A 129799-nucleotide genomic window follows, 5' to 3' on the forward strand; every position below is an offset into this window, starting at 1 on the left:
TTTGTGATGTCATCCTTCTAGATCAACTATCAGTTTCTGTCAGTTGTTGTTGATCAGAGTGAAGATAGCTTATAAGATGTAAGTAGATATTTTTAAAGGCTGCTGGGTTCTGGGGAACCTTCCCCATTTTGTAGCCAGTTTCTCAGAGAACGAAGATATTCCATAGAAGAGGGGAGAACAGCAATTTGTTGTCCTCTTAGAAAAGGGGAAAGGGCGAGAGGCAAATGTGTTGCAGAACGTTATCTTGAATTCCTTATTGGTGCTAAAAGACTTGGTTGAGTATTTTCCAATTGATTTGAATTGATTAGCAGCCTTAACCTGTGAATTAGGAAAACCTTTTTAAAATTTGATAAACTCACACGGTTGTGGAACATATCCAGTTATATAAAACCAAATCAAGGTTAAAAGTGATGAGCTCAAGCCAGAAGTATCATTTTTCCATTCTAATTTCCTGAATCAAAGTAATTATGGAAACTAGGCTTTAGCTGGCCCCTTTCCTTACATTCCTCTCTCTCTCTTCTAGGGCATTCTTCAATATTTTTGCCTGTTTTAGAGGCAAACGAAAGGAGGAGAAGGACCAATCTCCCGTTTCCACACCGGAGGAGACCACTAAGGCTCCTGGGAGAGTCAGATATGTGGTGGATGTGCTGCTGGAGAAAGTGGAGCGATGTGGTGAGTGGACACTTTGGATTGGGCTGCGACCCTGAGAAGGAAAGGGAAGGATTTCCTTTAGGAGCAGACACCTAGATGCAGGGATATGCAGGACACACTGTTAGATATAAATGCCTAACACGCCTTGTCTATGGCATAGCAGGGGTTAAGGAAACCTGTAACACACACTGCATCTTTGAAGATACAAGGTTGCACAGAGGCCAAGCTGTTCCTGTCCTACTAAGCACCCCTCCTCCTTCAGCTCCTGTGTCTATGTTGACTCCCCACAAGTCTGATTCCATTTGGCTCTTCAAGGAACCTCTCTCTTGGGAGAAAAGGGCAGGGAGGCAGGGTTTATTTTTCCTTTTGTTCCACTTGATGGTGGGTTAGAAAATCCCTGGATAGGATGTCTTGCTGCTAATACGTGAGTCAATGGGCCGAAGGAGGATGGGGAGTGACCCTGCAAGACACTTTGGCAACAGTACAATGTAATTCTTTCTGTCTCTTCCAGCTCACTGAAGTCCAGAAATCTCCCCTGGAATTTGGGCAGCCTGAAAATCAGGATTTTATTAATGAAGGTAACTTTATTACTGATAAAGTAATAAATGAAGGTACTATGACTGATCATCATAAGCTAAATTAAAACTGCCGCAGCACCCTGAAGACCTATGATCGCATTTTGGGTGCTTGGCAACCAGTTCATATTTATGAGCATCTACTGTGGTGATGCGATCACATTTTGCAATACCTTTTGTTGTTTCCTGGGCATAATAAATAAATAATTCACAAGCACATTATTTGTTTTAGGACCTTGTGATTCAGTTAACCACAATTATAAAAATGATCTTAAAACTGACCAATATTCTGAACTCAATTATTGTTGTCATTTGGAGTGACCATTTTGTGGTTTCCACCAATGTAGCCAAGAGATGAAACTCCAACATCTCTGTAGCCTTCAGATGTTCTCATTTTCTTCATAAGCCTAGGCTTCCTATTTGCCATCTTCTTTCCTTCATTTGTCTCACCTTTTTTCCCCACACAGGCAATCTAAGTTTGGAGGAACTGTGACTTCTATTACAAGTGTAAAGAAGCAACTTTATACCATTTATGGTAGACGTGGGACAAAGCAAAGCACTGTTAGGATTCACCTCTTAATGACAAGGTTCTTAAGGTAAATATAAACATACATTCAGAGACTTTTCTTGTAGGCTTAATGGATAAAGACCTTGAAAGAAATGCAACTTTGATGTTATATATGCTGACAGAGAAAGAATATACACAAAATGGAAGGCTACTTTCATTCCCACAATGGACGAATGGCTGCAAAAGTTGATAGAGTTGACTGCTTGGATTAAACTAAATTGACTGCTTGGATTAAATAAAAGAAAACAGTTAATTTTGTTTCAATTTGGAAACCTTTTTGGACTTTATGCTTTGAAGGCCCACAGAGAATGGACTTTGTAATAGCTGAAATATGTTTTTTGTAGTATTATTGCACCGGCTACACTTGGGGAGTGTTTTTGTATTTTAAATTTGCTTGTATGACTAATAATTTCCCATAAGCCTTAACTTTCTAGAAAATGGCTCACTTTCAAAAACCAGAGCATTTGATACACTGCAGATAACAGTTTCATTTTTGGCTGTTCTCAAGCCTCCATGAGCAAAACAAAGATTCTAGCTCAACCTTGGGAAGCGCAGAAAAATGTCTCTTCCCCAGACACATTTTGATGTTTTTCTTTTGCAAATGTTTCTTTTACTGAGAATACAATGCTCTTTTCTATGGCTATGCTCACATATTACTGGATGCTTTAATTCCTATGATGTAATTTGGCAGATGACTATTTTTAAACCAATCAACTTTTGCTTTAAAGTTATTTGTTGTGCTAATATAGAAGTCAATGTAAATCATTTTAGCCAGGTTCCCCCTTCTCGTAGGGAGCCCTCACTTTATCAAAGTCCTCTAATAAAATGTTTTAAAATCATTTTCTGACTTGTTTCCTCATTGGAAAAGGATGTAGAATGAGGAAGAGCCTAGAGCCAGATTTGGCCAACAGGTTGAGGAGGAACAAAATGGGCTTGTAAAAATGGTCTAGCTGAGCTCTAGTAGATTTCCTCCTAGTGAATGAACTTGGAAAGAGGCAAAATAGATGCTTGGAAGCAGTGAAGAATGATGGCCCAACAGAAGTTCTTCTCTTTGGCACCAGATTATCACCAGATGCCTTCAAAAGGAGCAAAGTCAAGAGAACCAACTGCCTTCTTCATCCACATGAATTCAACAGGGAAGTTATGTCCAAAGGCCAAATTTTTCCTTGCAATAGGAAGAGCATGATGTACCATCCAGCCTTCCACCCTCAGGTGTCCTCAATGTACAGCGGTTTGTTTAGTGGCCACTTGAAGTTACAACAGCACTGAAAAGAGTGTCTTATGACTGCTTTTCCAGCATCTCCATGATCACATGATCAAAATTCAGACACTTGACAACTGGCTCATATTTATGACAGATGCACTATCCCAGAGTCATGCAATCTTCCCAGCTGGCTTCTGTCAAGCAAAATCAATGGAAAAAGCCAGATTTGCTTAACAACCACATTAATCACTTAACAACTTATGACTCACTGAACAAAAAATGGGTCATGAAATGGGACATGACTCATTTAACAACTGTCTTGCTTAGCAGTATTGTGCTCTTTTATTGTAAATTGATTGCTATGTTTAAAGCAATGTTTTAATATAGAAAAGTGTGCACCTGGAAGGAGCCATCTGTGTTGTAAACACAACATGAATTCTTTGAGATAGTTCTCAACTTATTACTAGTCACTTAGCAACCATCAAAGGTACAATGGAGCCCAGAGCTACCTATCACCCAGATTCAAAGTTCTGATGACTGCTCTCCCCTCTTGTGGTCCAGCAAAAAATGGACTTGCTTAATGACCATGGTATTTTCTTCTTAACTGCCACATTCACTTAATGACCGTCACAACAAAAGTTGTAAAATTGGTCAAGGTCCATGATGACCTGCTTAATGACAGCCAGATGGATTCGCAATTGGCTGACCTGCCATACCCACCACCAAATCCTTAATGGAACTGCCTCTACATCGAGGGAAATATGCATAGAGGTCCCTCAAGATTCTTTCTTTGGCCCTCTACTCTTCCACATCTTCATAAATGAATTAGATGAGGGGATAAAGGGGGAACTCATAAAATTGGCAGACAATACCAAGCTAGGGGTAATAGTCAAAGCTTTAAAAGATAGGGTCAAGATCCAGAAGGATCTCGACAGACTTGAGTATTGGGCCCTATCCAACAAAATAAAATTTAATGGTGAGAAAAGTGAATAAAATTCAATGGTGAGGTTAAGCAAGAAAAACCAAATGCACAAGTATAGAATAGGTGTACCTAGCCCAACAGAAGTAATTGTGAGATAGATCTAGTTATCCTAGTGAACCCTCAATGAAGTCTGAGCCAGCAATGTGGTCCAACATCTGAATCAATAAATGTATAATATCAAGATCTCTTGAAGTATTACTACCACTTTATATTGCACTGGTAATATATACGGTTCACAAACTACAAACTGCAATTTGGATTAGCCAGTTGCATCTGAACAACCGGAAGAAATTCAGGGAGCAAAGTAGCCTAAAAGGCGCCAAGGAAGGTGAAGAGCTTGCAAGGAGGACTTTAAGTCCTCTCTTCATCTCCTAAGCCCACCACATCTGGGCTAGAAAAATCCAGGTGACCATTAGAGGCCAGTCAGGAAAGAGTCCTTGTCTCTCTTAGATACAGCAGGCTGTCATGGAAGAAGCAGCTTTGGGGCTAACCGTTCTCAGGCGAAAGGAAGAAGCCCTCATGTTAGATCGGCTCTGGAAAGAAACGTGACTCAGCTCTGGTCCGTTCAGCACTTTATTAGAATGGTGAAAAACAGATTGCCAGCAGTGGCTCCCAAGCCTCCTTATATACTGCTCGGGCCAGCCAGCCGGCCAATGACAGCTGTTCAAACTTCCCGCCTGTGGAAGTGACCAATCCCCTGGTGGATGTCCTTATAAGGACATAACACCTCATGTCTGATGGGCCCTTTCCCCTCATACTTTTCAAGAGGGTAAAAAAAGTAACATCATACAGGACAGCAAAGAGCTTTTCCACCCAATGTTTGCTTCTAATGGGCTCCTCCAGGCCCAGGCAGGATCTGGACACTTTATAATAAATAAATTAGACCCACAGTCAATCTGTGTCTGTATATGATTCTGAAAAGAGTGTGGAACATTTTTGTCACCACAGTGCTGAACCATTTGTGGGTTTAAAGCCAATCTCCTTTCTGGGTCCTTCCCTGGCCTGCAGAGACCTTTGCTCCCCCTCTGACCCAGCTTTTGGGCTGAGCCATTTTCCTTTAACTAATATGTAGCCAGCTGGCAAGGCTAACAAGAGAAACAAGGCCTAAAAGGGGTCCATCTTTGAAATGGCCAAGGAAGAGTCCAGAACCTCAGCAGTAAAGAAGAAAACACCTCATCTGAGGGCAAGAAAGCTGACTGAATCTCAAAGTGGACTTGATTTAAATCAGGTGAAGGACCTTCAAGGAGAGTTAAAGGAGGAAGGGGATGAATCATCTCCTTGGATTCGGAAGGGAGGGATTTGGCAGGGACGGCCAAAGAAGGGAATCAGCCGAGGAAAGGCTTGACTTCTCCACTCCACACCTGGTTATCTACGGGACCGCCTGCTACCACCAATAGCCTCCCACCGGCCAGTACGCTCCCATAGAGAGGGACTCCTCCGGGTGCCGTCGGCCAAACAATGTCGACTGGCGGCCCCTAGGGGGAGAGCCTTCTCTGTGGGGGCACCTACAATATGGAACGAGCTCCCCCCCAGAGATACGGAGGATCCCTGATCTTCGCACCTTCCGTCGCGCGCTTAAAACGTTTTTATTTCATCAAGCTGGCCTGGCCTAAATCATCTCCTCTTTTAAGTTTAAATTTTAAACATAAATTTTAATCTGTTTAATTATGGGGTATTTTAAAATTCAGCCTAAATTATTTAATTCGTTTTAATTTATTTTAAATTTTGTATTCCTGTGTTTTATCTTCTGGCTGTTCACCGCCCTGAGTCCTTCGGGAGAAGGGCGGTATAGAAATTTAATAAAATAAATAAAAATAAATAATTGTCATTGACGCGTATTCAAAATGGCTAGAGATAGTGATAATGCCCAACCTGACCACAGAAGCAACGATAAGGGCATTAAGAAAATTGTTTGCAACCCATGGATTACCGGACGTCCTTGTCTCTGACAACGGACCACAGTTAACTGCAAAAGCAATCAAGTCATTCCTAGCAGAGCAAGGAATCAGACATGCCCTGGTTGCCCCATTCAATCTGGCTAGTAATGGTCAGGCAGAATGAATGGTGAGTCTGACCAAAGAGACACTCACCAGAATGGGCCCCGGTAACTGGCAGGAAAAGATCGACAAATTCCCCTTAGCCCAACATATTGCCCCAGCGCAACCACTAATAAAAGTCTGGCCGAGCTATTAATGGGCTGGAGACGAAGGTTGGACCAGTTGCACCCCCATTGCCATCCGGAGATACCCCTGGACTCAACCCAACAGCTCAGGGAGTTCGAAGAAGGGGATTTGGTGTTTGCCCATAATTACACAGGCCACCCCACTTGGGTACAAGCAAGGGTAGTAGCCATAACAGGGTCAAAGTCATACCAGGTGGAACTTGAGGATGGCAGGGTATGGAGTAGGCATATTGACCAACTCTGAAATAGATTAGGGGAGACCTGGTTAAGCAACCTGAAAAATCTGCCATCCAACAAGACCAGAATCCCGGGAGGCCACTAAGTGAGCCTCCACCCTAAGGAGCATACAAAACAGCAAGAGGGAATCAGCACAATAAAAAACTGTCCCTAGCTCCAAAGAACACAGAAACTCTAGATTCAACCCCGAGAAAGGACCGCAAACACTTATCTGAGGATCCGGGAGTCCAGCGGCGAGCTCCAGGAACCAAAGGAGAGGCCAGAGCGGAGTCCTCCACGCCCATAGGAGTGTTCCAGGAGGTTCCTTCTGAGGACTCAGGAGCGGCAGCAGGCCTGATTGTACAGGCTACCACTTCTGAAACAAGTGAACTACGCAGGTCCGATCGCACCCTGAAGCACCCCACCTACCTGCGTGATTACATTGCCTAATTACAAATGTGATTGGTTGTGTTCTATCTAGGAGGGGAGGGCTGTTACGTACGGACATAAGGAGTATTCATTTGCATGCCCACCGTTGATTGGCTAATCTAGTGGCGGGAAAAATATACCGCTGTCAGTGGCCGGCAAGACTGCCGGAGCTCTTAAAAAAAAAAAAAGCTCCGGCAGCCTGCTGGCCTCGTTCCGGATTGCGGCTGGAAATAAAGTGCTGAAACGGACTACAGCATTCCGCCTCTTCTATTTGCATCCCTCTATCCAACAACTTCCTTTGGATGATCTAGATTTGGACTCATAACCACATAATTTGCTTTAGGACCATGTGATTCACTTAACAACTATTATAAAAACGTTCTTAAATTTGACCAAAATTCTGGATGCAATTATTGTCGTAATTTGAGGGTGACCCTTTTCTGGTTTCCAGCAATGTAGCCAAGAGAAAACTGAGGCCCTTTTGGTATCCTTTCACCCGTCTTCCATGGGGAAGAAAATTTCATCCACAACTATAGCTCGCTGGATTAAGGCATGTATTTCATTAGCATACAGTAGCAAGGACAAGCCTTTACCTGGGAGGGTGTTGGCCCACTCTACAAGGAGTGTGGCTACGTCTGCAGCCTGGGCCACTCAGGCCTCAGTAGTTGACATTTATAGAGCAGCCATGTGGACGTCGTTAACACCGTTTGTGAATCATTGTAAGTTGGATAGCTATGCTTCGGCTGAGGCATCATTTGGGCATAGGGTGTTACAGAGTGTCCACTCAGCTAGGTCCCCGAGCCCAGCCAGCCTCCCTCCCACTAAATTTGAGCTTGGGTATATCCTACGCTTGAATTTCCTAAGCAGCGCAATGGAAAATGGACAATGACTTACCTGAACATCCCTTTTTGTTGCGATGTGTGGCAATTCAACCCACCCGTCAGGTTGCCTGGTTTGTTCTGGCCCAGGGAGGGTTGTTTCTGTTTGCTTTGTAGGACACGTTGGTGGATGACGCCTTCGTGAAACAACTGAGGCTCAGCAGAGCAAAGGAGGCATGGTCACAACAGATTTAAAGAAATACTACACTCAGTCCCTAGCAAGCAGACAAGAGAAAACCCATGCTTGAATAGCCTAAGCAGTGCAATGGAAAATGTTTCTTACGCGGACACATTTTGATGTTTTCCTTTGCAAATGTTTCTTTTACTGAGAATACAATACTCTTTTCTATGGCTATGCTCACATATTATTGGATGTTTTAATTCATGTAATGTAACTGGACAGATGACTTATTTTTAAACTAATCAACTTTTGATTTGAACTTATTTGTTATGTTAATATAAAAGTCAACATAAATCATTTTAACTGGGTTCCCCCTTCTCATACAGTCTCTACTTTATCAAAATTCTCTAATAAAAGGCTTTTAAATCATTTTCTGACTGGTTTGCTTATTGGAAAACAAAGTAGAACAAGGCAAAACCTAGAGGGAGTTTTGGCCAACAGTTTGAGGTGGAACAAAATGTAACTTTGATTTTTAATTTTGCTGTTAAGATAATTTGTAGATGATGTCAATCTGTGTCTATGTGTGATTCTGAAAAGAATGTGGAACATTTTTGTCACCATAGTGCTGAACCTTTTGTGGGTTTAAAGCCAAAGTCCTCTCTGGGCCCTTCTCTGGCCTGCTGAGCCCTTTGCTCTCCTCCTGGTCCAGCTTTTGGACTGAGCCATTTTCTTTTAACTAATATGTAGCCAATTGAAGAGGCTAACAAGAGATACAAGGCTTAAAAGGGGCCTCTTTGAAATGGTTGAGGAATTGAGGCCTAGAGGGAAGAGTCTAGGACTACAGCAGCAAAGAAGAAAACGCCTCATACAAGGGCAAGAAAGTCAACCTGATTGAACAAATGAGGTAAAGGACCTTTAAGGAGAGTTAAAGGAGGAAGGAGTTGAATGATCTCCTTGGACTCAGAAGGGCTCAGCAGGGACAGCCAAAGAAGCGAATCAGCCGAGGAAAGGCTTGATTCCTCCGGCTTCAGAGCCTGCCCAGACCGCTAGCCGATGGGCTGATGCTCTGAGGGGAAATGAGCTCCATTTGGCAAAAGCTCAGAAAGCCGTAACTGATATTTGATTGGATCTGGCCGAGATGCAGGATCAGGGCAAAAGATTTAAGTGCAGAAGTAGAGGAATCAGGGAAGACCCAGAAAAAGCTACTTTAATGGGTATCTCATCTCAAGACAGAACAAGTGCTGCCTGAGGAAAGAAAACTGTTGGGTGACTTTGGGCCAGTCACTCTCTCAGCCTCACACAGCTCACAGGGCTGTTGTTATTGGCAAAATAAGAGGAAGGAGGATTGTTCACTTCCTTGAATTATTTATAAAAATAATAAACGTTTAAAAAAACCTTGGAAAGCTTTTTTTAACATGAAAGATCAAATATCTCCTAGCTGAGGTTTTAAATATATCCACAGAAAGTGTTGTTTTGGATATCTGAACTTAATATTACTAAAAAATATTATCCAACAATTTAATAATAATTTCACTTCACCGTGGGGAAAAAAATGAAAATGTGGGATAAAATATATATTTAAATATTCTGGGTCAAATTGCGGCAATTAAAAAGATGGTTCTTTCAAAATGAAATGTTTTATTTCAAACTCTTCAAGTAGATGTGTCATGAAATATTAAGCAAAGAAAAAACAATTTGTTTCAAAACTATGTAATGAAAATTAAAGAGGAGAAAATTCAGATGGACCACAGAAACAAAGAGGGTGGACTTAAAAGTTTTTCCTTTGGGAGTGAAGAGATTGGTTGTACAAGGCATACATGAACTGATGTTCAAAACTGTCCCGAGGAGGAAAAAAAATAATTACTGATCTTGGGCTATAAAAGACCACTGGAACATCGTGGTTGGCAGCCCCTTTGCCCTGGGATGGGGAAGTGCGAGGGGAGGAAGGTCTTCAGGCTCTATTTAATAACCGGCAGTCCAGTCAGGAAGAGTTCTGGCTTACATACAAATTCAAGGAAATGACAGAATTTGGAATCATAGTCACCCTTAAACCAGGGACTATCAATGTTAACAGTAATTTTTATAAAAGTCACACCTCATGGACTTCCATACTTTTGCTAAAAATTTAGGTGGAATAGATAGTATTTTATATATACCCACAGAAAGGAAATTCCTGTAATATTTGGAATTAATATTATTAAGTAAAATCAATCATTTATTTAATAACAATTCTATCCCAATGCAGAAAAAAATCTGCATTGCTATATGGGAAATGATGTCTGAATTTAAAAACCAGAAGAAAAAATCTCTTTCTCTGTACATCCTGAGGAAACTTTAGAAATTTCACTAGCCGCTTCTTCTCTGACTGAACCCAATCAGAGTGTGCTTCCAGGCCATCCGTTTCCTTTTTTTTTGTTTATGTGTAATTGTTCCTTTTCCAATATTTTAATAAAGGTTATGTATAGATTCATAATTAAAGAATGTTAATGCAACGCCAATGGTGAGCTGAAACGAATTTTCCCACCAGCGGCAAAGAGAGGGTAAGACCATCAGTGATTTTGTGGCCAAACTGCAAGAAATTGCAACCAAGTGCGAATTTGTCAATCTGGAGGAAATGATGAAAGATAGGCTCATCTTGGGGATGAGGGGCTGACCCTACAGAAGCTGCTGATTCAGAGGGGAGTCACTTTCAAAGATGTGGTCAAGGAAGCCAGAGCCACAGAAGTGTCTGACAATTCTGCCGCTGACATCCGAAAGACCAGTGGAATACATCGCACCCAACAGGAGCCCGATTGGGCCACTGAGGTCCCTGAGAACAACATAGCCTGGGAGGAGGAAGAGGCAGTGAACCAAATATACCCGGAAAGAAGGGGAAGCCATAGAGACAATGATTTTAAACAACCTCGTTGCCTGGGGGGCATGGGTTTCCATGCTAGATCAGCTTGCCAGTTCAAAGATGCCATATGCCACCATATGCCAGCGAAAGTGCCACACAGCCCATGGCCTGCAGGGCCACGCAGCCTATACCATACCAACCCAGACCCCAGGCCGGTCCAGGGAGGCAAGGACACACAAGACCAGGGCCCCAAAGAAACAAGTGCAAGTGTTGTGACCCCGACTCCTGAGCCTGTCCTAACAGAGGAAGAGGACTCAGAAGGTGATGGGGAGGAACTGACAAGGTCTCCCTCTCCAGGACCGTCCTCTCTGGCAATGCCTCAGGTTCCATCCGAAGGCCAAGAGGAACAGCCTGGGATGTGCCAGGAGGAAAGCATATCAGAACAACAACAGATAGAGAGCAAGGATGATGAATCCTGGCTTGATCCCAGGCAGTGTCAGAGGAAGAAGCGTGCGCAGCAACGAAAGAGGCGTGGAAGGACCAGAGATTGAGCTGAGTCACTGAGCCACACCCCACAAGGAATAAAAGTGGGTGTGATTGCTCTTCAGGTTTTGTGACGGTCAAAGTTAAAAACCTGAGCGTCATATCGCGTTACCTGAAATCTAGATTGGACCTTGGCCAATTCTTGCTTCGTGGATTACTTTTTGCTACTGAATCGGACTGAGGAGAAACTCACTCTTGTTGACTGTGAATGAAAACTGACTTGGCAGGCATTTCACAGTTTACTGCCAAAACTCTTATCTCCAAGGGTTTCTAGTCTGATTGCTTAATAAAATCTTGGCAGGAGTGCCTGGTTGTGTGTTTGCCTGTGTGAGGAAGGGGGACAGAACAGCAGGGAAGAATCATATCTGGAAGCAAGGGGGATAAATCAAACAACGGTGGGCCACTCAGATGCTCAGAACCTCTTTCTTCTCTCTCTGTCTATCCTGAAGAAACATCAGAAATTTCCCTAGCCGCTTCTTCTCCGACTCAAATTATCTCTCAACCTGAATCATTCTGAGTCTGCACTTTGTAACATCTCTAAGCAGAGTGACATGGCTCAGGTGCTTCGAGAAGCCAAAGTTATTGTGTGGGATGAGTGCACCATGACTCACAAAGGAGGTATTGAGGCTCTAAACAGGACGCTCCAGGACACTAGGGGCAGCAACCGTCTTATGGGTGGAGTTATGGTGCTCTTGGCTGGTTAACTTCAGACAGACGTTTCCTGTTGTGCCAAGAGGAACACGTGCAGATGAAGTCGAGGTCTGTCTCAAGTCATCCATTTTATGGCCTAATGTCAAAGTCCTGTCCTTGAGAGTTAACATGCGTGTCCACCTTCAACGTGATTTGAGGGCAGAAAAGCTTTCTAACATTACTTGATATTGGTGATGGCAAGCTTTTGGAAGAGGAGGGAAGAATAACTATTCAAAGTAACCATTGCAATGTTGTGAAAGATCTGATCAGCTTGACTAACAGAATATACCCCTACATTCATCAGACTGGAGTGGATTGTGTTTCATGGCTGAGGGAAAGAGCTATTCTCACTCCAACAAATGACTCAGCCAACAGCATCAACAACTTTCTGCTGGAGAAGCTGTCCACTGAGCATATGAAGTATGAATCTGTGGACTTGGTAATGGGAGGTTGAGGATGCTGTACATTACCCTGTGGAGTTCTTGCACACTCTCAATCCACCAGGATTACCACCTCATGTCCTCTAACTCAAGGTTGGCGCTCAAGGTTACTCAATCTTACCCCTCTGAAACTGTGCAATGGCACCAGGCTTCAGGTGGAGATTCTGTATAAACACATAATCGAAGTCACGATTTTCACAGGCGTCAATCAGGGAGAAACAGTTTTCATACCCCAAATTTCTCTGATCCCATCAGACTACCACTTCGAGTAGTTGCCTGTTCTCCACGGTACTTTTTTGCAGCTTCCCTTATGTGTTTTCCTAATCACATTATGTAAATCTTTTCCTGCATTTCCCCCCCTTTTCCCTTTAACTGGTGTTACAGTAGAAGGAACAGATTCGTCTGAACTGAGGAGGTCACTGTAAGAAGTGATTTGGGGCTGGCACACTATGCAGGAGAAATTTGGTTCACAATCCGTTGGCTCAGTGGTGGTCGGTGATTGAAACTCATAAGTGAATATCTCTCCCACTGCCTTGAGTTCGGAAACAGTTCCATAGGTGGAAGTCATAGATATTTTGAGGTAGTGACGTTTAGTACTGTAAGGAGCCCCAGACCGCTCCTGAGTGGAACCTCTGCCAGTTTGAACTGAGGCACCTGGCAGCTGGGACAGAGTTCCTTTCAGGTTGGCAGGGGGAGTAGAATGTCTAGTTCCTTAGCATCAGAGCATGTGAATATAATACTGTATATGAAATACTGATGATCTGATGGTCATTTCGATAAATACTTTCTTAGCAAGCACCTAAAAGCCAAGAGGAACATACGTGCCAAATTTCAAGTTTGTAGGCTTTACCGTTCTGGAGATTTCGTGATGAGTGAGTGGAATTTAGTTTTTAGATATATAGATTACTTTTTAAATTATAAAGGTTGTTTCTTTTACCATATATTTAATTCAACCTTTCTGTTTCATTTCAATGATACAGAGCCCAGTGGAGTCCAGGAACCCAAAGATCAGTCAGTCAATTTGGTGGAAGGAAATTTTTTGCACCTTTTCCAGTTTGGTGCTTCCATCAGTGAGGGAAGAAGCAAGGGATCAGAAGGCTTGCCTCCTCATCAGAAACTATTAAGTGCTACTGAAGGCAAGAAGAGGCCATATCAGCAATGAGAAGTTTCTTCCTGGGCAGAGTGGTGATCATAGGTTGAACCTGCCAAACAGTTTGCCCCTAGAAATTCAATTTGATCTCTTTGCTTCCACATTTCTGTTGGAGTAATGAAAAAGTCTGGCCTTTTCTTCATCACACTGACCTCATCAAAATGTTTAAAAAATAGTCACATCTGTTCAAGTATGTCCCAACAAAAATAGCTTCTTCATTCCAATACATGTACATTTTTCTTTTCAAATTTCAACAACGAAAGCTTGCATATGCTGCTGTGTGGTCTTTCTTAGACATGACAGAAGAGCATAATGAAACAATTTATTTAAAGATGCAAACAAGAGTGTATTTAAGTGCTTATAATATTAAAATGTTCAGTAATAGATGTCCTGAAAGTAATTAGTGTGTTCTTTGTTATAACATGATCTTCCCCAGCTACACTTTTTATTCTTTACGGACGTGTTGTTATTATCATACTTTCTCTCTTTTCTGGAATTTGACTTGGAAATTATCTTGCTCTGCATTTTGAGCTTCATCATCAGCTTCATACTCAAAATGAATCAAAATCCTCATTTATTCCGGATGAAACTTCGATTATTTTTGTTTCTTCTTTTTTCTCTGTCACTCTTTCCATGTTTTCATCACCATCTTGGAAAGAAACTTCTGTCCCATTTTCGGGTGTGAGTTTTCTTTTTCTAATTGTTCTTCGACAATGATATCTTCTGTTGTCACTTCTTTTTCCATTTCTTCTTTTTTTCTTACTCAGACTGCACTTCTTCGTTGTTTTCTGAATCTTCTCCTTTTCCAAACCAACTCTGAGTAAAAAACTTTCTTAGAGGTGATGCACTTTCAGTGGTTAATGGGTTTATTTCTGAAAGCTGATATTATAGATTAGATGTATTTCCTTCTGGAATTCTGTTTTATTGTCCCACAGTTCTTTAGTGAGATAGAATAGTGTTAACGTTGATTATCCAAATGTATTTCCTTATGAATGTCTTAGATGTGATAGAATAGGTAAAAAATATATAATATACTTGAAGATGGAAAGGAGGAGGAGCTTGTTGCTCTCTGAATTAGATAGTCTATTTAGGTGCATATATTTCAAATGTTCAGTAATAGGTGTCCCCAAATTAATTAAAGTTAAACATAAATTAACTAGTCACTAAGTCAAATTTGACAGACAATATTTCTATAATCTTACACTTTTATTAGTTCTTTTAATGTATTATTAACAATCTTCAGTAGTGTCTGCAAATTAGAGCATTCTTTGTTATAATATTTTGTGCCTCAATTCCAAGCTTTTGCAGGTTATTCTAATTGATTGTATTAGAATGTTTTCTATGTTGTTTCTAAGGTTTCATGGATTAAATTCAAATAATTCATTCTTGTGATTTCTTCAGTATGTAATCCCTATATAATAGTAGTACTGGGATCTGTACTTAAGTAGAAAGGTTTTGGATGCCCTTAGAGCTTAATTTTGGGAAAATAGTTTTTATATTTTTTTTAAAAAAGGAAGTGATCACTAAATGGTCAGGAAGCAACCTGGTTGACCAAGCATTTAGAAGTGTTGGTGGAAAGTTTATACTTTCAGGCTTGCAAGATCCTCTTCATGTAGCCTAATAACATGGTAGAATTAGCTTAAATTGTCATGTTTCCTATCTGGAATTACCTGGGAAGCCTGTCACAATTTCTGGAGGATATAGCCCAGATCCGGTTGGCCTTTCAAAAGTCCTTGAAGAGCTGATGGTGTTCCTGGGGCTGAGGTTCCAAATGTGTGAAAGGCCCCATTCCCTGATTATGTGAACCTCTACAGATTGGAATATCTGTCAGCTGCTATGTATGTTGGTTTCTTTTTGTGTTCCATTTTCAGTTGGTTTAATTGACCTTAGGTTTGTCTGCCGCCTGTGTCACTTTTTGAATGGATAGCTATACAAATTGAATGAATAAACTTTGGATAGAGAAACTTCTTCACTTGTTTCTCTAAAGAACCTGTGTTCTTTTCTCTATTTCATTTTTTTTTGTTGAAATCTGTATTTGTTTGGGTATCTGATATCCAATCATAAAGTTACAATTAAAATCTCTGTTTTGCAAAAAATAATAAATAAATCTGCATTGGATCAATTCCAGGGCATCTTCTGTTCCCAAAATCATTGAGAAAAACTGACGTTTGTAAACAGCCAGGTGAAACAAGCTAATGGACTACAGAAAAATTGTTGTGGTTATGGTTTTTTTTTTTTAAATCAGTCCTGCCATCATACAAAGGAAAAAGGCCTTTAAATGTCTAATGGAAGAATTACTAAAGAGAGATAAGGATATAAAGCAGGGTCACTTTCTAGTTAATTGCATTTTACTACAAGGAAGTAATATTATTTCTATGACCCCAGTGATGAATAAGGTCTCAATAAACCCAAGAAATGCTTCCTAAGAATTAATGAAGAACCAGATTTGAGGGTGGTTTGTTTTAATTAAGTTTCATACAGTATATCTTTAGAAGATTTGACAAGGTAATCCTTCGACTTATGGGAAGAATATATTGGGTGTTGTTTGATGTAATTTATATTAACAGTCCCCAACCTTTATGACTTGATGGCCCAGTGAGGAGGGGAATTGTCCCATGCAAGCAGTGGACCAGCCCAGTAGTGGGGGTGGTCCGGGGTTTGGGGACCTCTGGTTTGTATTAACCAGGAAATAAGGGAAAATAGAGAATGGCAATGTATTGCAGGTGGTTAATGCAAAGGCAATGCAAATTGGGAAGTAGGTTACTAAAAATGAATATAGTAGTCCCCTAAACTGGAGCAGAGAGAGGATCTCACCCATCATGTGAATCTAGCTCTCTATCGGAATAAATGGGATGAGAGGGGAAAGGAGGGGAGGGGGAGGAAGTGAACTAATGGGAATCATGGACAAAAAAATTAGAAATGGAATAAGAGAGTTGGTGTTTCCAAATTGATAACTTGAAGAAAGGTTTTAAGGCTAGTAGCTTCTTTTCCAACAGGGTACTTCAAATAAAGAATATTGCCAAAGCCCAGATTCAAATTACCAATTATGATTCTGAGCAATTCCCAAACTCAGGAGGTAGAAAGGATATCCTTCAAATATCTAGAAAATGATTCTCTTTTACAAAAAATCAACCAACTATTTAATAACAATTTTATCCCAATGTGGAAAAAATAGTAATTAGAAAGAATGGTGGCAACTCAGCTATGGTGTGAGCCAAAGGGGTAGTTAGAAAAAACAACTGGAAGAAAGCTGTCATGATAACTCACTCAAGTGGGCAGCTTAATAGAGCTTCAGTACTAAAGGACAGACTACCTTGGAAGATCTAGGCCTCTTGTGAAAAAAAGAAGTCTTGATTCTTTGGCTTTCTGAAAAAAGCAGGATCCCTGAACTTTGGAACTTGTCTAAAAGAGGGTCCTATAATTTGGGGCTCAGCTTCATTAAGCCATACAATATTTTTATTGGGTAGAATGTCTGTTCTCTGCAGAGGTGAAATCCAGCAGGTTCTGACAGGTTCTGGAGAACCGGTAGCAGAAATTTTGAGTAGTTCGGAGAACCAGCAAATGCTACCTCTGGCTGGCCCCAGAGTGGGGTGGGAATGGAGATTTTGCAATATCCTTCCCCCATGAGTGGGGAGGGAATGGGGATTTTACAGGATCCTTCCTCTGCCATGTCCACCAAGCCACACCACGCCCACAGAACCGGTAGTAAAAAAAATTTGAATTTCACCACTGGTTCTCTGTCTTCTCCCTGCCCCCAATTAGTGAGTCTTGCTGAGTCAGCTAGCTTAGTGGCACTTCCACATAAAGAGGCTGTCTACAACCAAAGATCCATGCCTTTGTGCCAAAGTATAAGAAATAGATAGCTTTGGTGATTTGTTAGTAGGTTCCTTGGGCTGGCATTGGCGTGTGTAGGAAAGGTGCTTTGATTGGATCCCAAGGGAGGCCTGTCATCTAGCCAGCACAACTGTCAGTTGTCAGTGATCAGACTGAAGATGGCTTCCAGGATGTAAGTAGGTTTTCAGAAAGCCTGCTTGGCTCTAGAGAACTTTCCCCATCTTGTAGCCAACTTCACAGACGATTGGGACATTCCAGTGGTAGAAACAGCCATTTGTTGTCCTCTTAAGAATGGGGAATGGGAGGGGGGGAGAGACAAATGTGTTCCAGAGCAACACATTTATCTTTAATTCCTTATTGGCACTAAAAGACTTAGTTGAGTACTTTCCAATTGGTTGGGATAACTAAGCAGCCTTAACCTGTGAATTAGGAAAATCTTTTAAAAATTTAAGAAACTCACATGGTTGTGGAACACATCCCATCATGTAAAACCAAACTAAGGTTAAAAGTGATGAGCTCAAGCCAAGAGTATCATTTTTCTATTCTAGTTTCTTGAATTAAAGTGATTATGGAAAGTAGGCTTTAGTTGGTCCCTTTCCTCACATTCCTTTTTCTCTCTTCTAGGGCTTTTTTCAGGTATTTCTCCTGCTTTGGAGGGAAAAGGAAGAAGGTGAGGGATTCAGGAGCTGATGTTCCAAGTTCTCCAACCTGCCAACTGGAGGGCAGCACCAAGGCTCTGGGAGAAAGCTTGTCAGGTTTATCGTGGATGTGGAGGTCCAGAAAGCGGAGCAATGTGGTGAGTGGACGCTTTGGATTGGGCTGCGACCTTGAGAGGGAAAGGGAAGGATTTCCTTTTGGAGTGGACACCTAGATGCAGGGATATACAGGACACAAATCTGCATCTTTGAAGATACAAGGCTGCACAGAGGGACGGATCAGTGGTCAAGCTGTTCTTGACCCACTAAGCACCCCTCTTCCTGCAGCTCCTGTGTCTAGGGAACCTTGGGCTGCAAAGAGGAGCCTGATTTTGGAGGAGGGTAGTCTTCATCTGGGGGAGACCTAAAACTTTGTTAAACACCTGCCTCTCCTTTCCCAGATTTCACGACAAAGGACAGGACCATGAAGAACAATATTCTCTTCACCAAAAGGGACATCACAAAAGAAGAGAATGCACCTTGCTAGGCTGCCTGCCATATAAGGGACCAACGGAAGAGCCAAAGTTTATGGGAAGAGGTCCATGAGAGGAAAACGAAAACAGGCCAACAAGTAGATACCCCTTGGAATTAAAGGGTCCCATAGCTAAGCCTTTCTCCCAAGTGTGAATCCCATTCTCAGAGGGGTGCAAAAATATTCCTCAGAATGAACAGAGACCCAAAATGGTTTCAACCTTCCCTTCAGCAAGCTATTGAGAAAAAAACGGCAAGACGGCTAACAGATGTCTAGCGCCGCAAATAAATAGCAATCTTTTTTAAGCAATTATAATGCAGTCAAGTCAGATGCCATTAACGCAGCCCTCTAATAAATTATAATAATGAATTTAGACAGATTATCTGTGGAACAAAAGGCACTCTAGACCTATTAACTCGACTGAGTGAAAAAGACTGAGCATGCGCAGAAGGAGGGGGCAGAACCATACTGCAGAGGGAGATAAATATTTGACAGGCACTCAGTGTGACAAATCGAATGAGTGAAGGTCCCCAGAAGTGAGGAATGTCGGCGCAACGATGCATGAAAATGAACAGAGACCCAAAATGGTTTCAAACTTCCCTTCTGAAAGGGAGGACCCAGGGGACCCAGGGGTCAAGATGCCCCACAGCCCCACCAACTTACAGCCTGACTGTTTTCAGTTGTAGTAGGAGAGCAGCTTCGTTCAAGGCCTTTCTTCCATTGCCACTCTGTTTCAGCTGAAGCAGAGTGGGCAAACAGGCAGAGCGGATAGTCCCAAAGCCAAGAAACAAGGACCTCTATAGCCTTGCCGTCTTGGTAAGTAAGAGGGAGGCAGGTGGCAATTGGAGGCAAACAAAGCAGGACAGAGATAGGAGCAGGGATGGGGGGGGAGAGAAAAGCTGCCCCTGGATTGTCAAAATGTGGCCTATGCAAAGGGTCCTTAACCTGGGGCTAATTCCCTTTGCTGTAGGAAATGAGCAAGTCAAAAGAGGCTGGGAAAAATAGAAAGGGGAGTGCTGGAGCAGTCTGACTGACTTTCCCTTCTCTGCTTCTCTCCACTCTTGTTCCCTGCCAAGCTCTGATGGAGAAAAATAGCAGCTTCACAGCAGGACTAGCTGCATTACTTGCTATTTATGAGATCAGGTCAGCCTTTTCTTTCTTTTGCCTGCTACTGTCTTGAGTAAAATAAACCAGAGGGAAATTCATTAAAATGGGCACTGAGGTCTCTTCTCTTCTTTGATCTCTCAGCAAAGTTCCACCAGCCATGGACCCACGCATTGATTCTCCTCTCCTGGAGATCTGTGGGTTCATGTGGCTGTCCTCCATGAAAATTGGTGAGAATGTTTCAGAGGTACCAACTTCAGCAACATTTCTGGGACTTCCTTTCTGGTATTGGAACGCCTGGGAAAACATTCCACAAGTCTTCACCTTTGTTTTTTTATTTCGGGGAAAGAAGAAATTGCTGGAGGAGGCCTTTGACTTCATGCTCTGGGGCCTTCTTCAGCAGTCTGCAGCAACAGATCATTTAATTTTTATTTTGAAGGTAAGGGTTTCAAAGTCCCAGGGAAGCTTGCAGGAAAACTGGACCTGAACAAACATTCACTGAATCAGGTATTAGAACTCCAGTGAAATGTTCCAATATATGGGAACAATCTAAATGGGGGATTATTCTTGAGGATAGCAGGTAGCATGGGAATTTGGTTGTCACAAGAGCTGTTTCTCTTCACGCAGGAACTTCTTCACAAAGAGGCCTCTTTAACTGTAATGCTCCATGGCCAGAATTGCAGATAAGAAACCAAAACAGATTATAGGGTCCTTTGCTTGAAATGCCATCCCAAAGCATCCTCCTTTCAAAGAGCCTGGGATTTAAGAAGCTGGGAGTAGCCATAGAGGTAGAGGACAGCTTTAAAGGCCTAATGAACATACCCTAAATTACACGTGTGTTTTGACCATGAGATTCCTGAGAATAGGAAGCAAAGGGATCTTTTTTGTTCCACAGAACTTTTGAGGAACACAGCTGGCAATGCTTCTCATCTGCCTGGAATCAGCTACTCTATTGTGGGACCATCAAACTAGGATCAATGTATGTAGCAAAATGAAAATAAGATTGTAAACTTTTGAGTCCCCCACTGTTTTTGGGACTCCAACATTTTAAAACCTCTTGGGAGAAAAGAGCAGAGAGGCAGGGTTCTTTTTCCTTTCATTCCGCTTGATGATGGACTAGGGAATCCCTGGATGGGATGTCTTGCTGCCAATACTTGCATTGATGGGCCCAAGGGAAGACGGGGAATGGTTCTGCCAGACATTTTGGCAACAATACAATGGATTTCTTTGTGTCTCTTTCAAGTCCAGCAGGCGTTTCTACAATTTCCAGTGAAAATTGGGTTGGTTGAAAATGGGGACGGATTCATTAAAGGTGTGTTTGTCTCACCTTTTTTCTCCATGCAGGTGACCTAACAGTAGAGGAGCTGTCATGTCTTGACCCCCACCGTCGTTTAGCCAAGGATGAACAATGGATGAAACTTCCACTCTATCTCAAATGCCTTCATTTGTTCCATCTACAACTTTCAATTATTACATATAAATGTTATAGTTGCTCTGTTCTAATCTTCTGACCTTAAATAGAGTAAATCCTGGTATTTATGCTTTTAAATACTTGGATCATCTTCGTCACTTCAAGAATGGATCTTTCTGCTATTGAACTGCAACTTTGATGTTCGAAGAGGGCGTCGAGGCTATGTGTGTTGTGGAACAGTTGCAAACAGTTGTCAGTTTTATTATGCTGCAGCAGGTTGGTGGTGTGAAGGGTTGGATTATGAGATGCTTGAGTTTCTGCAAATCTGGGTTTTTCCTCTATCACTCAATATGGTCGATGCTTTTTTATCACATGGTTTCTCTCTCTTCTTAGGCTGTGTAGCAGCTTTGGACAGGAATGAACGTGGTGCCTGCAACTCACCTGCTTTCTTCAACTGTTGCTGGCTGGACCACCCTTTCTCCAGGCTGGAGGAAGAATCAAAGACCCTGTGATTCCATGGATTCCCCTGACAGATGGAATAGAGATGATGATAAAGTGTTATTTTAAAAAAAAAAATCAGCCCCGTAATTATACAAAGAAAAAAGGCCTTCAAATGCCTAATGGAAAAATTACTAAAGAAAAATAAAGACAGAAATCAGCAGTGCTTCTTCTTACCAGCTGATCCCTTTTCCTCCTTGCAAATTTTATTTCAGTTTAATCTCTCAATGGAAGGAAGGGAAGGCTTTCTCTGCTGGGGCCCAAATACTAGCTCTTTTTACTGCAGAATCAGCAAGCCAGCCCAGAAAGTCGGATTCTAGGAAAAGGTCTTGGGAGGAAAGCTTATTCTGGTCTAGAGATGATTCACTCCAATTTCACATGGGAAGAGCAGAGCCTGGCCTTATCCCTTAGAGAGGGGGTGGCAAGGGGCTTGTGCTCCTTTCCAGCCTCTTTGCTCCACCAGGGAGGCCACTGAGTAGAGAAACAAGCAAAACTTTCCATCCATGGCATGGCCAGTTTGGCTTGAAGGCTTGGTAGTGCTACAGCATACTTAGGGCTACCTCTGCAAGGAAGGCCAGACGCATTCTGGTGGCCTGCCTCAGATATTTTATGGGTACAATTGATTTTCAGTGGACACAACAAGTTAAGGAGGAATGCTTTCATTTCCAATCCAGACCTTTTAAGGATGAAGCCTTTTCCAAATATTTAGAGAAGAGGGGAGGGAAGGGAAGGGAGGAATTCTTCAGGATTAAATTGATTTATGATTACAGAACATATTGATTAGAATAAATCATAGGATAGAAGTAAAGAGTCCCTCTGGATTTTACTCCGCTAGTTGTTGCCAACTAACAGGGAACGGTGTTCATCTCCATTTCTTGGTTGAGGGAGCCAGCACTGTTCGAAGACATTTCCACAGCCACACAGCCAGCATGATGTCACATTGCTGTTACCTTTCTGGAAAAGTAAGTCAGGGTTCCTATTTAGAGTTTCTCCCCTGCTCAGTCTTTCTTTGAAATCTTTGCAGAACACCTCTTTTTCTTCAATTATTTCAAGATTTTAAAACTTAAGTTTCTCGTTCTTCATTCGAAGCTCTGCTGTTTCTGACATCATCTTTGAAATTATAGCTGTCTTTCTGTAAATTATGAAAACCAGACAGAAATTACCCTTTTTTTACTTGAATCACCAACTATAACTAAGATCTTAATTTTTTTACACTCCATTATACTTATCTTGTCTTACACACACACACACAAAAGTAATATTTCTTTTATTCAGTATCTTGTTTATATCTGGCCTCAAGATTCTAATAATTAAATTTTAATTTTAAATAATAAGTCAGGAGACTTTGATTCTCCGTTCTTGTCCATCTGCACATCTAAAATATTTATTCTGTAAAATATCAAGACAAAAGTAAAATTAGCTCCCTTAGGTTTTTACTTGAATCCTCAAACTTGCTTAAAACTAATTAAAAATATCTGGCATTTTATTTGTTCTACATAGCATTACTTTTTAATAAATTTAGTTTTGCTATTTCTGTTACAACAGCCAGCAAGTTCTTCTTACAGGAACCAATGCTGGAATGATTTATTGGGTACTTTAGAAATGCTCAGTAAAATTGACAATCAGTAAATCTTTCAAGATCATAACTATACCTCCATTATATTCTTAAAGGATTTGACTAGCTTCTTCAATATTAAGGCTAACACCACTATATTTAAGAGTTTGATTATTTAAATTCAAGTTAATAACTTCTACTTTTAGTATTAGCATTACATAATCTATTCTATTACTTCCACAAGGAATTTTCAGATCTTAAAAACTTTTTCCCCCCTTACATACCAGAAAACAACAAACCAATTCAAAACAATTTCCAAAGTTTCTAATATGAACAAAAGGATGGAGAAGATGAGGATTGAAATACAGAATAAAGGTGAAGCCAACACCTGAAGTCAATAAACAGCAGAGGAAATAGGTAAAGCTAAGGTTTCTGGAGTATTCCCTGTCAAGAGATTAATGATGTCTGATGCCCATCTGGGACCCAGTGCTCTCTTTTCTTTGCTACTGCTATTGGAAGTGAAAGTCTTTCAGGAAACAAGGCCTCATTGAGATCAGATAAAGGCACTCAACATGGAGAACTGAAATGTTCTGAACAAGCCTAATTCCAGGCAGTTTAATTCAATCCATAACATTGTGTAATGTATGTCCAAGAAAGGGAGCTAAGGAGAAAATAATAAGAAATTCTGAAAGAGAAAGTCAAGGTTGCTGTCACCTGCAAAATTTCTCACCTGCTCAGTCTTTTCTCAAACTCTCTTTTCCACCAATTGGAGGTTTTTATCCATCAGTTCCTTATTCTTCAATTGGAGCTCCTCTTTTTCTGACAACTTTGAAATTTCCATCATCTTTCTGTAAAGTAAGAACACCAGAGCGAATTAACCTTTTAGTTTTTTTAAAATCAAAGTCCTACCAAATGCGATGGTATTTTTTCTAATCAAGGACCAGATTGCATTGTAAGAAATGCGAAACTCTCTGCAACTCCATTGCTGATGTTTATTTTATATTTTTTGATTGATTATGCGAACATTAAAATTCAACATGACCTCATGGCAGATAATACATTAAGATAGTAAACAACAAATTATTATAAAATACTTTTATTAGTCATTCTGGAGAGGGTATGTAAAATGTTGTGGGTGCCTCCAATTATGTTGAGAATATTTATGCCCTATGTTTCAATATGCAATTATTTACCATGAGGGATTCTTGGTGCTCTCTTATGAGCTTGGTTGTTTTTATGCAGACATCACATTACACAAACTAGGTAACATTATCAGTGCTATTAAGATTGGGGTTTGTTGTCAGTTTATATTCTAGTGGCTTGCCCTGTTAGTGAGGGGTGGACTTGGGAGGTTCTATTGTCCCAATGGCAGTTGGTGGGTCGTTTACTGTTAGGTTGATTGGCAGTTTCTTGATTGGGGCATTGTTTGTTTCTTGATTGTTGGTCTTTAAGATGGGGATTGACAACCAAAATTTTATAGATATCCACCAATATCTATCTATACGGTCTGTTTCTGTTGCTCCCCTCTGGGAAGAGCTTTCAAAGTATTTCTAGCAGGGCTACCAGATTCTGTAACAGCTTTGTTCCCTATGCCATCAGTCTGGTGAACTCGCAAGATTCGTTTCACTCGCCATGTACATGTATACATCTGAACTAGACTGTGTTACTTCTCTGTGTCGTATATGTGGATATATACATATAATTTTGTATTTATTTATTTATTTTATCATGTTTCTGTAGTGTACATTGGAGATGGTGACCCTTTCAGAGCTGTATGCAATGAAATTTCATTTTAATGTATGCCGATCAGTGTACATTCAAAGTGAGAATAAAGTTATTATTCTATTCTATTCTATTCTATTCTATTCTATTCTATTCTATTCTATCCTATTTCCTATTTCTTATTCTCTGTTCTGTTCTTCGTCTGCCATCCGCCTTTGGAGATAAAAACTAAATACCGAAAGCAAAATGCAATACTTAGTGTGCTGCAAAGCAGAGTGCCAGTCTCTGTCACCCTTTATTTCTACAAAAGGCTTCTATGGCCTACAGGAGCATTTTTTAAAAATACAGGATGGGTGATGACATCTCAGGGCTTCATTTAGAAGTGAGACCTCCTGCTTCCTTCCCTCCTACCACTCTCCAAGAAAAGACCAGGGGCCAACAGCGTGTAGGAAAAGACCTTCTGAGAAAATAAACGACGGGCGTGGATCTCTGCTGTTGTTAATCTACGCTTCCCACGCTTTTTGCACGTGGTGGCACAGTGGGCCCATTTTTCACTCTCCCCAGGCTCAAGAGGCTTTCTAGGAGCCTGGGGAGGGCAAAAACAGACTTCCTCAACACCCCCTGGAAGCCCTTCAGAGGCCGGAAACAGCCCATTTCCCAACTTCCAGTGGCCTGGAAGACCCAAAATCAGCTGGCCAGCGAGTACATGTGTGCTGGAGCTGAGCTACGGCAATGCTCATGTGCCCTCAGATATGGCTCCGCGTGCCACCTGTGGCACCCGTGCCATAGGTTCTCCATCACAGCCCTATATAGATAGCACTGTCCACAATCAAACACAGGGAAATGTTTCATGACGTTTTGCATTATGTCACAATCTCTGCTCTAGCTGTGGATAGATGCTAGGGGTGCACCCTCAGATACCCCACAGCCTGTGCCCTTTTCAATATGGAGAGTTTACAAGGTAAGTGAGAGCTCCTCAGGCAAAGACCCCTTGACTAAAAGAAGGGGGAGAAAATGGGAGGTGAAAGATGAAAGCCAGGCCCTCCAAATGCTCCCATGAGAACTGAGCACACAGAATGTCCTTAAAACTGCTTCCAATTTGTATCTTAATAAATAGTTGTAATTTTTTTTTATCAATTTGGGAGAAGAGGTAGTCAAAGAAAACACGACAATTTGGGCAAAATTTTTTGGATACAATATTGAATTAGATAAACGGGAGAAATTATGGAATATAATAATGTCCTTAAAGCTGCACACAAGCAGATCAAAGGGGAGGCAGGGGCTGAATAGATAACCTCTCTTTTTTTTTAAAAAAAGTTTTTTTTTATTTTAAACAAACAATCCATCATTAATCAATCATCAGTATAACATCTGGGTACAAAAAAAATTTGTGTCATCATATTCAACATTTATCATCATTTTCTTAATACATATTTATCTTTCCTTCTTACATTTAAGTTTAATGTACTACAACATATTTTCCCCATATTTCTTACTTTTACATTGCCTATTATCTATAGTCAATATCTTATTCATTGATAAAATTGCCCCCATATACGGATTAGATAACCTCTGAGGGAATCTGTAACGGTCGCAAAATGACGGTTGGTCTTTTTCTCTCCCCCCACCCCACCCCATTAGGTGGTAAAACTCACCTCCACACACACCCCCCCAGTCCTCCAACTTCTCTCCCTTTAGGAAACCTTTCTTGACTCCAGGCTGAAGAGGAGAAGAGCTGAAGCCAAAAGAGGGGGGAAAATCCGTTTTTCCCCCATGAAATGGAGGGGGGAAAAAAGAATTGCCTCAAGAAAGCGACTTGGGCCACAAAATGGAGGAAAATGGGTCTTTCCCAGCTTTAGCTGTCCTTCTCATTGCCTGTGGAGGACACCTCGGACTTAAAAGATCCAGAGTGCAGACTGCGCTGAGCAAATGGGCAAATTGACATTTGAAATTAGAGAACAAGAAGATAAACCATATTATAAGATATGGGACTTATTTTATCAATGGTTAGATAAAAAAATATGGAAATGAAAAGAGATTTTTTTTATAATACAAGAATTGTAGAATTATATAAAATATAACATAAAGATGTATTATTATTATTGGATCGATTTAGTGATGAAATGAATGTTATAATATAAATTAACTCAAATCTTAGAATATTTTGTACAAAATGAGGGGAGAATAGTTATAGTCAAATAAATGATCAATGAGGACAAAATACATATATATATATATATATATATATATATATATATTTGTTTTCTCAGGTTTTCGCGGGTGTTTGTATGTAGGTCTTTGGTTATTCGGGTCTTCTCCCACGTAAAATTGGAAGTGTCTTGGCGACGTTTCGACGAAGTCTCATTCGTCATCTTCAGGCTGGTGTTCTCGGCTTCGTGCCGAGAACATTGCTCCTGGAAGCACGAAGCCGAGAACACCAGCCTGAAGATGACGAATGAGACTTCGTCGAAACGTCGCCAAGACACTTCCAATTTTACGTGGGAGAAGACCCGAATAACCAAAGACCTACATATATATATATATATATATATATATATATATATATATATATATATATATTAGATTGATAATATGAGAATTTAGGTAAACTGTAAGCTATGAATATAGTGAAGATGCACAAAAGACTTGTAACCAAAAGACACACTGTGTGTAACTGAAGATGGTTTTATGTTTTTATATATGTTTGTTTAAAAATTCAAAAAAAAAAAATCAAAAAAAAGTGCAGACTGCCCCCTATAGGCAGCGTAAATGGCAGCTAAACTATGGAAAGACCTGTGGAGGGAGGACCCCTGCTGGCTGAGGAATTCTGGGAGTTGAAGTGCACACATCTTCAAATGGCTAAGGGTGAGAAACATGCTCTACTAGGTAGTTGGACAGATGACCTCTAAGGTCTCTTTAAACTCGCATTATTCTCATCACTTACTTCTTGCATCGCAATAATAACAGGGCCAGGCTTTGCTTAGTCACAACAAACAAAGGCGACTCCTTAAGTAGCTAAGACACTTGTCGATCAGAAAGGTCAGCGGTTCGAATCCCTAGTATAGGTCTCCTGCGTGAGCAGTGGGGTTGGACTAGATGACCTCCAAGGTGCCCTCCAACTCTGTTACTGTTACTTCGAAATTAAACTAATTGCACCCCGGCCCTGCTACTGTCAGAAGTCCCCACCCTTTATAAATTTATAATACCTAACGGTCATTTATGTATATAAATATTTGCTATCATATTAAAAGCAACTGTGTTCTCTTTGCTGCACCACCGACAATGCAACCACCCTTCAAAAAGACCTTGACTATGTGTCAGATTGGTCTAACAAGTGGCAACTTCAAATCTCCACCAACAAATGCTCTGTTTTGCACATTGGCAAAAAAAAATCAAAACATAAAATGCAAATTAGATGGACATATTCTTGTAGATGACCCTGACTCTGTCAAGGACCTTGGAGTACTCATCTCTAAAGATCTAAGTGCCAGAGCCCACTGTAACAACATTGCCAAAAAGGCATTAAGAGTTGTTAACCTAATCTTGCGTAGCTTCTTCTCTGGTAATATTGTACTACTAACTAGAGCATACAAAACATTTGCTAGACCAATTCTTGAATACAGCTCATCTGTCTGGAACCCGCACTGCATATCGGACATAAATACAATCGAGAGAGTCCAGAGATATTTTATGAGAAGAGTCCTCCATTTTTCTACCCGCAATAAAATACCTTATGCCATCAGACTCCAAATTTTGGGCTTAGACAACTTAGAACTATGCCAACTTCAGTCCAACCTAAGCATAGTACATAAAATTATCTGCCATAATGTCCTACCTGTCAATGACTACTTCAGCTTCAACCACAACAATACATGAGCAAATACATGAGCTCCAAACTCGATTGAAGAAAATATGACTTCAGTAACAGAGTGGTCAATGCCTGGAATGCACTACCTGACTCTGTGGTTTCTTCCCCAAACCCCCAAAACTTTAACCTTAAACTGTTTACTGTTGACCTCACCCCATTCCTAAGAGGTCTGTAAGACACCAGCGTGCCTACCGTCCCTGTTCTAATATTCCTTTTTACTTACTCTTTTCATGTATTCAAATTATGTTTATACTTTTACCTGTTATCTTATATGTGCTTAACAAAATAAATAAAATAAAATAAAATAAATCATAAGTCACCTTTCAAATCTCCCCAAAGGACCCACTGAAAGCATCTCCTCTCCAGGAGGAAACTGCTAGCAAAGAAAGAGCGAGTGGGCTGGATTTTAATGGGGTTGACTTAGGTCCTCTGTGAATGAATTTGCAGCCATCTTTGGCTCAAAGAGTGGGCAGGCTTCAGGACCCCTTTTTGTCCCCCAAAGTCCCTGTTTTGTTGGTGGGAATGGGCTTTCCAAGCAGGTCCAACTCCTTTGTTTGTGAGACCTAGGGAGGGGCTTGCCACATGCTCAGGCCCAACTTTTGTCCTTTTGTTTCCTTAGCAAATTGGTTCCTTTCCCTGAAAGAGCTTTTCCTGGATTTTGTCCCGTCCTCCCCAGTGGTGAAATCCAATTTTTTTTACTACCGGTTCTGTGGACGTGGCTTAGTGGGCGTGGCAGGGGAAGAATACTGCAAAATCTCCATTCCCACACCACTCCAGGGGAAGGATACTGCAAAATCCCCATTGCCTCCCCACTCCTGGGGGAAGAATATTGCAAAATCTCCATTCCCACCCCAGTCTGGGGCAAACTTTACTCATTTCGAGAAAACCAAGAAAATCATCTGCATCAAACAGGAAGGGATTACATGCTGGAAATCCTCCTGACATTGATACTTAAAGAGAGTTTGGCCAGCTCTCCCCCAAATGTTTGGATCAATATGGCCAGCTTTTAACTATGGCAAGTCATCCTCCCTGGTTTCTCCCTGTCTCATTCGAGCATGTCAAGAAAACTCCTGTCGGACCTGCCATCCTGCTGCACTGGCCCTACTTAGCTAGATGCCAGGCTGTCATGAGTAATGGGGGAAGGAGCTGCAGGATGGGATAAAGGGGTGTGTGGAAATAGAGCAGGGGTGAAATCCAGCAGGTTCTGACAGGTTCTGGAGAACGGTAGTGGAAATTTTGAGCAGTTTGGAGAACTGGCAAATACCACCTCTGGCTGGCCCCAGAGTTGGGTGGGAATGGCGATTTTGCAATATCCTTCCCCCAGGAATGGGGCGGGAATGGAAATTTGGCAGTATCCTTCCCCTGCCACACCCACCAAGCCACGCCCACAGAACCCGTAGTAAAAAAATTGGATTTCACCACTGAAATAGAGGAAAGGAAACTGAAAGCCTTTTGCCATCCTGAGAGAGTTGTGGACTGTGGAATGCAACACCTCCAAGCCTGTGCAGCTGGGGACCATTACCAAAATAATTAGTTTGAATACAATTGATCACTCACTGATAACTAGCGGGGGACAGAACCTAAGGCGGATAAATTAAAGGTTTGGGCACAAAATGCCAGATCTGGCTTTGCTACACTAATCACTTGGCTTTAGTAAACTATGCTTTCTTTAGCTATGAAGATAGAAGTCATTCTTTTCTATTGATCCAGTGGGACGGCTAACAACTCCTTAAATTCTTTAGCGGCCCTATATATCCTTCAAACTGGAAACGGTGTAATCTCCATTTTGCAACATATTGATTGTTCTGTTCTTGCTAGGGTTTCAGATAGAAGGAATTCTGTGGTTTTGGCTTCATTATGGATAAAAAGCCTCTACAGAGTTACACTCTGTATTTTTTTTTTATTCTTAGCTATTCTCTGCAAACAAAAGCTTAAATTTCAAGAGCAAAGAAATGCAGCTGATATCATTTGGAGTGTTTGCATTGAACATGGCAGTGATTTTCACTGCTGATGCTGAGATTAGAAGCTGATTACTTGTTTTATTAAATTTTCAAGTGCCCAAAGAACTCGTGTAATACGCTTCCTGCTACATCTCTGCAGGATACCCTGTTCTGGCTTTCTTCTTTCCACCTACCAATACTTAATGGCACAGGGGTTATGGCAGAATTATTCTTCTTATCCCGCAATCCTGCCACTTGATCTTCTGGCATCAGTCACCACTCTGTATTTACTCTTCCAGGAAATATGTCTCACTTTCACAAAAACATTGGGGCAGGAAGTTCTTTGTTGTCTCACTGGAATGAAAAGTTCTTCCAGTTTTAGTTCAGGGGGAAAACCCACATTGTTCAGTTTACAGACATGTGGGAAGACCGGAATAAGAGTTTATCTGCCAGACTAAGTGTGGTGGGTGGCCTGGAGCCAAACTTGTGTTCTCAGTCTTGCAAAGCAGCTTAGCTAATTCTTTGTTGAGGTGATTAAGATCTAGATCAGTGTTTCTCAACCTTGGCAACTTTACAATGTTTGGACTTTGACTCATAGAATTTCCTAGCCAGCATATGTCAAAGTTACAAGACACCCCGCCCCCACACACACACCCAATACCCACACAAAGGTACTTATGGCAGTGCCCCTGCTGTTGTTCATCCTTATGACATTGCAGGGATGCTGCAGGGGAATGGGACAACTTGGCACAGCCAACTTGGCATGGCCAACTTGCCACAGCTAACTCACCACAGCCAACTTGCAGCGGTCCAACTCGCCATGGCCAACTCGCCGCAAGTCAACTTGTTACAGGACAATTTAACAACTCTATTTAATTACCATATTTTTCGGAGTATAAGACACAACGGAATATAAGACGCACCTTAGTTTTTGGGGAGGAAAATAAGAAAAAAGCTGATTGGTGGGTGGATCGGCCTCCCGGAATACCCCCAATCAGCTGTTCCCAGAGGTGAATTTTAGCAACAGGTTCCTTGATTGTGAGCTCTGTGCCTTGTTTTTTTTTCTGCCTCTGAAACTTCTGAAACTCTGTTTCAGAAAAAAACTTTTTTTTTTCTGCCTCTGAAAGCCTCCAAAACAGAGCTTCAGAAAAAAAAACTCTGAAGCTCTGTTTCTGTGGCTTTTTTTCTGAAGCTCTGTTTGGAGGCTTCTTTTCTGAAGCTTCGTTTCCGATGCTTTTTTCAGCCTCTGAAATCTCCATTTGAGAAGCTGGGCGGGGCTACATTCGGAGTATAAGACGCACCCAGATTTTCACCCTCTTTTTTGGGGGGAAAAAGGTGCGTCTTATACTCTGAAAAATATGGTATTTAAAATAAATAATTTTTGCCATTCAAATTTCATTTGGTCCCTCCTTTTGCATCCTTTCTTTAATGATTCTATTCCATCATATCTTTGATACTAGTGTAACACTTGTCCCTCAGCGAGATGGCTGTGGCGAGATAGCTGTGGCGAGTTGGCCTGCAGCGAGTTGGCCGTCATGAGTTGGCCATCATGAGTTGGCTGTGGAGAATTGTCATAGACCCATTCTGCAAGGCTTGCCTCCCCATCTCCCCAGGTCCTCACAGGCCTTGGCCCACTCCCAAACCAGCCACTCAGACACATAAGTGCGCCTGAAGTCAGTCAGCGGAAGCAGCCAGTCATGGAGGTAGTTGCAACCTGTAAAATGAGGCCTACTTTCCGATCCAGCTACCCAATGGACTTGCAGGAATCGGCCTGCCCTCATCCAGCTTCAGAAACCAGCAGCATCCAACTTTACCCTCCCTTATGATGATGATGATGTAATACTTCTTGCAAGACTGGGTTAAAAAAAAAAGAGGCTCCATTTGTTTGTGCACCGTGTGGATCTTCCTTAAAATACAGAGCCCTCTATTGCAAAAAGTACTACTTGCTTGCAGAAAAGCACGAGGTTGCCATGAGGCTAGCCGCCTGAGCCTTGCATCACATTGGATTGTATTGGTCTTCTTCACAAAAAAAAAATAAAATAAAATACAAAACGGTAAGAAGGCAGGTCCTACAAGTCCTTTGGGTGGCTGGATGGGAAAGTAGGCCTTGTCTTATAGGCTATTAACTGCCTCCGATCATTTGCTACTCGCTTCTACTGATTGGCTTTAGGCTTCTTTGCATCTCTGAATGACTGGCTTGGGATCAGGTTGCAGCCTGGGGAATCCCGAGGGAGAAGAGCATCAGGTGCTGGGGCGGGAGGGAGGCTTTGGGACGCTTGGGCCTGTGCTAGATTTCCAAGGGACTCCCCACCTGTCATGGACCTGCCCCTGGACACCTCTCCAGGTATGAGTTCAGAGGAGGAGGGTGAGTTTGAGTCTGCAGAGGAAAGCATGGAGCTGAATATTGATCAGGATTGGGGCTCAGAGAGTGCTACCCTGATGGAGCATCCTTAGCTGGGTTGATCAGATGAGTGACAGGCTGAGGCTGAGGGAGGGTCCAGGCAAGGATCAGGAGCAGCTGCTGCCTGTTAGCAATGAGGAGGAGGTGGAGTCCACAACATTGGTCAGCTAGACTACTCATGAGGAGGCAAACTTGCCTCTCATGAGGGGCTGCATCGGGGTTGCCTACTTAATCCTGCCCTGAGAACTTGAGTGTTGCTGGAGCAACGTGCCCAATTCTGTGCCTTGTGTGCTCGTGCCATGTATCCTGACCCGTTCAAATTGTGGACTGCTTTTCTGGACTTTGTGTGTGCCCGTTGGACTTGGTTACCCAGTGACTCTTGCTGTGCTGAGCTTGGAATCTGGACCTGCGCAACGGGGGTGCTTCCCGAGGACCTGTTGGGGGGGGGGGGGGTTCAATAACACCTGTAGAATTCTTGCTATATGTGGGGGGGAGGAGTGGGGCAGCACACCATCCCTGGGAGAGGCAGTTGTGCTCCACTTAACAACCTGCACGATTGCTTAATGATTGTGTTGGTGAGAACAGGGATGAGGGGTCATTGAGTAAGAGGTTTCGCTCAATAGCTATTGCAACATGCAACCGTTAAAGGGCAGGATCCATTACACTCACAAGGACTTGTATTAATACAGAATGCTTTCCCCACATGCTTGGAAACACGATGACGAGGTTTCGTGGCTGCAGGCTGGGGATGGTCTATTCTGCTGCTTGCTTTAAGAGAGCAGCAGAAACAAGTTTATTGGGGGAACAGTTTCAAAATCAGGTAGCCTTTTAAAAAAATCCCATTTGTTATTCTGTTAGGTAGCAAATCTGGGCAGTAAAAATCAAGATGAATGCTAGGTGGAAGCAATGTGTTAAGAGATTTCTATAATCACCTAAAATGGTCATCCAGATTTCTCAGCCCGAATAATGGTTTTTGCCGAGTCATCCCAAAAAAGTCAAACTGGTTATTGTGATGTATGTCACCCATAAAAACCAAGTTGAGCTTTTATTGCACCATTACAACTGCCATCTTGACTCCTCTGATGGCTTTATTTTCCTTTTTCCAATATAACTTTCTTTTCTAGGTACTCACAAATCCTCCATTTGATTATCTTTTCCAGGATTTTCCTAAGGTTTTTTTTTAAAAAATCAAACTGATTGGCCTATATTTTCCTGGATCCATTTTCCCCCCTTTTTGTACAGTAGGACCACATCAGCAATTTTCCAGTTGTGTCAAAGGAGCTTTGAAAGAAAACATTCAGTGGCTTCGAGATTACATCTGCCAATTCTTTCAGAACCCCGGGTTATAAACCATATGATCTAGGTGAATTTGTACAGATGTTATTAAAGCACAGAGTACCATTTTGAAATTGGTGCTTAAAATCTGCATCATTTTGTTAAAGTTTTCATTCCTTTTCATAAATTAAACTTTTTGGAATTGGTTACCCCATAACTGCAATCCCTTTAAGACCAAGAAAATAATCGGTAGTTATATTTTTATTATATATGTGAAGAAAGTAGAAATATTTTTTATAAACATATAACCTGCACATCTATAGGAGAGTGAATATCGGCTCCAACATCATCGGCTAATTGTGTTAAACTGTGAGTAGTACTGGCCGGAAGGGAAATTTGTATATACTTCTTCGTTCATATATGCTTGTCTGAAGAAAAAAAAAAAACAGTTGATACATGTTAATGGTTAAAGTCTCTACATGTGAAGTTGCTTACTCTCAGTATCAGTAAGAAATCAATTGTAATGTTTTTTTACAAATGGGCTAAAGCAGGGGTCGGCAACCTTAAACACTCCAAGAGCCGCAAAGGTCTTGACCAGAAGCCCTCCATTCAATTCTGAAGCCGACCGGAAGTCCAGTTCACCCACCATAGAGTCTTTTCCTAGCATGGCATCCTTTTTCTTCTACTTGTCCTAACTGAAAGCCCTATCAATTGTGGAGCCGACCGGTGACAGGGAGCCACACCAGAGGGATAAAAGAGCCACATGCGGCTCCAGAGCCACAAGTTGCTGACCCCTGGGCTAAAGAAATTAGAATGCCAGTTTGGTGAAATGGTTAAGAGTTAAGACTAGAAACCAGAAAACCATCTAATCCAACCTTAAGCATAAAGCCAACTGGGTGACTTTGGGCCAGTCACACTTTCTCGGCACAAGGAAGGAAACAATTGCAAAACATTTTCAAAAACACTTGCCAAGAAAACTGCAAGGATTTGTCCAAGCAGTTGCCAGGAGTTAGCGTTGACTTGAAGGCATTAAAAAAACAAGTTATCTAAGACACTAGAAAAAAGTGTCTTTTGAAATAAATTGACATCAGTGGTGTGTGTTGAGGGCAATCTAAAAAAGGCAAGATGATGAACATGACAGCACAACTGACGCCCCACACCTTTGTACATGCATGCACATGCAGAAGTCAGAGCAGGGATATCTGGCAGGCTGGAAAGCTGTTGAGAATTAAGTAATGGCAGGCAGTTTATTTTGCTGCTCCACTGCTCAAAGCTACCAGGCCTTAAAGCACCCAGAGCAGTGGTGAAATCCAATTTTTTTTACTACTGGTTCTGTGGGCGTGGCTTGGTGGGCATGGTGTTGCTTGGTGGGCGTGGCTTGGTGGGCGTGGCAGGGGAAGGATACTGCAAAATCTGCATTCCCTCCCAACTCCAGGGGAAGAATACTGCAAAATCCCCATTCCCTCCCCACTCCTGGGGCCAGCCAGAAGTGATATTTTCTGGTTCTCCAAACTACTCAAAATTTCCGCTACCGGTTCTCCGAACTGCTCAAAATTTCCGTTACTGGTTCTCCAAAACCTGGTAGAACCAGCTGGATTTCACCCCTGATCCAGAGGCATCCCATGTGCTTGCCAAAAGCAAATGCTGATGCTGCCAAGCCCTGCTAGTTTACCCCAGGGAGTTTCTGGCCTCATCTTGGGCTAAAACAAAGTGGGCATCCAGAAAATGTCTTACTTATTTTTCTGCTCCTGAGATAGCTGTGCGTTAAAATTATCTAATGCTCTCCGCAGGTCCCGATTCTGACGTTGCTGATGACGGTCATAGAGCAATTCAGCTCTGGCCTCCTGAATCCGCTTTCGGTCCCATTCTGCGTTTTTCTGGCGTTCCTCTTCATCTAACCTCTGCATGAAAACCAGAAAGCTGGTCTAAGAGGAGCAACTTAGAGCTAAGGAGAAATTTCCTGACAGTTAATCAATTAATTAACAGTTAAACAATTAATCAGTGGAACAACTTGCCTCCAGAAGTTGTAAATGCTCCAACACTGGAAGTTTTAAAGAAGAGATTGGATAACCATTAGTCTGAAATGAAATAGGGTTTCCTGCCTGAGCAGGAGGTTAGACTAGAAGACCTCCAAGGTTCCTTCCAACTATTCTATTCTATTCTACAGTCAGCAATGAAACACCTCTGCCCCAGTGGTGAAATGTATAATTTGTTATTACCGGTTCTGTGGGTGTGGCTTGGTGGGGGAGTAATGTGACTGGGTGGACGTGGCCAACTTTTTTTTTTTTTTTTGCTTTTTTAAAGCATTTTTTTTACAACCTATTCAGGTGAATAGGTTGTTAAAAAATGCTTTTAAAAGGTAAAAAAAAAAAAGGCTCTGACGATCACAGCTGTGGCGCACGATTGTCAGAGCCTTTTTTTAACCTTTTAATAGCAGGAAGTAATGACACCTGGGCGGGTGGGCGGAGCCTCACGCCTCCATCACTACCGGTTTTCTGAACCACCTGCCACAATTGCTACTGGATTGCTTGATCCGGTCTGAACCGGGAGCATTTCACCCCTGCGCTGCCCCCATCCATCCATCTTTCTGTGCTGCTAATAGCTTTCAACAGACAGGCTGCTAAGGAGCCTGGCTCTTCCCAAAGTCCTTCTGGAATTGAAGGAGTCAGGGAGATTCAACCTACCTGGAATCCTGATGTACAAAATAGATTGGTTTAGGCTTTTTTTCCCCCTTTGCCACCCATTAAAAGGACCTGCGCAGTGGTGGGTTCCTCCCGGCCGAGCCGGTAGCGGTGACGATATGACGTCACCGAACCGGTTCTCCCCCCCCGGCCCTCCCACCCCCTCACGTTATTCTTACCTTTTATTTGGTCCCACCCCCAATCTATTGCTGCCTCCTGAGTCCCAGCTGATGACTAGAGGGAAAAAAACTGTTTAAACTCTTGCCGCGGGGCTTCAAAGAGCCGTCCTACAGCTGATCAGTGTTAAAAGAAAATAAATGAGTCGGGTCGTCAGTGCGAGGACTGGTCGTAAGTGCGAGGACCTTCCATAAATGACTCTGACCAGCTAGCCATGCCCACCTACTCACATGACCTCCAAGCCACACCCACAAAATAAGCCACGCCCACAGAACCGGTAGTAAAAAAATTTAGAACCCACCCCTGGACCTGCGGTCATTAATGTGTTGCACTACTACAATTTCCAACAGCCCCTGACAAAGTGATGATGGTGTAGAAAGGTGAAGGTTGCAAATAGGGCTGTCTGGAGAATGTGGTCACACAAATCAAGATGGAAGAGGTAACAGTGCCATCAAAGCTCCACCTCTGGATTTTATGTGTGTGGCATATAGGATGCATCTGGAAAACAGGTGGAGCTTTCATCAGACTGTTTCAGGCCATCTTGATTTTCCCAAGTTTGTTCTGATGGAGGAAGATCAAAGATGGAGGAAGGAGATCATCGAGCAAGGAATAACATTAAAGGAGGAAATGGCTGAAGGATATGACCTCCTTTATACTATTTGGAGGACCCTGAATAGATTGAGAGTTGGAGTGCCTAAATATAAAACCAATATGCTCAAGTGGAGGCTCTTAGCAGATAACAACATCTGGAGAGATACAGAGCCCGGCCTATCTGCTAGTATGTTGGTTACTATCAGAAACGTGTACCGATAACGACTTATTTTTGGCCAATGATAAAGTCAGGAAGGTGGCTTCGTTCTGGCAGTTTAAAGTTTGATGTAGATATGGAATAAGAACGAGGAAGGAAGGAGGAAGAGAAGGAGAAAAAGAAGCCGATCTTGACTTTTTTGATCACACCATGCAGAATTCCAGAATTGTTATTCCACAACGCTATTTCTTTAAAGGGAGTACCAGCTTCTCCAGCACTTGTTGCATCTGAATATCCTGGATTTCTTTCAGCTGAGCTTGGCTCATTCCTTTCCATCGATCCGTGATGATACCATTTGGTCCAAAGGAGCTGACAGCTTGCTGCGGGTTTTCAGTCAGCAGATCCCCCTGAAGCTGGCTCATTTTGTCCCTCTCTTTTGCTTCTTCTTCTTGCTGTTTTTCGAGTCTTCTCTTACGCTCAGACTCGGCAGCCTTAAAAAAAAAATCACAGCAATGTTTACAAAGTGAGAGAGGGTTGGTTCCCACCAGACGGCAAATGCTTAAATAAAATTCAGCAAATGTGTTTTGTAGGATTTCTGGTAGGAAATAAAGACAGGATAAGATAAGATAAGATGAGATGAGATGAGATGAGATGGGATGGGATGGGATGGGGTGGGAAGGGAAGGGAAGGGAAGGGAAGGGAAGGGAAGAGAAGAGAAGAGAAGAGAAGAGAAGAGAAGAGAAGAGAAGAGAAGAGAAGAGAAGAGAAGAGAAGGATAAGGATAAGGATAAGGATAAGGATAAGGATAAGGATAAGGATAAGGATAAGGATAAGGATAAGGATAAGGATAAGGATAAGGATAAGGATAAGGATAAGGATAAGATAAGAGAATAAGGAGGTAATTGCAAAGTCTTTTAAAACCTTTGTCTCATTCTGATACTTTAAAAATTACAATTGCACACATGATGCAAAGTATAATTTATACTGGCATCCTGATCTGGGTGATGTTCCTTATCCTCTCAGGTCTGCCCATGAGTTCAAGTGGTGCATTTACACCTCCTTCCAAGCCATGAAACAAACCACAAGGATTAGGTCAGGGGTGCTATTTAGCAGGTTCTGATAGGTTCTGGAGAACCGGTAGCGGAAATTTTGAGTAGTTTGGAGAACTAGCAAATACCATCTCTGGCTGGTCCCAGAGTGGGGTGGGAATGAAGATTTTGCAATATCATACATGGTGGACCTGTAAGAAAATCAAGGCATTTTGGATAAAAATTTGGTGGGTGATGCAGAATATCTTGAAAAGAAGGTTGAAATTTACTCCTCAATTGTTTCTACTGGGTATAACGACGGATTGTACAGTATTAGAGACTAAATTGATTTTGAACTTAATATCAGCAGCTAGGCTGTTGGTAGCGCAATACTGGAAGAAGGATTCTTTGCCTACTATTGAAGAGTGGATATTGAAAGTAACGAACTTAGCAGAAATGGTGAAAATCTCAGCGTATTTGAAGGACTATACACAAGAAAGATACGTATCGGAATGGAGAAGATGGATTGATTATATTCAAAATAAGTATCAGACAAGAAAATATCAAATAGCTTATGAATGAACGTTAAGTATTAGAAGTATTACGTTATCTATAGTGGAGTTAAGGTTTCGGGGGGGAGTTAGTAGTCTGAGGATAGGTAGGTTAATTTAGCTTATGATTGTTAATTGAAATACCTTGTATTTTGCTCTGGGAAGTCTGGGGAGGGAGGGTGGGATGAGGGGAGGGAAAGGGTGGGGGGAATATTGGGGGGGGAATTCTTTTTTTCTGTAAAACTTTTCAATTAAAAAAAAAAGATTATGCAATATCCTTCCCCCAGGAGTGGGGAGGGAATGGAGATTTTGCAGTATCCTTCCCCTGCCATGCCCACCAAGCCACACCACACCACACCACGCCCACCAAGCCACGCCCACAGAACCGGTAGTAAAAAAAAAATGAATTCCACCACTGGATTAGGTTCTTACATTGCACTAAGTGTAGTGTTTTCTTTTCTGTGGGAAATGGGTCCAAATGGCTCTTTGAGTGTTTAAGGACCTGTCCTAGACTATTGACAACATTTAAAAACAATTTTGAACATCATAATTTTTGAACATTTGTTTCATTATCTACATTTTATTGCCATTATTAGATATACAGTACATATATATTATATTCTTAAGTTTTATGCTTAAATTTAGAATAAGTGGTTATTTTGTTATATGGTTTTGGAGGAAGGGCTGGACTGTTTAGTTTGTCTATTTTCTATATGATGTTTTAATTTAGAGTGAGAGGTTATTTTATTATATATATTTGTACCTGTACTGAAGAAAGTTGGACATAATTCTTTTTTATATTTCGTTTCCTTCTTTTCTCTTGTCACTTACCGTATTTTTCGGAGTATAAGGTGCACCGGACTATAAGACGCACCTACCTTTTTTGGTGAGGAAAACAAGAAAAAGAAATCTGCCTCTGCCTCTTAGCAATTTTGCCTCCTTGCAGCAAACAGCCTGCTTTACTTTCATTTTCATTTTCAGCATAGCTTGATTAGCATAAGGGGAAAAAAAAATCTGCTCCAGCAATTTACCTCCTTGCAGAAAGCAGCAGAGGCCTGCGCAAAACAGCTGAGAGCAAAACAGCTGAGGCCGATCCAATCAACTTGTGCTAATTAGGCTGTGCTGAAGCTGAAAGGAGCTGTTTCTTCTTGCTGTTTGCTGCAAGGAGGAAACTGCTGGGAGGCAGAGGCCAAAGGGTGGGCCAGTGGGTGGGTGGGGCTACATTTGGTGTATAAGACACACCTAAATTTTCACCCCCTTTTGGGAGGGGGAAAGGTGCATCTTATACTCCGAAAAATACGGTAATTCCCACAGTACTTGTCTTAGGCCAAAGATATTTACCCATGTAGTGGACTGTATTGCTATTATCTCTCTCATCTTTCCTAGTACCTTCTCCTATTGCTATCTTATGATTTATTACTTGTTATTTGTATCTTATGATTAATGATTATTAACTATGATTTATGATCTATGATCTATCATCTTGCTGTTTATATGTACACTGAGAGCTTATGTACCTGAGACAAATTCCTTGGTGTCCAATCACACTTGACCAATAAAGAATTCCATTCCATTCCATTCCATTTACTTTCCTGATTTCTCCATTTTTTTTTTTATTTTTTATTTTTTAATTTGATTTATATGCCGCCCTTCTCCGGAGACTCAGGGTGGCTTACAATGCGTTAAGCAATAGCCTTCATACTTTTGTATATTTATACAAAGTCAGCTTATTGCCCCCACAAACTGGGTCCTCATTTCACCTACCTTAGAAAGGATGGAAGGCTGAGTCAACCTTGAGCCTTGGAAAGATTCGAAATTTGATCTCCTCTCCCCTTTTTTCTTTTTTCTTTGGGGTTAATTTGTATTTTATCTTTTTTTGAAACTTAAAAAAGAGCTGCCTTTTAAAAAAAGCAATTACCATATGTCATACTCTTTTAGCAGGTACTATATTTAAGTAATAGTAACCAATTTTGCTTTACCAGGGCTTGATTGAATTCTGTAGTAGTGATACAGATTGCCCGTCTGGTTTCCTCATCTGCTCGTTGGAGATTCATAGCCTTTTCATCAAGCTCCAGTCTCTGCTGCTTATAGAGTTCATCTACAAATCGAAACAACGTGCCAGATAGTAAATCATTGACCCCCATCTAGCAATAGCAATAGGACTTAGACTTATATCTCTGGGTGGTTTATAGTGTCGGATCCTCATTTGCATATTGCTCCCAACAATGTGAGTCCTCATTTTACTGACCTCGGAAGGATGGAAGGCTGAGTCAAACTTGAGCCCTGTCAGGAGTGAACTCCAGGCTGTGGGCAGAATTATCTTGTAAATACTGCATTCTAAACACTGCACCACCACAGCTGCTATGTTTGTTCAAATCTTTGTTTTTTAGCCCAAGTTCCCAGACTCGGCTTTTTGCCCTCCTCCATTCTTCAAGTGTTTTCCATTTACCAAAGAGACAAATCCTAGGTTTTTAAGTTTCCTATCAAGGGCCAGTGGAGAAGATTGTGGTTAACACCTACTACTTTTTCTTTTATTTGAATTTGAGCTAGACGCAAGGATGGACAGCTCTGTATTCTTGACACGAGGATGCACTTTGGTCACTGACCCTGGTTATTTTAGTTTTAAACTGGATATTGACAGCTTTATATGTTCGTATATTGGTTTTGAACTTGTTTTTTATGAGAAGGTTGCCTTTAATTGTGGTGAGCCATGTAGAGTTACTAAGGTGAGATGGGCAGCCTTACAAATCAAATAAATAAATTTAATATATGCTTTGCCTGTCAAATACGGAAGATGGGGTCTTCAAAAGGGTACTTCTACCAATTTCAGCGACTCAACATGTGTAGTGGGTGAGTAGCCCAGGGGTGAAATCCAGCAGGTTCTGGCGAACCAGTAGCGGAAATTTTGAGCAGTTCAGAGAACCGGCAAATACCACTTCTGGCTGTCCCCAGAGTGGGATGGGAGTGGAGATTTTGCAATATCCTTCCCCCAGGAGTAGGATGGGAATGGGGATTTTGCAGTATCCTTCCCCTGGAGTGGGGAGAGAATGGGGATTTTGCAATATCCTTCCCCCTGGAGTGGGGATTTTGCAGTATCCTTGCAAAGGGCCCACCTGCCACGCCCACCAAAGCACACCACATCCACCAAGCCACGCCCACAGAACCGGTAGTAAAAAAAATTGGATTTCACCACTGGAGTAGCCTCTGATGTAACAGTCCTTCAGCCATTTAGGATTTTAAAGAACTGACAGATTAATTTACGCCTGCAAAACACCTATGCCAATTTTTCAAAACAGGCATCAGTGGTTTTCAAACTAACAACTTTTAAGATGTGCGGACTACCTAATCTACTAAATCATAACTTTGAGTGAGAAGCAAAGTCCCTCGACACCCAAAGTGGTAAAAGAAGAAGTAAAGAAGAAGAAGAGAAACCACGTCATGGCACTCTTTTCAAAGTTTGGTAGGTGACAACAGTTAAGCTAATGCTCTATTGCAGATTTGGTCATACCTGCATATTTTTTATCTGCCAGCGCTTTCTGCTTTTCCCTTTCTTGCTGCAAAAGCCATTCTCTGGTTTGCTCTTGCTGGAACCTCCGTCTATTCTTACTGTTTAAATCTTCCCCCATGAACTTCTGCAAGCTGGATATGGTACAGCGTGGGTCGCTGTCAGCAAGGCGAGCAGCAGTATCTTTCTGCAGGCGTTGTGGGTCAAAGAGGTCGAATTCACGCACCGTTTCTGGCTTCTGATAATTTTGACGAAATTCGTTGACAGCTTTGTTTTGAATCTGGGTATCTCTTTTCTGTCGTTGGTCTAATATACAGAGGATCTTATCATTTTGTTTCATTTCTGCAGCTATATTTAGAAAGAAAAAATAGGCTGTTATTCTAATCCTTAAAAAATACATTTCTGTGAACTTAAATAGCATGTTGCGTGGCTAAAATTAATTGTTCCAACCAAATAAGATTACCTGTTCATATTATACGTTCATGCACTTCTCCATTTGAAGGAGTTCAGTTACAGGTAGTCCTCAACTTATGACCACAATTGGGACCAGAATTGCTAAACAAAACGGCTGTTAAGTGAGTTGCCTCCAATTCTATGACCTTGTTTGCCATAGCTGTGAAACAATCACTGCACTTGTGAAGTGAATCATGCATGTTAAGCAACTCCAACTTCCTCTACTGACTTTGCTTGTTAGAGGCTGGCAGGGAAGGCCGTAAATGGCCTGGGATGTTGCAACCATTGTAAATACATGCAGTGGCTCAGTGCTCAAAATCTGATCACATGACCATGGGGATGCTGCAATGGTCATAAGTGTGAGGATCAGTCAGAAGTCACTTTTTTCAGTGCCATCATAACTTCGAATGTTCACTAAAAAAAAATAAATGTAAGTTGTGGAGTACCTATGTTTTAAAATATTCCTTGAAAAGAATGTTGCACAGAGGTACTTCTATAGAGCTAATATCCGTGCCAATAAATATTCCTCATATCTCACAATGGTACTTCTTGCAGTTCCATTAAGGCCAGAAAAGCTAACATTTCAGCCACCTGTATCCCATCTTGCAGTGCTATCTTAGTATGTGCTGAAGTGCAAAAAGTCCTCAAGACTGGGATGAATACACTAAGATGCTCTGGAAAAAGGGAGATGGATGTGATGGACGTTCTCACCAAGATGTCCAAACCCAAATCTTGCAGAGTTCAAGCATCTTATGATTTACAACTATCTTACTTGCCCAAGGAAAATCTTAGGTGAATGGATACAGAGACAGGATTGGAATCAAAGTTTTATGGTGGAAGAGCTGGAGGAGAACTCATTTTTATAGCCATCTGACAAATGATTGTTTTTAAAAAATGATATGATATATATACCAATGGAATCATCACGGGCCTTCTGGACTGCTTCTTCAATCTTTTTTTCTTTTACCTGGGCATCCAGAGCTTCCTTGTCAATCTGTGGTAGACATGAAGAAAAACCTAGTTCAGATTCGGTACCAAAGAAGAAGAGGAAAGTTCCCAAAATAAATTCAGTTTTAACTGCTATTTTCAGGAAATAAAAAACTGAGACAAATAAAGGCAACAAAATAATATTCTAGTCTTTATTACTGAATTAAAACTAAATAAATAAATAACTAGAATTACACTGTCTCCCATTAGATAGATCTTTAAAACTCTTAGATACAGAACTGTTGAACTTTTAATTCAATTATGTCACATATCTCCAAGATTGTCCTTTGTATTTTAAGGACCAAAAAATAATCAGTCCAATGCTAAACAACATACTATTTAATACGCCAGATATTTAATAACTCCAATGAAAAAAGTAATTAGAATTATAATTTATAAAGAAGAAAAATATGTAGCTGAGAAAGTATCAATGTAGCCTAGCTTCACAATTCTTCTTAAAACCTCCAAAGGCTAACATGCATATCATATAGATGATCCAATAAACAAAATGAAATAGGATGATTTTATATGTCACATGTGGTTGGGTTATTTATAAAAAAATTGATGTTATTGGTTCATAATTCTTTGTATTATTTAAGACCAGAGAGTTGGATAACAATGATCACACTATTCATACATCAACTTGATTAGACACATGTAAATAATATCAGATCACTCACAAGTACAATAATAATTTTATCTAATTATTTATCTATCTGGCTAAAATTAAATCAGTTTTCACAACTGTAACATATGCTAAATCAATAATATATGGATATCTTTTCTCTGCCAGATTTTAACTTGATATTACTTTTTGTTTTCCACATAATTTTATGGTAAATGTGTTTATCTCTTAAGCTAATGATTACATTGTGGGAAGTACGTCAAAGAGTTACAAAAGGACATATGAGTTGCCTGATGATAAGCTGTCTTAGAGATAAATAAATAAGAAAAAAATAATATTAGTTGCAGGAAATATAAATTTCCTTCAGTGAAAATCTATCAAAATACTAAACCATTCTTTTATTTAAAAAAATATAAGCAGTAATAAATTGTGATTGCAATGCAAGCTTACATACTTAAGAAATGATCACATAATATTGCTTTTCTTTCTATAATTTGTTAAACATTTTACTGCCAAGTTGGAGGACTGTACATTTATTTATTTTTTTCTATATAGAATTAAGTAAATAGATTTCATAATAATTTAGACTAGAGAACACAGGAATAGTGGATAATTGTATGCAAATGTTTAAGTGCCGACTGCCAAATTGTGTATTTTCACCTAAACAATAAGCACGCAATTAAAGTTTTCAGATACATATTCTGTTTAATATTCTGTTTAATTTTGCATCCAGTTCTAATTCATTTTGGAATTCCTTGGAACAATTTGATAAGGAGTGTCCAAATTGTGTATATTTAGTAAGATTAGCCCGAATAATTATTTGGGCTTTGTATGTTTCTGAGAAAGAAAACTTTCCTCTTTTCTCTTTTTTGTGTATGAAATAAGAGAAATTTTTAAAAAATGCATAAAGTCACGCAGCTGCTGTTGAAAAAATACTCTCCCCATATACTAGTTCGCGCCAAAGAATTAAATTTAAATGACAATTCAAGAAAATCTAAAGAATTACAAAACCACCTACCCCGATAATCCTGACGCGGGCATCGAAGATCTGGCTTTGCCTCTGCAGATCCCGGTAGCGCCTCCGCTCCCGCTTCGCTGCCTCCGCCCGGGCGTGCATAGCCGGCCAGAGCAGTCCTGCCGAAGCAGGGAGGACGAAAGAAGATGCTTCGCGCCGGGATAACTATCTAGGACGCTCAGCATCCCCGTCGCCTAGCAACCGTCTCCACCACTCTGCGTTGCTAAGGAAGTGAGCCAAGTGGCCGCTCTAGCAATCCCGTGATTGCTAGAGCGGCCACTACACTTTATCGTCAGGAGTCTTAGAACGGAGGCAAGGACCTCTTAGGGCGGGGCAAAGCCTCGGAAGGCGAAGCGCGGGATGGGGAGGTGGGTGAAGTCTCGCGAGATAGCCTTTCCTCTCAAGCGCAGCGCGGGATCGGCGGATTTGGCGGGAAGGGAGGTTGTGACTCTGTGAGGCGGAGGGTCAGAATTTTTGCATTACATTTACAACCTCCTGTATAAGCGCTTATATCGTTCCTCGCGGGTCTGTGGAAGAGGAAGATAGTCTTCTGCTCCCCGCCCGTTATTTTGCACATTTCAAGCGCTTGTTTTGGCCGGGCTGGCGGGGTAGTACCTCAAGTTGAAATTCTCAACCGCGAGGTTCATCGTCCATCTTTTTTGATTCCTTCCCAGCAATTTTTATTTCCTTTCCTCTCCCCCCTACCCCCTTTTGAGGGCAAGCTGCGTTGAATCCAGTTGACATAAATACATAAATGATGCACTAGAAAGGTTAAAAAAAAAAAACACCACCCCACTGGGTGCTCTTTGAAGGGATCAGGTTGCTCCTACAGATGTGTCCCCAAAATGCTGATAATTTCTTCTAGAGGACTATATACAATTGGAGGAAATGCTGTATAAGTGCTCATGTTCAAGAACAATGTTTCTATTAATGCAAGGGACAGCTTGAAAAAGGAATTAAAAAAGATGATGGATCCACCACAGTTTTGTCTAGTCTGCACTCAAGAAATCTTAATTTTAAACACTTGGGCCTTTCCTTAGTAAATACTGCTTAAAGACAATGATATATATGCATTCCAAGTACCCTCAAATTAAAAAAAATATTTTGCAGCCAAAGAGCAGGGCATAATAAAACTCAGTAGTGTAAAATAGGAAACATAAAGAACAAATGGTTAAAATTAACAGCATATCCATTAAATGGTTGCACAAATTGTGTAGAATGTAGCTAGTTTTGGAATAACGTATCCAAAAGTAAAAATGAAATTAGAAAATTGGGACGTTTGCTTAAAATAGGTTATGATCGCTGATTGTACCAGCATAGTAAAACAGGCAATATAGCAAATGTCTGTTGTGTGGATGTTTGGGTGGTTTAGAGGTGGGGAATTTGTGGTGGGTGGGAGTGTGTTTGGGGATTGTTATGTGTGTTGGATCTCGTTTTTGGGTGTTAAGTGAATTTCGTTGTATGGGTATACTGTGTATACACGTACAATGACAATAAAGTTGTTATTGTTATTTTTCTTACTTTAGCTCCATCATCAATCATGGCAGTGTTCTGTTTCACATTCCATTTGCTTTCTTTCCTCATCCATAGATGGGATACTTAAAGTTTTTGCTGGTTGAGAATTTCAAATCCTGGCGGGGACAGCAATGCATTGGACCATTCAAGAAATTCACTTGTATCATTGGTCCTAATGGCTCAGGTAATGTGTAGAAATGATTTATTTTATTTATTTATTTTTATTTTACTTCAAATTTATATACCGCCCTTCTTCCTGGGAACTCAGGGCGGTGTACAGCCAGATAAAAACACTTAATATAAACATTAAGAACAGATTAAAAGGAAATATCTCAACTTGGCCAAAAATTTTAAAAAACATACAAATTTAAAATCATTTAAATCATTTATAGCAATTGCCTTTGATTAGGGTACTCCTAGACTGGTTTGTTTCCTTTTATATCCATTCCTTATGTATACAACTCCTGTTATAGCTATTTTATCCTATGCCTGCTTGTATTTTTTCAAGAAGTTTTTCCCCTGCTAGACTTGCTGTAATATTGTGCAGTTCTTGTTGAAAAGCAAAAATGTTTTAGGTAAGTAAAATGTTGATTAAAGTGTACAAACTCATTAAGCTATATAAATAATTTATATTGGCAGTAGGGGATTAATCACCTGTACAAGAGATGACATTCCATTGGGAAAAAGGAGAAAGAATTATGTGTTTAGAAGGAACTTACTGTGTCCATTAAGAGTTCCACTGGCTAGTAGGTGTTTATAGCAGACATAGGGAACAGGGTGCCTATGGGCTTAGGTTTTTCTCACCAACCTCTTTTAATGTCCTTGAGGTTCCTTATATGGCCTACTTTTTAAAATATTTTAATGCAGCAGTCATTGCTATTATATGCAGCAGTATTCTTGGATCACAAAAAGGTCCTGTTGAGATGTAAATATTTTGCCAGATATTTTGCTATGTGTTCTCTAAATTCCAACAGCATTTGCACCAAAAAATTTTGTCACAAGTCTTTGTTAAGGTTCATTACTGTTTCTACCCTCTAAAATTAAAAAAAGACTCCCTGAGATTTTTCTAAAATAGAAATGAAAACTTTTGAATTGCTTTCTTTGTGGCCACATTTTAAAAAGAGGGGAAAATTGTGATTTAGTGTAGGATCTGAACCAGCAAATAATTAATTATCGAGGTATTGCAAGCAATTAGGGATATATCAGTGTCGGGTGAATTGGTGAAAATGTTTTCATGAAATTTAAAATAGTAATATTTGTAATTCTAATTTGCATCTGTAAAAAGTTCTTTTAACATTTTATGCAATTACAGGGAAATCAAATGTAATGGATGCCCTCAGCTTTGTAATGGGTGAAAAGACGTCTAATTTAAGAGTGAAGCACATTCAGGAACTGATACATGGGGCTCATGTTGGAAAGCCAGTTTCTTCAAGTGGAAGTGTAACAATGGTTTATGTAGAAGAAAATGGGGAACAGAAAAAATTTTCAAGGATTATTCGAGGCAAGTACAATTTTTCTAAAAATTAAACTTGAAATATAAAGAAAATAAAAACAGCTGATTATATAGACACTAGCATTGTTTTGTTCAATTAAGTGTGGCAAATTTATGTTGTAGGCTGTTGGATAAATTCAGATTTTACAGAGTCTTGGAATATCTTTGCTATCTGGTATATGATTTTCTAAGCATAGTGAGAAAAGCAGAAAATTATGGATTGTATCATATCAAGTATTAATATAATTGATATTATATATTGGTATATATTGGACAATATCAAATAATTAATATCATTTTCTGCCCTGGCTCCCACTCTTTCAAACATCATGCCTCCTGGATAAGATTACACCCGCCCATTTGGCTTTATGAAAGGCCTGAAGACCTGGCTCTACCGATTGGCTTGAGGCCCCGATGGGAATGGGTCATTTTAGAAGTAGTTAATAAGATCTCATTTCCTCCATGTGTGCATCTCATTTCCTTCCTTTCCATCTTCGTTAAATTTTAAGTCAATTTTAGTGTTAATATTTATTGTTCTAATGTTTTATTTTGTTGTCTTTATTCATTGTAAGCCACCTAGAGTTGCCTCGGGCAAGATGGGTGGCGAATAAGTTTAATAAATATCATTAAATATCAAGATAATTGTTGTTAGGAATAAAACTGCCAATGTACATTTATTACATTCATTTTAAAAGCAAACACCAAATACTTTTTAAAAGCACACAAAACAAAATGAATACAACTAATGTATAAGATAATACTTTGTTATAAAAATGATATTTTATTTTTCATAGACAAAATAAATACACAGAGTAAAAGAGTTGAAAGGGACCTTGGAGGTCTTCTAGTCCAACTTCTCCTTTTCAGTCAGGAGACCGTATACCATTCTGGGCAAATGGCTGTCCAATCTCATCTTAAAAACTTCCAGTAATGGTTACTCACAACTTCTGGAGGCAAGCCATTCCACTAGTTAATTGTTTTCACTGACAGGAAATTTCTTCTTAATTCTAGGTTGGATCTCTGTTAAGCTTCCATCCATTACTTCTTATCTTGTCCACAGAACCTTTGGAGAATAGTTTGACCTCCTATTCTCTGTGACAGCCCCTCAAATATTGGAAGACTGCTATCATGTCACCCCTAGTCTTTCTCTTTGTTAGACAAGACATTCACAATTCCCACAACTGTTCATCATACGATTTAGCCTCTAGTCCCTTAGTCATCTTTACTCTTACTCTTCTCTTCACTCTTTGTAGAGCCCAACATCCTTTTTGTATCATGATGATCAAAATTGGATGCAGTATTCCAATGTAGACTTACCAGTGCAATGTAAAACGGCACTAAGACTTCATGTGATCTTGATATTATCCCTCTGTTGATGCAGCCTGGAACTGCATTTGCTATTTTGGCAGCTGCAAGCACACATTGCTGGCTCATAGTTAAATGATGCAGAAGGAATAGTAGGAAAAATGTTCAAGCAGAACAAGAGGAGGGAAAAAAATCTAGAAAACTAAAAATGCTTACTTAATTTCATGCAAAGGATCTAACCCAAAAACGAGGTTGAAAGTTGCAAATAACAAAATTACTTGTGTTTCTTAAAAATTAAAAAGAAATAATTTGTTTTATTGGGTTTCTGTATTGTATAATAAATTGGTAAGAAGCATATTTAATGTTGTAAGCAATATAATGAGATCTGTAGTTAAGTGTAAAAATATAATTGCAGAAAGCCATCTTCTAGAAATAGCTAACGTTAGCTAATTACAGCTAATGTTTTACAGTGAAAATATATTAATTATTTATTTTCCAAATGTTGGATTGGAACAAACTTACTTTGTTGCTTCTTTCAAAATTAGGCAGTGGATCTGAGTTTCTTGTTAATGATACTGCTGTCAACCGATCTATGTATACAAAGGCACTTGCGGAAATTGGCATAATTGCAAGAGCAAAGAATTGTCTAGTATTTCAGGTAAATATTTGTGCTCAAAATTTAGTATAGCATAAATTACATATTTATATTGTTAGTAATAATTTTTAAACTTGATCCAAATATCTGGGTGATAAGATGGCTTCAACAATGATTTTTAAAAAACTTACAGCAGCACATTTGCAAATTTTAGATACAACTATCACTTTGGACTGCATGTCTTTCCAAAAATCTCTCTTGAATTGTAGTGATTGGTGGCAAGGAGTTCTTTTTGCCATTTTGTTTGGTACAGTATTAGCATTGCCAAGAAGATAAGCATTTCTGGAGAGAGTTACTTGCATCGCAATGTCTTCAAAGTTAGTAACCTCACATTTTGATCTGGAGGGTCCCTTAGGCCTGGGTTGTAATGTCCTCTTGAGATATAGCAAAAACCAGTGTTTGTTTTAACACGAGTTTCTTTTTTATATTGTTAATTTAATGTTTACATCATTGCACATTTCCCATGTTTGAAAGGAATTTATGAGTAAACAATCTGAGAGTTGAATACTTGTCACTGTATATTTTCTTGAGATGGATTTAAATGTTACTTCCAGTATCCAGTATCTGGAGTAATTTATGCACTGTCTTCTTTAACAATTTTTTTCTGACACTAGATAGAGGATTTATATATAGGACTCAGAAATGAAATTTATGAAGTTAAAACCCTCATCTCTGGCTTTTCTGGCTCTGAGTACTATTGATATATGAGATGATATTATTGTTATCACCATAAGAACCAAAGAACTTTGGGTAAAGAATGTGGGTTGTTTTCTGTAAAATTGGTCCTTAAGATCTTTCCAGAATCCTTTTGTTCAATTTTAACATTTTAAAATAAATAGAATTATTATTGTAGGGTGAAGTTGAAGCAATTGCAATGAAGAAACCCAAAGAAAGAACTCAGCTATTTGAACAAATTAGTAACTCGGGAGAGCTTGCTGCTGAATATGCAGAAAAGAAGAGGGATTTGCAAAAGTCAGAAGAAGATGCGCAGTTCAGTTACAACAAGAAGAAAAATATTGCAGCTGAGCGCAAACGCGCAAAATTAGAAAAAGAAGAGGTGAATTCAAAAAAAAAGTTTTGGTTTTTAACCAAAGGTTAAGGATATAAAATGAAAATTTTATATCTTCAATGGAAAAAAACATAGTTGAGATTATCTTTTTTAAATTAAGTTTTCTGACAGAGATTCTGAATCATGAGAATAAAGATTAAGTCATGCAATGATACTGTTAATTTTCCTGTCTTATTTTGACTATGTTATTAATAAAATGATAATACAAGAAAGATTACATAGTGGTACTAACCCTAGGTCAGAATTTTTTTTAAAAAAAAATGAGTCTGAATGTCAGAGAACCAACTCAAGTGCTATTAATTTTATCCGAATCCTTTTGAAATTTGAAACATTTTTAAGATTGAAACAGCTAGTCTGACCTTCGAAAAAATGTATTAATAATATGCAAATAATATTGGAAGTGTTATTTGCAAAGAAGTTATATACCCTAACAATGGGGTGACAGAAATTTCAGCCAGATTTCCTTCATATCCTAACCTAAGCCATATACCTAAAAAAGTTAAACTCAACAATAAAAAAGTAAGGGAGTATCTCCAACTTTTATTAAACAATTTTAAGAATTCTATAACGATGTAATTTAATATTTTTACTGTATAGAAATTTTAAGAAACGTATTACTAAGCCAATAATTAATTTGAATACAATCCTTTCCTATAATATATGTCTAACAATAATCATGATTAAAATTTCTTTATTATGAGAAAGGAAAATGATGGTGTTGAGGCTGGGATGGATCTGAGGCTCTCACTCTAATATGCTATTAATCAGTTGACTTTAGCAGCAAAATATGTAGTACAATGCAGCTACATATCCAGAGAAAATAGTCTTATCTTCAATTATTTATATGGGTCTCTTACTGGATGTACAATAAACTACTAATGCTGTTACAAATGTTAAGCAAAATATGAATATAAACTCTTTTTATAATTGAAAGGCATGTGCTTAACTCACAGTCAAGATTTACCACTGTGTAGGAGTTCATAGCTAATCATTTTCTTGATTGTAGGCAGAGCATTATCAGGAGTTGTTTGAAGAACTGACAGAACATAAAAAGCAGTTGCAACTTTTCCGATTGTATCACAATGAGCAAAAAATCAATTTTCTCAATAATAAAGTGGCTGAAAAAACTAAGACTATTGGTACTAAGAAAATGGCTGTTTCTCGTGCGGAAGAAACCATGAAAGCTAAGAAATCTGCTTTTGGGGTGTTAACTAGAAGCAGTCAGCACATTGAAAAAGAAATTAGGTAAATGAATCTAACAAATAAGGCATGTCTCTTAACCATTTATATTAGAAATTTTTGGACTTTCTCAGAATAACCTTTTTTGAAAATTGCATTCCTTTCTAGGGCTCTAGAAATTATATTGAACCAAAAGAGGCCTCAGTATATTAAAGCAAAGGAAAAAACTTCTCACCAAATTAAAAAAGTAGATATGGCTAAAAATAAGTTAAGAGATCATATGAAAGAGCAAGCTAAGCAAGAAGAAGGCAAAAGGGAATTGGAGCTAGAGTTAATTGAGATTGATAAAGCTTGGAGAGCATTTGAAAAAAGGGTTGAAGAAGAGGCACAACATAGAGAAAGAGAAGTTTTCCTGGAAGAAAGTCAGGTAAATTTCAAGGCAAATAAAAATCCTATATGTAATATTTAAAAGAGCAGATTAGGGCTTTAATTTGGATAATTGTAGTTATATACTTAAATCAGAAGTTAATGGTTCTTTATGGTCATCATTGCTATACTATGTTAATAGTAATTTGCACTGCAATGCATATCTACAATGCCGATTTGCACAAAAGGAGAGAGAGAGGTAGTGATAATTATTAATGTGTTGGGCTAGGAGTGGGGATAACTTAAGTTCCAGTCCACCGTCCATCATGGAAGCGTGATAACTGGGCCAATCACTTTCAGCCCAACTCACTTAATAGGGTTGTTGTAATGGGGAAAAATAGAAAGTATGCTGCCTTGGACTCCAGAATCATGGCAAGATATAAATTTAATATATAAATGCAATAGGTTGTGTGTGTGAGAGAGAAATCTACAGTGTATCTACACATAAATATATAATTCAGTCTTGAATCCTAAATCCTCATATGTGCCTTCTCCCCCCCCACCTTTTTAAATTTTGGTGTATAATCGATTAATTATTAGTACATTTTCTTCCTAAAATGTTTGTTCAGATGAACATCCACCCTTAAAACTTGAATGACTTGACTTCTAATTCACTAGACCCTGCTGATGATATCTGGAAAAATATATTACTTTGCAAGTAATAAGATTTAAACAATCTGGAAAAAGAAAACCTAGAATATTTTGGGAAAAATGCATTATAATGGAGTAACCATAATGCTATATAACATAACCCAAAGATAAAGATTTAATTTCATATCCAAATTGGATTGTGTAACAATTAGCATCACATCTGCCAATACTATCATGGATAAGATATATATCTCTACAGCAGATAAGCATGAGGATAAAATAGAGAAATTCTATGAAAAGTTAAAGCTTGCTATAATTCATTTAAAATAACCCTAATGGGTGATTTCAATGTGCTAATGGCAAATGTGAAGATCTAATGTTACTTAGCTCATAGAAATGAACATTCTGGGCTATTTATGTAGTTCTCTGAAGAATAATATTACATTTGCCTTAGATAATAAATTACGTACGTGTGAGTGTGTGAGTGTTGAATGTCACTGTTGACTCCTGACAACTCACTCGACCCGACCCTGTAGTTTCTTGGAAAGAGTTCAGAAGTGGTTTGCCCTTGCCTTCTTCCCAGGACTGAGAAAAATGGACTGGTCTACTGGTTTTGTGTCTAAGGCAGGACTAGAACACAGTCTCCCTGTTTGTAGCAGATAGTTCTTGATTTATAACTTCATTTACTGACTGTTTGACGTTACAATGGCACTGAAAAAAGTGACTTGACCAGTTTTCACACTTATGACAGTTGGATTATGATTTAATACGAATTATTTAGAGATACAATCCCATACACATGATGAAGGTTTTTCTGTTTGTGTGCAGGTAAATCGGTATCAAGAATTGAAAGAATTAGTTCATAAAAAAGTAGCCACATTAACTCAGCAACGGGAAAAACTGCTATGGGAGCAGAAGACAGATACAGAAAAGATGTCATTTGATCGGCGGAGACAAAAAGAAACTGAGGTATACATATATATAAATCATGATTTGGGAGCCAAAAGCAATGTTCTAAAAATAATGAGCTCCTTTTTATTAGGGCTGTGCTGAAGACTTAAGGTTTAGTTTTGACACCAATGTTTGGAAAAATCGTAGCAAAGATAATCAAGCAATAGTTTTGCAAGAATCAGTTTGTTTAAATAGATTATAGCAGACAAATTGTATTGCTTTTTTGACAACTAGATTAGTAGATCGAAGGATAGGTATAGTTAGTAGGTTTCAGTAAAACATTTAATAAAGACAACCATAGCTTCTTTCTTGATAAAGAGAAAACATGTGAGATGGATGGTGGATGGTCCCACTAACAGATGGATTTGGAATTGATTGAACAATAGTATCCAACATGGAATCCTTATTGGAACTATGTCTCCAAGGTACAGGTATTCAGTGGAGGATCCTAAGGTTCTGTCTTGGGCCCAGTGGTCTTTCAGATATTTATAAATGGCGTAGAAATTTACACACACAAAGCTGGATGGATTATTTATTATTTATTTATTTAGCACATGGATAACAGTAATAAAATTATATATAAGGAGCACATAATACTATGGTACACATATAGAAATATGTAGTCAATTTTGTAAAGTTTGAAGAATTCAGGAAATTCTACATTAGTTATAGTTTGCATTTTAAAATACGTCGATTCCTAAGAATAGAATGTATTCTATATATTAATATCTTGGCCACTTATAAACAATTAAGCACAGTATTTGTTAGTTGGAGGAAGTCTGCTTTTCTTTCTGTATAAATACTCAAATGGCAGCTAGACATTGTATGATCCAGTGTCTGACAAGGAGTACCATAGTCACATTCAGGAGAGGATACTGGATTAGCAGGAAGGATTGCTAACTCCTGAGAGGAAAGGCTTAAAGTTCAAAAGGATTGTGCAAACTCTGCAAAGTTGGTGATAAGTGTTCTTAAGTGTGCATAAAAAGTGCTGTTCTATTTGAATAGGAGAGACTTCTTTAGTAATGCATTTGGGGAAAATTACAGGAAGTACTGGAGACGTTCCCAGCATCTCTGCCCTACACACAATTCTTTCTGTAACTAATGTATTGTGATATATTATTGTTCTTGGTACACTGTGGAAAAAAACAAAGTACTGAGAACAACCACCAGAAAAATTCATTTTAGCCATGGACACTGTAAAATACAAACAGGAAAAATTACATCCATCTCAACAATTCCATTAAAAGTTACAACTGACAGGAGATAATTAAAAATTAGTACTGCAAGCACACAATTCAAACACTAAAATATCTCCTTAAATTTTTAAAATATTAATACTAAAACTATAGACTAAAATGTGGCCTCTGAAGTCCAGAAAAAAGACATAAAAAACCATTAGATTAGAAGTTTTTAAAAGAAATCTCAGTGAGTTTACCCATGCCAGTACCCTTAATTTTCTTTTTGAGAATTTCAGTTGTTGCTAGGCAAAATCTGTTCCTTAGAGGATAAAATCAAGAGGAAAACTTTCATTATAACTTATAACACACATAAATAAAAGAAGAATGGCACTGAAAAAAATGTTTTTGTTGTAATAAATTGAAAAACATTTTATGAGAAGTTAAACACAATGATAATGATAATTTTAAAATTCAGTAAAATTCTTTAAATATTTATATGTAAAACCAATTTTTAATGTATCTTACTACATACTTTTAGGAAAATATAAAGCATGTCTTAGAACAGATAGAAGATAATGAAAGAAGAATGGAGAAGCTTGTGGAATACAGTAGGACATGCTCGTATGTATTTATAGCATCTATTAAAATAAATAATTTCCTGCACTAAAACAAGCTGTTAAGATGCAAATCTTGCTAAAGTTCATTTGGTTTTCTATATTACTTACATATTTGTCTAAATGGATTATTCAAGAACAGCCTAGCATACACTAAGATCTGTATGTCTGGGTATCCTCAGAAGTTCTGGGCTGAGTGTAATAATGTTACATAATATATGATCTGCCTCCTTAGGGTTATTTATCTAGGTATGCACTAATTTCTCAAAACTCAAGATATGCATCTCAATTTGGGACTTGAAAACTAAGAGTGCTTGACTTACAGGCATTGGCCATCAGAATTTATGCTAACTTTATTTGACGTTAAATTATTTGTCCAATTCTTTATTTTATTTTTTTCACTTTTTGGCTTGAATTGAAGGGAATCTTTAGAAGAAAAAAAGCAAGAAGAAGAAACACTGACAAATGAGATTCAAACTTCAAAGATCAGAATAGCCAAAATAAATGAAGAACTGAGTAAAGTTGTTAGTGATTTGCAGAATGCTAGAATTGATGTCCATGAAGGGAAACGCCAGCAGAAGAGGGCAGAAAATTTGGAGAGCCTCAAAAGATTATATCCTGATTTTGTGGTAATTAAATAGACTAATTCTTTTAATTTCACTTCATTTACAAATAGATAGCTCCTTTAATAGTACATTCTACTTGGTTATTCGGTAATACCGAACACTAGTAAAAACAAGTTCAATGCCATGGGGATAAATGCAGCAAGAACTGTCAAGACAGATTAGTAATATTTTTCAATATGAGTTTAAACCAGGTTTCCCAAAGTGGCCAGTACTGATTCTCAAAGGTTGATGGGACTATCCAAAGCTTTGATGATGATGATGTTACATTGCACAATCATCCAGATGTTCAGACTGGATTTGGCATTTTCATCCATCTATCAAGTCCTTCTCAAGGACCTGGGATGGGCAGGTGTTAAAGGTATCATCACAGGATGTAAGCTATTCCAAGAAAAGCTGCCTTTTGTGCTTGACTGATAGTGATTTTGTTAATGCCAATGGTTTTTAAATGGTGGCTGCAGTTGTTTGTTATAGTATTATTCATAGAACTACTAGTTAAAGAAGTATTTATTAAATTATTTTCATATAATAAATGAGCATAGATTAAACAATCTGAAGCTTCATGAAGGGGTCGATGAGCTGCAGAGTTTCAGAGGCTCTTTAAACTAGGGCTTAGTTTAAACAGAAGCAAACCTTAAAACAATTAACATCAATTTTTAATTTTTTTTACGGTATGTACAAACATATATATGCTACCTACTGACCAGATGCTAACAATTCACAATTATAAAAACATAAATAATAATATCTGTTGTGAATTAAATACTATTAAAATACTATCTATTTGCCTAATTAGCTATATCCATTCTAAATAAATTACTTTCCTAAAGGTGGGACCACCCTGACCTGGGACAACAGACTATTCCAAATTGAGCAGGCTTTGAGTATCTGCAACCCAGACCTCTTGGGGTGAACTCATGGCACTTGCTATGGTTAGGATATATTAAGTGTTGTGTTCATTAGGTGTTGATTCACTGAATCCAGTCAGAGCAGCTTCTGGGCCATCTGGAAGAGCAGCCCACATAGAGCAAATTGCAGTCATCTCACAACAAGATAAGGAAGGGCCAGGAAGGCCTAAAATTGACAGATGAGTTGAAATTAATCAAAGGTTTTACTGGGCACAGCTTCCCGTTGCTACTGAAGCAGGAACTGCCAAGAATGTGTAACTGCTCCTTCATAACTATGTGGAAGTGGTGGGCTCCATTTTGCTGGGATTCAGACTCTGTTCCATACCAGTCAGTCTCTTGCAGTCTCCAGGTACTGAGTCAAGACCCCCACTGCATCTCCTGCTTGGCATGCAGTGGGGAAATACAGCTGGATATCATCAGTATACTGTTGATATCTCACTCAGCCCCTCCCCTTAGCGTTAGAAGCACCAAAGCTCAACAGCTTCACATGAATGTTAAAAGAGGCAAGGGAAATTAAGTAGGAAGGCCTTGATAGAGAGGGAAAATTCCTTACCAAAGCAACAAAGAGGGAAATACTAAAGCTCAAACAAAGGGAGGAATGCCAGAATGTTTCAGATAGGCACCTCCCTAATTCTTATTGTATAAAAGAGGACGAAGTAATCAGAGTGGCAAGATTCTATTACTAAAAGCCAATTTTAAGGTACTTTTAGTCTTAATAGGAAGTAATTTATTGGGCTGACTTACATTTTGGGACTAACAAAAGAGCAACCTTATCTGTTTGCTGTATTACCATACACGTTTATGGGAAGTTCTTCACAACTGGTGTATCCCATCAGTTGAAGTAATTTTATGCAAAAAAGTATAAATACGGGTAGTCCTCAACTTACAATCACAATTGAACCGCGAATTTATGTTGCTAAGTGAGACATTTGTTAAGTGAGTTTTGCCCCATTTTACGACCTTCCTTGCCACAGTTGTTAAATCATTGTAGTTTTTAAGTTAGTAACATGGTTGTTAAGTGAGTCTGGTTTACCCATTGACTTTGCTTGTTCAAAGATCACAAAAGATGATCACATGACCCCAGGACAGTGCAACCATCATAAACATGAACCAGTTGCCAAGCATCTGAATATTGATCAAATGACTATGGGATGCGGCAACGGTCCTAAGTGTGAAAAATGGTCATAAGTCACTTTTTTCAATGATATTGTAATTTTGAATGGTCACTAAATGAACTGTAAGTCGAAGACTACCTGTAGTTGCAAATTAGTACACTATTTTTCTTTTAGGTTGGAAGACTTGTAGACTTGTGTCACCCCATCCATAAAAAATACCAGCTTGCTGTCACCAAAGTCTTTGGCAAATACATGACTGCAATTGTTGTGGCCTCAGAAAAGGCAGCTAGAAATTGCATTCGTTTCCTCAAGGAAGAAAGAGCTGAGCCGGAAACATTCCTTCCTCTGGATTACCTTGAAGTAAGCTGTTTAAAGAAAACATAGTAGCATCTATTTAATTCCACTCACTCAGAATCTTTCATGGAAAGATCATGATATTTTAAATTTTATTCATCATTTTTATTGTATTCTGACATTTTTTCCCTTGCTTTTGCAATACAAGGAACTCAAGTCATTTTCTGTCTAGTATGAGATTTACCCGCCCCTTTTTATATGTAGGTTGAACCAATCAATGAACAGTTAAGAGAAATAAGAGGAGCAAAACTGATGATAGATGTCATACAAACATCTTTTCCTCCATTGAAGAAAGTTATTCAGTTTGTCTGTGGAAATGGCCTTGTATGCGAAACAGTAAAGGAAGCAAAACAGTTAGCATTTGATGGCCAACATCGACTGAAAGTAAGTACTAGGCAGCTGAGTTTTAAAATATAGTTTTAAAATGATCTTTAATAATGGTTTTGCGTGTTAGTCAAATCTTCAAATATTTGAAGATACAGCTGGAATGTAAATGGTCAGGCTGTACCAGGGGTGCTATTTAGCAGGTTCTGACAGGTTCTGGAGAACCAGTAGTGGAAATTTTGAGTAGTTCGGAGAACCGGCAAATACCACCTCTGGCTGGCCCCAGAGTGGGGTGAGAATGGAGATTTTGCAATATCCTTCTCCCAGGAGTGGGGGGAGGGAATGGAGATTTTGCAGTATCCTTCTCCTGCCATGCCCACCAAGCCATGCCCACAGAACCAGTAGTAAAAAAAAATTGGATTTCACCACTGGGCTGTGCATGCATGCTGGAGCTGGGCTAGGGCAACGCTCACGTGCCCACAGATATGGCTGCATGCCACCTGTGGCACGCATGCCATAGGTTCGCCATCACGGAACTAGTCACTCTTTGTCATTCCAACCCATCTCAGGATGGTTGTTGTGGGGAAAACAGGAGGCAGGAGAATTAGGTAAATTCACTGCCTTAAGTTATACATTAAAAAGGCAGAACAAAAGGGTGGTAGTAATAAGGATGATGAAAATAACTAGTTATCTTTCTAATATTCTGTTTCTGCTTTTTCTCAATTTTCAGACAGTGGCTCTTGATGGAACTTTGTTTTTGAAATCTGGAATAATTTCTGGGGGCTCAAGTTATTTGAAACTAAAGGCTAAATATTGGGAAGAAAAAGAAATAAATGAACTTAAGGAACGAAGGGAGAAACTAATGGATGAACTAAAGGTAAAGGAACAAACTTTAATACGTGGCACTACGTTCTAATAAAAAAGCCATAAAACTATCAAAATTAAATCGTTGATTTCACATAATTATTTTTAAATACTAAAATATTTAAACAAATTAAACAAATATTCAACGTATTTAAACAAATACGTTATTAAGTATGTTAAGGATGAAGAACTAATTGAGAATTGAAGGCAGTGGTAGTAGATAAAAGGAAAATACCATGAATGACACAGTCCTTAACTCACATCTAATCTTCCAGGCTGGAATACATCAGTACAAATAGAACAAAATAGGACTAAGGATAAAATGAAACATCTTAAATAAATCCAGAATGTAATTTCAAAAAGGATCCTAATTTACACTGAGTTCCACTTCCCTAGATGAGTATTTCTTCTGATTCTCCATCTCTTCTCCAGGTTAAGGCATTTTTTATTATCTGGCAAGATATGCCATTTCCTCCCCAAATGGAAGGCTTAAGCACAAAAGTGGAGAGGGAAACATTTCAATTTGAGTGTCTTCGGCTTTGCTGCTCTCTTCCCACTACCTAGATTGACAGTTTTAGGTTTAAATGGATGAACTCTTTCATTTTTGGATTTTGTAGGATATGTTTTGTCCCAGTATTACACTGTACAACATCTTTCCATAGATCTTACTGAAAATTAAACATAAGGAGGCTGATTTAAAGCATTTACAAGCTCAGTGCCAAGGAATTCAAACACGATACAAATATTCACAAAATGAACTGGAGATTCTTAAGAAAAAACGTCTGGCTAATTTCTACAAGGTAGAATTAGGCTTTCAAATTTTCTCATTTGTCTGACTTTTGCCTAAATAATGTAATTTTAATCTCTTATAATTAAAAAGTTTGTTTTTATTTTTCTTTTTGAAAATCTATGTAGTATGTTCTATGTGTTGTATTGTTTAGGTAAATTACAGATTTTTGTTTTAAATTTTGCAGTATTTTTTTATGATATATTTCTTTAATACTGTTTATTAAATCATGGCCTTATTAATCAATTAAAGCAGTTAGAATAGTCGGCCAGTAAGTAAACCTAAATTTTCTTCATGTTTATTTCTCTTTAGGAAAAATCTATGCTGGAAAGTGAAATGGTTAATATACAGTCCCAATACACCATGCTGAATGAAGGAGTCTTACAAAGAACTGAAAAAATGAATGAGCTTAAAAAAAAAATTAATGAGGTATATAGGTTTTCCATTATAGCAGCACCTGGAATTGTAGCTGGCTTGCTTATAGCATTGGGTAGGGGTCTTTCTATTCTAGCTAATAGGTTATATTTTCAAATAAAGAATACTCTTAACTCTTAAGAAGCCATTTTTATGGAATGTGACCTTGAATATGATCACGTGCATTCTCTTGCAAAGCCTTGAATGAAATTTTACATTGTATCAAATTTAAATTTGGTCATGTTTTTGAAATTAGAAACTAACAATAGTTGGATTCCTAGGTGAAATATTCAAATATTATAAAGTAAATAAGGGGTGGAATCCATGCAGTAGTCCAATGACTTATTTTTGTCTTCAAAAGAATATTAAAAACAAATATTTTCTTTCAGTATAAAACTGATATGGAATATTGTTATTCTCTGAATGGAAACATTAAAAGTAGTAACTGCAGAATGTGTCTGAAAGGATATAAAATCACAAAGTGCAGTTTAAAATGCAGACAAACTTTTAAAATATTCTTTCTATCCTGCTTTGAGAATTCGTTAGAAACAGAATGAATCTCATTAAGTTTCATAACATTTTCCCAATCATTTCAGCAAGAGTAAGTGGTATTATAACAGCTTAGTAAATTGAAATTAATGTTTGTATAATATTGGAAATGTGAAGAAGAGGAAATGCCACAGAAACCAAACCACAATTCTTGCATTTGAGATAGTGAAAGACCACAGTGATTTTGTCATCTTAAAGAAGAAAACATGTAATAGCAAAATAATTCCCCTATTAGTTTTTACCCTAGAACAATTTTCTTATGCTATAAACAACATAACATAACAAAGCACATATTTTAAAATTCCTGTGTCTTATTCCATATTACTTCATAAGAGAAGTGAAGCATTCTTGTTTTTAGAAAGTATATTTTATTCCTGTACTTCGGATGGTGGATGGTATTCTAATAGGTGGAAGACAATGTTTTTCATGAATTCTGTGAAGAAATTGGTGTAGAGAACATTCGTGTATATGAAAAAGAACACATACAAAAGCAAGAAGAAGTTGACAACAAGAGGTAAATATTCAGAATTGAAAAATAATACTCATTTAATAATTTCTTTGTTAAGTGCAGTCTTTAATATGTTTCATATCTGGATAGGAAGAGGAAGTTCTTGCAAAGATAAAATGTTTGTGTGAGTAGAAAAAGGTTTTTTTTTAATAAAATGAGGTAGATGAAAGGAGAAATAGAGCTTTGGGAAAGAAGTAAAAACAGTTAATATCCTTTAGGTTTGGATAGAACCATTGCTGAACTATCTGGAAAAGTTTGACATAAGTGCATTTATTATCTATGTAAAATATCCAGCATATCACGGTCTGCAGCATTTAAATATTTTATAAATTTTAGGAAAAAGTTTTCATGAATTTCCTGATAACCCTGTTACATATTTCTTGCGTGAGAAACAAGAGTCCCTATCCTTAGTAGTTGATAAAATAAATTGAGTTTACATTGTCTTCTATTTGGCAAAACTGTGTTTGGCTAGATCTGAATTTGAAAACCAGAAGACAAGACTAAATACACAACTTGAGTTTATTAACAGTCTTGTAGAAAAGATGGTAAAGAAAAATAGCATGCTAAAGGCAGAGATTCACAAAGAAGAAGCTGAAATAATTCACCTGAAAAAGGTAACTTATAGTTTTATAATAATTTGAAATATGTGCGAGTCAGTTAAAAATGTAACAGCACTTCTTACTGCAAATTATTAATGATTATAGAAACACCAGTAGGACTGTATTATACTGTAAATTAATAAACTAGATTCTAATTTAGAATCAGGGAATTGTAAAAATGTAAACCTACTTTCTCCATAATTTATCTTAATCAGAAATCTATATATGTTTTTTCTGATTTATTTATACAAAATTACATGAAATCTGTTTATCTGTACTGATTATAAAAAGAAGAGGAGAGTATATAAGTTTTGCAGATTATGTTAGCCGCATCCAGCAAGTCCGAATAGCAAGAATGATGGTGGTTGGCGTTTAACAGTATCTGGAAGACTTAAGATGCCTCTGTCACATCTTTAGATTAGTACTAACATATAAGTGTGACTTATGAATAAATTACTTGTAGATGTAGATTATGTATTGATAATTAACAATGAAATACAGACATTTTTTACTGTAACTGTTGTGTAAAATTTCATGTAAATATCAGTATATGCATGTTTGAGAAGTTAATCATGACAAAGTCACATATTTTGATATTACCATTAATCTGTATTTGGCATCCTTCATTAGATAGTCTGGTGAAGAACTTGTTTAACAACTGAGCATTTCTATTAAAAAAATGACAAATGTTTTTCCTATATAGGATGAAGAAAACTTTTTACAAATGGTAAATGAAGTCATGGAAGAATTACAGCATCTTAGGGAAAGGCAGAATATTAGTAAAAGCGATGTTGCAAAAGCACAGAGTGAAGTTGAAGAATCAAGGAAGGCATTATTAACTTTAAATAGGTAACTGATTTTTGTTGGAAAGATAATTAATTTAAATTAATTAATTTGAAATGGTCTTGTCAGGCCTGAGTTTCGAACCTCTCACATTGCCTTGAATTTTAATTCACTATAATAATAGATCCTCTTTCAAAGGATGGAGGATAGCATCCAGTTCTTGACTTCATATTTTGCATATTCTCTTAAGGTGGAAGTTTAATGCTTTAAAATTTACCTGGACACTAATTCAACTTTATTGTTTCAGTGATGCAAATTTTAGTGATTAAGATATTTGGAGGGATAAAAAAACTCAGATCTCTGGTAACTCCATCTTATCTGCTCCAGTGTGAAATCCGCTTGCTCTCAAATCATTTGAACCATTTACAATCTGCAATATTTTTATTTACAAAATAAATATTTTAAATATTTATTTTAAATTTATTTTATTTTTATTTAATATTTATTTATAAGTAAGGATGCCTTTTTAACAATATTAATAACTGAATGACAGGCAGTGAATTCTGACAGTTCACTTTCAGCAGACATACTAGTTCTGTATCTTGACATACCTCATTCTCATCAAGATGGAATTTTTTCCACTCTTCTCCATAACTAATGCTTAATGTTCTTAGTGGAATTTTATCCTTTAATTATCTGGTATAGCATAGACTTTACCTTGGACCACATACCTTTTTCTATAGGCTGCTAAGACTATGTTTTGAGGCCTCTCAGACGAATCTTCTTGAATCTCTCAGCTATCTGTACTATACACATCCATAAACTTCGTTTTGGACAGCAAAGTAAATTCCCAGGACTCCCATATCTTAGCAGTAATTCTTCAAAGTACACCTGAATTAATAGAATCCTGGAATAATTTCCTCCAGAGCAAGGATCTTAAGAGTTAAATATTTAAAAGCCATTTTGTATTCGTGTATCTTTTGTGTTAGAGCAATCTATTTATTTATTATTTATTTATTTATTTATTTATTTATTGGATTTGTATTCCGCCCTTCTCCAGAAGGACTCAGGGCGGCTCACAACAATAAGAAACAGAAAATACAAGCATAAAATTGCAGCATAAACAATTTATTGAAGCCCACACAGAAAAGTCTGGTCAACTAAGTTGGCGTTACATAAGAGTCAGTGGAATTCAAGGGGAGCTGGACATGGATCTCTTGTGGCAATGTAAAGACTCTAAACTGAAGATGCATTTTACCCCGCTCCCTAGTTCTGCGTCCTCTTCTCCTACAGTTAGTTAGTTTATCTCATTTATCTCACTACTGGAATTTTCCAATGAGCAATTAATGTCCTGAATTTGGGCAAAAAGTGCTGAAGATCTAGAATGCTATGTTACATTTAAGATCAATGCTGGTTAAAAGCGTAACTGAAAAGTATTCTGAGATTGCTATTTTTTCTAGTGTATTAGGGCAATTGAATGTTACATGGAAAACTTTGTCATAATTGTTTTCGAGTTTCAAAAATACCAATGTCATGTTTTATTTGCCTTTCTTTTGGTGGCAGAGAGTTAGCAACATTACAAAAGGAAGCAGGAGCTATTGAGACCTCTCTGGAACAGAAGAAATTAGAAAGGCATAACAGGCTTCTTGATTGCAAATTGCAAGATCTAAGGATAAACCTTCTTTTGGGATCTCTGGATGACATTAGTGAAATTGAGGTACGGTAACCACCTTTGTGGCAGAATCATTGAGGAAATTTTAGATGTTGAGAATCTGTTCATAATTGTAAACCAATTGTAAACTGCATCAAACTAGATTTTTAAAAGCTAGAAAGTGATTATTAATATTGCAAATATGAGAATTAAAGATACCAGAATTGAAGAAGCTTCTTGGTTGAGAAGCAAAATGTCTTCAAGGAAAAACAAAGTCCAGTTACCTTTTGAAAACATACCTTTGGGATGAGAATTAAAGATTGCTCATTCTGCATCATTTTTTTTCTGTTCAAGTTTTAAAAAATACATAATAAAGACATTTTAATCCCTCAAATGTTGGCTAGGTTCAGAGAATTGAAATAGTGTTGCTCTTTTCTTTATTTTAACTCTCACATACTGACTTTATTTTAACTCTTAATATTGACTTAACTATTTGTTACAGCTGGAACCTGATACTGAAAGCACAGAAGTCTCTGCAGATATCTATGAAAGAGAGGAGGCACTTCAGATAGACTATAGCAGTGTTAGAAAGCAGTTAAAGGTAATATAATGTATATTCTTTCCATATATAATATTGATTATTACTCTAAGCAATTTACAACGGTGTGATTTGCTTAAAGACCATGTGATTCAGACTTAGGACTATATGATTTGCTTAATAATCACTGTAACAAGTTGTAAAATCTGTTGCAAAATCAGGTCTGGTCATATTTATGACTGAAATTCCGGTCCCAATTGCAAATATAGGTTGCGTACTACCTGTAGTGTATAAAAAACATTTTCTGTTCAACTGAATACAATGGCAAAAACACAACATGTTGCTGTGGTTTCCTATGTGGCCCATAATATCTAAAGCAATTCATTTCAATTCAAGATGTGGGAAGTGGTATTTCAGTCAAGTATATTATGATTTTTATTTAGGACTTCATAAAGAAATCTTGAAAGTGCCTTTCAGTGAATAAGTTTAGGTGCCCTTGTAGGTTACACTACTTCAGGTTTTTTTAAGCAAGTGCTTTAACTCACAACCAGACAGTTTCACATCTGGTTTGATTCAGATTCCAAAAATTGAACTTTACATAGTTAGAATTGGGTAGTTTTAGTTTCATGCCTAGATAAGATTATTACTGAGAAGCTTTATTTCTCCAGTGAACAGTGACTATAATAGAAGTGTTTACAAGGTGTGGTCCTAAAAAAAAAAAGATGGCCATCATAAGAATATACTTGAAGCTCAGCCTAGTTTTATCACACATAAAATGTAGGCAGAACTTTGATTGCACCACTGTAGCTAACATCTTGACATTTTTTTCCATATCCTGCAGAAATCCCCAGAATATAATGGGTAAACAAATAATACAGGGTATGACTTTCAAAAGACACATTTCAACAGCCATGCTATAATTTGTGTTCTTTTCTATCTTTAGTTTTTTATATTATTTTATCATATCATATTATTTAATGCTATAGCTGCTCATAGATCCATTCCACTTACTCTTTACCTCTTGAGACTTCTAATCAGTCCTTAATGGCTCAGAAATATTTCTTGGTTGTTGTGATCACTAGTTGTTTCATTTTACAATTAGGAATTGCAATCTGACAAAGAGATTGAGACTCACTTAGAACAACTTCAGCAAGAAGTGGCATGTGAAGAAAACGTTTTGTTAAAAACAACAGCACCAAATCTCAAAGCACTGGAGAAGCTTCATATTGTTACAGGCAAATTCCAAGAATCCCTCAACGGTAATTAATGCTCAACACTTTTTCATTAATTATTTGTGGAATTGAGGCACATTTCTAGCACTTCATTTTGTTTTATCTCTAATTTAAACTTTTGCTAGTGAATCAGATTTAGGCTCCAGTTCAGTTTAACCTTGTATGTATACATGTATGTTTATAAATATAGATGAGCATATTGTACTCTGCACCCTTGTACATTTAAAGGCTTCAAATACTTCAGAAAGATCAAGAGTAGCAGCACAAAAAACTGTAGTGCCAGCATGTACAGCAGGACACAAGTGTGTATGACTTTTTGTTATTTCCCACTGTGTTCATGGCTGTATTGTAATACTGCTGAATAAAGAGAATAGCTACAGTAAATAATATATTCTAATCAGAGAGAGGGTTATTTTGAAGGAAGGACAAAAAAAATCAGGGCCAAATATTGCCACTTGAGGCTTATTTTTTAATTCTTTTCCTCCATTAAAAAATATTGCCTATACATTGAAATAGAATGTATGTTTAAATTTTAGAGTACCCTATTACACATATTTATAATAATAGTTATTTTTGTGTTTGCTGATAACTTAAGGTGAGGTAATATATTTACTAATATCAATTCTAATGCTTAACTGCTACATTTTATTCCATTTAATCCTCCATAGCATTTGAAGTCCATAGGAAGGAAGCCAGATTATGTAGGCAAGAATTTGAAAAAGTGAAAAAAAAGAGATACGAGAGATTCAGCCAGTGTTTTGAGCATGTGTCAGTCGCTATTGATCAGATCTACAAGAAACTTTGTAGAAACAACAGCGCTCAGGTTAATATTTCATTAATATTAATTAATTAAAACTGGACATTTGACAATAGATACATCATACATCACTATTAAGAACCTGTTATTAATTTATGTATGCCGTTTGCATACTGGGTAGTATACAATGAAGCATAAACAATACAATATAATTGCAGAATGAAACAACAAATACAGGTTAAACAGTTAACATAAAACACCGAGAGGTACTTTAAACTTTAAAACACGAATACCTCAAAATTCAGTAAAACTTTCCTAAAAGGTCTTTTAATGTCTTTTAATGTAAATATAAATAAGAAGAAGTCTCATGCAGTGGTGAAATGTAAATTTTGTTACAACCGGTTCTGCTGAAGAGGTTGTTAAAAAAATGTTTTTTAAGCCTCTGATGATCCTAGCTGACTTGCCTGATCGGCAGAGGCTTTGTTTTTACTTTTAAAAGCATTTTTTCTATGACCTCTTTGGCCGAAGAGGTTGTAGAAAAAATGCTTTTAAAAATAATAAAAAAAAGCCTCTGATGATTACGCGGCTCAGCTGGGCAATTGGGGGGGGGCAGGGATTTCTGCTACCGGTTCTCCGAACCACCCACCACCATCACTACTGGATCGGGCGGTCCAGTCTGAACCGGGAGTATTTCACCCCTAGTCTCATGGCCTCAAAAACAACAACAGGTAAGCTTGAAGAATGGAAGGCATTGCATCACAGAGAGTTGTTACCAAAGAGAGGTTTTTCTTTTGTAGGAGCACTTTGAAGGGTTGCATATAGTCATGGCAAAGTATGGAATGGTGTATTTGGGAGGAGGCAAACTTAATAAATCAGTAACATAATTATTCAAGAGCATACTTTTAAAAATACATGCAGGTATTGATGCATCTTAAGAAAGTGCATCTATGTAGTGCAGGTTGAATCCTTTTTCATCATTTCTCATATAAGCTTCAGACTCTTGCCATTCTGACACCAAACACTTTTTGTGAATTTGTGAACAGAGAGATAAAATTAGGTGTTCTCAGAATTCTGGTGCCACCAAATCCCAAACTTCAGATATCTCCTGGTATCTGGGAGAATGGGAAGCTCATTCTAAAACTGAGCTTAACGTCCTCTACTTCTGAACTGAATGAGAAAATGTGTCTTGTAGGCCTTCCTTAGTCCAGAGAATCCTGAAGAACCTTACTTGGGAGGCATCGGCTATAACTGTGTAGCTCCTGGGAAACGATTTATGCCAATGGACAACCTGTCAGGTGGAGAAAAGTCTGTTGCAGCTCTGGCTCTTGTGTTTGCGATGCACAGGTAAACAAGCTGGATCTTGCTACTGTTTCTGGAAAAGTAAGGTAATGTGAGAGGGATCTTTTCTACTAAATTGCTCAGATCGATCATGCCTTCTCAGAGCTTCGAACTCAAGGCAGTGATGGCACTTCAAAGATTTCTAACAGAATGAGGTATTCTTTGGGAGCATATCTTATTTCACTGGCAAGAATGAGCAATCTTGCATAAATTTAAGACAAAATAAAATCTCCCTTCCCCCCATCCATAATTCACATTTCATTTCATTAAAAAACAAGGCCCTATTCTGAAGGTGAAATGTATGCCATACATCTGTAAAATTAAACTTTTGTATATAAGCCTAGATTAGCTTCTGAATTTGATTGTAACTATATTTTAGGAGAGATGTTTCTATTGATACTTGGATACATCAGTATATTGATGTCATCACTTAGAATTAATGATCGTATGCAATTTTGCAAAATATGAAATAAATCAGGATTGTTTTTAATAAACCCATAAAAATTAGCAAGAAATGTCAAAGTTAAATATCCTCAGGTTAATAATAATAATATGTCTGTAAGGATCAATATATTTTTGATGTTGAATATATTCTTGATCAATATTCTGCCATATGCTGCTGACTCTAAACTGCTTAGAGAGGACTGTAAAGCATTGTGAAGCAGTATATAAGTCTAAGTGCTATTGCTATATTAGCCTCTTTTCCAGCAAGCCGGGTTGGCCTAACACTTTTTAAAATGTTTTTAATTGTCATTGTTTTTAATCATGAGGCCAAATTTATATATATCTTTTTAATTGTATTTTAATGTTTGTAGTTTATGTTTTTACTTGGCTGTTCACCGCCCTGAGTCCTCAGGGAGAAGGGCGGTATACAAATTTAAAAATAAATAAATAAATAAACTAACAACATAGCTCCAGCTGCGTTAATACTATTATTACCAGTAATATGTGAAGTACCTGATTAATTTCATATGGTGTTTCATCATTTCTGAAATAAGACTAGTAAAAATATAAAATATAAAATCAGCTTTATAATTATCTATTATTTTAAATATCTTTGTACATTTAAGGATATTTCACATATCTTTAACATTTCAATTTAGTATTTATTTGTTTTTTTTATTTATAGAATTTATTTGCTGCCCATCTCAAAGCAAATGATTTGGGGGTTTCTAGCATTGAAACATTAACATCCTAACAAATAAATGTCTTTAAAAGACTAAAAATAAAAATTGTAATATCCTTAATCTTGACATATAAAAACGTGAAATGTAATAGACTATATCCATAGAAAATAAGCTGGCTTTTGAGGCATACCATTATAGATATGTGAATTAATATTACACCGTATGGTCCCAAAGAATTCCTACAAAATTAATCCATCCAGTGATGAAAATACATACACCTAAAATTGTCTATGGAGATTCTAAATCATCCTGGTCATAGTTGTCCCAAAGGTGCTTTTTCAAAAGGCAGCTGGACTTAGTTTTTCTTGAAGACGTTTCACTTCTCATCCAAGACCTTCGTCAGTTTGGTTCTCATCTAAGAAGCTTCTTGGATGAGAAGCAAAACATTTTCAAGGAAAAACAAAGTCCGGTTGCCTTTTGAAAAAGCACTTTTGGAATATACCTAAAATTAAAAATATATAACAAAAATATTGTACCTTTAAAAAAAGCAACAAAAATAAAAAAAATTCATAGAGGACAAGTTCACCACATTCCTCCTACACACTTTTGTTAATGAAATTAAAATAAATATTTAAGGCAAGACCCAACAGAGAGTAACACAGACCAACCAAAAACAAAATATGAAAACCTCACCCAAGGGAAAAATAGGCATTTCAAAATGGTGACGATTAGTCACTGAGATCCATAAAGTGTTTACTGTCTTCCATGCTGGCCAGGTAGAAAATTCTGATATTTTTTTTTTATTTAGCCAAGACAGCCATGGAAAATTTCTTTCTCAGAGAGATCACAATAGACAGAGATCAGGAAAGGTCTGGAACTTATCTTCTTTAAACTTCAGTGAAGAGATTTCACATGCCTTTCCCAAACCATATCACAAATTGTAAACCTGATAAACTTGACAATAATTGGAGGAGCACTCAATCTTCAAACTGATTCTAACTGTGTACACTTCACTGATTTCCAAATCCAGTTCAGATGATAATAACTAACTCTTGAAAACATTTCCCCCAAACTCAGGCAAAAATAAGCCTCCAGTCAGCTTTCCATGTACTGTAATCAAGGCTTTGTCCTACAAACCTAAATTCTTTACTTGTTTTTGAATTACAAAGGTGGCAGCCTTCAATTCACAGAAACTGACCTCTCACTAATTTTTAATAAATCATTTAATTGTGTTTACGTTGTTTTTTTCAGTTTTAGGCCTGCTCCATTCTTTGTTTTAGATGAAGTTGATGCAGCTCTAGATAACACAAACATTGGAAAAGTAAGTCATCCATTTCTCTGTTTGATGTAGCTATATCCAATATTTATTTGTATAACTCAAGGTGGGGTATATTATGATCTCACCCATTTGCCCATCAAAACAACTCTGTGAGATGGGTTGGGATGAGAGAGAGGGGGGGATTGGTCCAAAGTTACCCAGCTCGCTTTCATGCCTAAAGTAGGATTAGAATTGTATCCTGCCTATCTCCATCAAGGTCATCTTCCTGACTCTCTACAAGACATTGACAAAAATGGAAATAATGTTGAAGAAACAATGCCAAACATTTATTGCATTGAGTTATCCAGTGTGGAATTGTCTGTGGTGAGTTGGCCGTGGCCAGATGGCCGTGAAGAATTGTCCCATTCCTCTCCAGACTGCCTTCCTCCAGTAACATCTAGCACAGTGGGCTCTGATTGGCCCCCATCTTTAGGGGCCTGGAAGCATGCCTTCTCAACTCTCAACCCCCCCTTCCACCGTTCCTCTTCCTTCTCAGGAGGAATTGCTTTATTTTGGATAGAGCTCCCAATTTAATGTTAAAGTTATTCTGCGTAATCTTGCAATAGATTTTTTAATGTCAGTTACCTATTTGGGAGTTGTACAGCACTCAGTTACCTTATAAAGAAATAAATTTTAATAACTCAGAAATAAGTTATTTTTATCATGGTGCATTCTTCCTCTTTTAAATTTAACACATTTAAACCATAAATATAGCAAAGGAAGTTTAAATATGTACTTTATTTTTTACATAGTGCATTTTCAGCCAATATCTTATACTGTAATGATATTTTGATATTTTGATTTTTCCCCAGCAGCTTATTTACCAATTTATAACATAAATTTCTTTCTGAATGATATTGTATTCGGATAGAAAGTGAGTATAGATAAGAATATGTTGTAGTACGTTAAATTAAATGAAAGAGGAAAGATAAATGTTACATTAAGAAAATGATGATAAATGTTGAAGATGATGGCACAAAAATGTTGCACCAAGATGATACACGGATTGATTAATAATGTACAGGAATGATAGAAGAGATGTAATTATAAAGCAAAAAAGAATTTGAAATGAAGATGTATGTAAATAGAAAATTGAATACTCGAATACTATCTTAGATTGAATTGAAAATAGAAACAACAAGGGAGTGGAAAAGGAGAGGAGTAGAGAGGGAAGGAGGGGACTGGGGGAGTAAGGAGAGAGAAGGAAAGAAGAGAGGGAAAAGGAAGGGGAAAGAAGAGTAGGAGAGAGGGTTAGAAAGGGAGAAAGGAGAGGAAGTAGAAAAGGAAGGAGAGGAGGAATGAGGAAAGTAGAAAGAGATAGAAGAAGGAAGGGAAGAGGAAAGGTTGTGGTAAAATAAAGGAGAGGAAATGGTAAAAGAGCAAGCCCGAACAATTAACAAATGAAAGTAAAAAGATAAGATGAATGAATAATGATTAATGATGGATAAGAGACTGTATATTTAAATATGTAGATGAAAAAAAACTTTTTATAGTGAATGATATTGTATTTCATATAATTAGCAATTTTCATAGCCATCTCTTTTTTTTTTTCCTCCAAAAAGGTATCAAGCTTTATTAGGCAGCAATCAGAAGAAAGGTTTCAGATTATAGTTATTTCTTTGAAGGAAGAATTCTATTCTAAAGCAGATGTTTTAATTGGAGTCTGCCCTAAAGTAAGTAATGCTTTCCCCAACTTATTTCAGAGATGAAAAAGAAACCCTTCAATTAAATGAAACTTAAATGATTTTGAAAACTATCCCTGTATCATTACAATAAGATAATATGTCTCTTCCTTTTTCAGCAAGATGACTTTATGTTTAGTCAGATACTGATCCTGGATCTTACTCGATATCCAGACTCTGAGGAGAATGAAAGGCAGAGATCAAAGAAGAGCTCTCTGCTTTAATGCCTGTTGGTTCTACTAAGTTATACATAAAGTTATATGATCCCTGTTGCACTGGTTAAATGTAGTTACTAAATCACTTAGTTCAGTTTAAAACAATACCATGAAATATTTAATGTAGAACTGGTAAAGTTTCTGCATTATGTCAGCGAAGTATATTTTTTTTGGGTGAATGTTGATAGTTCATATCTGCAGTACCCAAGACCCAACTAGAAATTCAAACAAAGGAATAGTGTAGTACATGTAATAAAAAAAGGGGGGGATTGAAGAAAACAAGACTTTCTATTCTGTTTTTCTTGTAGTTTTATCATTAATCTGAAAGATCCTACATGTGTACATATTCCCAACAGCAACACATATAAAGTCTCTCTATCAGAGAGACTAAAGCAGTAAGATTAAGAGTAAATACTATAGTATTTAGGGAAGGGCAGTATAGAAGGCTATAAAGCTTTGGTTGCTTTTGTGTATTAGTTTTGTCTTTTAGTTGTGCATTTTTTATTTGATCCGGGCTTTGGGGTGGTATTAGAAATATCTGCATGTAGGTCACATCTGCCTATCATTCTGGTCACTATAGGACATACTGCCAATTTGGGGGCATCTATAGACAGTGTGATGTACTCATTGGAGATTCCAATTAATAGTTCTTGATGTAGAATGAAGTTTCTCCACTGTATACACTTGCATTTGAAGATTGTTAAATAAAACAATTCTAGCTTTCAGATATCATGGTTTGTTTCTGCTATGAGTCTTTTCTATATGGAGAGCTAAACTTTATTGCAAACTGGAGTGACATTTACCATCTAATTTCATATTAACATAAATTTAATTTTATCTTAATTGATTTTTATTATATGACGCTGAGAAACATCATTGCATAGGTAAAGGATGCATTATGCTTTATATCAGTTCATCAACTTTTAATTGTTGGTTTCTTCAGATCTAATAGATGACAACAGAACCTCTCTGAATTATATATGAATTTATTTATTCAAATACAAAGAAATTAACACATACATTTTCTCATTTTGTTCAAGCTTTTTTCTTCAAGAATTTACAAAATGTATAAATTTTGTTACATTAGCACAGTATTTCTCAACCTTGGCAACTTTAAGATACTGTATAGGGGCTTTAACTCCCAGAATTCCTCCTACCATGCTAACTGAAGAATTCTGGGAGTTGAAGTCTACACGTCTTCAAGTTACTAAGATTCAGAAATACGACTAGCATTTACCCACTGATCTTTTGCAACTGCCTGCATGAGAACTCCCATGGGAAAAATTCAAGAATTCTTTGCTTACACACATGGAAAGTACTCAGTTTGAGTGCCTTTTTCCTCTCACCAGGTGTCACGTAGCCCTTCAGGGGAAGGAACAAGCTTCCTGTGCTTTACTTACAGCGCATGGATTGAAATAAGATGAGAGGAGTCAAAAGTTAAAAACTAAATGCCATTTCATAGGCCGTATCTCCCTCTTTTCCAAGACTTCATCCCTGAGATATTTGGAAATTTGCTCTTCCCCAAGAACAGCTATGAAATTTGAATTATTGGATGTGATATTTATAAGGATCTCCCCTTCCAAGCAGACTTTGTAAGAAGTCTACCCCTATCCATTATTTGACTCCCAGCAGATGCAAATGGCCAAAGTAAGGAGGTGTTTCTTGAGGACTGGTCTGATATAGTCACAGAAGGACACCATCTTCAGAAGGATCTGTTTAAAACAACATAAAAGTCAGTTTTGTCCATCTCGGCCCACATGATTTAAAATAGTTTGTCATGCATAACCATAGGAGACAGGAGTGTTCTCAGTCAAGCCAAGCCAAATTTAGTGAACTAGATGTGCAGGGCTCAAAATTTGTTCCACCTCCTGACTGTCATAACTACTGAGTGCTCCTGCAATCAAGTTTTTTTTCTATTAGAATGGAATAAGGAACACGGAAGTCTTAAAAATTGTCTCCTCCCCTTAACAGCGACCCTCAGCCTAGAACCCAGTGCATTGTTTTCTTCTTTTTTGTACAAAACAAGGCATGTAGCAATCCACACCACTCATGAGTTACAAAAGGAGAAAAACATCCATTGCAAAATGATCCGAAAGCCAAATAGAACAATCAGTAAGTAGGTCAACTTACTGGCAGAGAATTGCAAAATCTAAAAAAGAGTTAATTAGACTTTCAAAGCAATCATTCACTACTTACACATTGTTTTTAAAAATGTGTTTTTTCTCTCTGTGTGTACCCACACACAGTGTCCATTCCTTCAGTATGTCACTGTTGAGCAATAGTTCTGGCTGTTCCTGACATGTCAGAAGGTAGTGAGGACGGATCTACTCATTCAAGATCTTGACCTGTGATTGACCCACCAGAGTTCCCTCTTGTCTCCAATGCTGATATTTTAAGATTTACATGAAACTGCAGGGAGAAATGAGTTGCACCCAACTCTGCTGTTCCACCTCAATATGTATAAATAAATATTGGACTGATCAAATACCAAACTCTTTTAACAGTATTGCACAGATGGCTAAATCACTTCGATATTTCCCACCCCACTTCCCCTGTTAAGGGAAGTGTTGGTGTGAGAAATGCTAATGAATATTGGACAATGACAATACAACACTTGAGGAAACCTCACACATGCTACAAAAGACATAATACAACGATCCCCACAGCTCAATGCGGATAAGGCTAAGGAGTAAAGCATGAGCTGCCCTCCCCTCCTAGAAATAAACTCAGAGAAGGCTTTCTAAATACATACAGATGCCATTCTAGCTGCCCAGTGCAGGTAGTCCTCGACTTACAACAGTTCGTTTAGTGACCGTTTGAAGTTACGTCAATGAAAAAAGTGACTTCCGACCATTTTTCACAATTAAGACCGTTGCAGTATCCCCGTGGTCACGTGATTTACATTCAGATGTTGGACAACTGGTTCATACTTACGACGGTTGTAATGTCCCGGGGTCATGTGACCCTCTTGCGACCTCCTGACGAGTGAAGTCAATGGGGAAGCCAGATTCACCTAACTGTGTTACTAATTTAACAACTGCAGTGATTCACTTAGCAAATGTGGCAAGAAAATTCATAACATCAGGCAAAGCTCATTTAACAAATGTTTCACTTAGCAACATAAATTCCGGGCTCAATTGTGGTTGTAAGTCGAGGACTACCTGTACATAGAAGCTATCCACAGTGCCAGAAGTTACAACCTGAAAGACAGGAGGTGCAGGGTCCCAACTAACAAAATGCACGCAGGCTCAGGACAGGTGGGCCTTCAGTCATGATGCTGCTCCTACCCTCTTGCAGATTTTAATTCCACCAGCGGCTTGGAAGCCCTGGCAGTTTGTCTTTCTAATTTAAATAAGATCTGGCATTCAGAGAAATCGGGTGCTTCGTATTGCTGAAGCTCTTCTCCAGCTCCACGTTGACAAGATAGATATATTATATGACTGTGTTACATGTCTTCTTCAAAATAAAAAGAATTGGGAATGATAATTACCATCCTTCGGGTGTCTAGCTTTTTTGGCTCGGTCATTCCCATTCTCTCCTAACCTTCTTTTTGTGCAATCTGCACAGGATGGCCCTGCAAGAAAGAAGTGTTGCCAACATCATATGTGCAGCAACATTAATGATTTTTGTGAAAATGTTGGCATCATTTTCATTCTGGCTCTATTGAGATAGCTTCCCACCCCCACCCCACTCCATCCACAAGGGTAGAACAGAGACTCAAGAGTCAAAAGAAAATATCTATCACCAACTTGGGGTTTTGTTTTGTTTTTTTTGTAGTCAAAGAATAATTCAGTGTAATGTTAACAAAAGTTAATTTTAATTGTAGCTAAATTTTACTTGAGGTGAAAATCAGTGGTGAAAATTGTAGCTAAATTTTACTTGAGGTAAAAACCAGTGGTGAAAATTGTAGCTAAATTTTACTTGAGGTGAAAATCAGTGGTGAAAATTGTAGCTAAATTTTACTTGAGGTAAAAACCAGTGGTGTCCATGGGGAAGATCCAAATCTGCAAAATGGCAGGTCTACCACCCATCACTTGGACACTCCTCATTGCTAGTTCTTGCACATTAATAAGCATCCATTGTGAGCCAAATTTAACTTCTGCTAGAGAACAAAATAAGTTCATGAAGTAAATGAAGTCATATAGTCAAATTCAGGTTTTTAAGGGTGAATTGCAAGAGGGGGATGTGGACATGTCTAAAGCCCCCAACTAGAAGGACCTTGAAGCACATGAGACTACGATACAGCTGCAGGCCCCATCCCTGGGATGGGGGTTTCCTTATGGGGTTCCTGTTTGGACAGCAAAATTAGCCATTTGAAATTTGAAGCAATATGTGGGAGACTATACTTTACCCCAAAGTGTTGTGCTATCCACCCTGTCTGCATCTGGAAAAAAAGAAGAAAGTTAAGCAATGAATTAACCTGGGTACAATTGTTTAAAATATGCCTCTATGCAACTTTTTAAATTTAACAGTAAACCATATATATATCTTGTGTTTTCAGTGTCATTAATAACTTAATTATGTTTTATCGTAGTAACACTTCCCATAGCAAAGAAAGGCACAGAAGCTGATAGAATGTTTGTAGTTCAGGTTGAACTATGGAATCCTTGGTGCTCTCTGAGCTTGATTATTTTCTTTACAGACATTTAATTACCAAATTAGATAACATCATTACTGCTGGAAGAGATCACCAAGACCTGTGGGAGCCCCTGCCCTTTGGAATGAACTGCCCCCAGAAATGCGTAAGATCTCCGATCTCCGTGTATTTCGCTGTGCCCTCAAAACCTTGTTGTTCCGCCAGGCCGGGCTATCAATGTAAAGATTTTAATTGGTTTTAAATATGGGATTTTAAATTTGGGGGTTTTATAATTGAGCCAATTATTTAATAATTTTAATTATTTTTAAATTTTGTCTGTCTTTGTGCTTTTAATCAGGCTGTATACCGCCCTGAGTCCTTCGGGAGAAGGGTGGTATAGAAATAAAATTATTATTATTATTATTATTATTATTATTATTATTATTATTATTAATAATAATAATAATAATAATAATAATAATAATAATAATAATAATAAAGATCAATCTCAGAGAGCACCAAGGACCCCAAAGTCATTGAAGAGACACTTTTGGAACAATAGAATGCAATTAGGAGAATAATTAAATTACAGCATTGCTCCTTTCTGATGCCAGTGGTCCTTCATCCCTCCCTCCCTCCCTCCCTTCCTTCCTTCCTTCCCTCCCTTCCAATTTAAACATATAGAAATTATAATGTAATGTAATATAATATAATAGATATAATATAATAAATATAATATAATATTATAATATAATAATATAATATAATATAATATAATATAATATAATTAATATAATATAATATAATATAATTAATATAATATAATATAATATAATATAATATAATATAATATAATATAATATAATATAATATAATATAATATAATATAATATAATATAATATAATATAATATAGTGTCGGAAGGGACCTTGGAGGTCTTCTAGTCCAACCCCCTGCTTACGCAGGAAACCCTACACCACTTCAGACAAATGGTTCTCCAACATCTTCTTAAAAACTTCCAGTGTTGGAGCATTCACAACTTCTGGAGGCAAGTTGTTCCACTGATTAACATACTGCAATGTATACTTTAACCCAAGACAACATTTTGGAGCAAAAGAGACGTGTAAGACTTTCAGTTCATTCTAATCAGAGAATGGTTGGCTTGGTGTGTTTAATATGTGAATCAAAGCAGATCTGCTCAAAAAAATCAAGATGGTGGCAGCAACAGTGTAACCGAATCTTTGCCTATTATGTGCGTTGTACCCATTGCGTCTTCACTTTAAAATTCGGCATTGATATTATCATCAACATTGGTTGAAAAACCCATTTTTAAGTTGACAATTATCAAAGAACATAAAGTGGAAGAGCTGCGTAGATACATGGCATCCTTATTTTATAAGAAATTTGTATCAACGGAATCTCCCAATTTTTCAACTAAGTAACATTTTATTTATTTAATTTAAGGACATTTCATTTAAGAAGATTTATATGGCCGCCCAACTCACTCTTGACTCCAGGCGGCTTACAAAAATAAAAACCCAATATAAAAACAATAAAAAGCAATCACCACCACCACATGCTGCCCTGGCAACAACAATCAAATAAGCTCCTTGATAAACTCCATCCCATAATTAAAGGTTAAGGTTAAAACCAGAGGTGGTATTCAGCCAGTTCATCCCGGTTCGGGCGAACTGATAGCAAAGATTGCTGTTGGGCTCGCCTACCTGTCCCGGCTCTATGAAGTCCTATTTAGGTACATTTTTGATGCCAGGTGCATGCATGGAAGGCACACGAGCGAGCAAAGTGCATGCATGAAGGCTGGGCGCATGCATGGAATGCATGTGTGCAAAGCAAGCATGCGCACAGTGAACCAGTGGTAAGAATATTGGAAACCCACCGCTGGTTAAAACATATTTTAAAGGAGCACAAGCGTGCAGAACGGCAACCCAGAGATCTTTTCATACTACACCTGGACTCCTTTGTTTGCAGATCTGTGCCGTGAGATCCTGGAGATACCCTGGGAAATGTTCAAAGCAATCTCCATAGGATACGACTTTTATGCCGTGCACAAGCATATCGGCCTGCAACTTAAAGAACTGGTCTTCGTTTTCTTTCCGCACTAACATATAATGTTCTAGTTCCACTTTGTTCTTAACCGTGTACAGAAAGAGAGCTTGAAAGATTTGATCACGCAGGGTCTCCCCACAGCCCACAAACAAAAAAGATTTCCTCCGGTATAAGTTCTGTAGCGCTTCCTATAAAAAAAACAACAACAATCAAGCAGTTATTAAATTAAATGTTTGTGACATGAACTGTTTGGATGCTGACCTCATTTGAGATAAATTGGCAAAGTGCAAGACATACGGTAATCTTAGCAATGGTGAAATCCAAATTTTTTTACTACTGGTTCTTTGGGCGTGGCTTGGTGGGCGTGGCAGGGGAAGGATACTGCAAAATCTCCAATCCCTTCCCACTCCAGGGGAAGGATACTGTAAAATCCCCATTCCCTCCCCACTCCTGAGGGAAGGATACTGTAAAATCCCCATTCCCTCCCCACTCTGGGGCCAGCCAGAGGTGGTATTTGCCAGTTCTCCAAACTACTCAAAATTTCCACTACTGGTTCTCCGAACTGCTCAAAATTTCCACTACCGGTTCTCCAGAACCTGTCAGAATCTGCTGGATTTCACCCCGAATCTTAGGCTAGGGAGACTTTAGTTAAGATCCCTCTACTGAGTTAATCTCAGAGACAGTCCACTGAGGAGTCAGTCTATCCCACCCTGATCTCTAGGAAGCTGTGATAGTAAAGATCCATTCGTCCTCCGTGTCAGCCAAATGCTTCTCACATTGTATGAATATGCTCCACAGCAGCTGTAGTGAACATAAAGCTTAAACTCAGGTATCACGGCCCGACTTGGTTGTGTCTAAATGGATCATTGTCCTAAGAGGACACACAAATGCAATTATCCAATTCTTCTCAGGGTACTTTTGAGGCACTGCTGATCTATAATTCTGCCTGGTTCAACAATAATAATATCAATAGTATTAGTACTTGGACTTGGACTTCTATACCGCTCTATAGTGCTTTAAAGCACTCTGAGAGGTTTACAACATCAGCATACAACAATCTGGGCCCTCATTTACTCGACCATGTAAGGATGAAAGTCAACTTTGAGCTAGTCAGGATCGAACTGCTGGCAATCGGCAGAGTTAGACTGCAATACTTCATTCCAACCACTGCACCACCACAGCTCCTCAACCAAAAAGCTTGTCCAGCCTTTGGATCCACATACCATCACTTCAGGGTCTTGGGTCACTTCCCGATATCCTGAGGGATCCAGCACCATTCCGCAGGGATCGGTGTACAAACCGTGAATATGAAGGACACCATATCTGAGGTGTCCTTTTGCCCACTGGAGAACCTGAGGAGAGACCAGTTGTTCAGTAACACAACCTGCAGAAAGAGACTAGGCTCCAACAATACAAGAGATTTATACATTTTGATGGCAGAGTTGTTAGGGCCTTGCTTGGTTGCTTCATATACCATCTGGAAGAAACCAGGATGATCTCATATATTTCATGACATTGTCATTCAGAGGTCAACTTATGCAATTTGTGTGATGATGTTAAGGTCCTCATGATGACCTCCCAAATCTTCACTGTGGATGCCCAGACAGTATATTGCAACATTAGGGCGGTGTTTCTCAAACTTAGCAGCTTTAAGATGAGTGGACTTGAACTCCCAGAATTCCCCAGCTATCCATGCACTGCTTAAATAAAGAGCACTTTTCTTTACCATCTTGTTGATGTTACCTAACTGAACCATCTCCAAGACTTGGAGCTTCAAAGAAACAACCTTCTCTAGCTGCTTAAAAATTAAGATTTGTAAAAAGACTTGTAACCAGGGGTGAAATCCAGCAGGTTCCGACAGGTTCTGGAGAACCGGTAGCGGAAATTTTGAGTAGTTCAGAGAAACGGCAAATACCACCTCTGGCTGGCCCCAGAGTGGGGTGGGAATGGAGATTTTGCAATATCCTTCCCCAGGAGTGGGGAGGGAATGGGGATTTTGCAATATCCTTCCCCTGGAGTAGGGTGGGAATGGAGATTTTGCAGTATCCTTCCCCTGCCACACCCACCAAGCCACACAACACCACGCCCACCAAGCCACGCCCACAGAACCGGTAGTCAAAAAATTTGGATTTCACCACTGCTTGTAACCAATGACATTAAAAGGGCATTAAAAAAAACAATTATATAGTTATTTAGTAAATGACACACCTTAAAACAGAAAGAATGTCATATATCTAAAGATCATTGTGTAATGAAGAATATATCTCCTTTGAAGACTGTAAGGCAGGGGTCCCCAAACCCCAAACCCCGGACTCTGGCCTGTTCAAAACTGGGTCACAGAAGTAAGTAAGTAAGTAAGCTTTATTGCGGTCAGAGACCAAATTAAAATAGACAAAGAAAGGGAGCATATTTTACAAATATGGATAGATCATGGGACAGTACACCATCTACTGCCTCAAGTCACACAAGCGATGGGCAGGCACGCAAAGCTCCACTCGCGTGAGTGGTGGGCCCTTGCACTGGCGTGCAAAGGTCCATTTGCATGCGTAGAGGGCACCCACGTGTGCCGCTTGCACCAGTGGAGCTGTGCTCGTGTGCGTGCAGCTGCCACTCACCGCCCCCCCATGTTGGGCCGCCAAGCTGGAAGGTTGGGGACCACTGCTGTAGGGAAAAAAGGAATATGGCAAAGACCTTTTCCCCATGTCGGTTCTATCCAAAACACCACGTGCCCACAGGGTACCATCAAAAAAGTAAAACTGGCAGCCATTACTATGATGCCCATTAGAACAGCAGAGACAGCATCTTTGTGCTGCCATTTTTATCTTTCTTACATTTCTCCTGATGTTCCTCTTCCATTTTCGATGAAATCTGAGAGATGGGGCCGACCGTTCACATTTTCGAACAGAAGCTCGCACCTGTATTTTATCAGGGACATCCTACCTTGTCTTTATCTTTCAGGTCAAGTGATTCCATAGCTTTATGCTGCTGTTGCCCAAAGATTTCAAGTAAGTTGTCATAATTGGTGGTAAGCACCATTGTGCCCCGTTCCATTAGTTGGAGGATGGACAGGAGGACAGCAGGATGGTGAATGTGTTGGTCCAAGTTGTCAAACACTTCCATTAAACAGTCCTGGAAAAAGTTGGGCTTAGCATCCCCGGTGCGCTGCGGAGGGAAACAGAACAGCTTCAGGGAAATGGAACGATGTATATCTTAGAACAGAGATGGCTAACCTTTTTGCCATCGCATGCCAAAAGCAGGGGGAGCACAGGGGGTCGTGCGCGTGCGGGCCCACACCCATAATTCAATGTGCCCCATCCCCCCAACTCCCCCGCTTTTGGCACACGATGACACGGTGGGCCCGGTAGGCCCATTTTTTCGCTCTTCCCAGGCTCTAGAGCCTTTCTAGGAGCCTGGGGAGGGCAAAAACGGCCATCCCCACCGCCCCTGGAGGCCCTTCGGAGGCCAGAAACAGTCTGTTTCCTGACTTCCGGTGGGTTTGGAAGGCCCGAAAATCAGTTGGCCAGTGCACGCATGCGTGCCGGACCTGAGCTAGGGCAACGCTCGCGTGCCCATTAATATGGCACAGGTGGCACGCGTGCCATAGGTTCGCCATCACAGTCTTAGAACAAAGTTCCCCAATGTTTCCAGCTTTGTGGACCAGTGGGATATGTATGTGTGTGGTTCGTGCAAGCAGCTGGCAAGCGCACATGTGCAGCTCTATTTATGTGAGCAGTGTGCACACGTGCCTGCTGCTCACACAAATGGCGCATAGGCACGTATGCATTCGGCCACTGCTCGCGCAAATGAGCATGCACACGTAATGCGCTGGTCGACCATTTCCACAGCTTAGTTGCAACCCCCCCACAGGTTGAGGATCCGTAGATGTCTTAGAAATTTTGGATGATGTCTGGGAACTGCAAAACATTTCCACATTGGACATAAACTATTTTCAGGGCTACTCACTGCTCTTTGGACCATCTTATCCCCTGAAACTTTCATCACGCAACTTGGATTCTTGGTTAGATTGCATTTTAATGGCCTGTTAGATTAGGATTTGATTGATGGAATAATTGCAGATGTCTGTAAGACCCCTAGAGCCATAAAATGGAAATTGACAGCATGTCAGTGTTTTTGGTTCAGTAAGAAAGATTGCAATCCTGTGCAAATTGTAATCTTGTCTGGAGTCAGTTTTGTTGCTGCCTTTCTAGAATAAAGCTGTTCCAACAATTGGATATGGATCACCCCATATGTCAATTCAGTGGTGAAATCTAAAATTTGTTACTACCGGTTCTGTGGGAGTGGCTTGGTGGGGGGGGGTTAATGTGACTGGATGGGCGTGGCCATTTTCAATTTTTTTTTTTAACTTTTAAAACCATTTTTTCTACAACCTCTTCAGTAAAGAGGTTGTAAAAAAATGCTTTCAAAAGGCTCTGACGATCCCAGCTGAATTGCCTGATCGGCAGAGACTTTTTTTCTTTTAAATGCCTCTGATGATCAGGCAACTCAGCTTGGAACATCAGAGGCATTTAGAAGAAAAAAAAGGGTTTTTTTCTTTTAAAAGCCTTTGATGATCCCAGCTGAGCCGCGTGATCATCAGAGGCTTTTGTTTACTATTAAAAGCATTTTTTTCAGCCGAAGAAGTAGAAATAATGCTTTTAAAAGTAAAAAAAAAAGCCTCCGATGATTGTGCGGCTCAGCTGGGCATGGGGGGATGGGGGGCAGGGATTTTTGCTACCGGTTCTCCGAACCACCCACCTCCATCGCTACTGGATCGGGTGATCCGGTCCGAACCGGGAGCATTTCACCCCTGTGTCAATCCCTCACTAATTATATAGGTAGGCAAGTGGTGATGGGGGAGGTAGAAGATTCAAAAGTGTGCATCTTAGACACTGAACACCTTTCTGTGAGCAGGAGATAGCAACCTCCTTGCAGAATTACTTTTGCTGGATGCAGTGGTGGGTTTCAAAAATTTTTACTACCGGTTCTGTGGGCGTTGCTTGGTGGGCGTGGCAGGGGAAGGATACTGTAAAATCTCCATTCCCTCCCTACTCCAGGGGAAGGTTACTGCAAAATCCCCATTTCTTCCCGATCAGCCGGAACTCAGGAAGCAGAGAATAGATGGGGGAGGAACCAGTCAGAATTTTTACTACCGGTTCTCTGAACTACTCAAAATTTCCGCTACCGGTTCTCCAGAACTGGTCAGAATCTGTGGAAACCCACCTCTGGCTGGCTGGTTAAATTCAGGCCAGAAGAAACCCTTATTCTTCCAAACATAAAATGGCTACTTTCTTAAGTAGGATATTTTTGGTTGAGAAACATTGCTTCTCGGTTTTCTACGAGTGCAGTTTTGCCAAAAACTAGATTTAAGTGTTGCTTTTTTGGCAAAACCATCATACAAATGCAGTCATTTCATCAATGCAATCACACTGCCAAGTGCCCCAAGATTGTGGAGGGGGTCTGACTGCTGGAATTTTAATTCTGGATCGCATGTTGTTTTTTTCTGGTTGGTTGTAACTTCGAACAGTCAACTAAGTGACCAGTTATAAGTCAAAGACTATCTACAATGGGAAGCCTGACCAGGAATACAAATCCATTTACTGTTGTGGCCTGCAGGCGGCCAGCAAAACTAGCAGCAGAGTCGGACAGTAAGAAGGTTGGGGAGGAACTTGGGCCAGTCCTGGGGGCTGGGGAAAGCTCGGACGAGGACTCTGCATCGGAGACAGAGAAGGGGCCAAGGCCATCTGATAGTTATGTGCAGCCTCCAGAGTCTGACATCAGCGAGGCAGAAGAACACCGGGAGCCTGTTCCCAGTGTGCACATACACAGAGCTGCCAGACGACAAGAACAATTAAGAAAACAGGGTCGACTTGGGAGTAAGGCTTGGAGATGATTGGCCCCTCCCATAAGACATAAAAGAAGAGCGAACGGGATGTGAGCTTTTGCAGGAAGCAATTCGTTCATTTGGCCGATTCAAGATTTGCAAGTGACTCTGTGCCAAGTTTGGCCTTGCCCTGCGTCTGGAAATTAGCTCTCAGGCAGCGTTCCACGTGACATAGGTGGGTGTTGCTAACCTTCCTCTGAATGACTGTTTATCAAGCCTTGCGGACTGTAAATGAAAGTAACTTACAGTCGTATAAATAAAAGAGGTTTTGTGGGACTAAGCCTTTGCTTCATGCTTTCTAAGGAAGGCTAGGTCAGAACATTTTCATCTTCACTTTCAAAGCAGGAATAACATTCACTTCAGATGCTTATTGGAGAAATGCTCACCGGTGACATCTTTCGGATTAAATCGTGTGCAACCACAAGCAAATCTCGGTCTTTGGACACTTTTTGACGGAAATCGGCCACGTCTCCAGGATGTAACACTTCTAGCTGGTCAGCTGCTTCAATGACCGCTTCAATGCAACTCCGCCACGAACACAAGGCTGGAATTCCTGGTGCAACAGCAGCACTCACCCCGGTTCCGATTACTAGCAGGAGTTCTTGGGGCTGCTTCCGTACAAGGCTTTTCAAAAATTTCCTAAAAGAGAAATCCAGTAAAACTCCATTTTGGATTGCAACTGCTATGTCTCTAGACAGTCACTTGATTCTGTCATAGATTAAAAATATCCATAATCCCCTTAGAGGAACAGAAACACACACTGCGAAATAATTATGAGGTTCTAGAATTAACAATGGAAATAATTTTTGGAGTTAACCAAGCCATCCAGAGCTGTTAGGAGTAGAGATGGGAAAGCCTGGAAAAAAAACCAACCAGAAGTATTGGGAAAAAAACAGGGTTTTTCCAAAAACATTTGGGGAAAAAATGCAGAAAAAAATGGGGAAAAAACCCTGCTGCCCCCCCCCCCATTTTTTCTGGTTTTTTTCCAAAACTGGAAAAAAACAAGAATAAAACCCTGTTTTTTTCCCAATTTGGGTTCCCCCACCCCCACCCAGGCCTTTGCATCTCTGGGAGGGAGGGAGGGAGGGAGGGAGGGAGGGAGGGAGGGAGGAAGGAAGGAAGGAAGGAAGGAAGGAAGGAAGGAAGGAAGGAAGGAAGGAAGGAAGGAAGGAAGGAAGACAACTAGGATGGGGAAAAATTTTGCTGGAGAACCAAATACTATGTGGAGCTTCCCATTTTAATTTTACCCTTGAGCTGAAAGAGAAAAGCAAAGATTACAGTGGCTTTAAAGGGCTCCAAAGTTGCCCTTATTTTGACAAAACAAAGAGATTTTAGGTGTAGTCAACAGGATAAAAAGAAGAGGTAAAGAATGAGCACTCTCTCGATTTCTCTGGAAAAAGGACACATTAAGAGGCAAGATTTTTTAAAAGAGGCTTCTGCTTTTAGGTGCAAGGAATATCCTCTTGTCACTGGTGAAATGTAAAATGTGTTACTACCGGTTCTGTGGGTGTGGCTTGGGGGGGGGTAATGTGACTGAGTGGGCATGGCCAACTTTTAAAAAAAAAACTTTTAAAACCATTTTTTCTACAAACTCTTCTGCCAAAAAAATGCTTTTAAAAGGCTCTGACAATCAGGCAACTCAGCTGGAATCGTCAGAGCCTTTTAAAAGCATTTTTTTGGCCGAAGAGGTTGTAGAAAAAATGCTTTTAAAAGCCTCTGACGATCCCAGCTGAGCCGCGCGATCATCAGAGGCTTTTTTTTTTTTACTTTTAAAAGCATTTTTTCAGCCAAAGAGGTTGTAGAAAAAATGCTTTTAAATTTTTTTAAAAAAAACCTCTGATGATCGCACGGCTCAGCTGGGCATGGGGGGGGAGGGGCAGGGATTTTTGCTACCAGTTCTCCGAACCACTTGCAGCCATCGCTACCAGATCAGACGATCTGGTCCAAACCGGGAGCATTTCATCCCTGCCTCTTGGGCCAAACAATTTGATATTGTGAAATGGCAACAGTAGTGAGCCAAATAAAAAAGAGAACAGAAAGGTGTTCTGTCTAGGAAAGGTGCTCTATGATACCATCATCACCTCTTCCCATAGAGGGGTCAAAAAACCAAAATCTGCCCCACAACATCACATATAAAAAACAGCCCTTCAACTGCATGGTTGTGACTACCATTTTTGTATATATATTTTTTGACACACATACCCCACTCCCAGGACGCCTATGATCAAGTTTAACACTTTATTCATTGATTTACCTTGATTTTTGCTCACTTTTAAACGTCGTCTTCTTTGAGGGCTCCATTCTCTGTCTCCCCTTCCTGTGAAGTAAGAATGCCTGGAGTCAGGAGTATTTAATGAGCAGCTACAACAACTGACGTGATTCATTGAATAAAAATGTAGTTCAATTAAAACTCAGACAAATTTGGACAGCCTGGCAGGAATCTCTCCTGGATCACAGCTCTTTTCACCAGCCTGCCAAACTGAATTCCCCTTTTCTTTCAAACACCTGATCTGTGCATCACCGCACATGCCAACTTGCAGATTTTGACACACACACGCACATCCCACAGAAGTACCCCTGACACAGACCAATTCCAGAGCATTGCGTGAGGCTTCACACCGTCAAAGAAAGTAACAATAATGGATTATGACTCAGAGAAGGTTGTCAGCCATTTCTGAACTTCAGTCTGTAAACACTTCAGAAAAACTTCCATGCCCCACATTTCCCAAAGAATAGTTTAATATCCATCACAATCAGGGGTGAAATGCTCCCGGATCAGGCAATCCGGTAGCAATTGTGGTAGGTGGTTCGGAGAACCAGTAGCGATGGCGGCGTGAGGCTCCGCCCACTTCCTGCTTTAAAAAGGTAAAAAAAAGGCTCTGACGATCACGCGCCACAGCTGTGATCATCAGAGCTTTTTTTTTTTACCTTTTAAAAGCATTTTTTTTACAACCTATTCGCCTGAATAGGTTGTAAAAAAATGCTTTAAAAAAGTAAAAAATAAAAAGTTGGCCGCGCCCACCCAGTCACATTACCCCCCCACCAAGCCATCCCCACAGAACCGGTAGTAACAAATTTTACATTTCACCATTTGGTCTGTTTGTTTCTGCAACTGATTTAAATTTAACTGACTCCTATCTAAGGCTATCATATCTAAGATACAGCTGTATAGTGTCCTCAAAGAGCCAAGTTTTTTGGCATGTCTTCGGTGCCACCAAAATGACCCTTTGGATTTCAGTACTTGTTCCCCTTCTTCCCTGCCTAAGCCGCCTACCTTCCCCGCCCAAAAGAGGCATTAATACGAGAGAAAGGATATGAATATTCCAGTGGTGGGTTTCAAAAATTTTTTACTACCAGTTCTGTAGGTATGTCTTGGTGGGCGTGGCATGGCTTGGTGGGCGTGGCAGGGGAAGAATACTGTAAAATCTCCATTCCCTCCCCACTCCTGGGGGAAGGATATTGCAAAATCTCCATTCCCACCCCACTCTGGGGCCAACCAGGGATGGTATTTGCCGGTTCTCCGAACTACTCAAAATTTCTGCTACTGGTTCTCTGAACTACTCAAAATTTCCACTACCGGTTCTCCGAACTACTCAAAATTTCCGCTACCGGTTCTCCGAACTACTCAAAATTTCCACTACCGGTTCTCCGAACTACTCAAAATTTCTGCTACTGGTTCTCTGAACTACTCAAAATTTCTGCTACCGATTCTCCGAATTACTCAAAATTTCCACTACCGGTTGTCCAAACTACTCAAAATTTCCACTACCGGTTCTCCGAACTACTCAAAATTTCTGCTACCGGTTCTCTGAACTACTCAAAATTTCTGCTACCGGTTCTCCAAACTACTCAAAATTTCCGCTACCGGTTCTCCAAACTACTCAAAATTTCCGCTACCGGTTCTCCAAACTACTCAAAATTTCTGCTACTGGTTCTCCGAATTACTCAAAATTTCTGCTACCGGTTCTCCGAACTACTCAAAATTTCTGCTACCGGTTCTCCAAACTACTCAAAATTTCTGCTACTGGTTGTCTGAACTACTCAAAATTTCTGCTACCGGTTCTCCGAACTACTCAAAATTTCTGCTACTGGTTCTCCAGAACTGGTCAGAACCTGCTGAAACCCACCTCTGGAATATTCATATCTTCCCTTCCTTGCTCCTGATAGAAACAGCAAAAAAGAAGAAAAAAGAAAGAGAAGTAAAGAGAAAAAAAGAGAAAAAAAGATAGGATAGATCACCTGCCCTGACAAGAGAAGATACAGAAGGAAAAAAATTCCAATGGATATATTACAATTTGGGTTAAATTAATTTGTCGTCAAAAGTTTAATCTTCAATTGATTCTGTTTCTCAGTGGAAATATTTACATCCACTGCTTCTTTAATATGCACTTTGAATTCAGAGCTATTTAAAACAAATCTCAACTTCTGGTCATGTAACAAAAATACTGATAGTATCATTTAATGTTTATAATCAAGGCTTGCACAATGTTGCTAGGATGTTCTTTTCCTACCAGGAGATGGCAACTGCAAAATTCAGAATTATTAGATGACTGACAAATATAAAGAAAACTGTTCCGGCATCTTGTGGTCATTTTAGGATTTGCAACCCAATGAGTTGACCTTGATCTTGCAATCTTAGAACTTGGAATAATAGAGCTGGAGGAGGTCTTCTGGTCCAGTGGTGGGTTTCAAATTTTTTTACTACCAGTTCTGTGGGTGTGGCTTGGTGGGCGTGGCAGGGGAAGGATACTGTAAAATCTCCATTCCCACCCCACTCCAGGGAAAGGATACTGTAAAATCTCCATTTCCTCCTGATCAGCTGGGACTTGGGAGGCAGAGAATAGATGGGGGCAGGGCAACGGTGGGATTCAAATAATTTAACAACCGGTTCTCTGCCCTAATGATTTTTTCCAACAATCAGTTCACCAAACTGTTCAGAAAGCTAACAACCGGTTCTCCCGAAGTGGTGCGAACTGGCTGAATCCCACCACTGTTTTGTCCAACCCCTCTCGAATAGGAGACCCCATGCCATGACAGGCAAATGGCTATCCAATCTTTGAAATCTCCAATGGTGGAGCACCAGCAAACTTCCAGAGGAAAGCCATTCCAAGAATTAATTATTCTCACTGACAGGAAATTTCTCCTTAATTCTCTCGTTAATGACCTTCCACCTATTACTTTTTCTCCTGCCCTCAGGTGCTTTAGAGAATACCGTGTTTCCCCAAAAATAAGACCCTATCTTATATTTTTTTGGACCCCGAAATAAGCGCTTGGCCTTATTTTCGGGGAGGTCTTATTATTTTGGGGCGCATGGAGCAAGATGGGGCTCCTCTTGCCATTTTACCTGATTTCCAGGTCTGCGTTTAAATATTTTCGGGGAGGGCTTATTTTCGGGGAGAGGCTTATTTTAGCACATGCGCTCAAAAGCCCGATTGGACTTATTATCAGGGGAGGTCTTATTTTCGGGGAAACAGGGTAGATAGACCCATTCCTATCTGTGACAGCAGGCAACACAGCTATTATGTCACTCTTTTCTTTGATAAACTAGACCAGTGACCTTTTTGCTGTCACGTGCCAAAAGTGGGGGGAGCGCGGGGGGTCATGCATGCGCGTGCCCACACCCATAATTCGATGGCCTCATGCATGCATGCGCGACCCCCCTGCACTCTCCCCCCGCACTTTTGCCATTATGGCACATAATGGCAAAAAGGTGACCAGTGGGCTTAGTAGGCCCGTTTTTCATCCTCCCCAGGCTCCAGGGGCTTTCTTGGAGCCTGGGGAGGGCAAAAACGGCCCTCCCCCCCCCCCGGAGGCTGGAAACAGCCTATTTCCCGACATCTGGTGGGCCCGGAAGGCCCGAAAATCAGCTGGCCGGAGCGCATATGTGCTCTGGAGCTCAGCTAGGGCAATGCTCATATGCCCACAGATATGGCTCCGTGTGCCACCTGTGGCACGCGTGCCATAGGTTCGCCATCACAGAACTAGACATTCCCCAATCCCACAACAGTTCGTTGTACAGTTTTGCTTCCAGACCCGTAATCATCTTTGTTGCTCTTTTCTGCACTCTTTCTAATCTCAATGTCTTTTTTGCATTTGGTGACCAAAACTGGATGCAGTATTCCAGGTCTGGTCTTACCAGTGCAGTATAAAGTGGTCGTCAGCGTCTCAGCACTGACATAGAATGGGAGGAGAAGCCTGAACTTTTGCCTGCTAAATCCCTTTGAAGATTCGGTCTCCTCGGAGATGGGGAGGGGGGAGACATTCCTGTGATCTGACGAAGAAAGGAATCAGGAGAGTGACTTGGAAGATAGCCAATGAGAAGCAGAGAATTGGGGATCGGAAAGGGAGGGATTGGGGGGCAAAGGTCAGTACTGACCGCGAAGAGTCAGGATCAGGTTGCTGCGCTCGAATAAAGAGAAAATTTCCTTAAAGATCGGCAGTTTGGAAGTTCATTTATTTTGAGATAGCATCGAAACCTGACAGTGGTATTAACACTTCACATGACGTTGAAACTATACCTCTGTTGATGCAGCCTAGGACTGTAGATTTTCTGGAAATAAGAACCCAGATGTAGAATTAACTGTGTTGACTCCATACGCCGCCCTGAAGTTCAAGTCTGCTTTCTTATACAACAGCAGAAAATTATCAGCGATAAGTGACAAATTGGTCTTTTTAAAGTGCAACGAAGGACATCTGTCACACTTAACTGGGAAACAATTTCATCTGGACATTTTTGGGAAAACAGACTGGCTTTGGAAATTGGACTTATTATATTTAATCAGACAAGAACTGATAAGAGATGCTATTAAGAAATAAACAGATATTTCATCCAGGATGAATCAGTGTTAATTCTGGAGATGATTTAGGATAGTTAAGAAGCCATGGTTAATTTTCTATAAATTGGTTATAATAACAGTTTGTTAACAGAAGGTTTTGAAATTTTAATCTTGTCTTTTTTATTATTATTACTGTTCTTCCTGTTAACTATTTTGTCATTAATATAGTATATAGATGACAGGTTAATAATTTCCAAATAAAATTAGTAGTTTAGAGGTTTAAAATTTGGGGGGGGGGTGTCTGTTTCGCAAGGGGAGAGAAACTAATATTGTTGCAATATATTAATCAGCATTCAACTGTGGGGGATAATATGTGTATATGTATTAGTTTTTTTAATGCATTTTTAATGTTTGTTTTGTGTTTTTTTCTTTGTCTCTTTAAAACAAATGTGGTGTTTTGCGTTTTAACTTTTTTAAATAGAATAAAAATAGACGGGGAAAGAAAAGGAAATTTCTCCTTGTTCTACGTTTGATGTCTCTTTGATAAGTTTCACTCTGTTACATCCTGTCCTGCCCTCATGTGCTTTGGAGAACAAGTTGACCCTCTCTTCTCTGTGGCAACCCTTCAAATATTGGAAGACATGCAATCATGCCTTCATTTTATTTATTGTATTTATTGGTTCGATTTATATGCCGCCCTTTTCCGGAGACTCAGGGTGGCTTACAATGCGTTAAGCAATAGCCTTCATACTTTTGTATATACCTGCTTAGTAGGGCTTTTGCCCCCCCCCAAGCGGTGTTCTATTTTTATACAAAGTCAGCTCATTGCCCCCACAATCCGGGTCCTCATTTTACCTACCTCGAAAGGATGGAAGGCTGAGTCAATCTTGAGCCTGGTGAGATTTGAACTTGCACTAATTGCAGGCAGCTGCTGTTACTTAACAGCACTTTAGTCTGCTGCGCCACCAAGGCTCTTTAAATCATGTCCTTTTGGCAAGCTACCTTTTACCTACCTTATGAGAACAAGGGAGTTTCCAAAAACTGAATCAGCAACTGAAGATGAGATTTGTTACTTGCTTCTTTCAACCAAGGACAGCTGCCACTCGGTTTCTGGCAAGCGATAGAAAAGCTAAGATTTCAAAGCAAAGAAAAAGGGGGATAATCATCCTCGAGTCGAAACAAAAGCTGGATTCACACATTGGACTTAAACCAGCCTTCATTTGTTTGGGATGGACGCGATGCAGTCGATAAACTGTGGTTTACAGCTGAGCAACATTGCCCAGGGGTATGGTCCAAACAGACAAGATGACCTATTTCCTGTCCCTCAACCTTGAAAGGGGAAAGTCCCAAAATGCTTGACAAGTTTCACCTGGTTACCAAAGAAAGAAAAAGAAGGAATCCTCCAATCAATCAATCAATCAATCAATCAATCAGAATAGAGCTGGAAGGGACCTTGGAGGTCTTCTAGTCCAACCCCCTACTCAAGGAGGAGACCCTATACCATTTCAGACAAGGGGCTGTCCACCACCATCTGTGTGACCTTGTCAAAGGAGGGAGTGAAGAAAAGGGGGTGAGGGGAGAAGGTTCCCCAAGGTTGGGATGGGGAAGGGGGGGCGACGACTCTGGCTCCAGTGAAATACCTGCTGCTTCTAATCTGGAGCAGAAAAGATCTGGCAGAAGTTGCCTTGGCACCAGATGGCAGCCATTTTCTTGACACCCGCCCCCTCTCTCTTTGCAGATGCCCCTGCTTGTTGACAGGGATGTGGGAGGGGGAGCTGGAAGAAGAAGTTCTGAAGAGAGAGAGGAGGGTCCCCATTGACTCTGGGGCTCAGCCGGTTGGAAGAAGCCATAGACCGGCTCAAGGTTGACTCAGCCTTCCATCCTTCCGAGGTCGATAAAATGAGGAACCAAAGCACTGTGAAGTGGTATATATCAGTCTTAACTGCTATTCCTTCCTTCCTTCCTTCCTTCCTTCCTTCCTTCCTTCCTTCCTTCCTTCCTTCCTTCCTTCCCTCCCAGTGGTTAGAATGCAGTATTACAGGCTTATTCTGTCCACTGCCAGCAGTTTGATCCTGACCAACTGGGACAAGGTTGACTCAGCCTTCCATCCTTCCAAGGTCGATAAAATGAGGAGCCAGATTGTTGGGGGGGCAATAGGCTGACTCTGTAAATTCTGTATATAAATCTAAGTGCTAGTACTAGATTAAGAGCCTTGATGGCACAGTGGACTAAAAACTGCTGTTAAAGTGGTACTTAGCTGCCAGCTGCCTGCAATTACTGCGAGTTCAATTCTCACCAGGCTCAAGGTTGACTCAGCCTTCCATCCTTCCGAGGTCGATAAAATGAGGACCCAGATTGTTGGGGGCAATAGGCTGACTATAAACCGCTTAGAGAGAGCTGTAAAGCACTGTGAAGTGGTATATATCAGTCTTAACTGCTATTCCTTCCTTCCTTCCTTCCTTCCTTCCTTCCTTCCTTCCTTCCTTCCTTCCTTCCTTCCCAGTGGTTAGAATGCAGTATTACAGGCTTATTCTGTCCACTGCCAGCAGTTTGATCCTGACCAACTGGGTCAAGGTTGACTCAGCCTTCCATCCTTCCGAGGTCGATAAAATGAGGACCCAGATTGTTGGGGGGCAATAGGCTGACTGTGTAAATTCTGAATATAAATCTAAGTGCTAGTACTAGATTAAGAGCCTTGGTGGCGCAGCGGACTAAAAACTGCTGTTAAAGTGGTACTTAGCTGCCAGCTGCCTGCAATTACTGCGAGTTCAAATCTCACCAGGCTCAAGGTTGACTCAGCCTTCCATCCTTCCGAGGTAGGTAAAATGAGGACCCGGATTGTGGGGGCAATAAACTGACTTTGTATAAAATAGAACACCGCTTGAGGGGGGGGCCAAAAAGCCCTACTAAGCAGGTATATACAAAAGTATGAAGGCTATTGCTTAACGCATTGTAAGCCGCCCTGAGTCTCTGGAGAAGGGTGGCATATAAATCAAACTAATAAATAGATAGATAGATAGATAGATAGATAGATAGATAGATAGATAGATAGGTAGGCAGAAGTGCCCCCAAAGTACTTCTGCTCCCTCCTTTCTGTTTCTTCTGGGGGATTGTTAAACTCAGTGTGTGTGTGTGTGTGTGTGTGTGTGTTGGGGGGGGGAATCTGGGCTCATCCTGGTGGCAATGCAGCCAGTTGTAACGGCTTCTTTGCCAACCCGGTTCAGGGTTGTGCACCCAGAGTCCTTGTGTCAAACCAGAGCCTGTTCCTTTGGATCAAACACCCTTACAGGTGGTTCTCGACTTACAATGGTTCATTTAGCAACCGTTCAAAGTTACAACATCCCGGAATGAAAGCAACTCGGGATCATTTTTCACACTTTACGACCGCGGCAGCATCCCCACGGCCACCTGATCACAAAAATTCCGACATTTGTCAACCGATTCATATTTATGACGATCGCAAGATCCCTGGCGGGGGGGGGGTGGTCATCTTTTGAGACCTTCTGACAGGCAAAGTCAATCTGGAAGCCAGATTCGCTTAACAACCACGTTGCTAACTGAACAACCGCACAAGCATAGTCAACGGGGGAGCCAGATTCGCTTAACGACCACTTTACTAACTTAACAACCGCACAAGCAAAGTCAACGGGGAAGCCAGATTCGCTTAACCACCACGTTGCTAACTTAACAGCTGCAACGCTTCACTTAGCGACCGTTGGCAAGAGAGGTTGCCAAACGGGGCCCTTAAGAACTCACTTAACAAATGTCTCACTTAGCAACCTAAATTTTGGGCTCCATGGTGGCCGTAAGTTGAGGACCACCTGTATATATATCCCAGAGCGGGACGAGAGGGGGGATTATAGGAGCCGAAGATGGCCCAACCAACCCAAGACCAGGCGCTCGGCTTCCCCATTCGGGACTGAGGGAACCATCCTCCCTTCTCCCCTCCAGAGACCCGCCGGGGTGTCCGCCAACTCAAGAGTGTCCGCCCGCCAAGGCTCTCCAAGCCGACGCCGCTCACCCGCCGCGCCCCGGGCTCAGCGCGCCTCGCCTGGCCTCACCTCACCGCCCGCTACTTCCGAAGGTCGCCGACCTGGCCGGCTCCAGTTGTCCGGGAGGGGAGAGGGGAGGGGAGGCAGGAAGGCCGGGCGGAGCTGCGCAACCCTGGCCGACCCTCCGCCGGCTCCGCCCTGCCTTGGCAAGGCGGAGGGAGCGAGAACAGCGCCGGCGGAGCTACGGTAGTTACAGCCTCCTCCGCGGAAAGGCCGCGAAGCAGCGCAGCCTCCTTCCCAGAGATGCTCCAGAGAAGGGGAAGCGAAGCTGGCGCTGGACCAGTCCGGCCTGGATCTCTCGCGGGGCGCATGAAAGCTCCATCCGAGGGACTTCGTGCGCGGACATAGCAGCTTTGCGCCTGGTCCCTGGGGCTTTCTTACGGGATGGACGACTTCCCAGGGATCTCCCGGTGGTCTCCCTTCCATGAACAGACAGGTCAGAGCCTGCTTTGGATTTGGCGGGCTATTGGAAAGCCCCCCCGGATAGCCTATGCTAAGAACTCTGAAAAGGATCCTAGAGAGGAAAGCCAGAATTCTTATTGGTACCAATAAAATAATAAACAATATTTATTTATTATATAAAAAGAATACTTCTATTCTATTCTATTCTATTCTATTCTATTCTATTCTATTCTATTCTATTCTATTCTATTCTATTCTTGTAGCCTATCTGAAAAGGATCCTAGAGAGGAAAGCCAGAATTCTTATTGGTACCAATAAAATAATAAATAATATTTATTTATTATATAAAAAGAATAATAAAATTTCTACTCTACTCTACTCTACTCTACTCTACTCTACTCTACTCTACTCTACTCTACTCTACTCTACTCTACTCTACCCTACCCTACCCTACCCTATTCTATTCCATATTTTCTCTTCTCTTCTCTTCTCTTCTCTTCTCTTCTCTTCTCTTCTCTTCTCTTCTCTTCTTGTAGCCTATCTGAAAAGGATCCTAGAGAGGAAAGTCAGAATTCTTACTGGTACCAATAAAATAATAAATAATATTTATTTATTATATAAAAAGAATAATAAAATTTCTATTCTATTCTACTCAACTCTACCCTATTCTATTCCATATTTTCTATTCTATTCTATTCTATTCTATTCTATTCTATTCTATTCTATTCTATTCTATTCTATTCTATTCTATTCTATTCTATTCTATTCTATTCTATTCTATTCTAAATAAGCTTGGACATGGAGTCACCAGTTGTTTCATCGATGTTATTTCAAAAAGTGAAGCAGGCTCGGACTTTGTTATTACAGTGGGAAACCACTGAGAAATCTCAGATCTTTTGTTTTTAAATGGTTTTCTTTTTTGGTTCATTTAGCTTTTTAAAAGTTTTTAAGCACTTTTTAAAGTTTGCTTTAGCTTTATTCTTCTTACACATACTTTGCTTATTATAGCATAGTTTTATCGTTCACATATATATCGGTTATTGTTATTAACGTGGATTGCTTTTTAACAAAAAATGAATGTGGATAACATTCAATGAAGAATAATAATAAACAGAAACAATTGAAGGACAATAAAGGGAAGAATAAAAAGCCAAATAATATTTAATAAGAAAAGACCAGCTTGATATGAGAAAGATTTTTTAAAAAACTTTGGAAATTGTTAAACGGCGAATTGTAGCAATGTCCATAATAATAATAAATTATTAGATATAACTGCGGTGTCGTACAATATAAGCAGAATAAACTATTTATGACAAAAGACACAATTTTATCCAAGCCTGAACAAGAAAAGAACCATACTGAATAATAAAATAATGAGGAAAGATTACAACTAGAATGTGGTATGGGCAAAAAAGAGATGAATGGATGGCATATGGGAATCTGAGAAGAACACCACATGAGCTTGTGGAAAACACAGCTGATAAGAGATGGTGAACAAATTGACCGAGATAATATCAGCAGAGGAATAGTTCAGGGAAAGACCCTCTCTCACCATTAATATTCATAACATCACTGACTCCATAATCAATAATTTTGAATAAAAGACGTTGTGGATATCTGACATCCAGACAAAAAAAGAGCTCAATTAAGCTTTCTCACCTCTTGTCTACGGATGACCCGAAACTGTCTGGAGCATCACAATTAGAAATTGAATCACTACTTCAGGCAGTCAAAATTTATAGCAATGACATGACATGGATTTTCAGCTAGGATGCATGGATTTCTGGACAGAAGAAATAACCTTGAACAGGAGGAAGAGCTGCAAAAGCAAGAAAATGGTCACGTAAAAGAAATTTGAGTCCTGGGGCAGAAACATAATTTGAAAAAGTAACTCAAACTTGACCCTGTCTAGTTCTCTTGAATGTGAAAGCAGAGAGGGTTAGAGGCACATTCAGAATCGTATCATTCTGTTGCTGTAAACTAGTGCTGTAAAATAATACTAGTATTTAATATTAGGCTTTGGTGTTCTCTGTAAATCTCTTAGAGGGGTCGGTAAAGCACTGTGAAGTGATATATAAATCTAAGTCAGGGCTGACAAACTCGCGACCTGCGGGCCGAATGCATCATGCCCTTACAACACTCATCCCTGGTTTAGCAAAGGGGAGAAAAAGTTGTGATGTCAGGGTTCCAATGGATGCCCTAATTAAATCATGAGCCTCGAGCCAAGCTTCAAAAGAAATCCAGTTATTTATTAGGAGCTCCATGTCGACACAATCCCAAATGAAGCCAACTCTGACCCCACGTAATTTACGGCCCTAATCATGACCCTGTTTCCCTCCCCCCCGACCGGGTGTGTCATCAATCATATTCTCCAATGGAGCAATTTTGCGGGTTGTAGAGACCACTCCCCTCTGGCCGCTGTAGATAACCCTGGGATACAGCCTTGAGAAAGATATGTCTGGAATGCACTCCTGTCTTCGGCTGCCTTGCTGCTTCGTTGGTTTCCCATCCCCCTTTGCCAATGGCAACTTGAGAGCAGGCCAGAGATGCTTTGCGAGTTGACATGTGATACGTCACGTGATGACATGTCACGAGCTTGACACCCCTGGTCTAAGTAAATAAGTGCTATTGCTATCTTCAGCTCTTTCATTTCCTCAAAATCTTTCAATTCAACCTATCAATCCACCATTAACTTCTGTGTTTTTGCAACCATTAGTCTGTCTCCCATGCTTAGTAGCACAGCACTATCATTCTGAGGGACAACCAACTTAATTCTTCTCCTATAACAGTTTTCAGATTAAATTGATATGCTGGTTGCCCCATGGCTGAAACATAACTAAAACTCTTGAGGGAATGGATTTTCATGATGAAAAAGTCACAGTGAGAAGATAGAAGGATGGATAACTCTAACCTGTGTACTGTAGGCTCAACATCAGTTATTAAGCAATGTGCACAATAACACCACAAATCCCTTCACACTTGCTTTCTTGCCCGGCTATTCCTCTTTGCAGTAGCTATTAATTGCTTAAGAAATCTCTCTCCTTCGAATCTAAATCACAGATCTTTTCCTTAATAAGACTATACTTCTCATCACTCTGGAATAAGTTGCATCAGGAATGAAAAAAATCCTCCTTGGTTTGAACTGAACTTCTGGATACTACAGAGAAATATTTTGTTGGGAGGTTTTTTTTTTTTTGGTGGTGGTTGTGGTAGGAGTTTTCTCAACTTTGCATTATAGTCTATAGCAGTGATGGTGAACCTTTTAGGCACAGAGTGCCCAAACCTGAAGGAGTGCGCATGTGCTCACCAGAGTGCCAGAAACCCAACCAGCTGGCTGGCGCACATACGTGCCTTGGAAACCAGACGACCAGCTGGCTGAGCTGGAGTGACGGCACACATGCCCACAGAGAGGGCTTTGCGTGCCACCTCTGGCATGTGTGCCATAGGTCGGCCATCACGGGTTTATAGCTTGTGAATTTCCTGGTGTTCTCTCAGCCAAGTTCTAACTGGTTCCAATCCCGATTAGCTATTTTCTGTGAAAGTTAGTTAGAAACAGCCAATTGTTATGACGGTATTAAGAGTAAGGATGATGTTTAGGAAAAGACCCTGCCTCTGGAGGAAAGAGGGATATTTGAAGATAACTTGACGTGATTTTCCTCAACACAATGAATGTTTTGGGAGGAGATAGAATTAGGAGTTATGTACTGTATAAGGTTATCTGCAAGAGGGACCTAAAGGCCTTGGGAATGGACATTAACAATTGGGAGACCTTGACCTCCGATCGTTCAGTTTGGAGGCTAAAGACGCAGTATGGCCTTCTCCAATTCGAAGAGACACTTGTTCGGCAGGCCGAGGCAAAGAGGCAGTCCCGGAACCAGCGAAATCTGGAGGCTGGGCAGGGGACAGAATGTATCTGCCCTCAGTGTGGAAGGGATTGCCACTCTCGAATTGGCCTTTTTTAGTCATACTAGATGCTGTTTTAGGACCTCTTTCCAGAGCACGATACCATAGCCTCTTGAGACTGAAGGATGCCAATGACTGTATATTATTCTGTTGTGTAAAATTATGTATAACCTTAGCAAGTTGTATTGATCCATGCTGGTTGAGAAATTCTGGGAGCTGATGTCCAACCTCCAGGTTGCCAAGGTTTAAGAAATACAGGTGTAGAACAACATGTAAATATGACCTACCTTTTAGCATTCCCATTCTTGAAATATTTAAGAAAGTTCCCTTATGTTGAAATTACACAATGAAAGCTGAGAGTATATAAAAATGGAGACTGAAGGCTGCTTTGGTCACAGTTTCTCCATCTCTACCCTCTCAGCACCATCCTTACACCCAACTTTAAAAATAATAATAATTTTAGATTTTTTTTATCCTGCCTTTATTATTTTTATAAATAACTCAAGGCGGCAAACATACCTCCCACCTCCTCCTATTTTTCCTACAAGAGCTCTGTGAAGTGAGCTGGACAGAGAGTGAGTCCTGTCCCAATGCTGCAATTTTTGTCAAACAAATAAGTAAATAGCATAGGTTGAGCAGAAAAGAAACATAAAATATATATTTGTAGCAGGCAAACAAGTCATTAACAAAAAGTTTCAAAATAAGTGTTCAGTTATTTAATTCAATGATTGCGATTCTGTTCATCTTCCTTCTCCAATAATTTTATACAATGTGACATTTGAGCGTTCCGCCTTCTACGTGAGAACATCTTCTGGAAATATGTTTTCCCGAGGACAGAAATTGGAGAACCTAGAACAACCAAAGGTTTCTAAATACCAAAGATATGAAATTGGGGAGGTAAATGCCATCACACACATTATGGAATCAAAGTCAAGTCTTGATTTGGCTTGACATGATGAAGTCATGGAACAAGTGACTCAATTGCTTTCATTTGCAAATTACACTGTTCTACACAGGCGGATGTTGTGTTTCACAAGACATCAGCATGGCTTCTACTCAGCACCTTTGTTGAAAGTCTGACAACTTAAATCAGCCTCTGGGCTTCACAGAGAAGAGGGATATTAAAAAAGGGACTCTGGGAAGTGTATAGATATTGCCCATTAGGAATAGGCCTAATAAGGAGACATGTTAATTTTAGCTATGTCTGGTAGAATCCATGAGAATGTCGTTGCCCAAAATATTCCTCAAAAATAGGTAATTCATGTCATATTTTCAGTGGAGTGCCTCCCCTACAGACACCCATAATTAAGTATGGTCTTGCTCTATTTTTGTAGGCTATTAGGAATTTGGTTAGGCCCAGTTTTATGCAGAATTCTTTCATATCTTATATGTCAGCCAACCAAGCTTTGTCACCCTAGTACAGTGATGGCTAACCTTTTTGCCATGGCGTGCCAGGAGCGGAGGGGAGAGGGGATGAGTCACACGCGTGCTGACACCCATAATTCAATGCACCCCATCCCTGCGCATGTTAGCCCCTGCTCCCCCACCTGCTCCTGGCATGTGATGGCCCGGTGCTCCCGGTAGGCCCGTTTTTCTCTCTTCCCAGGCTCCAGAGCCTTTCTAGGAGCTTGGGGAGGGTGAAAACGGCTTTCCCCCCCCCCCCAGGAGGCCCTCCAGAGGCCAGAAATGGCCCGTTTGCCAACTTCCGATGGGACCGGAAGGCCCATTTTTTTCCACACCCCGGAGCCTTTCTCCCCACCCCCACCCCCACGCCTGAGGCCCTCCGGAGGCAGGAAACACCCTTTTTCCCTACTTCCAGTGGGCCCAGAAGGCCCGAAAATGAGCTAGCCAGTGTGCGCATGCACACCGGAGCTGGGCTTGCGTGCCCACCAATATGGCTAAGCGTGCCACCTGTGCCACTCGTGCCATAGGTTTGCCATCACGGCCCTAGTACATTTGAAACAAGGGTAATACTGACAATAGGTATCTTAAAAATAATTTGCTGGATCCAGGGTTATCGTTGCAGAGAAAGGATTCACAATGCATCCAAAATACAATGCGTTGGAAGTGAATGCACGTAGAATCTGAAGAATCATGTAGGAGAAATTGCAGATGTTCTGTTTTATTCAATGCCGCTTTCCTTCTTTACCAGTTTATTCCTTGACTGAGGGTGGGGGGCCCTGTAGAATCCCCTTTGATTTCCAAGCAAATTCTGCTCTTCATCCATATCTACAATCATTTTCAATCCAGAAGAAAGGAACCCGTCTACTTCTTATTAGAAAGTACAGCTGCTACAATGAGTGCAATTAGAAGGACAGCTCCACCCACGGAGACCAAAATAGTAATTACGATCATGCCTCCGGACCGTTCGAACATTATATCGGCTGATTCATAGTTGGTCACTGGAACACAAAGAAATGCAGAGTTAAGAGACAAACATTCCAAGAAGTATCAAAGAGCCCTGGTAGTGCAGCAGACTAAAAGCACTGTTATTAACATCAGCTGCCTGCAATTACTGCAAGTTCAAATCTCACCAGGTTCAAGGTTGACTCAGCCTTCCATCCTTTCTAAGGTAGGTAAAATGAGGACTCAGATTGTGGGGGCAATAAACTGACTTATTGACTAAAATATACAAAAGTATGAAGGCTATTGCTTAACGCATTGTAAGCCGCCCTGAGTCTCTGAAAAAGGGCGGCATATAAATCAAATCAACAAAACAAAACAAAACAAAACAAAACAAAACAAAACAAAACAAAACAAAACAAAACAAAACAAAACAAAACAAAACAAAACAAAACAAAACAAAACAAACTCTGGTTTAGATCCCTTGTTATGTCTGTAAAATTACATTCAGGTCTAAAAATCAACATCATAGCCTAGAAATGTTCACAACTTCCTCTATGAAAACCAAGAATTCGGCTGAGCTCTCCAGGCAAGATTGAGGAATGAGTTGACATCAGCAAACAAATATTTTCACACATTTTCATGCATGAAAAGAGATCCAGATTTCAAGTGCCACATTACACGTTCCACATTTCCTTCAACAAAGGTTGTTTTTCCGACTGCCAAGAGTTGGGCAGCAGAAGAGCCCACTTGTAAAACTGATGTTTAGAATCAGTTAAGTTCCAATGTGGGGATAGGCCTCCATTTAAAGCTATTGTTGGATCTCTTTTCCCACCCATGAAGTGGGACCATTCATCTTCTTCACAACCTTCCATCTGCATCAAGTCAAAGTTTAACAGCTTTGTAAGACCAGGAGGCACCAGTATTTCCAGTATGCAGAATACAGAAGAACAGAGTTGGAAGGGACTTGGAGGACTTCTGGGGGGGTTGGATTAGAAAAGGGTTCCCAACAAGGGGTGAAATCCAGCAGGTTCTGGAGAACCGGTAGTGGAAATTTTGAGCAGTTCAGATAACCGGTAGTGGAAATTATGAGTAGTTTGGAGAACCAGCAAATACCACCTCTGGCTGGCCTCAGAGTTGGGTAGGAATGTGGAGTTTGCAGTATCCTTCCCCTGGAGTGGGGTGGGAATGGAGATTTTGTAGTATCCTTCCCCTGCCACGCCCACCAAGCCACACGCTCAGAACCAGTAGTAAAAAAATTTGGATTTCACCACTGTCCCCAACCTCCGGGCCGCAGCCCACTACTGAGCCATGGTCTATTCACAACCGGACCATGGGCCAACACATGCACAGCACAACTTGCGTGAGTGGCAGGGCCGGCACACACACACTTGTAGCTTGAGTTGCAGTTGAACTGTGTATGCATGCGCTTGTGCGCTGGCCTGCCATTTGCACGGCCCGGTTCCCCTCTCCCCCATAGCCAGGCCAGCAACTTGCTACTGGATAGATAGATAGATAGATAGATAGATAGATAGATAGATAGATAGATAGATAGATATTTATTTAGCCACCCATCTTACTTCCCCTCTCCCACCCAGCCAGGCCGCCAAGTTGCTACAGAATTTATTGATTAATTTAATTGGCTGCCCATTTTACCTCAGAATGAATCTGGGCAGTTTACAATCGAACCAACACTGTCTGGTTTTATAAAGCTGTTAAATTTTGACTTGATACGGGTCCCCAGCGAAAAAGAAGCTCATGAGATTGATACACATTTCTACAACAATATATACGGTATGTATATATGCTAATTATAGGTGGGAGACGGGTGGATGGGCCTATCATGCGCGCAATGGCCAAATTGATCAATGATGCATAAAGGCGAATATCTCTTCAATGGTCATTTTTACACTCTGATGATGCTAGCAGAGGTTAACGAAAGCTAAGTGAATAATCTATTTTAAGTTCCGCAAATCGTGATGTCCATCTCTTCTTTTATAGATACACCTGGAACTCGCATTTTTAGGATAGTTCCAGGAGTGAAATCCAGCAGGTTCTGACAGGTTCTGGAGAACCAGTAACAGAAATTTTGAGCAGTTTGGAGAACTGGTAGCGGAAATTTTGAGTAGTTCAGAGAACCAGCAAATACCACCTCTCGCTGGGCCCAGAGTGGGGTGGGAATGGGGATTTTGTAATATCCTTCCCCTGCCACATCCACCAAGCCCACCAAGCCATGCCCACAGAACCAGTAGTAAAAAAATTTGGATTTCACCACTGGATAGTTCACAATATATATATAGCTGGATAGTTCACAATAGATAGATAGATAGATAGATAGATAGATAGATAGATAGATAGATAGATAGATAGATAGATATAGATAGATAGATAGATGGATAGATAGATATAGATAATATATAAATAGATAGGCAGGTAGGTAGGTAGATAGATGATAGATAGATAGATAGATAGATAGATAGATAGATAGATAGATAGATAGATGGATGGATAGATATAGATAATATATAAATAGATAGGCAGGTAGGTAGGTAGATAGATAGATGATAGATAGATAGATAGATAGATAGATAGATAGATAGATAGATAGATAGATAGATAGATATAGATATAGATATATATCTCCACATATTTCTTCCATGCTTGATTCCAACACTTCATCACTTTCTGGCTGAAGCAGTTTGGTCCAAGAAAGCGAGAACTCTCCGTTGCTACATCTGAATATTTATGCAGCCCCAATTTATGAATTCAGCCATATGACTTTGTAAACTATGGCTTATGGCTTAGCATTGTGGACGAAACATTTTGTTCCCCAAACTATGGTTAAAGTCATGTACAGAAATCGCCAACCTTTGGGGGATGAATTGGCGTTTATGACATCATTTAGAGCTGAAAATGCGCCCAGTAAGTGGCTCCCAGGGGGATAATTGCCACCAATTTCACCTTGCTGATTTTCCAGGATGCCCACTTGCCCAAATTCTAAATTTTCTCATTTGGCCCACCAACTTTGCCACTTAGGGAGCATCCTTGCAAGAAAGCCCTCACCTGTAGGTGTATGTTATGGTGTTCATTTGTGAATAAAGATGCTGTTGCTGGGATTTGCCTGGTTCTGGATTAAAGCAATGGATTGATCCAATCAGGGAGTTGTGGATCAGATTTTTTTTTTTTAATGGGGAAATTTCTTTCCTTCCTCTAATAATGAAGTAACTAATCAACTATTGAAGTTCACTGCTTTCTTAAGCTACGCTGCTTTGGAAAAAAAATCCTCTAACTCAAGAATGTTGATATGGGCATAGGATGGATTATCTACCTAGATGATAGATGATAGATGATAGATGATAGATAAATAGATGATAGAAATAGATAGATAGATAGATAGATAGATAGATAGATAGATAGATAGATAGATAGATAGGATTGATATAGATAGATGATAGATAGATAATAAATAGATAGATGATAGAGATAGATAATAGATAGATAGATGGATGATAGAGATAGATAATAGATGATAGACATAGATGATAGATATAGATTGATAGATTGATAGATGATAGATAGATGATAGAGATAGATAGATAGATAGATAGATAGATAGATAGATAGATAGATAGATAGATAGATAGGATTGATATAAGATGATAGATAGAGATAGATAGATAATAAATAAATAAATAGATAGATGATAGAGATAGCTAATAGATATAGATAGATGGATGATAGAGATAGATAATAGATGATAGACATAGATGATAGATAGATGATAGATATAGATTGATAGATTGATAGATAGATGATAGATAGATGATAGAGATAGATAGAGATAGAGAGATAGACAGACAGACACAGACAGACAGATAGAAATGGATAGATGATAGATAGATGATAGAGATAGATAGATAGATAGATAGATAGATAGATAGATAGATAGATAGATAGGATTGATATAGATAGATGATAGATAGATAGAGATAGATAATAAATAGATAGATAGATGATAGAGATAGATAATAGATATAGATAGACGGATGATAGAGATAGATAATAGATGATAGATAGATGATATAGATTGATAGATTGATAGATAGATGATAGATAGATGATAGAGATGATAGAGATAGATAGATAGATAGATAGATAGATAGATAGATAGATAGATAGATAGGATTGATATAGATAGATGATAGATAGATAGAGATAGATAATAAATAGATAGATAGATGAGATAGATAATAGATATAGATAGATGGATGATAGAGATAGATAATAGATGATAGAGATAGATGATAGATAGATGATAGATGATATAGATTGATAGATTGATAGATATACAGACAGACACAGACAGACAGATAGAAATGGATAGATGATAGGTAGATGATAGAGATAGATAGATAGATAGATAGATAGATAGATAGATAGATAGATAATTAGATGAGAGGGAGAGGGAGAAAGAGAGAGAGAGAGAGATAATACAATGTTCACAAAGCAGCCAAAAAATAATTCCTTACTAACATACCTGTGTTTTTAGTTAAGTATCTTGAAACTTACCATTCCTGGTCTGTATGGCTGTTGACCAATCTGTATGTGCTCTTATGACAGACTTGTCATCCAAAAAAAAGTAGTTCACCCTTGAAATGAAAGGAGAAAAAAGATAAGAGAAAATGCTTAGGAATGTAGAAGGAGGGTTGATGAAAGAGAGGGCTTCAAAAAGATGGAGACATTATAAATGGTTGTTGGTATCTCCTGAACCCTTAGAAAATGTTGTTTCTAAGCAAAACGAATTTTTTTTTGGAAACATCCTTAAAAAGAAGAAAGAAGAACCTCCCGAAACAATGGCTGAGAGACCATCCAATGAGGATACCTCATAAAACATTAAGAGAAGAACCCTATATAGAAGTTTCTATGGAAATGGATCAGAAAAGTCAAGATTAAAGCTCCAGACCTTTTTTACATGCATGACATATGCAATACACTAAAACAGGGACCTTGTGTTAAAAAAAGGGTAGCCACATCCTGCCTCCTTTTAAAATGTGTGGTGTTAACATGTATGGCATAGGAGTGGGGCTTTGACAACTGCAGCAGCCATCTTGAGTTATTGGAATGGGTCCCCACAAATAAAGGTAAAGGTTCCCCTCGCACATATGTGCTAGTCATTCCTGACTCTAGGGGGCGGTGCTCATCTACGTTTCTAAGCTGAAGAGCCAGCGCTGTCCGAAGACGTCTCCGTGGTCATGTGGCCGGCATGACTAAACGCCAAAGGCGCACGGAATGCTGTTACCTTCCCACCAAAGATGGTCCCTATTTTTCTACTTGCATTTTTACATGCTTTCGAATTGCTAGGTTGGCAGAAGCTGGGACAAGTAACGGGAACTCACTCCGTTATGCGGCACTAGGGATTCGAACCACCGAACTGCCGACCTTTCTGTATTTGTATTTGTCCCCACAAATAGATAATTGTAAAAAAAAGTAAAGAAGTTCAACCTTAAATGGTTAGCATGAAAACACCATCATCACACAGTATCTAGTGCACCTCAAATGTCCATGGAAAATAAGGTATTCCTCAACTTATCACCACAGCGGAGCCTAGAATTTAAGCAATGTGTCATTGCAGTCGTAAGTTGAAGCACCAGATGACCGGACTTTGATTTTGCAACCATTTTTATAACTGTTGTAAAGAAAGTCACTGTGGTCATTAAATGAGTCATATATTCATTAAGCGAATCCAGCACATCCATTGGATATTTTGTGCTATTTTCTACTAGATAAAGCAAAAAAAAAAAAAAATCCCATAGCAAATCACGGGACGCTGCAACGGGTCATAAACGGAAGCTGATTGCCAAGCACCCAAAATGCAATTAGGTGACTGTGTGCATACAGCAGTCATAACTTTGAGGATGGATTGTCAGTAGCTTTTTAAAAGTCCATCATAATTTGGAATGTTTGTTAAATGACTAGTAGGGTATCAGGGTTCCAAGTAATACCCCCAACGAAAGAAAACTCCAAGGCTTGAGTTTCCTCAAAGTTCCATTTTATTGGAGATGTCCTATTGGCACATCTGGGAAAACCCAAATCTGAAAGCTTCCAGGTTTTCCCCACCCAAAGAAAAGTTCAAGTCCCTGCACAACACCCACAAGTCCATCACATGGTCCAATCAAGCATCGTACCCACTGGAGATGCCTCCCAGGCCCAGCCTTCTAGGTGCAGGGCAAGTTGGCCTTGACTTCTTGAGAAAGGAATGTTATTATGACTATACATCACCCATGCTCCATACAATCCCCCCTCCCAGTTTCCCACAGTAGTAAACGTGGCAGGTCTGAAGGCCTAATGCAAAAGATGGCTTCTAGGCCTGACATTGAGGTCTTCCTTAGAGAGGAAAGCTGAAGTTTTTGGGGAAAAAAAGGAAGGTATTTATATATTTCTAGGTCTACAATTACCTATAAAAAGTAGATGGTTTAAGAGGTTGGTTGCAGAAGGGACCTTTGGTTTGACGGCAGAACTCTGTTCCCACCTGGTAGCCTATCACACTGATCAACTCATATTGGCTATCGTCCAGGTCAAGTACCAGAACTTCCCTAGTCACTCTGCAGGAGACGCTCTTGAATTCATCCGCAAAATACACCTGGGCCTGAGGAGCCCTACGGATATTCTCAATCTGTTCAGTGTCTGTTACACCTGAAAAAGAACAGAAAAGAGGAAAAAAAGAAATATGAATATGATCCGGTGGCTATGCTCAATTAAAGAAAGATTTCCTTAAAGATTGGCAGTTTGGAAATTCATTTAATTTTGAGATAGCAACGTAGTCTGACAACTGAGAGTTTATGCACCAAAGACAAATTCCTTGTGTGTCCAATCACACTTGGCCAATAAAGAATTCTATTCTATTTTGTTCTGTTCTGTTGTTCTGTTCTGTTGTATTGTACTCTACTCTACTCTACTCTACTCTACTCTACTCTACTCTACTCTACTCTACTCTACTCTACTCTACTGTACTCTATTCTATTCTATTCTATTTTATTCTATTCTATTCTATTCTATTCTATTCTATTCTATTCTATTCTATGAGACTGATGGGGGAATGGATTCTGTGTGTCCCCCATCTTCTTGAAGTTGCACAAAACTGTACCCTAAAAACTGAAGTGAAAGTTGAGAAAAGGATTGGGCAATACGGATAAGCTAGCTCTGCAACGAAGTTAGTTGAGGTTGAGATTGCCACATCAGGTCTACATTTCTTGTCCCTCAAAGAACATCAGCCAAGGAGACATAATTTACGATGATGACCTAGGTCAGTGTTTTTCAATCTTGTCAACTTTTAAGATATGTGGGACTTCAAGTCCCACAATGACTGGCTGGGCAATTCTGGAACTTGGAAGTCCACATATCTTAAAGTTGATAAGGTTGAGAAACAGGCCCCTAGATTATTATGCTAATAATGTTACACATTAAATAATACCAAGGTCTAGGCACCTTTGAGTTGAGCCAACACTTTTTGGCATAATGATGTGGTTTTTCTAGCAATTGTGCAGAAGGATTTCATATTGCTTTTTTTAAAATTGACTTTTTAAAACTGTGTCAGCGAAACTAATTATCCTGGGCTGCTCATCCTGGACTAATCAGTATAGTCTAACCCTGCTCAGCCTTTTGAGATCAGCCAAGGTTGCTCTCAGGCAGGGATCAAGGGAAGCCTTAGATTAATGGGATTTGTGGCTCATCCATACACAATTTGTACGGAGAACTAGATCTCGGTGGAACAAAAAGCACATTTTTCTGGACTCATTCTATGTTTGAAACCCAGCCAATGGAGCGATGTTGTTTTAAGTTGTTTGGAGATATTTTGACGAATGCCAAGCAGTATGGAATGCTTTGAAAAAAGAAGAACGGTAGTTGATTTTTGTAGATTCATATTGAATTTGTTGGTTAAGATCTCACCTGCTGCTTGGGACTGAAGCTAAACTATAACACCAGTTACAGATCTCCAAATTAGTTGGGCTCCCACATCAGTACACCAGAAACCTGGGTTTACAAAGCACAGTGGCTAGGTTTACGCTAAACTACATTACAGCTTAGTTCCATGAGGGAAACAGCCATTGTGGACACCTGGGAATAGAAAGCATAACAGACGGCTAGTCTAGTGTAGAGAAAGGCCAGGGGAGACATGATAGCAGTGTTTCAATATTTGAGGGGCTGCCACAGAAAGGAAAGGGTCAAGCTATTTTCCAAAGCACCTAAAGGCCAGACAAAGAATAATGGATGGAAACTGAACAAGGAGAGATTCAACCAAGAAATAAGGAGAAATTTTCTGGCAGTGAGAACAATCAACCAATGGAACAGAAGTTGCCTTCAGACGTTGTGGGAGCTTCATCGCTGGAAGCTTTTAAGAAGAGACTGGACTGTCATCTGTCAGAAATGGTGTAGGGTCTCCTGCTTGGGTGGACTAGAAGACCTACAAGGCTCCTTCCAACTCTGTTAATCTGTTGAACGTGTCAAATGTCATATTCTTGTTTTCTTGAATGCCCTTGTCCAAAAAGGAGTGAATACTAACCCTTCACTTCATACAGAATAGCTGAATTGCTGCAACAACCCGGGCAACCCATTTCAGAACAAATATGGCCGATTCTGCAACAGCTCATGCAGTTCTTTGAAATTGTTGATTAGCATGTTTTTCCTGTCCATGGAGAGAATTGCCTCACACAAGACGAAAAATATTTCCAGGCTGAGTCACAGATCCTGCTAGGAACTGTTATTTTCCCTATTTTCTTTCAGACTAAGGTTAAAATCTCCTTTAACTCAGTCTTGGCTATTCCTTACACCCATCCGTGCCATTGATATCATCACGGAAGCAGCATCCCACAGCTTTCTTTTGCGGACATTTTCCCAAGCCTGGGTATCAGCTTTGAGATTTTCCCCATCCAAAGTCTACATAAACCCAACAAGAGGTATCCAATCCATGGGAAGGATGTCAAAAAGTCAAAAGGATAGCAGAGAGAAACTCTGGCAGGCTTTCAAAAGTCTGTTATTAAACCCTATAGCAATAAACTGGGATTCCTGGAATCCTTGCCAAATCCTGTCCTGGCCTATCTCAAAGGGATAAGGATAAGAATAAGGATAATTTTATTTCTATACCGCCCCTCTCCCGAAGGACTCGGGGCGGTATACAGCCAGGTAAAAAGACAAAACAAATATCACAATTTAAATTTAAAAAATTATTAAAAGTATTACATTTAAGGCCAATTAACTAAAAAACCCCAAAATTTAAGAATTCCAAATTTAAAACTCAATTTATAAAGCTAGCCCTGCCTGTCGGAAGAGCAGGGTCTTAAGAGCACAGCGGAAAACTCGGAGGTCAGAGATCTTGCGTATGTCTAGGGGCGGTTCATTCCAAAGGGCAGGGGCTCCCACAGAGAAGGCTCTCCCCCTGGGTGTCGCCAGGTGACATAATTTGGCCGACGGCATCCTGAGGAGTCCCTCTCTGTGGGAGCGAACTGGACGGTGGGAGGCTATCGGTGGCAGAAGGCGGTCTCGTAGGTACCCAGGTCCTGAGCCATGGAGCGCTTTAAAGGTGGTAACCAACACCTTGAATCGCACCCGGAAGACCACTGGGAGCCAGTGCAGCTCGCGCAGGAAAGGTGTTACATGGGCGCAACGGGTTGCGCCCATAATTACCCACGCGGCCGCATTCTGGACCAGTTGGAGCCTCCGAGTGCTCTTCAAGGGGAGCTCCATGTAAAGAGCATTACAATAGCCCAGCCGGGAGGTAACAAGGGCGTGAGTGACTGTGCGCAAGGCGTCCCGGTCCAGAAAGGGATGCAACTGGCGAATCAGGCGAACCTGATAAAAAGCCCCCCTGGCCATGGCCGTCATATGCTCTTCTATAGACAGCCGTGCATCTAGGAGGATGCCCAGATTGCGAGCCCTCTCTGTGGGGGGTAGAGATTCACCCCCTATAGACAGCGATGGCGTCAGCTGACTATACCGGGACGCGGGTAGCCACAGCCACTTGTCTTGGAAGGGTTGAGTCTGAGCCTATTTCTCCCCATCCAGACCCGTACAGCCTCCAGGCAGCGGGACATCACGTCAAGGGCATCATTGGGGTGGCCTGGTACTTTCACAGGCTACCCATCTAGATTGCTCTAGATTGCTCTCCATGCCTATGCTTGATTATTTTCAAGAGAGCCACAAAATGTAATTATTCCAGATCTCCTACTGGACTTCTTTTTAGCACTTAGCAATAGCACTTAGACTTATATACTGCTTCACAGTGCTTTACAGCCCTCTCTAACCGGTTTACAGAGTCAGCCTATTGCCCCCAACAATCCAAGTCCCCATTTTACCAGCCTCAGAGGGACGGAAGGCTGAGTCAAACTTGAGCCTGGTGAGATTTGAACTGCCAAATTGCAGGCAGCCGGCAGTCAGCAGAAGTAGCCTGCAATACTGCATTCTAACCACTGCGCTTTAATGAGAGCTTCCCATCCCAGTTCCCACAATAAATTCTCTCATTCTCCAATTCTGGATATTCTACACCCATTACCTACAATGAGTTTTCTCATTCTACCCCTACTACAGGGGTCTGCAACTTTAAACACTCAAAAGAGCCATTTGGACCCGTTTCCCATAGAAAAGAAAACACCGGGAGCCACAAAAACCCTTCCCGTGCCTGACTATTTCTTGAGCGGCCACAAAACTAGCATACGTAGTTGAATTAAACGTTCTGTTTTCTTCTGAAACTTTTCTTTTCTTGGATTTATCCATGGTTGGCCTTCCGGGGGTTGAAAAGCTCAATAAATTGCATGTCGGTGGGTGTCGCACATTGGTGGCTGTGACACATATTTTGAGTGACAGGGAGCCACAGCAGAAGGGTGAAAGAGCCACATGCGGCTCCAGAGCCGCAGGTTGCTGACCCCTGCCCTACTAGAACTTTCATTGCTCCTTCTTCCTCTTTGATGTAGTTATTACTGCCATTCCCATAGCATATTTATCCAAAGGGTAGAGCAGTGTTTCTCAACCTCAACAACTTTAAGATGTGTGGACTTAGCTGGGGTAGAGGAACAATATGTTCAGAGCTGGTATTCAGCCGGTTTGGACCGATTAAGGCGAACTGGGAGCGACGTCTACGGAGTGGCAACTGCAGGTAGGCCTGCCTACCCACCCTGGCGTAATGATGTCCTATTTAGTCACATTTTCGAGGCTGGCCGCATGCACGGAAGGTGTGCGCGTGAGCAAAGCACATATGCGGAAGGCGGGATACATGTGCAGAAGCATGCAGTGAAGCGAGTGTGTGCGTGGCGAACCGGTGGTAAGAATATTGGAAACCCACCGCTGAATATGTTCCCTTTACACTTCAAGGACCTTGCCTTAAAAACGAAGGCATTTATTATTAAAAATGAACCAAGCATCTCCAGTAACTAGAAAGCACGAATGTTGAAGTAAACAAAAGACAAAATGGCCTCAGCAAGAGCTATTGCGTTTTTAAGTTGTTTGCTCAACTGGTTTGTAAATCAAAATTTGAAAGGACATTTGGAAGATCCTCCTCTGAGAAACATCTGTGAAACCTTAGTAGATGAGACGAGTTTGATTGCAGGAATGCAATTTCTCAGCCTGAATTTTACGCTTATCTGTTCCTAATGTTGTACTTAAGTTGTTAAACATCATAAAGACTTGCATATTTCAAGGTAAATACCTGGTAAAGCGGATGCATCCGGAAGTTGAGCCACTGCTACTCTGACTGTGGTTGACTTAAACTTGGAGGAAGAGACACATTTTGGAATATTAATAATAAAATTGGTGCCCATGAAGGTGGTGAGAAGCATGCTGTTGTTAGTGGAGAAATCCAGGGCTAAAAAAATAGGAAATAGGAAATCAGTAGACATGTTAGTGTATTTCTTTAGTTTGTAAGCCACAGGATGGCTCATTTTTCAGCCTGTCACATTTTATTCAGCAATGAAGTTTTCACAAAGTATTAACAAAACTACTTCTTCTCTTCCACAAAGCATCATTTAATTCTATCCAGAAGATTCAATTATTATTATTTTTTTTAACAAAATTCAAATACTAAGGTAAGAATACTTCCCTTAGTATTTGAATACAGTGTTAGAATACAGCGAATACAATATTGAATACAGTATTAGAATACTTCAGTGCTTCTAAGCTGATGAAATATCTACATTTCTCTTTATCACCTCCTAAAGCACAGGAGACATTTCAGAGAAGGACTTAGCAATCCTACTTTGTAGCAGTGAAGGAGAAAATCCTAAAATAAAATGTATAAAAATAATAAAAATAATGTTCTAGAATTGAATCTGTCTGAACGGAAACAGATTTTTTCCCTTTTAATTTGTCCCCAGATTGTCTGAGTAAGTAATGAATTGGCATGATGTCATAAAGTTATTTGTTTGCCTCTCTTCACACTTTTGGGATCCAATGAATAATATCTGCATTTTGGCAAATTGGCCTTGGCCAACTTGATGTAATTATGGGACCTTCTCCTTGAGGTGTCTTTAGATAACCTTGACCTGCAATTCCTACGGTCCTTCTGGATAAGTATGATGGAAGCTCTAAATTAAGATCAATTAAGGAGCCTTGATAGTACAGTGGTCTAAGCACCCTGTTATTAACACAGCTGCCTACAATTACTGCAATTACTGCGAGTTCAATTCTCACCAGGCTCAAGGTTGACTCAGCCTTCCATCCTTTCGAGGTAGGTAAAATGAGGACCCAGATTGTGGGGGCAATAAGCTGACTTTGTATAAAATATACAAAAGTATGAAAGCTATTGCTTAACGCATTGTAAGCCTCCCTGACTCTCCGGAGAAGGGCGGCATATAAATCAAATTAAAAAAAAAAAAAAGATGTCTGAATGGCTCAGTTGGGCAAGTCTAAATTAGTTCATGCAATTCCGATCTCGGTTTGACCGAAGGTGGTCGTACTTACGGATTTTCTCAAGGTTTTCTAATGGAATGGTCCATCCTGATCTCAAGCTGCCAGCGAAAAACAGAAGCAAACCCAGATTCACACGATAAAGCCGCATGGCTGAAATCTAAAGATTCGATTTTCTTCTGGTGTCCTAGAAAGCTGCACTGAACTCCACCTGGTTTGACAACTGAAAGGCAGTGACCAGAATGACAAATTTTCTCCTTAAAACAAAAAAAAAAAGGGGGTGGGGGAGGTCCTTAATGTCTGGAAAACATAAAACTAGGCTGAGAAACAGGGTAAACCAGAGAATCAAGAAATGGACCCAGTAAGGTGGGATATCTCTTGTGCAAAGGGTTCTCTCAAATATTCAAAGCATGAAGCTGATCTATAAGGAAGATTTTGCTTTATGGAATCTGGGCAGAGACCAGACAGTGTTATTTTCAGGTTCCTTGTTACATTGAGAAGACCACTGCAAACACACACTTTCAAGTATTCATATTTATTATTTATATATCCTTTCCAGTGCATTCCTACGTATTATGCTCAAAAGTAGTCATGTAGTACTGAATCTGTTGTTGTTGATGTTAGTTGCGAAGTCATGTCCAACCCGTCGCAACTCCATGGACAACGTTCCTCCAGGCCTTCCTGTCCTCTACCATCCTCTGGAATTTATTTAAGCTCACGCCGACTGCTTCAGTGACTCCATCCAGCCACCTCATTCTCTGCCGTCCCTTTCTTCTTTTACCCTCAATCCAGAGGTGGGTTTCAGCAGGTTCTGACCAGTTCTGGAGAACCGGTAGTGGAAATTTTGAATAGTTTGGAGAACCGGTAGTAAAAATTCTGACTGGCCCTGCCCCCATCTATTCTCTGCCTCCCAAGTCCCAGCTGATCGGGAGGAAATGGGAATTTCGCAGTATCCTTCTCCTGGAGTGGGGAGGGAATGGAGATTTTACAGTATCCTTCTCCTGCCATGCCCACCAAGCCACGCCCACCAAGCCACACCCACAGAACCGGTAGTAAAAATTTGTGAAACCCACCACTGCCTCAATCATTCCCAGCATTAGGCTCTTCTCCAGTGAGTCCTTCCTTCTCATGAGGTGGCCAAAGTATTTGAGTTTCATCTCCAGGATCTGGCCTTCTAAAGAGCAGTCAGGGTTGATCTCCTCTAGGACTGACCGGTTGGATCGCCTTGCAGTCCAAGGGACTCGCAGGAGTCTTCTCCAGCACCAGAATTCAAAGGCCTCCATTCTTTGGCGCTCAGCCTTCCTTATGGTCCAACTTTCACAGCCATACATTGCAACTGGGTAAACCATAGCCTTGACTATACGCACTTTTGTTGGCAGGGTGATATCTCTGCTTTTTAGTATGCTGTCTAGATTTGCCATAACTTTCCTCCCCAGGAGCAAGCATCTTTAATTTCTTGGCTGTAGTCCCCATGTATGGTGATCTTGGAGCCCAGGGGGATAAAATCTGTCACTACCTCCTTTTCTTCCTCATCTATTTGCCAGGAATTGAGAGGGCAGGATGCCATGATCTTATTTATTTATTTTATTTTATTAAATTTCTATACCACCCTTCTCCCGAAGGACTCAGGGCGGTGAACAGCCACAAGATAAAACACATAAATACAAAAATTTAAAATAAATTAAAAATGAATTAAATAATTTGGCTGAATTTAAAATACCCCATAATTTAAAACAAATTAAAATTTACATTTAAAAAGGGGAGAAGATTTAGGCCAGGCCAGATCTTAAGATCTTAGTTATCTTAATGTTGAGTTTCAAGCCAGCTTTTGCACTGTCCTTCTTCACCCGCATCAAGAGGCTCTTTAGTTCACTTTCTGCCATTAGAGTGGCATATTAACCATATTAAGCATATTAGCCTGGTTTTAAACATTATTGAACTTACATAATATAATTTTATTTTTTTTTACAAAAGAGATATCTCGTCACATTTTATTGGACAAATTCCAGTTATGAATTTTGAATGTTATTTAAAATGTTTTAAATAAAAATCATCAAAGGAAAAGGAAAAAAATATTGCCCGATTGATAATCCGAGTGAGATGTCATTTAAAGTGCCTTCTCACCCAGAACTTGGCCAGAAAGTATTTCAACTCCCAAGTAAACTCACCCAGCCCATTACTCCACCATTGACCTGCTATTCATTTGGTTGATAAGCTGTGCTAACAGGTTCTGCTACATGCTTCACAGCCTATAATATTTAACTGCATCACATTTAAATAGAGCTTATTGTTGCTATGAATTTTGACCATGCTCACCTCACTGAAAAGAGACAATATTTGAGAAATGACCTGAGGACACTTGTCGAATTCAACTTGCATTTATACCACTCCCTCTCTTCCCTGAAAATATCTTAAAAATGTAAGTTAAAGTAACAGCTGTAGAATATTCAGCACTTTCTATTGTGTCATATATTTCTTAGTGTTATCCTCTAATGTGAAGAATTCTTCTATGCAGGACTGAATCTAATGTAGAATAGAAATTGAATACAGTCTAAAGAGAGTTCCTATTATTTAAAAGATGAGCATTTCTAAATCCCACTGATGCCAAAGGAAGACTTTTCATTGTAAAACAAATGTCATATTGTTTAATTTTGGCTTGATATGTGCTTCTCCCCAAAAGCCAATAGAATAACAGAGTTGGAAGGGACCTTGGAGGTCTTCTAGTCCAGCCCCCTGCCTAGGCAGGAAACCCTATAGCACTTCAGACAACTGGTTATCCAACATCTTCTTAAAAACTTCCAGTGTTGGAGCATTCAGAACTTCCACTGATTGTCAGGAAATTTCTCCTTAGTTCTAAGTTGCTTCTCTCCTTGATTAGTTTCCACCCACTGCTTCTTGTCCAGCCCTCAGGTGCTTTGGAGAATAGCTTGACTCCCTCTTCTTTGTGGCAGCCCCTGAGAGATTGTAAAACTGCTATCATGTCTCTCCTAGTCCTTTCAGAATGAGTTCCAGAATGTCAGGAATAGCGGTATTTAAAATTGCCTTCAGAATCTGAAAATTGGTGAGCATGGCACTGTATTAGAAGTGATGTCCACTAACTTTTGAGATGTACATACCTTCTACACAAATGGCCTTTTTCACAGGGATCATTCAGTTGGCTGGCCTGGAGCTCCTGCTAACATCCGCTCTATGAAGGTCAACTGAGGCTGTTACTACCAACTGTCTTCTCCACTTGAGCAGAGCCTGGGCGTCAGTGGTGGGTTCCTCCCGGTTCGGTCCAGTTCGGCCGAGCCGGTAGCGTGACAATATGACATCACCGAACCGGTTCTCCCCACCCACGTTATTCTTACCTTTTATTTGGTCCCACTCCCAATCTATTGCTGCCTCCTGAGTCCCAGCTGATGACTAGAGGGAAAAAAACTGTTTAAAGTCTTGCTGCGGGGCTTCAAAGGGCCGTCCTACAGCTGATCAGTGTTAAAAGCAAACAAATGAGTCGGGTCGTAAGTGCGAGGACTGGTCGTAAGTGCGAGGACCTTCCAGAAATGACTCTGACCAGCTAGCCACACCCACCTAGTCACATGACCTCCAGGCCATACCCACAAAATAAGCCATGCCCACAGAACCGGTAGTAAAAAAATTTAGAACCCACCCCTGCTGGGCGTACATGTCTGATGAAACAGTAAAGCCTGAAGTGAACTCATTTCTTGGAGAAGAATGAGAAGGACTCATCATGGATAAACCAGACCAGATGTGGTTTATGTTGTGACCTAGGCTTTCTTAGAAAGTATACAGCATAATCTTAGTCCTGGCAAACCTCTTTTATTCATACAGCTGTGAGTCATTGTCATTCCCCATCCGAAAGGCTTCTCAAACAGGCTTTCAGGGGAGTGTTTACAAACACCCACCTTATCTCTCTTGGAATGCTGCCAGAGAACTGATTGCCACACGCAGGGCAAGGGCAAATTTAGCACAGAGTCAAACAGAACTTTCCCAAAGCTTTTACCGACCAGATGAACTAATTGCTTCCTGCAAAAGCTCACGTCCTGTTCGCTCCTCTTTTATGTCTTATGGGAGGGGCCAATCATCTCCAAGCCCTTACTCCCATGAGAAGGAAGGACTCACATTATGCACCAGTTGGAAGTTTCTGAATGCTCTTCAAGGGCAGCCCCTTGTTATAGAAATCTAAGCAAGAGATTGTGAGGCCATGGGTGATGGTGAGCAGGTCATCCTGGTCTAGGAATGGGTGCAAAAGCTTCCCTAGCCATAGTGCCCCCTTTTCTTCAAGGAGGATAAGCACATCAGCATGCCTACCGTCCCTGTCCTACTGCCCCTCTTTATTTGTATTAATTTCTTTCGTTCATAACCATGTTTATACCGTATTTTTCCACTAATAACAGCTTTTCTATATTGGTATCTCTATCATAACAAACATATTTACAAAAGTTCTAATTCTATATATCTCTATCTTAAATTACATCCTTATTTGAATTATAATAACCTCTCTATTCATAATTCAGTTTCATATCCTATATTTCTTCAACAATTTTACCTTCTACATACAGTATTATATTTAACAGATTATCCCTTATTTTTTTTGTCTACTCTCAAACCAGGAATACCATCTGTTCCAAATTTGATAGTACTCGGTTTCTTCCCACTCCTTCATTTCCATGGACAATCTGTCCATTTCTGCACAATCATAATTTTTTAAAATTATAATTTGGTCTTGAGGAATATCTGGTTGTTTCCAGTTCTGTGCTAGGGCAATTCTACTTGCGGTTAATATGTGTAATGTTATATATTGTAATTTTTTCTCCATTTTCCCTTCAGAAATGCCCAAAAGAAAAAGTTCCGGCTTCATCTCTCTTCTCTGTTCAGTTATCCCCTCCAACCACTTTCTTATCTTACACCAGCATTTTCTAATCTTAGGGCAGATCCACCACATGTGGTAGAACGTTCCTTGTTTATGACCACACCTCCAACATTCCAGGGACCTGTTCACAGTGGTGGGTTCCTCCCGGTTCGGCCCGGTTCTCCCGAGCCGGTAGCGGTAACGATATGACATAACCGAACCGGTTCTGCCCCCCCGCCCCCTGCGCCCTCCCACCCCCGTGTCCCCCCACCCCCGTGTTATTCTTACCTTTTATTTGGCTCCACCCCCAATCTATTGCTGCCTCCTAAGTCCCAGCTGATGGCTAGAGGGGAAAAAACTGTTTAAACTCTTGCCGCAGGGCTTCAAAGGGCTGCCCTACAGCTGATCAGTGTTAAAAGAAAACAAATGAGTAGATCAGTGCCTGCAAAAATAAATGGGTAGACCAGTGCCTGCAAAAAATAAATGGGTAGATCGGTACAGGTCTGCAAGCAGTTAAAAGCCTGGTAGACCAGTACCTCTGCTAAATCCTAAAGAATTGTCACATGACCATCAAGCCACGCCCACAGAACTGGTAGTAAAAAAATTTAGAACCCACCCCTGCCTGTTCAAGAACATCTTGGCCAATCTCGGTAGTGGCAGATGCCATCAATAAAACATTTTGTAAAGGTTCTCCTTAAGGCAATTTAATTCACTTTTCTCCTCTAGCAAAAATGATCTCCTTTGCTTTTCCTTACATGAAGGTACCGAGATTCCAATAGTTGTGCATTCCAGTTTGGGCCTGAATATCTGCACTTTGTACTCCGTGTTTTGTTTTTCCAATTATCCTGGGCAGAAGCAGAAAGCGGCACAGCTCAAAGTAGGAATTTACCTTTTGCAGTTCTTCCTTAGTTAAATATTGAGCACTTGGATAAGTTTATATCCATCCTGGACTCAACCCTAGCAAGACTGAGTGGCTGTGGGTATTTGGACCCTCTGGAGACAAAGTTCGTCCATCTCTAACTCTGGATGGGGTGGCACTGCCCCAGATGACCCGGTCTGTAATCTGGGGTTCCTCCCAGATCCAGAGCTGGGGAACTATGGCTCCTTTATGACTTGTGGACTCCAACTCTCACAATTCCTGAGCCAGCCATGCTGGGAATTCTGGGAATTGAAGTCCACAGGTCATAAAAGGGCCATAGTTCCCTACCTATCACAGCTCCTCCTTGAAGAAAAGTGGGCAGCTGTGGCTAGGGGAGCTTTTGCACTCATTCCTAGACCAGGATGACCTGCTCACCATCACCCATGGCCTCTTGCTTAGATTTCTATAACATATTTTACATGGGGCTGCCCTTGAAGAGCATTCAGAAACTTCCAACTGGTGCATAATGTGAGTCCTTCCTTCTCATTAGGTGGCCAAAGTATTTGAATTTCATCTTCAGGATCTGGCCTTCTAAAGAGCAGTCAGGGTTGATCTCCTCTAGGACTGATCAGTTTGATTGCCTTGCAGTCCAAGGGACTCGCAGGAGTCTTCTCCAGCACCAGAGTTCAAAGGCCTCCATTCTTTGGCGCTCAGCCTTCCTTATGGTCCAACTTTCACAGCCATACATTGCAACTGGGAAAACCATAGCCATTAGAGGACAGCAAAGAGATATAAAAAATCTCTAGTTTTTTGCTGCCCTCTAGTGGTCAATCTGAATTCTGATCTAGTACCGGTAGCTGTAAATACAGTAAAGGTACAGTAATTCAAAAATAAACCAGCGCTAAACTTTATTTATACTTCACATTTATGTAGATGCCCATTTAACAAACATGCCTCTTGGCAGCACACAATAAAGAACACCATAAAAAACAACTGTTTAAAACATTCCACAATAAAAACATCAATATTCTTTTTAAAAGACTAAAGGAAAGTCTACTATAAATATTGTAGACACCTTTAAAATTCTCCATTTCCCTTATTGGGACAGCCACATTTTGGGCATAGTGTGTAGAATATGGTCAGATCTGGAGGGTTGGTTAGAGGAGAATGGACAAGGGCAGTATTTTTTTTAATCTTAGCCACTTTAGGATAAGTAGACTTCAATTCCCAGAATTTCCCAGCCAGCATAGAATTCCGGGAGTGGCTAAGGTTAAGAAACACTGGTTTAGGAGACAGGACACAATGGCTGATCAGAAATCTTGCATTGAAAATGGAACATCTCAGCTACGGAGACCACCAGTTGCATACATGGGATTTGACCCGTTGGTAAATATGTTTATAAATGGCACAATTTTAGGTAATTTTTGTGTCCCGTTTCCCTCCAAAGGGTTCAAGAAAATGGATATATAGGTAACTGTCTCACTTTAATTTCACGGAACCCCCAAGGCAGGGGTGAAATCCAGCAGGTTCTGGAGAACTGGTAGCAGAAATTTTGACTAGTTCGGAGAACTGGCAAATACCACCTCTGGCTGGCCTCAGAGTGGGGTGGGAATGGAGATTTTGCGATATCCTTCCCCCAGGAATGGGGAAGGAATGGGGATTTTGCAGTATCCTTCCCCTGCCATGCCCACCAAGCCACATCACGCCCACCAAGCCACGCCCACAGCACTGGTAGTAGCCCTGTTGGAAGAAATCTCCTTCTAGGTTCTGCTCCAAGTGGGGAAACAGACACTGGAAACATGGAGGATGCTTGGAAAGATGGTTTAATGGTGGACAGGATCACATGGCTTGAGTTCCTGAACAGAAAAGGGGCAGATACAGTAAATCCTTGGGTTTTTATGCTCTCTCTGGCTCTGCATTTCTTGGGGCCCCAAAAGAGTATCCTGATTGGTTGTCAGACTCCCAGGGGGTGGGGGCCTCTGTCTGAAGGAGGCAGATCTTTGTTGTGTAGAATAGACTGGCCCAGGTCTTAATGGCCCATTGACAAAGGGTGGGGGCAGGAAGATGGGAGCTGCTTCAAAACATGCTTATCCCAGGGAAATATAATATTCTGCCTTTTTCATATTTCCTAAAATATTTCACTCTTCCAGGAAAAGAGTGGGTGCTAACTTCCTACAATCCCTACTTTTTTTTCAAAACGTAAGTTTTGAAACAAGTTCAAAAGGTGGGTGCTAACTTCCTACAGCCCCAAGGAATCATTTGACTCATACTTCCTGGCCACATGGACAAGTTGGCTGTGCTTAGCCATCTCTGCATCTCTAAAGATAATCACAGATGTTTGGAGTCTTCTCATCCCAAGGCTTGAAATACAATTGCAAATGCTGAACACATGTTGGAAGAAATGTTCATCTGGGTTCAGTTCCAAGTGAGGGGAAAAAAGACACTGGAAACATGGAGACTGCTTGGAAAGATGGTTTTTTAATGGTGGACAGGATCATCACATGCCTTGAGGATGTTGGGTGAAGGAGAAAAAAAGGGAAGAGATGCTAAAAGTGCCTGAGTTTTTTTTTTTTATTGAAAAAGTTTTCAAATACAAATTTTTCCCCCTTTTTTTTCCCCTCTCCCTCCCCCTCCCTAACCCCCCCTCCCCACCCATCCCCCCCTGTGACTTCTTCGTAAAAAAAGAAAAAAAAAACCTAATTCATAACAGATTACTTACTCCCTCCTCTAAATATTGACCTTTACTTACTAAAAATATTATTAATATTATGACATCCCCCTTTATCCATACATTTCAGAAAAGAGAAAAGAAATAAAAAAAAGACATTATACTATAACATTATAAAATAACTTCTAATTTAGCATAATAGTATTATAACTCCCAATTTGGCAATAATCTGCCCTTTTTCTCCTCTCCCAAGCTTGTATCTATATATTATTACAACAATTCAAGACCACCTTCCACTTTAAAACTATACGATAAGTCCTACTTTAACATTTAATCTTCTATATATATTACTATAACATTTCAAAGCAGCCTTCCCCATAAAATCTAGTTTAACATTTATTCCACTCTATCCATTTCCTCCACTCCCCTAAATATATCACTTAATAATCCCTTTTCTTAGACTAAGCAATCTACTAACCAGCTTATTCACCCACTATCCTGTAAAATTACCATACACAACAATTCTTAATATCTTTGATTCACTGCCCACACTACTTAAAAATATATGTCTATATATTCCATTATATCTAAATAAAAAAAAAGAAAAGACAATGACTTTAAATTTATAGTCCATATAATATTTTCTTTGAAGTCTTTCCACTGGATTGGTAGAACCAACATCCATAATAGGGTAACATAGCTTGCTGGTGCAACAGTTTATTCAGGATCTTCAATCATATCTGCCCCCATCAGTAGTAAATATCTTCTTATATGTATAAAAGTAAAAACAACCACCCGAGTGACATTATAATTATATTCCATATAGTAATAATTGTGGGTTTCATCAGGATTATTGATTCCCATCATCGTAGTGGGTAACAACCCGATCTTCTGCATGCCCCAGCATAATTCTCTTGCCTTGTGATTCAAGATAATTATAATATGTTTATCAACACAAAAAGAAATTCCAAAGTGGATAATTCAAATCCATCAGTTTAAGGCTCTTTTCACATCCCCAGATTACGGCCATGCAGAGATCTGCCACAATCCTCAGGATGATATTAACCAATACGTCGCCTCTTCTATGTTTACACATAATCATTCATATTTTAAAGTCATTGGCTTCACTGTTGCTTGATTTAGAAATTTCTATTTTTATGCAACCTATTTCTTTTTTTCTTTTCTTTTTGTGGGTTTGATTTCCATCCTGGTTTCCTTTCTACAAATTGTGTATCATCTGGTCGGTTTTCATTCTGCTTTGTAGATTGGTCTTGTTGGTTTTGTTTTTGTGTCTCATGTTTCTTTTTTATCCCTTGTATATCCCCTAATTGGTTTCCATGCTTGTACTTGCCTTGATAAGTCATCACATTAAGGTTAGATGCCACTTCTCTCAAATTTGTAGATAATCCAGCTGGGGTGTCCGATAAATCCAAAGGCAATTTATCTGGTACAGTCTCTATAATTCGATATTTTACCTTTGTTTCCAGCTCCTTCTGCTTATCCTGTATTATACCTGAAGATGTTAAGTTCATTTTCAACCTATTTTGATAAAATTCTTCCGCTCTTTCAACAGTATTTAGCTGGTATCTTTCTCCTTGATATCTCAATATGATACCAACTGGGGCGTCCCACCTAAATGGGATATTTCTCTTTTTTAACTCATTCACCAGAAAACCAAATTTCTTCCTTTCCATTAATATCTTAGGTGGGAGTTCCTTGCAAATCCAAATCTTTCTTCCATACAATTGCAAATTAGAATTGAAGGAATTTTGCACAATATTATTCCTGATTTCTTTATCTGTAAAATAAATTACCACATCTCTAGGCAGTTGCCTTTGCTTGGCAATCCAGGAGTTTATTCGATAAACTCTGTCAATCCTACAAAACACTTCCTCAGGTTGAACCTTTAAAATCCCAGCTAGAATTTCAGAAGATATTTTCCTTAAATCATCTCTGTTATTTTCCTGCAAACCTCTCAGTCTTATCGCATATTCTGTAAAATTATATTGTACCATTAGAATCTCTTTTTCAATCCTCTCTTGCAAATTTTCTACATTACCAGACTTTTGATCAGCATCCATTTTAGGTTTTTCTTCTGAACTATTATCCTGAGTGTTTATCAGATCATTTTCAATTTTTTGAGTTCTATTGTCCAATTTATCTTGAATTTCTTCCATTTTAGACTCTAATAAATTAGTATTTGTGTCCAACTGTATCATAAATTCTGAAAAACCATTAGCCACTTTTAAAAAATTTTTCTCCAAAAAATCAAACTTAGATTTCACCAATTCTTTAATTTCCTGCTTAAATTTTTCAAGTTGCTGATTCACAATCTCCTCCCTTCTTTCAATCTCCTCTAAGAAAAATTCTATTATATTAAAATCAGGTTTCTGAGACTGAAGAGTTAAAACTTGTTCCTTTAAATTGTTGGTGGGGGAATCCCCCCCCCCCACTTGTTTATCTGGCTTTGTAAGTCTCAGTGCCATGTTTCCGCCCAGGCAGGCTTTGTTAAAAAAAAAAAAAAAAAAACCAAGAAAAAAGACTTCTTTCCAATCAACAACAATATCAAGTCTCCAGGGGAAAAAGAGAGAAAAAGACACAGGAGCGAAGTTTTGTCTACAAATGTAGCCAGTGGTATTTATTCCGCTACATTGTAATAATAGAAAATGGAAGGACTTTCCCTTTCAGCCTCTCCTCCAGCCGCGGCAGACGCCATTTTAAAAAGCTTTTTTTTTCCCCTCTTTCTTTTCCTCCTTTCTCTTAAGTAATTTTTAAAAGATAAGTAAAATACTTGCGGTTCAGTATTACAGGTCCAGCTCACATTTTCTTTGAGTAATCTGTTAAACTTGCAGGCTTACTTTTGACGCCTGGCTCTGCATTAGCAGAGGTCTCCCAAAGCCCGGAGCAGCGGCTGGGGATATGGGGCATCTCATCCGCTCCGTCCCAAAAGTAAAAGAAAAACTTTTGGGACTCCGCAGAGAGTTCTACCCACCCCTGCCGGCTCTATCTCCGTTTCCTCATGGAAACGGAGTTTTTTCGAGCCGCCATTCCGTTGTGAAGGCGGCTCTGACAGGCAGTGGAAGCTGACGATCCTGAAGGAGCATCTGGCGGCGGCCAGCAGCAAACCGGAAGTCAAAGTGCCTGAGTTTTATGCCCTCTCTGGGCTTTTGAATTTGAGCTTGTGTTCTGATTGGTTGTCAGACTCCCATGGGGCCATGCAGGGTCAACTTTGTAGGCTGTGTTTTGAGTCCAAGTTTGGTTGAGCTGTGCTGGGTGATGTAATCTTCCCAAGTGCCATGTGGTGAGTTCTGTTGCTAGATGAGTAGAGAGCTAATCCTATCTTTGTTGGATCTTGGGTGAGGGCATTTGCTTATGAATAGACCTAACTATCCCTTTATCTCTTAAGTGCTGACATCTGCTGTGGGCTATTGAGAGTGTGGGGCAGGGATGGGTTCTACTTACCTTTACTACCTGTTTGCATTGTGCCCGTGTCTGCGCTCTTCTGAGCATGCGCAGATCACTTTTGATGACGTCCGGGCACAGCCTCCTGACAGTTTTACTACTGGTTCTATAGAACCAGTCCGAACTGGGGGCAACCCACCACTGGTGTGAGGGCTATTAAGAGTGAGTCTGCTTCCTGCCTAAAAAAACATGTTTCTCAGTTTCTCATCCAGGAAAATATAATATTCTGCCTTTTTAATATTTCCTAGCATATTTCATTTTCCTAGGAGAGGGGTGGGTGCTAACTTCCTACACACGGAAATAACGTCTTTCCTAATTGGCTAAGTTGACTACTTGGGACCAGTTGTCATGAAACACACATGCTTTAAACCAGCAGTCACCAACTGGTGGTCCATG

The 129799-nt window shown here is 39.9% G+C and overlaps 3 protein-coding genes across 4 annotated transcripts; 1 reads left to right on the forward strand and 2 right to left on the reverse strand.

Annotated features, from left to right (window-relative positions):
- Window positions 1-34586: 34586 nt before the first annotated feature.
- On the reverse strand, window positions 34587-46112 carry RIBC2 (RIB43A domain with coiled-coils 2). The gene is made up of 7 exons (XM_070947571.1): window positions 46014-46112; window positions 44296-44377; window positions 42934-43278; window positions 41405-41523; window positions 38110-38337; window positions 35975-36141; window positions 34587-34668 (listed from the first exon to the last, which is right to left on the reverse strand). The coding sequence occupies exons 1-7, from the start codon at window positions 46110-46112 to the stop codon at window positions 34587-34589; spliced, it is 1122 nt and encodes a 373-aa protein (XP_070803672.1).
- Window positions 46113-47600: 1488 nt separating this feature from the next.
- Window positions 47601-74680, forward strand: SMC1B (structural maintenance of chromosomes 1B). The gene is made up of 25 exons (XM_070946900.1): window positions 47601-47709; window positions 48838-49030; window positions 50872-50980; window positions 51831-52034; window positions 53053-53291; window positions 53394-53652; window positions 55071-55211; window positions 56910-56992; window positions 57407-57614; window positions 59806-59991; window positions 60190-60369; window positions 61040-61186; window positions 61836-61973; window positions 62273-62389; window positions 63331-63437; window positions 63904-64045; window positions 64734-64879; window positions 66377-66530; window positions 66967-67065; window positions 68105-68261; window positions 68903-69057; window positions 70184-70335; window positions 72708-72777; window positions 74337-74447; window positions 74576-74680. Exons 1-25 carry the CDS (start codon window positions 47601-47603, stop codon window positions 74678-74680), a joined length of 3711 nt encoding a protein of 1236 aa, XP_070803001.1.
- Window positions 74681-75707: 1027 nt separating this feature from the next.
- On the reverse strand, window positions 75708-98075 carry FAM118A (family with sequence similarity 118 member A). Of its 2 annotated transcripts, XM_070947159.1 has the most exons (9): window positions 98033-98075; window positions 89450-89512; window positions 87582-87834; window positions 84255-84476; window positions 82538-82666; window positions 81217-81502; window positions 79023-79055; window positions 78162-78245; window positions 75708-76383 (listed from the first exon to the last, which is right to left on the reverse strand). In XM_070947159.1, the coding sequence occupies exons 2-9, from the start codon at window positions 89494-89496 to the stop codon at window positions 76355-76357; spliced, it is 1083 nt and encodes a 360-aa protein (XP_070803260.1). In that variant the 5' UTR covers window positions 89497-89512; window positions 98033-98075; the 3' UTR covers window positions 75708-76354. The 2 variants fall into 2 exon arrangements, with proteins under 2 accessions (XP_070803260.1, XP_070803261.1); XM_070947160.1 differs by lacking the exon at window positions 82538-82666.
- Window positions 98076-129799: the final 31724 nt, after the last annotated feature.

This window comes from Pituophis catenifer, unplaced genomic scaffold (genome assembly GCF_029215685.1).
Source record: "Pituophis catenifer annectens isolate HBS135680 unplaced genomic scaffold, rPitCat1.0.hap2 SCAF_7, whole genome shotgun sequence".
Lineage (NCBI taxonomy): Eukaryota > Metazoa > Chordata > Lepidosauria > Squamata > Colubridae > Pituophis > Pituophis catenifer.

What these genes read in the sequence shown, in the direction of transcription:
- RIBC2 (XM_070947571.1), bottom strand. Translation starts at nt 46,112, where the DNA reads ATGCACGCCCGGGCGGAGGCAGCGAAGCGGGAGCGGAGGCGCTACCGG. An exon ending in GGCCCGTGATGATTCCATTG is followed by an intron (nt 43,279 to 44,295) that starts GTATATATATCA and finishes TTCTAAATATAG; the next exon opens with CTGCAGAAATGAAACAAAAT. An exon ending in TCTCAGGAGCAGAAAAATAA is followed by an intron (nt 34,669 to 35,974) that starts GTAAGACATTTT and finishes TTTTTTCTTCAG; the next exon opens with ACAAGCATATATGAACGAAG.
- SMC1B (XM_070946900.1), top strand. Translation starts at nt 47,601, where the DNA reads ATGGGATACTTAAAGTTTTTGCTGGTTGAGAATTTCAAATCCTGGCGG. An exon ending in CAAAATTAGAAAAAGAAGAG is followed by an intron (nt 52,035 to 53,052) that starts GTGAATTCAAAA and finishes TCTTGATTGTAG; the next exon opens with GCAGAGCATTATCAGGAGTT. An exon ending in AAATAATTCACCTGAAAAAG is followed by an intron (nt 64,046 to 64,733) that starts GTAACTTATAGT and finishes TTTCCTATATAG; the next exon opens with GATGAAGAAAACTTTTTACA.
- FAM118A (XM_070947159.1), bottom strand. Translation starts at nt 89,496, where the DNA reads ATGGAGCCCTCAAAGAAGACGACGTTTAAAAGTGAGCAAAAATCAAG. An exon ending in AAAAGTGAGCAAAAATCAAG is followed by an intron (nt 87,835 to 89,449) that starts GTAAATCAATGA and finishes TTTCTCTTTTAG; the next exon opens with GAAATTTTTGAAAAGCCTTG. An exon ending in TAATCCGAAAGATGTCACCG is followed by an intron (nt 84,477 to 87,581) that starts GTGAGCATTTCT and finishes TTCCCTCCGCAG; the next exon opens with CGCACCGGGGATGCTAAGCC.